The 128,277-nt window shown below is 43.4% G+C and overlaps 1 protein-coding gene across 1 annotated transcript; it reads left to right on the top strand.

Moving 5' to 3' along the window:
- The first annotated feature begins 40,365 nt into the window (after positions 1–40,365).
- LOC115128539 (phosphatase and actin regulator 4A-like) lies at positions 40,366–98,930 on the top strand. Its single transcript, XM_065018135.1, has 17 exons — positions 40,366–40,669; positions 56,277–56,319; positions 61,623–61,769; positions 83,826–83,996; positions 84,228–84,308; positions 84,621–86,183; positions 86,642–87,033; positions 87,200–87,206; positions 88,980–89,123; positions 89,860–90,457; positions 92,248–92,492; positions 93,566–93,719; positions 93,807–93,862; positions 94,644–94,705; positions 94,946–95,083; positions 96,966–97,042; positions 97,217–98,930. The coding sequence occupies exons 2-17, from the start codon at positions 56,307–56,309 to the stop codon at positions 97,230–97,232; spliced, it is 3,864 nt and encodes a 1,287-aa protein (XP_064874207.1). The 5' UTR covers positions 40,366–40,669; positions 56,277–56,306; the 3' UTR covers positions 97,233–98,930.
- The last annotated feature ends 29,347 nt before the right edge of the window (positions 98,931–128,277 follow it).

Genomic DNA, 128,277 nt, shown 5'->3' with positions numbered 1-128,277 from the left:
AAATGACCAAGTCCATATTATGGCAAGAACAGCTCACATAAGCAAAGAGAAAGTCCATCATTACTTTAAGACACGAAGGTCAGTCAATCCAGAACAGTCACAAAAAACATCAAGCGCTATGATGAAACTGGCTCTCATGAGGACCTGCCACAGAAAAGGAAGACCCAGAGTTACCTCTGCTGCAGAATATAAGTTCATTAGTGTTACCAGCCTCAGAAATTGCAGCCCAAATAAATGCTTCACAGAGTTCAAGTAACAGACTCATTTCAACATCAAATGTTCAGAGGAGACTGCGTGAATCAGGTCTTCATGGTCAAATTGCTGCAAATAAACCACTACTAAAGGACATCAATAAGACGAAGAGACTTGCTTGGGCAAAGAAACACGACCAATGGCCATTCGAACGGCGGAAATCTGTCCTTTGGTCTGATGAGTCCAAATTTGAGATTTTTGGATCCAACCGACATGTCTTTGTTAGACGCAGAGTAGGTGAACATAGAGGAGGAGATGGTGTGGTGGTTCTTTGCTGGTGACACTGTCAGTGATTTATTTAGAATTCAAGGCACACTTAACCAGCATGGTGTCATGACGTTGCCCTCTTTGGGTACAGCAAGCCCATCCCCCTCTCCCTGCCTCCCCGAGCTTCCTTCAACTAGGCTGCTGTGGTCAGAGAGAGGTCGTAAAATCCTGAGAAGACCCTGCCTCATGGCCACACAGCATAAGAGACAGAGTGAATTTTCATAGACAACAAAGGAATTTCTTCCACCTCACAGAACTTGAGGTCCGAACAAATTTCATGTTCCGGAGAAAGTATAAAAGATCGGTAAAGAATCCAGCTACGAACTGGTCCGTTTGTTACAACTTGGGGAAGCTCATGGGAGATTGTGTGGCCATATTACCATAATGCTGTTTATATAATAGCCTCAGATATGAGGTTTACATCTAATTGTTGTATAAGATGAATGAGTGAGTATGATACTGTTTACACAATTTTACAACGTGATTTTGGACTGTTTAATGAAGGAAACTCCAATTCCCTTTTGAGTTTAACTAAATCAGAGGACCGCCCCTTAGCCCAGTTAGGGTCAGGCATCCTGGGACAGCCCCTTTTCTGCAATTCCGAATAAAACCCAACTTTATTATCACCAGACCATGTTTCTCTCAGTCATGGGAGTACAAAGGTTGTAGACCATTGCTGAATCTTTTAACCATACCACGTGGTTAAACTCTTAGACTATCAATACCGACAGAATAAGTCTTTGATATTAATTACTAGTCTGCAGCTAGCAATTCGGGTATCATTGAGCGCGAAGAATGACAACCGCCGAAACATCCATTCTACAACAACATGAATGAATGTCACTCTGAACTATCCACTATAACCACAACAGAGAGAGTGGGAGAGAGATGGACAATTCTACAAAATAAACTACTTTTCAACAGCGATCAAGACGACACACTGAGCGTAAATATATATATTGATTGCAATTGTTCCCGAATGAGTGAGCGTTCATGTGCAAAGGATTAGCATTTCAATTGTTATAATTATTAACTCTGTGGTGACTTCTCAGTCGACCCCCACTTCTCTTTTTGTCCACCAAGCCGCGATGCCGGTTTATCCCACTAGGACACATTCTCCTATCATTTCTTGTAACCATATTTACTTTGTTGTTTTGTTTATGCATTTCTGTGAATTACTTAGTTAGTAATAAATAAATTATTTAAGACGATTGATGTATGGATGACTCATAGTGAAGACTGGGTTCGTGCAGATAACCAACCATTTACGACGTTTGGAATGAGACTAACGTGAGGTAAAGTAAATAATTAATTAATCAGAAGACTATGGATCAGATATGAAAATATCTGAAAGATTATATTGGGGAAATGATATCCTTGTAATCGGAATATTTTCCTTGGTGCCCCAACTTCCTAGTTAATTATGGTTACATGATTAATCAGTCTAATCGCGTAATACTAATTACAGAGAATCATTGATAAAACTAAGTCTTCAATTTAATGATAGTAAAGACACGACAATGGCTATCGCAGCATTCTGCAGCTAATGCCATTCCATCTGGTTTGTGCTTAGTGGGACTATCATTTGTTTTTCAACAGGACAATGACTCAACAAACCTCCAGGCTGTGTAAGGGCTATTTGACCAAGAAGGAGAGTGATGGAGTGCTGCATCAGATGACCTGGCTTCCACCATGCCCCGACCTCAACCAAATTGAGATGGTTTGGGCTGAGTTGGACTGCAGAGTGAAGGAAAAGCAGCCAACAAGTGCTCAGCGTATGTGGGAACTCCTTCAAGACTGTTGGAAAAGCATTCCATTCGAAGCTGGTTGAGAAAATGCCAAGAATGTGAAAAGATGTCATCAAGGTGTCACGACTTCCGCCGAGGTTGGCTCTCCTGCCACTAGCCACTACCGATCCCTTTTCGTGTATCTGTTGGTTTTGTCTGATTGGTTGCACCTGTGTGTTGTTTAGTTAATTAGTGTCTGTATATAATGTAGGTTGTCCCACCCTTGTTTTGTGCAGGATTGTTTATGTTGTCATTCATTTCGTCTATCGGTGTTTTTGTGTTTCTTATTCTCCGGTTAGTCTGTTATCCTGTGTTGGATAATTTCACCCTGTGTGTGTTTGGGTTGACCGTGTTTGTTTTGTTCACCGGAGAATAAAACTTTATATCGCTATCTGCTCTCTGCGCCTGATTCCACCCACCTTGATTAGACGTGACACAAGGCAAACGGTGACTACATTGAATAAAATATATTTTGATTTTGTTTAACACTTTTTTGTTTACCACATCATTCCATCTGTGTTATTTTATAGTGTTGATGTCAGTGCTACAATGTTAATAACCAGACACGGTAAACATCCAACCATCTTCCACTCTATAACCACACATGTACACCCACAGACTACAGATGGATATCTTCATTTCCCGTTCACACGTATGAATGACGGCCGTGTCCTGTCCTCTCCAGCATACCAGAGGATGTAGCAGCAGACAGCAGAAGCAGGGAGCAGGGGGGGGTGGTGGCCGGCCAGTACCCATACCTGCATACCACACCATGGCGACAGAGTAGACCATACACACATCCCTGGGATGAGGACCACACACGTATATTGTATGTTTATGCTGCAATGTATCTGCATGTTTTGTGCTACTACTAGACAGGCTGCTCTGTGTAATGTCCTGGATGTGGCTTACAATGTTGAAATCATCATACTTGTGTTTACTGCCATCCAAGGTCAATTAGGGCCATTATCAGACCAATGATGTATGTTTTAGAAGGCTGGAGGCTGGAGAGTTGTCAAAACTCACATTGAGTCAATGAGGAAGGCTGTGAAACAGTGAACCAGGCGTTTGCTTTCTTTGGAGAACGATAGAGAACATTGAAACTCCCTCCAAGAAAAATGTGTGCTCAGATTCACGCAAGGTCAGCAAGGCCATGATAATATGTGTTGTTTAGGACAGGCTGACATCAGAATACAAGGCTGGCACAAGAGGCTTCCTGATGTGTTATTTCTTACATTAGTACCCCAGGTCATCTTAGGTTTCTTTACATACAGTCGAGAAGAACTACTGAATATAAGATCAGCGTCAACTCACCATCAGTACGACCAAGAATATGTTTTTCGCGACGCGGATCCTGTGTTCTGCCTTACAAACAGGACAACGGAATGGATCCCATGCAGCGACCCAAAAAAACGACTCCGAAAAAGAGGGAAACGAGGTGGTCTTCTGGTCAGACTCCGGAGACGGGCACACCGTGCACCACTCCCTAGCATTCTTCTTGCCAATGTCCAGTCTCTTGACAACAAGGTTGATGAAATCCGAGCAAGGGTAGCATTCCAGAGGGACATCAGAGACTGTAACGTTCTTTGCTTCACGGAAACATGGCTCACTGGAGAGACGCTATCCGAGGCGGTGCAGCCAACGGGTTTCTCCACGCATCGCCCCGACAGAAACAAACATCTTTCTGGTAAGAAGAGGGGCGGGGGCGTATGCCTTATGGCTAACGAGACGTGGTGTGATCAAAGAAACATACAGGAACTCAAATCCTTCTGTTCACCTGATTTAGAATTCCTCACAATCAAATGTAGACCGCATTATCTACCAAGAGAATTCTCTTCGATTATAATCACAGCCGTATATACCCCCCCAAGCAGACACATCGATGGCTCTGAACAAACTTTATTTAACTCTTTGCAAACTGGAAACCATTTATACGGAGGCTGCATTCATTGTAGCTGGGGATTTTAACAAGGCTAATCTGAAAACAAGACTCCCTAAATTTTATCAGCATATCGATTGCGCAACCAGGGGTGGAAAAACCTTGGATCATGGATCATTGTTACTCTAACTTCCGCGATGCATATAAGGCCCTGCCCCGCCCCCCTTTCGGAAAAGCTGACCACGACTCCATTTTGTTGATCCCTGCCTACAGACAGAAACTAAAACAAGAGGCTCCCACGCTGAGGTCTGTCCAACGCTGGTCCGACCAAGCTGACTCCACACTCCAAGACTGCTTCCATCACGTGGACTGGGATATGTTTCGTATTGCGTCAGATAACAATATTGACGAATACGCTGATTCGGTGTGCGAGTTCATTAGAAAGTGCGTTGAAGATGTCGTTCCCATAGCAACGATTAAAACATTCCCTAACCAGAAACCGTGGATTGATGGCAGCATTCGCGTGAAACTGAAAGCGCGAACCACTGCTTTTAATCAGGGCAAGGTGTCTGGTAACATGACCGAATACAAACAGTGCAGCTATTCCCTCCGCAAGGCTATCAAACAAGCTAAGCGTCAGTACAGAGACAAAGTAGAATCTCAATTCAACGGCTCAGACACAAGAGGCATGTGGCAGGGTCTACAGTCAATCACGGACTACAAGAAGAAATCCAGCCCAGTCACGGACCAGGATGTCTTGCTCCCAGGCAGACTAAATAACTTTTTTGCCCGCTTTGAGGACAATACAGTGCCACTGACACGGCCTGCAACGAAAACATGCGGTCTCTCCTTCACTGCAGCCGAGGTGAGTAAGACATTTAAACGTGTTGACCCTCGCAAGGCTGCAGGCCCAGACGGCATCCCCAGCCGCGCCCTCAGAGCATGCGCAGACCAGTTGGCCGGTGTGTTTACGGACATATTCAATCAATCCCTCTACCAGTCTGCTGTTCCCACATGCTTCAAGAGGGCCACCATTGTTCCTGTTCCCAAGAAAGCTAAGGTAACTGAGCTAAACGACTACCGCCCCGTAGCACTCACTTCCGTCATCATGAAGTGCTTTGAGAGACTAGTCAAGGACCATATCACCTCCACCCTACCTGACACCCTAGACCCACTCCAATTTGCTTACCGCCCAAATAGGTCCACAGACGATGCAATCTCAACCACACTGCACACTGCCCTAACCCATCTGGACAAGAGGAACGTCAACAAAACTAAGGAGATGATTGTGGACTTCAGGAAACAGCAGAGGGAACACCCCCCTATCCACATCGATGGAACAGTAGTGGAGAGGGTAGCAAGTTTTAAGTTCCTCGGCATACACATCACAGACAAACTGAATTGGTCCACTCACACAGACAGCATCGTGAAGAAGGCGCAGCAGCGCCTCTTCAACCTCAGGAGGCTGAAGAAATTCGGCTTGTCACCAAAAGCACTCACAAACTTCTACAGATGCACAATCGAGAGCATCCTGGCGGGCTGTATCACCGCCTGGTACGGCAACTGCTCCTCAACCGTAAGGCTCTCCAGAGGATAGTGAGGTCTGCACAACGCATCACCGGGGGCAAACTACCTGCCCTCCAGGACACCTACATCACCCGATGTTACAGGAAGGCCATAAAGATCATCAAGGACATCAACCACCCGAGCCACTGCCTGTTCACCCCGCTATCATCCAGAAGGCGAGGTCAGTACAGGTGCATCAAAGCTGGGACCGAGAGACTGAAAAACAGCTTCTATCTCAAGGCCATCAGACTGTTAAACAGCCACCACTAACATTGAGTGGCTGCTGCCAACACACTGACACTGACACTGACTCAACTCCAGCCACTTTAATAATGGGAATTGATGGGAAATTATGTAAATATATCACTAGCCACTTTAAACAATGCTACCTTATATAATGTTACTTACCCTACATTATTCATCTCATATGCATACGTATATACTGTACTCTATATCATCGACTCCATCCTTATGTAATACATGTATCACTAGCCACTTTAACTATGCCACTTTGTTTACATACTCATCTCATATGTATATACTGTACTCGATACCATCTACTGTATCTTGCCTATGCTGCTCTGTACCATCACTCATTCATATATCCTTATGTACATATTCTTTATCCCCTTACACTGTGTATAAGACAGTAGTTTTGGAATTGTTAGTTAGATTACTTGTTGGTTATTACTGCATTGTCGGAACTAGAAGCACAAGCATTTCGCTACACTCGCATTAACATCTGCTAACCATGTGTATGTGACAAATAACATTTGATTTGATTTGATTTGACTTTAATGTTCTGAGTCGAGGGACGGAACTCCCATCTACAGAGCAGGGAGAGACAGGTAGAGATGCTGCCAAGAAACAGAAGAGATGCATGGAAGAGGAAGAGAACTAGCCTCACAACTTCGATGAAAGCAACTCTGAAATTGCCTTAATTATTAACAGCTTTTTCATTATCACTATCATTATCATTATCACATTATGGATGCACTGAACAGGGTTGCAGCATTCTGTATATCTTGATAAAACGAATCCTAAAGTCAAATTGAAAGGACAAATAAAAAGAAACAAACAGTAGTCATTGTTAGGTGATACATATTTTCAGTATGGAGTGTTGACGTAGTCTCAGTCCAGACATGTCTGTGGGAACAAAGGGACAGAATCCCCCATTCACTGGCTCCATTACAGGAAATGCCTGTTTCCTCAGTGTCCAGGAACTACTGTAGCCCTCTCCATCTCTCTTTGATACACCCCACTACACTTCAACAGTCTACAACCCCTCTCTCCCTCTCTTCTCCCTCTCCCCCACACACACACTCTGTCTTAACATGAGGCCAGGAGGTGTTAGTGTTTGTGTTGTGTCTGAAGTGCACCAGGAACAGCTCCTGGAAGGCAGGCAGGCAGGCAGGCAGGCAGGCAGGCAGGCAGGCAGGCAGGCAGGCAGGCAGGCAGGCAGGCAGGCAGGCAGGCAGGCAGGCAGGGAGGGAGGGAGGGAGGGAGGGAGGGAGGGAGGGAGGGAGGGAGGGAGCAGAGGGGAACATTCCCTGGTCCCGGATGGGAGGAATACAGAGGAGATACAGCCGATAGATAGGTGCTATCATTAACAGGGAGGCATCCATTATCTGTCTACACTGGGTTATGTGGTCATGATTTCACTTCACTGAGTTTTTTTTATTTATTCTTACAGTGCAGTGAACCCTGCTATGTTACTGTAATGAGCTACTGTCCAGTAATAATACCTGTTATGTTTCTGTAATGAGCTACTGTCCAGTAATAATACCTGTTATGTGACTGTAATGAGCTACTGTCCAGTAATAATACCTGTTATGTGACTGTAATGAGCTACTGTCCAGTAATAATACCTGTTATGTTTCTGTAATGAGCTACTGTCCAGTAATAATACCTGTTATGTTACTGTAATGAGCTACTGTCCAGTAATAATATCTGTTATGTTTCTATAATGAGCTACTGTCCAGTAATAATACCTGTTATGTGACTGTAATGAGCTACTGTCCAGTAATAATACCTGTTATGTTTCTGTAATGAGCTACTGTCCAGTAATAATACCTGTTATGTTACTGTAATGAGCTACTGTCCAGTAATAATACCTGTTATGTTTCTATAATGAGCTACTGTCCAGTAATAATACCTGTTATGTTACTGTAATGAGCTACTGTCCAGTAATAATACCTGTTATGTTTCTATAATGAGCTACTGTCCAGTAATAATACCTGTTATGTTTCTATAATGAGCTACTGTCCAGTAATAATACCTGTTATGTTACTGTAATGAGCTACTGTCCAGTAATAATACCTGTTATGTTACTGTAATGAGCTACTGTCCAGTAATAATACCTGTTATGTTACTGTAATGAGCTACTGTCCAGTAATAATACCTGTTATGTTACTGTAATGAGCTACTGTCCAGTAATAATACCTGTTATGTTACTGTAATGAGCTACTGTCCAGTAATAATACCTGTTATGTTACTGTAATGGGCTACTGTCCAGTAATAATACCTGTTATGTTACTGTAATGGGCTACTGTCCAGTAATAATACCTGTTATGTTACTGTAATGAGCTACTGTCCAGTAATAATACCTGTTATGTTACTGTAATGAGCTACTGTCCAGTAATAATACCTGTTATGTTACTGTAATGAGCTACTGTCCAGTAATAATACCTGTTATGTTACTGTAATGAGCTACTGTCCAGTAATAATACCTGTTATGTTACTGTAATGAGCTACTGTCCAGTAATAATACCTGTTATGTTACTGTAATGGGCTACTGTCCAGTAATAATACCTGTTATGTTTCTATAATGAGCTACTGTCCAGTAATAATACCTGTTATGTTACTGTAATGAGCTACTGTCCAGTAATAATACCTGTTATGTTACTGTAATGGGCTACTGTCCAGTAATAATACCTGTTATGTTTCTATAATGAGCTACTGTCCAGTAATAATACCTGTTATGTTACTGTAATGAGCTACTGTCCAGTAATAATACCTGTTATGTTACTGTAATGAGCTACTGTCCAGTAATAATACCTGTTATGTTACTGTAATGAGCTACTGTCCAGTAATAATACCTGTTATGTTACTGTAATGAGCTACTGTCCAGTAATAATACCTGTTATGTTACTGTAATGAGCTACTGTCCAGTAATAATACCTGTTATGTTACTGTAATGAGCTACTGTCCAGTAATAATACCTGTTATGTTACTGTAATGAGCTACTGTCCAGTAATAATACCTGTTATGTTTCTGTAATGAGCTACTGTCCAGTAATAATACCTGTTATGTTACTGTAATGAGCTACTGTCCAGTAATAATACCTGTTATGTGACTGTAATGAGCTACTGTCCAGTAATAATACCTGTTATGTTACTGTAATGAGCTACTGTCCAGTAATAATACCTGTTATGTTACTGTAATGGGCTACTGTCCAGTAATAATACCTGTTATGTTACTGTAATGGGCTACTGTCCAGTAATAATACCTGTTATGTTTCTATAATGAGCTACTGTCCAGTAATAATACCTGTTATGTTACTGTAATGAGCTACTGTCCAGTAATAATACCTGTTATGTTACTGTAATGAGCTACTGTCCAGTAATAATACCTGTTATGTTTCTGTAATGAGCTACTGTCCAGTAATAATACCTGTTATGTTACTGTAATGAGCTACTGTCCAGTAATAATACCTGTTATGTGACTGTAATGAGCTACTGTCCAGTAATAATACCTGTTATGTTACTGTAATGAGCTACTGTCCAGTAATAATACCTGTTATGTGACTGTAATGAGCTACTGTCCAGTAATAATACCTGTTATGTTTCTGTAATGAGCTACTGTCCAGTAATAATACCTGTTATGTTACTGTAATGAGCTACTGTCTAGTAATAATACCTGTTATGTTTCTGTAATGAGCTACTGTCCAGTAATAATACCTGTTATGTTTCTGTAATGAGCTACTGTCCAGTAATAATACCTGTTATGTTTCTGTAATGAGCTACTGTCCAGTAATAATACCTGTTATGTTACTGTAATGGGCTACTGTCCAGTAATAATACCTGTTATGTTACTGTAATGGGCTACTGTCCAGTAATAATACCTGTTATGTTTCTGTAATGAGCTACTGTCCAGTAATAATACCTGTTATGTTTCTATAATGAGCTACTGTCCAGTAATAATACCTGTTATGTTTCTGTAATGAGCTACTGTCCAGTAATAATACCTGTTATGTTACTGTAATGAGCTACTGTCCAGTAATAATACCTGTTATGTTTCTGTAATGAGCTACTGTCCAGTAATAATACCTGTTATGTTTCTGTAATGAGCTACTGTCCAGTAATAATACCTGTTATGTTTCTGTAATGAGCTACTGTCCAGTAATAATACCTGTTATGTTTCTGTAATGAGCTACTGTCCAGTAATAATACCTGTTATGTTTCTGTAATGAGCTACTGTCCAGTAATAATACCAAGATCACAATGCTTAGTATGAATGGTGCTTCCAATTAAGATGTGAATGGACTATAAGGCCAACATTGACATTTTAGTCATTTAGTAGACGGTCTTATCCCGAATGTCTTAGTGCACTCATCCTAAGATAGCTAGGTGGGACAACCACATATCACAGGCATAGTAAGTAAGTCCCTGAGTAAAGTAGCTATCAGCAGTCACCACCACCAAGGCCTCAGGCCATCTCCTTCCAGACTGCTGGAGGTCTATACTCAGTTACTTATTAAGAATTTCATCACCTTCTCAAAGCTGCGGGAGGGCGACCTAGCTCCTGTATGCGCCCCAGAGAGAGATTTGTCAGAATGTGTCTATCATTATTAACCATCTAATGTTCTACAGTCAACCAATATGCTACGTGTTTTTTGATTTGCTGGGCAGGGTGCATTCTGAGGCACTTCATGGAGTTGAACTCTCTCCTACCTTTCATCAGTGTCATTTACAGTGCCTTGCGAAAGTATTCGGCCCCCTTGAACTTTGCGACCTTTTGCCACATTTCAGGCTTCAAACATACAGATATGAAACTGTATTTTTTGTGAAGAATCAACAAGAAGTGGGACACAATCATGAAGTGGAACGACATTTATTGGATATTTCAAACTTTTTTAACAAATCAAAAACTGAAAAATTGGGTGTGCAAAATTATTCAGCCCCTTTACTTTCAGTGCAGCAAACTCTCTCCAGAAGTTCAGTGAGGATCTCTGAATGATCCAATGTTGACCTAAATGACTAATGATGATAAATACAATCCACCTGTGTGTAATCAAGTCTCCGTATAAATGCACCTGCACTGTGATAGTCTCAGAGGTCCGTTAAAAGTGCAGAGAGCATCATGAAGAACAAGGAACACACCAGGCAGGTCCGAGATACTGTTGTGAAGAAGTTTAAAGCCGGATTTGGATACAAAAAGATTTCCCAAGCTTTAAACATCCCAAGGAGCACTGTGCAAGCGATAATATTGAAATGGAAGGAGTATCAGACCACTGCAAATCTACCAAGACCTGGCCGTCCCTCTAAACTTTCAGCTCATACAAGGAGAAGACTGATCAGAGCTCACACATCCTCAATATTTTACAATACATTTAACAAGTTACTAAATGTGAATAAGAAGTTTCTGGGAATCCTTCTAGTTCAGGTAAATCTGGGTTCTATAATGGTCACATTTCCTCAGTGAAATACATTAAGATCTACAGGAAATGATAAAGGTGGAGGATTCGTTCTTGCCATAACCAAATGTACAGTAACTGAAGCCTGACTGACTGCTATCTGTGAAGGAATGGCAGTTTATGTGTCACGGATCCCCCGGTACTGCTGCTCATTCTGTTCACCAGTTCTGGAGGTCTACTTCACTGGCTTTCTAGGGATTCATTATCATCAACTGTCTTGTCTGACTACACACACCTGGTTCCCATTTCCCCATTTCCCCTATATACGTGCCCTCTGTTCCCTCTGTCTTTGTCGATTATTGTTCCCATGTCCATTGGTGGTGTGAGTACCTATGCGTTGCTGCAGCTGTTATGCTGAATGCTTTATATATATATTGTGTATTACGGGTATTGTCCCGTGTCGTTCAACTAGGGTTACCCTCGCTCTTTTGTTTGGGTACATACCAGTATTTTGTATATGTGTTTGTTTTGGGTGTATTAAAACCCCTTATTGTGTAAATCCTTTATACCAGCGTGACATTATGTCTGATATAATCACTTTCCTGTGGCGACACACATCATTCTGGATGACAACCATGTCTAAATTCAATCTACTTATTATGGACGTGAAGACCCATGGACCAAAAAAAGGACAGAAAGACAAAGTAGTTACTACGGAGTAGTATTGTAGAATTACACATACACGTATCATTTACAGTTTAGAAATGAAAGCACTTCATATATCTAGTTCCCCAATTTGAAGGTGTCGTAAGTATTTGTACAAATTCACTGATATGTTAATTAAAGTAGTCAAAAGTTGTGTTTTTGGTCACTTATTCCTAGCACACAATGACTACATCAAGCTTGTGAAACTACAAACTTGTCGGATGAATTTGCAGTTTGTTTTGGTTGCGTTTTAGATTATGTTGTGCCCAATAGAAATGAATAGTAAATCATGTATTGTCACGTTTATTGTAAATAAGAATAGAATATGTTTCTGAACACTTGCAGTATATGTGGATGCTACCATGATAACGGATAATCAGTGATGAATCGCGAATAATGATGAGTGTGAAAGGCTTAAATATCAACCCCCCCCAAAACGAACCTCCCCTAAACTCCCCTGCTAACCTCCCCTAATCTCCCCTGTTTTTGGTATTGGTGAGAAGTTCATGTTTTGTACACTCCCTGTACCCATAAAGTCTAGTCTGATTGTCATAGTCTATTGTGGTTGTTTGTCTGATTGCCCTTGTTTGTTCAGCCATAGATAATCTCATAGTTGTCTACAGTGATGTAACTATTACCAACTGATTTCTAAGGAGGGCTCATTGTCCTTTGTAGGATCACGGCCATATGTACGAATCAACACCATCTCACAAACCCAAGAATACCACAGCCTTGTCAAAGTGAATGGTTTCCAATCGGACAGAAGGCCTCTTACCATGTAAGGGAACTCATCGCCTCTGAGCACAGCTAACAAGGGGAAATGAGGTGAGGAAGAGGTCAGAGTTTAGCTGTCATCATTGTTACATTTAGCTACACTAGCTGTCATGATCATTGTTGGCCTTTTACACATAAGCCCACTGGAATGTTCATGACTTGATGACAAAGAATCATTTTTCTTAACATTCTGTTCACAGTCCTTGTGTCATATAGCGATAATTCCCTGGAACAGTTTAGTCATATGAAATCCAATAATGGTAATTATAGGGTAATGATGTCTACGGATGGGATTCTAACTACACTATAAGAAATCATTTATAGTAACAATCCATAACATTTCCATAATGTTGAGTTGATATATTTAAAAAATATGCCTTAAAGAGGTTTTATTGTCACATATACTGGACAGGTGCAGTGAAATGTGTTTATGTTTACAGCGCTAGCCATAGAAGTACGACGCCCCTGGAGCAAATTATGGTCAAGTGCCTTGCTCAAGGGCTCATCCACAGATTTTTCCCCTTGTCGGCTCAGGTATTCAAACCTGCGACCTTTTGGTTACTAGTCCAACGCTCTAACCGCTAGTACTAGCTGGTGACATCATTGGCCTTTCATTTGAACCCTGTGACATCTCTGTAACCCTGTTCTTACTTCTAGCCAAATCTCCCATCTACATCTACCTGTCTTGCGGGCTGCTGGTGGCCTTTCTTTAGACAGGTGATGTCAATGCTGCAGGCAGAGAGGTGGCACCATGCACTACCTATGTCTTGGCTGGCAGACAGGGCACTGTCTCCTGGTCATCTCTGTTGAACGTCTCACCAGATCTAGGGGTTCCAGAGTGCCATAAATACCGACCCAATTTCATTCTACTCTAGTTCTATTGATTGATTTTCTATGAAAGCATTTTGCACCATTTAAGATGCCAAACACATATGGGTTTAGATTAGAAGACACTATTTTAAGACAGATACAGCTTACACTATGGGAGCATAAGAATATAATTCTTTGGCTTCCAGTTGAAGCTCGCATCCGCTACAAGACCATGGTGCTTGCCTACGGAGCTGTGAGGGGAACGGCACCTCAGTACCTCCAGGCTCTGATCAGGCCCTACACCCAAACAAGGGCACTGTGTTCATCCACCTCTGGCCTGCTCGCCTCCCTACCACTGAGGAAGTACAGTTCCCGCTCAGCCCAGTCAAAACTGTTCGCTGCTCTGGCCCCCCAATGGTGGAACAAACTCCCTCACGACGCCAGGACAGCGGAGTCAATCACCACCTTCCGGAGACACCTGAAACCCCACCTCTTTAAGGAATACCTAGGATAGGATAAAGTAATCCTTCTCACCCCCTTAAAAGACCTAGATGCACTATTGTAAAGTGGCTGTTCCACTGGATGTCATAAGGTGAAAGCACCAATTTGTAAGTCGCTCTGGATAAGAGCGTCTGCTAAATGACTTAAATGTAATGTAAAATTTCTATCCCTATGCTCAGCACACACTCACTACCATGGTGTATGATAGTTTGATCTGGGCTGGTCCATTGAAGCTGGCAATATGGGGATGTTCCACCTGGATGATTTGCATCCTAATGGCATCCTTATTCACCCTTCCAATAAGTCATACAGGGAAACATCCTAATTATGCTGTTAGTCTTGTAACCTCAACATCAGTTTTGAGACACGACATTTTCATGGTCTTCCTGTACAGTCATTTGTGGCATTGAAAGGTCCACAACATTAGTAGCTAATCTCCATCTAATCTGGATAGGAGGATTCCCCATGGGTTTCTTCCTTCTTCCTGGTTGGTGAACACGTGTCTGGACGGAGACACACACACAGACACACACACACACACACACACACACACACACACACACACACACACACACACACACACACACACACACACACACACACACACACACACACACACACACACACACACACATAGGCAAACACAAATTTAGATAAAAAGGGTTTTACCTTGAACCCAAAAGGGTTCTCCTATGGGGACAGCTGAAGAACCCTTTTGGAACCCTTTTTTCTAAGAGTGTACACAGTAATACCTAGTTCATCCACATATTTATCACATTCCACTGAGGCACTTAGCACTTTACAAGTTAACTAGGTCACTAGACAAAACCCAATCAAATGTATGACAGTGTATGTGCCCTAAATAGAATGTGAATTATAAATGGCTACAATGTAAAAATGTAAATATTATTCTTAACAACATACTGCAGCACTAGATAAATTACAGTAACCAAGCCACTGGCCAGAGCCTATCTGAGTCCTCTGGTTGGCATTCATCATCCACACTACTGGGTGGATACCACCCAAATACCACAGCCTCAGACGCATTGTTTTCACTTTCCACTCAAAGTTTATCTGACATTTTCCAGACGTTTGAGCCTCCTAATTTTAGTCTTTAGAACACTTGGTTGAAAACAATAACCTAGCCTCAAATAACCTCTGTTATCAAGGTTCCATGATGCATCAGGGGCCTCAGGATACAGGTTGTCAACCTCGGTTCTGAAGAGAGGAGGGAAAAGAGGAGGGAAAATGAGGACGAGAGTCCTTTGTTCATCCCTGATGTGTTGAGTAGTGAGGAGGCGTTTGGTTGTGGCACTGGTGCCTTTAGGGTGATGTGATGGAGGTGGTTCGGTGAACCATGCTCTGTTCAAATAACCTTGCCTGAGACTTGACGTTTGTGTTAGCTCCTCAAGCTTTAGCTTCAGGATAAACATCAGCAGGCTAATACAGTATAGCACACAGGTGACCCTGTTGGATCACACACTCCCGCAGCAGGAGTATGGGCCATTGCTAGATGTAGCAAATGTTGACTACGTCTTATCTCTATGGTGATGTCAGACAGAAGGTAGGGGCAGTGCTTCCTTTAGCGAAACCATAATGAGCCTCCCCTGCCTGGTTTAGGTTGGCATGCAGAGAGCAGACACACATGGCCCTGGCACGCAGGGCAAACACTTGCGCTCATTTCCCTGCCCAATCTCCCACTGCCAGGGCAGTGAGTCATCAATGGCTAGGTTTGGATACCGATACCTTTCTGTTTTTTTTATTAGTGTATAGAGCAGTAATTGTTCACAATTGAGATTCTGGTAAGACGGGCTAGTTTTCATGCTACCTGTCCGTTCTTGACAAGATCAGAAACTTTCCATAATTTGTTGGCTGAGTATCTATTTATGTACTTTTTTAAAACGTTTATTTAAGAGGTTAAGAACAAATTCTTATTTTCAATGACGGCCTAGGAACAGTGGGTTAACTGCCTGTTCAGGGGCAGAATGGCAAATTTGTACCTTGTCAGCTCGGGGGTTTGAACTTGCACCCTTCCGGTTACTAGTCCAACGCTCTAACCACTAGGCTACCCTGCCGCCCCATCTTGAGCATCTCCAGAAGACCATAAATGTTTCACCATGTACCCATCTTTCATTCTCAGCATACAAACACAACTGTTGCTTAGTATGTCTGTGAACTCTGATGTAATCACCTTTTTGGCCTTGATAATAAGAAACTAACACTGTGAAATCATTTAGCTTTGTGTTTCAGACAAACATGCAGATTTCGCCCATGAGAGACTACAACGACTGTGTCATAAATAACTGCACAAACACCTACTATACTATATGTCATAAATAAGTGCATAAATACCTACTGTATGTCATAAATACCTACTATATGTCATAAATAAGTGCATAAATACCTACTATATGTCATAAATACCTACTATATGTCATAAATAAGTGCATAAATACCTACTATATATCATAAATACCTACTATATGTCATAAATACCTACTATATGTCATATATACGTACTGTATGTCATAAATACCTACTACATTTACATTTACATTTACATTTACATTTAAGTCATTTAGCAGACGCTCTTATCCAGAGCGACTTACAAATGACCTACTATATGTCATAAATACCTACTATATTTCATAAATAAGTGCATAAATACCTACTATATGTCATAAATACCTACTATATGTCATAAATAAGTGCATAAATACCTACTATATATCATAAATACCTACTATATGTCATAAATACCTACTATATGTCATATATACGTACTGTATGTCATAAATACCTACTACATTTACATTTACATTTACATTTAAGTCATTTAGCAGACGCTCTTATCCAGAGCGACTTACAAATGACCTACTACATGTCATAAATACCTACTATATTTCATAAATAAGTGCATAAATACCTACTATGTCATAAATACCTACTATATGTCATAAATACCTACTATATGTCATAAATAAGTGCATAAATACCTACTATATGTTATAAATACCTACTATATGTCATAAATACCTACTATATGTCATAAATAAGTGCATAAATACCTACTATATGTTATAAATACCTACTATATGTCATAAGTACCTACTTACTATATGTCATAAATACCTACTATATGTCATAAGTACCTACTTACTATATGTCATAAATACCTACTATATGTCATAAGTACCTACTATATGTCATAAATACCTACTTACTATATGTCATAAGTACCTACTTACTATATGTCATAAATACCTACTATATGTCATAAGTACCTACTTACTATATGTCATAAGTACCTACTTACTATATGTCATAAATACCTACTATATGTCATAAATACCTACTATATGTCATACGTACCTACTTACTATATGTCATAAGTACCTACTTACTATATGTCATAAATACCTACTATATGTCATAAATACCTACTATATGTCATAAATAAGTGCATAAATACCTACTATATGTCATAAATACCTACTATATGTCATAAATAAGTGCATAAATACCTACTATATGTCATAAATACCTACTATATGTCATACATACCTACTATATGTCATAAATACCTACTATATGTTATACATACCTACTATATGTCATAAATAAGTGCATAAATACCTACTATATGTCATAAATACCTACTATATGTCATAAATAAGTGCACAAATACCTACTATATGTCATAAATAAGTGCTTAAATACCTACTATATGTCATACATTGTCACGTTCTGACCTTTATTTCCTTTGTTTTGTCATTATTTAGTATGGTCAGGGCGTGAGTTGGGGTGGGCAGTCTATGTTTGTTTTTCTATGATTTGGGTATTTCTATGTTTCGGCCTAGTATGGTTCTCAATCAGAGTCAGGTGTCATTAGTTGTCTCTGATTGAGAATCATACTTAGGTAGCCTGGGTTTCACTGTGTGTTTGTGGGTGATTGTTCCTGTCTCTGTGTTTGCACCAGATAGGACTGTTTTGGGTTTTCACGGTTTTTGTAATCAGTTGTTCATGTGTACATTTACGTATTAAAAGAACCATGGACACTTACCACGCCGCATATTGGTCTTCTGATCCTTTTTGCCTCTCCTCTTCGGAAGAGGAGGAGGAAATCCCTTACATACATACCTACTATATGTCATAAATAAGTGCATACATACCTACTGTATGTCATACATACCTACTGTATGTCATACATACCTACTATATGTCATACATACCTACTATATGTCATAAATACCTACTATATGTCATACATACCTACTATATGTCATACATACCTACTGTATGTCATACATACCTACTGTATGTCATACATACCTACTATATGTCATAAATACCTACTATATGTCATACATACCTACTATATGTCATACATACCTACTATATGTGGAGGTGTGCAATTGTTTTGTTAATCAAAGCTACATTTTAACAGACGGATTAAACATCAAGAGCCTGGTTTAGGACTGTTATATTTTCACCTAATGGCATTGCGTCAATTGTATTTGTGAAGAAATATTTCAGTGCTTTTTCTGTGATGAAATCCCTGTGTAGTACGTGTCCTCCATCCATTACAGGAATCTGCCTGTAATCCTGACCACCGCCCTCACATCTCCAGTCCTCTCTGACATCACAAACATGTCCTCCTTCAGTCTCCCAGTGCCATCTGATTCCCCAGAGAAAGCCTTCCACGTATTATTATTCTTTTTTAATAGGATAAGCACTCCACTCCCTCAAGCGTTTGATTTTGAAGTCATCAGAAGTATAGACAAGGCTCTGTCTCCGGTTTCCATTGTCATGTGGAGATAAAACAGTCAGGAATCACTCTGTCTGCTACTACAACCTCTGTCCTTCGGTGAGGTCATGTGTCTATTGTTAACCACACAGGGAGGGCCTGGGGAGGGGAGGACGTGCTTCTGCAGCGGTTCACTTCAGCAGGTGATTAGTCAGACAATAATAAATACCTTGTAATACCTTGTCTGTGTGGGGAGATAAAATCCCTGTTGAGCGGACGCTCAAGATCATAACTCATGTTCTTATGCAGACCAGGTGCCACCTACCCCCTGACATTTCCTACAAGTACACCAGTTAATACCAATTGCTGTTATGCAATTGTGTATAATGTTAAGCTTCAAAAGTACAATACAGCTATGCTGATTATTGTATGGGATCATTACTGTTGTGGTCGATACCAAAGCATGCTGTTGTGATCTGAATGTGTGATGCTTTTATTGTATTTTAGATTTCATCATCATTACATTAACAGTTTGCCTATGTAGAGCTTTGAGATAACACTAATGAAAAGTTCTATTCAAATTACATGCACTATTATAGAAGGTAATCAAGCTACTCTTTCTTCTGACTGCAGCCAAAGCAACGACGACCGAGTGACGATGAATCACTGAAGATAAGGTTTAAAAATGGAGAGAAAAGAAAAGAGAGCGGTGGACAGACAGTGGCTAAATTGTGTTCTGATATCACTTTAATCTGTCCTGATGAAGGCCATTGTCATGTGTTTGTTCTGAAGGACATCAACAGAGCTGTGAGTCATGATCCAACACTAGTCTTTACTTGACATGGATATGGTGGTTGTGGCTAGTATAGTTCCACTGACATAAATACTTTCCACAATGGGGAGCTTACTGTTCCTCCTTCTACCTTAAGCCAAGGTAAGGCTTATTATCAAGACGCTAGTTTTCCCTTCTCTCTAAATTGAACTTGTCCTTATCCTCTCTGGAATATATATATATATATATATATATATATATATATATATATATATATTTATTTTTTTAGCTTTGTGGTGTGGTGAGTGTGTAATAAGTTCCAAGGATACCTACATGGTGCACATTGAGCATTGTGAGAATAGGTGACCTATCATATACATATCACTTCTGCTTATGCGTGCCAGCTGCATTGTCATACTGTACAAGACTTTTGTGTCATTTTGCTCTAGTTTTCAGCTGAAAAAACAGCATTCTTGGTTGGCGTCTGTAAGAGTGTTTGACAATGTCTTCGTGCCTCGGAGTCCACATGTTGCACATGATGTGTAGGGACAAATATGTACAGGAATGTATGAGTACAGTGCAGTAGGTCTCTAAGTGGGTCTTGGTCTTGCAGTGAGTCTTGCGATGTGGAGATGAATTCTTCAAAAGTGACAGTGTGGAATTCATTGTTTACGTTGCATGGCGTTGTGTGATAAGACCAGTATGCTGGTCCAGCACTTTGACACTCAGTTATGAGAGGGCATTTACAGTGCTTTACGATGATACGCAATGATAGGAAGAAACTAAACAGCATTCTTGTAAGCACACTTGACCCCAAAGCCTGAGGTCAATAGACTACCAGATTTACTGTATATTGTACTAAGTAGGCCAATCGTTAATTAATACAGTAGAAGAGTGCTGCGAGTCTGTGGTTGAGTGGTTACACTCCACGCTCTTTGCAAATGTATCGCAACCTCTGCTTCCTATCTGGCAGCTGAACACAAGAGCCCCTGCAACCTCTATAAAACAATATCTTACCAGGTTACATACTGTAACACAAAGTAACATACACTCTGAATGTCAATCCAAGGTGAAAGTCAACATAAGTCCTTTGGTAACCATTCTTTTACCTGCAGTGCATTCAAAAGTATTTAGACCCCTTCATCCCGTTTCCATTGACATAATTTGGGAAGGCACACACACGTCTATATAAGGTCCCACAACTGACAGTGCATTTCAGAGCAAAAAAAGATGAACGGAGCAAAGTGCAGAGAGATCCTTGATGGAAACCTGCTCCAGAGCACTCATGACCTCAGACTGGGGACAAGGACCTTAAGCACACAGCCAAGACAACGCAGGAGTGGCTTCAGAACAAGTCTCTGAATGTCCCTGAGTGGCCCAGCCAGATCCTGGACTTGAACCCGATCGAACATCTCTGGAGATCTGAAAATAGCTGTGCAGCGACGCTCTCCACCCTGATAGAGCTTGAGAGGATCTGTGGAGAAGAATGGGAGAAACCAAATACTGGTGTGCCAAGCTTGTAGCGTCATACCCAAGAAGACTCGAGGCTGTAATCAATGCCAGCCAAAGGTGCTTCGACAAAGTACTGAGTAAAGGGTCTGAATAGTTACGTAAATGGGATATTTCTAAAAACCTGTTTTCACTTTCATTATGGGGTATTGTGAGTAGATTGATGAGCGGGAAAAAACGATTTAATCAATTTTAGAATAAGCCTGTAACGTAAGAAAATATGGAAAATGTGAAAGGGTCTGAATACTTTCCGATTGCACTGTGTATAGATTGGCCCATGGGCTGAGGACTACAGGAAGTCAGACCGACAGAATGTATTGAATCAGACCAGTTACTGTGCTGCTGGATAATATTATGGGATATGGGCTCTGTTTGCTTTCTGTTGCATAATCACAGCTTGAGAAGTGTCGAAACAGGCTTGGCATTAGAAAAGGAGTCTTTAGAGGAATAAGATAAGGGTTGTGTCTAGTCTCATGCCGCTGTGGGTAGAGACTAACGTAGGAGCTTATTAGCATTGGCCCACAGTGGTACTACAACAGTAGCGATGAGATTTGAGCACATATTATACCGCTCATTGGGAGAGGAACAGGACATGGCATCTGGCACCGCTTAAGACAAGTCCATATTTGGGTAAATGTTATTTCTTACAGGCAGCGTCGGTTTACTTGGGGAGCTGTTAGAAATAATTAACCAAGATCCTTCATCCTTCCCTAAACCATGGCATTCTTTGTTGAGTATTGAGCTGACCAAACTCCATGGGATAGGAGGACATGGCATGACATCTGGCACTGCCTCACAAAAGTCCATATTTGGGTGGCGTTATTTCTTCATGACAGCGTTCTGTGTGGGACGATGAAGTTGGGGTGAGATTGGGCGGGATCAGAAATAAGTATCCAAGTTCCTCCTCTATCCATCCATCCACCTTTGTGACACCTATTTTCCGTCAACTCAACCGTGGCATTTTACATTCTCCACCAAATCATCCCAATTAGACGCAGGAAATAAATGTATGTTCCGGAGAGACATGCCAACAGCTGTAATACAATGTCCTGACCTATTTATATTCTAAGACATTTGGCAGAACTGAGCCAGGCATTACATGTATTGTGTACATTCTATGCACCATGAAATGGCCTGATTATCAGGCGCATTTATAGTAAGTCTGTTTTAAGGCTCGGTGGGTACAATATTTCCTCTGTTTGTTCAATGGTTTCAAATATGAGATGTGGGTGTTGTGTATTAAATCACAATGTTGATTCATGAAATACACATTTTTAGAGGAAATGAGTGCAGGGTATAGCACTACACCCCGTAAAAGGATTCAAGGTCTATATGAAAAAAATACCACAAAAGAGAGGAAGAATCGTTCAATGAGATGATGCAACAGAGAACCAAAAGTCTGACCTGTGGTTGACTGTTTGGTCTTATTAATAGCCTCAACATTAGAATGAGACATTTCCAATCATTGTGATTTCATTTGTAACTATTTCTGGTTGACTGTTGCTGAAGAAAATACTGTGGAGAAGAATCTGACAGAGGGCAGAGAGAGGGCAGAGGGAGGAGAGGTGGAGGGGTGAATGGAGGGAGACACTACCATACAGTACAGTTTTGTGACACAGCTGTCTAGCATAACTCACCCAGCTGTCAGCTTACCTCATCACATCTGGACGAGCTCAGTACGCCCATCTGCATGCAGGATCAGGGTCAGGGTGCACCCAAATAGCCACCCCCACCTGTTTATCAACCAATCACCTAGGATAACCACCTCCACTTCCTATGGAATCCCACCAGTCTATCAACAGCAGCCTAGCTGATTACACAGGGATAAACCTGTCCATCTCGCAAATCCTTATTCCCAAATCCTTCTCCCCCCCTCCTCCACCCCCACCCCCAGGTCAGGAACCCCGGTCAGAAACACCCTAACTGAAGGGAAAGACTGCTATTATTAGATCTCTGGGCGGGAAACAAGAGGGAAACATGGATAGACTGGGCCCTAAAAGAAGGTCACAAATACAATTTCTCTTTGTGTGACTTTTTCCTCCTGTTACTCAACAATCACATTACATTTCACAACAAGTAGTGAAACTCGTCAGCAGAGACTGCACTGTAAAGAGAAAACACCTCCGACTGGGAATGTCTGCAGCCCAAATTCTCACAGCAAACAAGGGTAGTTTGGTGTGTTTACTTTCTAATGCCAGTCTAACAAAAGACACATTAATTGTATCATGGCTGGATTGAATACAAACATTATTGCTTAACAGCTTCTGTTATCAAACCCTGGCATCGATGTAGAATAGAGTAAAACTTGAGTTCCAATTTTACTTCCTATTAGCCAAACAATGTTATTGTCATGCTTTGTGTGTTCTGATAAGCTACCCAGGAAAGGGCAAAAAATAGCCCATATTAAACACGAATGCCTACGGGGGAGGTGTTGCTGTATATGTTCAGAGCCATAGTCCTGTAATGCTTAGAGAGGACCTCATGTCTAATGTTTCAGTAGTGGAAAACGTACCCAATTGTCATACTTGAGTAAAAGTAAAGATAGCTTAATAGAAATTGACTCAAGTAAAATTAAAATCACTCAGTAAAACACTACTTGAGTAAAAGTCTAAAAGTATTTGGTTTGAAATATACTTCCGTATCAAAAGTAAATGTAATTGCTAAAATATAGTTAAGTATCAAAAGTTAAAGTACACTGGGATCCAAATTCACCGTTCAGCAGGACAATAACCTAAAACACAAGGCAGAATCTACACTGGAGTTGTGTACCAAGACAATATTGAGTGTTCCTGAGTGGCCGTGCTACAGTTTTGACTTAAATCTGCTTGAAAATCTATGGAAAGACTTGAAAATGTCTAACGATCAACAACCATCTTCACAGAACTTCTAGAACTCTAAAACAAATAATGTGCAAAAGTCGTGCAATCCAGGTGTGTAAAGCTCTTACAGACTTACCCCCGAAACACTCATAGCTATGATTGCTGCCAAAGGTGATTCTAACATGTATTGACTCAGGGGTGTGAATACTTACAGTGGCAAGAAAAAGTATGTGAACCGTTTGGAAATACCTGGATTTCTGCATAAATTGGTCATTAAATTTGATCTGATCTTCATCTAGGTCACAACAATAGACAAACACAGTTTGCTTAAACTAATAACACACAAACAATGATACATGTTCATATCTTTATTTAACACACCGTGTAAACAGTCACAGTGCAGGGTGGGGAAAGTATGTGAACCCTTGGATGTAATAACTGGTTGACCCTCCTTTGGCAGCAATAACCTCAACCAAACATTTTCATGTTGTTTTGGGACAGCAGTGGCTTCTTCCGTGGTGTCCTCCAATGAACACCATTCTTGTTTAGTGTTTACGTATAGTAGACTCGTCAACAGAGATGTTAGCATGTTCCAGAGATGTCTTTAGCTGACACTCTAGGATTCTTCTTAACCTCGTTGAGCATTCTGCACTGTGCTCTTGCAGTCATCTTTGCAGGACGGCCACTCCTAGGAGAGTAGCAACAGTGCTGAACTTTCTCCAATTAAAAAAATGTGTCTTGCCGTGGACTGATGAACGTCAAGGATTTTAGAGATACTTTTGTAACCCTTTTCAGCTTTAACAATTCTGCATCTGAGGTATTCTGAGATCTCTTTTGTTCAAGGCATGGTTCACATCAGGCAATGCTTCTTGTGAATAGCAAACTCAGATTTTGTGAGTATTATTTATAGGGCAAGGCAGCTCAAACCAACATCTCCAATCTCGTCTCATTGATTGGACTCCAGGTTAGCTGACTCCTAACTCCAATTCTCTTTTGGGGAAATCATTAGCCTAGGGGTTCACGTACTTTTCCCCAACCTACACTGTGAACGTTTAAATTCTGTATTCAATATAGACAAGAAAAATAGAAAAATGTGTGTGTTATTAAAATTTGATGACTAATCTATGCAGAAATATAGGTCATTGCAAAGGGTTCACATACTTTTTCTTGCCACTGTATGTAAATTTGATATTTCTGTTTTTCATTTTCAATAAATATGTTCACTTAGTCATTACGGGGTATTGTGTGTAGATGGGTGAATCAGTTTTGAATTCAAGCTGCAACACAACAAGTTAAGGCGTATGGATACTTTCTGAATGCACTGTAAATGATCAAGTGTGGTGAAAAAAGCTTTAAATGAAATTATAGGCAGAAAGGCAGAAAGACTAATTCAACCTAATATTTTATTGAATCAGATGGCTCGTTTATCACAAAACATTTTGAAGTTGCTAATTATTTTAATGACAATTTCATTGGCAAAGTGGGAAAACTTAGCCATGAAATGCCAACAACAAACTGTGAGCCATCATATTCGTGCATAAAATACCTAATACCGAAAGAAACGCATTGTAATTTTGAAATTTGTACAGTTAGTATGGGAGAGGTGGAAAAATGATTGTTGTTCATTGATAATGAGAGTGGGAGAGGTGGAAATGTATTGTTGTCCATTTATAATGAGAATCCATCTGGTATTGACAAACTAGATGGAAAGCTACTGAGGATAGTAATGGGCAATCCTATTTGCCACATCTTTAATCTGAACCTGAAGAATAATGTTTGTCCACAGACCTGAAGGGAAAGTGATACCACAGCGCTACCCAAGAATGGCAGATCACCCTTTACTGGCTCTAACAGCCGACCAATCAGCTTGCTGCCAGTTCTTAGCAAACTGTGAATAATTTAACAATTTACTTTTAGCATGCTTTGCCTTGATGACAGCGTTGCACACTCTTGGCATTCTCTCAACCAGCTTCACCTGGAATGCTTTTCCAACAGTCTTAACGTTCCCACATATGCAGAGCACTTGTTGGCTGCTTTCCCTTCACTCTGCGGTCCAACTCATCCCAAACCATCTCAAATGGGTTGAACTCGGGTGATTGTGGAGGCCAAGTTATCTGATGCAGCACTTCGTCACTCTCCTTCTTGGTCAAATAACCCTTACATAGCCTGGAGGTGTGTTGGGTCATTGTCCTGATGAAAAACAAATGATAGTCCCACTAAGTGCTTGGGCTCCCACTAAGTTGAGTGTGCTATTTACAGATTGGCTGTGTACAGGTACAGTGATCGGCAAGCTGCTCTGACAGCTGAACGTTAGAGAGGGAGATATAAGAGTCCAGCTTCAGTGATTGGCAGCAGAGAACTGGAAGGAAATGCGGCCAAAGGAAGTGTTGGCTTTGGGGATGACCAGTGAAATATATCTGCTGGAGAGTGTGCTACGGGTGGGTGTTGCTATGGTGACCAGTGAGCTGAGATAAGGCGAGGCTTTACCTACCAAAGACTTATAGATGACCTGGAGCCAGTGGGTTTGGTGATGAATATGTAGTGAGGGCCAGGCAACTAACAAAACTAACAAAATGGATGTCACTGTGATAGACTACATCCAGTTTGCTGAGTAGAGTGTTGGAGGCTATTTTGTAAATGACATCGCCGAAGTCGAGGATCGGTAGGATGGTCAGTTTTACGAGGGTATGTTTGGCAACATGAGTGAAGGAGGCTTTGTTGCAAAATAAGAAGCCAATTCTAGATTTAATTTTGGATTGGAGATGCTTAATGGGAGTCTGGAAGGAGAGTTTACAGTCAAACCAGACACCTAGGTATTTGTCGTTGTCCACATCTTCTAAGTCAGAACCGTCCAGAGTAGTGATGCTAGTCGGGTGGGAGGGTACGGGCAGCAATCGGTTGAAGAGCATGCAATTAGTTTTACTTGCATTTAAAAGCAGTTGGAAGCTACGGAATGAGTGTTGTATGGCGTTGAAGCTCATTTGGAAGTTTGTTAGTACACTGTAAAAAGAAGGGCCAGATGTATACAGAATGGTGTCGTCTGCGTAGAGGTGGATCAGAGAATCACCAGCAGCAAGAGCGACATCATTGATATATATAGAGAAAATTGTCGGTCCTAGAATTGAACCGTGTGGCTCCCCCATAGAGAGTGCCAGAGGTCCGGACAACAGGCCCTCAGATTTGACACACTGAACTCTATCTGAGAAGTAGTTGGTGAACCAGGCGAGGCAATCATTTGAGAAACCAAGGCTAATGAGTCTGCCGATAAGAAGGCGATGACATGACAGAGTCGAAAGCCCTGGCCAGGTCGATGAATACGGCTGCACAATACTGTCTTTTGTAATACTGTAGGCTATGCAGTGTATATGTGTGTTTCTGTAATACTGTAGGCTATGCAGTGTATATGTGTGTTTCTGTAATACTGTAGGCTATGCAGTGTATATGTGTGTTTCTGTAATACTGTAGGCTATGCAGTGTATATGTGTGTTTCTGTAATACTGTAGGCTATGCAGTGTATATGTGTGTTTCTGTAATACTGTAGGCTATGCAGTGTATATGTGTGTTTCTGTAATACTGTAGGCTATGCAGTGTATATGTGTGTTTCTGTAATACTGTAGGCTATGCAGTGTATATGTGTGTTTCTGTAATACTGTAGGCTATGCAGTGTATATGTGTGTTTCTGTAATACTGTAGGCTATGCAGTGTATATGTGTGTTTCTGTAATACTGTAGGCTTGCAGTGTATATGTGTGTTTCAGTAATACTGTAGGCTATGCAGTGTATATGTGTGTTTCTGTAATACTGTAGGCTATGCAGTGTATATGTGTGTTTCTGTAATACTGTAGGCTATGCAGTGTATTTGTGTGTTTCTAATACTGTGTAGGCTATGCAGTGTGTATGTGTGTATATGTGTGTTTCTGTAATACTGTGTAGGCTATGCAGGGTATATGTGTGTTTCTGTAACACTGTGTAGGCTATGCAGGGTATATGTGTGTTTCTGTAATACTGTGGAGGCTATGCAGGGTATATGTGTGTTTCTGTAACACTGTGTAGGCTATGCAGGGTATATGTGTGTTTCTGTAATACTGTGTAGGCTATGCAGGGTATATGTGTGTTTCTGTAATACTGTGTAGGCTATGCAGGGTATATGTGTGTTTCTGTAATACTGTGGAGGCTATGCAGTGTATTTGTGTGTTTCTGTAACACCGTATAGGCTATGCAGTGTATATTGTAAGTCGCTCTGGATAAGAGCGTCTGCTAAATGACTTAAATGTAATGTAAATGTATAGATGGTGGTTATGATATCGTTTAGGACCTTGAGCATGGCTGAGGTGCACCCATGACCAGCTCGGAAACCAGATTGCATAGTGGAGATGGAACGGTGGGATTCGAAATAGTCGGTGATCTGTTTGTTAACTTGGCTTTCGAAGACCTTAGAAACACAGGGCAGGATGAATATGGGTCTATAACAGTTTGGGTCTAGAGTGTCACCCCCTTTGAACAGGGGGATGACTGCGGCAGCTTTCCAATCATTAGGGACCTCAGACTATACGTAAGAGAGGTTAGTAATAGACAGGCTAGTAATAGGGGTTGCAACAATTTCAGCGGGTAATTTTAGAAAGAGAGGATCCAGACTGTCTAGCCCAGCTGATTTGTAGGGATCCAGATTTTGCAGCTCTTTCAGAACATCAGCTGTCTGGATTTGGGTGAAGAATTAGTGGGGGGGCTTGGTCAAGTTGCTGCAGGGGGTGCTGAAATGTTGGCCAGGGTAGGGGTAGCCAGGTGGAAAGCATGGCCAGCTGTAGAAAAATGCTTCTTGAAATTCTCGATTATCGTAGATTTATCGGTGGTGACAGTGTTTCCTATCCTCAGTGCAGTGGGCAGCTAAGAGGAGGTGCTCTTATTTTCCATGGACTTTACAGTGTCCCAAACATTTTGGAATTAGTGGAAGCAAATTTATGTTTGAAAAAGATAGCCTTAGCTTTCCTAACTGACTGAGTATATTGGTTCCTGACTTCCCTGAAAAGTTGCATATCGCAGGGGCTATTCGATGCTAGGCAGTCAGGTCTGGAGAGAACCAAGGGCTATATCTGTTCTTAGTTCTACATATTTTGAATGGGGCATGCTTATTTAAGATGGTGAGGAAAGCACTTTTAAAGAGCAATCAGGCATCCTCTACTGACGGGATGAGGTCAATATCCTTCCAGGATACCCGGGCCAGGTCGACTAGAAAGGCATGCTCGCTGAAGTGTGTTAGGGAGCATTTGACAGTGATGGGGGGGGGGGGGTTTGACTGCGAACCATTACGCACGCAGGCAATGAGGCAGTGATCGCTGCGATTCTGGTTGAATATAGCAGAGGTGAATTTAGAGGGCAAGTTGGTGAGGATGATATCTAAAAGGGTGCCCTTGTTTATGGATTTAGAGTTGTACCTGGTAGGTTCCTTGATAATTTGTGTGAAATTGAAGGCATCTATCTTAGATTGTAGGACAGCCGGGGTGTTAAGCATATCCCAGTTTAGGTCACCTAACTGTACAAACTCTGAAGATAGATGTGGGCAATTCATTCATATATGGTGTCCAGGGCACAGCTGGGGGCTGACGGGAGTCTATAACAAGAGGGAACAGTGAGAGACTTGTTTCTGGAAAGGTGGATTTTTATAAGTAGAAGCTTGTTGTTTGGGCACAGGCCTGGATTGTATGACAGAACTCACTGAAGTAGATTGCAACTCCGCCCCCTTTGGCAGTTCTATCTTGTCGGAAAATGTTATAGTTAGGGATGGAAATTTCAGGATTTTTGGTGGCCTAAACCAGGATTCAGACACGGCTAGGACATCCGGGTTGGCAGAGTGTGCTAAAGCAGTGAATAAAACAAACTTAGGGAGGAGGCTTCTGATGTTAACATGCATGAAACCAAGGCTTTTACGGTTACAGAAGTCAACAAATGAGAGCGCCTGGGGAATGGGAGTGATTCTGGGGGCTGCAGGGCCTGGATTAACCTCTACATCACCAGAAGAACAGAGGAGGAGTAGGATAAGGATACGGCTAAGGCTATAAGATCTGGTCGTCTAGTGCTTTCGGAACAGAGAGTAAAAGGAGTAGATTTCTGGGCACAGAAGTATAGATTCAAGGCATAATGTAAAGACAATGGTATGGTAGGATGTGAGTACAGTGGAGGTAAGCCTAGGCGTTGAGTGACGATGAAAGAGGTTTTGTCTCTAGAGGCATCATTTAAGCCAGTTGTGGTCACCGCATGTGTCGGGGGTGGAACAAAAGGGCTAGTTAAGGCATATTGAGCAGTGCTGGAGGCTCTACAGTGAAATAAGACAATAAGCACTAACCAAAGCAGCAATAGGCAAGGCATATTGACATTAGGGAGAGGCATGTGTAGCTGAGTGATCATATGGTCCAGTGAGTAGCTAAGCGAGCTGGAGACGCGCTGATTCAGACAGCTAGCAGGCCCGGGTTGGCAGGTTCGCAGATGGGCCTCAGGGGGACGTCGCAATGGAAGAGCCTTTTGAAACCCCCACAGGCGGTTACGTCGGCAGACCAGTCGTGATGGATCGGCGCGGCTCCATTCTAACGTCCATTGCTCTTGTTTCTTGCCCCATCAAGTTTCTTCTTCTTATTGGTGTCTTTTAGTAGTAGTTTATTTGCAGTAATTCGACCATCAAGGCCTGATTCACGAGATCTCTTCAGAACAGTTGATGTTGAGATGTGTATGTTACTTGAACTCTGTGAAGCATTTATTGGGCTGCAATCTGAGGTGCAGTTAACTCTAATGAACGTATCCTCTGCAGCAGAGGTAACTCTGGGTCTTCTGTTCTGTGGCGGTCCTCATGAGAGCCAGTTTCATCATAGCGCTTGAATGTTTTTGTGATTGCACTTGGAAGAAACTTTCGAGAACTCAAAGTTCTCGAAATGTTCCATATTGACTGAACTTGATGTCGTAAAGTAATGATGGACTGTTGTGTCTCTTTGCTTATTTGAGCTGTTCTTGCCATAATATGGACTTGGTCTTTTACCAAAGAGGGCTATCATCTGTATACCAACCCTACCTTGATTGGCTCAAATGCACGCCTAACTGGCTCATTAAGAAGGAAATAAATTCCATAAATTAACTTTTAACAAGTAACACCTGTTAATTGAAATGCATTCCAGGTGACTACCTCATGAAGCTGGTTGAGAGAATGCCAAGAGTGTGCAAAGCTGTCGTCAAAGCAAAGGGATGCTACCCTGAAGAATCTCAAATATAAATATATTTTGATTTGTATCAACATTTTTTGGTTACTACATGATTCCATATGTGTTATTTCATAGTTTTGATGTCTTCACTATTATTCTTCAATGTAAAAAATGGTTAAAAAAAATATTGAATGAGTAGGTGTGTCCAACCTTTTGACTGGTACTGTATCTAAAACTAAAAGCATTGTATTTGGTAAAAAAGTATTCCTTAAGTTAAAGACCTCATCTGAATCGAGTAATGAAAAATGTGGTGTTGAGCATGTGGAGGAGACTAAACTTATTGGTGTTACATTAGATTGTTAACTGTCAAGGCACATGATTATATATTGCTGTACAGATGGGGAGAGGTCTGTCTGTGATAAAGATATGTTCTGCTTTTTTAACACCACATTTGACCCAAAAAGTATTGCAGGCTCTAGTTTTATTTGACTATTGCCTGGTTATATGGTCAGGAGCTGTAAAAAAAAGAAATGATCTAGAAAAAGTTGCAGCTGGCCCATGTCTTGCCATTCACTGTAAACAGAGGGATAATGTCAACAAGATGCATGCCAGTCTCTCTTGGCTTAGGTAGAAGAAAAATTGACTGCATCACGTGTTTTTATGTGATGAAAATGTCAAATTGTCTGTATTATCAATAACATACAGTTCTGACATACATACGTGCCCCACAAGAGATGCCACCAGTGGACTCTTTACGGTCCCCAAGTACAAAACAAATTTAAGGCAATGCACAGTATTGCATAGAGCAGGGATCTCCAACAGGTCAATCATCAAAATCAAATCAAATTGATTTATATAGCCCTTCATACATCAGCTGATATCTCAAAGTGCTGTACAGAAACCCAGCCTAAAACCCCAAACAGCAAGCAATGCAGGTGTAGAAGCACGGTGGCTAGGAAAAACTCCATAGAAAGGCCAAAACCTAGGAAGAAACCTAGAGAGGAACCAGGCTATGTGGGGTGGCCAGTCCTCTTCTGGCTGTTCCGGGTGGAGATTGTAACAGAACATGGCCAAGATGTTAAAATGTTCATAAATTACCAGCATGGTCAAATAATAATAATCACAGGCAGAACAGCAGCAGCACGGCCAGGTGGACTGGGGACAGCAAGGAGTCATCATGTCAGTTAGTCATGAGGCATGGTCCTAGGGCTCAGGTCCTCCGAGAGAGAGAAAAAAAGAGAGAGAGAGAGAATTAGAGAGAGCATACTTAAATTCACACAGGACACCGGATATGAGAAGTACTCCAGATATAACAAACTGACCCTTGCCCCCCGACACATAAACTACTGCAGCATAAATACTGGAGGCTGAGACAGGAGGGGTCAGGAGACACTGTGGCTCCATCCGAGGACACCCCCGGACAGGGCCAAACAGGAAGGATATAACCCCACCCACTTTGCCAAAGCACAGCCCCCACACCACTATAGGGATATCTTCAACCACCAACTTACCATCCTGAGACAAGGCCGAGTATAGCCCACAAAGTTCTCCGCCACGGCACCACCCAAGGGGGGGGCGCCAACCCAGACAGGAAGATCCCTCAGCTATGAGTAGTTTGCCAAACAATTCTGAAAGTACATGCAATTTTCACGTGTTCCACCGCAAACTGTCATAATCAAATCTCACAAGTATCTGACACAGCAGGCTCCCAGCTACTACAGTTGAAGTTGGAAGTTTACATACACTTAGGTTGGAGTCATTAAATCCCGTTTTTCAACCATACCACAAATTTCTTGTTAACAAACTATAGTTTTGGTTGGTCAGTTAGGACATCTACATTGTGCATAATACAAGTAATTTCTCTAATTGTTTACAGACAGATTATTTCACTTATAATTCACTGTATCACAATTCCAGTAGGTCAGAAGTTTACATACACTAAGTTGACTGTGCCTTTAAACAGCTTGGGAAATTCCAGAAAATGGTATCATGGCTTTAGAAGCTTCTCATAGGCTAATTGACTTATTTTGAGTCAATTGGAGGTGTTCCTGTTGATGTATTTCAAGACCTACCTTCAAACGCAGTGCCTCTTTGCTTGACATCATGGGAAAATCAAAAGACCTCAGAAAAGAAAATGTTGATCCTCTACAAATCTGGTTCATCCTTGGGAGCAATTTCCAAAAGCCTGAAGGTACCACGTTCATCTGTACAAACAGTAGTACATAAGTATAAACACCATCTGACCTCGCATCCATCATACTGCTCAGGAAGGAGACACGTTCTGTCTCCTAGAGATGAACGTACTTTGGTGTGAAAAGTAGAAATCAATCCCAGAACAACAGCAAAGAACCTTCTGAAGATGCTGGAGGAAACAGGTACAAAAGTATCTATATCCACAGTAACACGAGTCCTATATCAACATAACCTGAAAGGCCGCTCAGCAAGGAAGAAGCCACTGCTCCAAAACCGCCATAAAAAAGCCAGACTACAGTTTGCAACTGCACATGGGGACAAAGATTGTACTTTTTGGAGAAAAGTCCTGTGGTCTGATGAAACAAAAATAGTACTGTTTGGCCGTAATGACTATCATTATGTTAGGAGGAAAAAGGGGGAGGCTTGCAAGTCGAAGAACACCATCCCAACCGTGAAGCAAGGGGGTGGCATCATCATGTTGTGGTGGTGCTTTGCTGGTGCACTTCACAAAATAGATGGCATCATGAGGAAGGAAAATTATGTGGATATATTGAAGCATACTTCCAAAATTGTGGCAAAATGGCTTAAGGAGAACAAAGTCAAGGTATTCAAATCAAATCAAATCAAATTTTATTTGTCACATACACATGGTTAGCAGATGTTAATGCGAGTGTAGCGAAATGCTTGTGCTTCTAGTTCCGACAATGCAGTGATAACCAACAAGTAATCTAACTAACAATTCCAAAACTACTGTCTTATACACAGTGTAAGGGGATAAAGAATATGTACATAAGGATATATGAATGAGTGATGGTACAGAGCAGCATACAGTAGATGGTATCGAGTACAGTATATACATATGAGATGAGAATGTAGACAAAGTAAACAAAGTGGCATAGTTAAAGTGGCTAGTGATACATGTATTACATAAGGATGCAGTCGATGATGTAGAGTACAGTATATACGTATGCATATGAGATGAATAATGTAGGGTAAGTAACATTATATAAGGTAGCATTGTTTAAAGTGGCTAGTGATATATTTACAACATTTCCCATCAATTCCCATTATTAAAGTGGCTGGAGTTGGGTCAGTGTCAATGACAGTGTGTTGGCAGCAGCCACTCAATGTTAGTGGTGGCTGTTTAACAGTCTGATGGCCTTGAGATAGAAGCTGTTTTTCAGTCTCTCGGACCCAGCTTTGATGCACCTGTACTGACCTCGCCTTCTGGATGATAGCGGGGTGAACAGGCAGTGGTTCGGGTGGTTGATGTCCTTGATGATCTTTATGGCCTTCCTGTAACATCGGGTGGTGTAGGTGTCCTGGAGGGCAGGTAGTTTGCCCCCCGGTGATGCGTTGTGCAGACCTCACTACCCTCTGGAGAGCCTTACAGTTGAGGGCGGAGCAGTTGCCGTACCAGGCGGTGATACAGCCCGCCAGGATGCTCTCGATTGTGCATCTGTAGAAGTTTGTGAGTGCTTTTGGTGACAAGCCGAATTTCTTCAGCCTCCTGAGGTTGAAGAGGCGCTGCTGCGCCTTCTTCACGACGCTGTCAGTGTGAGTGGACCAATTCAGTTTGTCTGTGATGTGTATGCCGAGGAACTTAAAACTTGCTACCCTCTCTACTACTGTTCCATCGATGTGGATAGGGGGGTGTTCCCTCTGCTGTTTCCTGAAGTCCACAATCATGTCCTTAGTTTTGTTGACGTTGAGTGTGAGGTTATTTTCCTGACACCACACTCCGAGGGCCCTCACCTCCTCCCTGTAGGCCGTCTCGTCGTTGTTGGTAATCAAGCCTACCACTGTTGTGTTGTCCGCAAACTTGATGATTGAGTTGGAGGTGTGCGTGGCCACGCAGTCGTGGGTGAACAGGGAGTACAGGAGAGGGCTCAGAACGCACCCTTGTGGGGCCCCCGTGTTGAGGATCAGCGGGGAGGAGATGTTGTTGCCTACCCTCACCACCTGGGGGCGGCCCCTCAGGAAGTCCAGTACCCAGTTGCACAGGGCGGGGTCGAGACCCAGGGTCTCGAGCTTGATGACGAGCTTGGAGGGTACTATGGTGTTGAATGCCGAGCTGTAGTCGATGAACAGCATTCTCACATAGGTATTCCTCTTGTCCAGGTGGGTTAGGGCAGTGTGCAGTGTGGTTGAGATTGCATCGTCTGTGGACCTATTTGGGCGGTAAGCAAATTGGAGTGGGTCTAGGGTGTCAGGTAGGGTGGAGGTGATATGGTCCTTGACTAGTCTCTCAAAGCACTTCATGATGACGGAAGTGAGTGCTACGGGGCGGTAGTCGTTTAGCTCAGTTACCTTAGCTTTCTTGGGAACAGGAACAATGGTGGCCCTCTTGAAGCATGTGGGAACAGCAGACTGGTATAGGGATTGATTGAATATGTCCGTAAACACACCGGCCAGCTGGTCTGCGCATGCTCTGAGGGCGCCGCTGGGGATGCCGTCTGGGCCTGCAGCCTTGCGAGGGTTAACACGTTTAAATGTCTTACTCACCTCGGCTGCAGTGAAGGAGAGACCGCATGTTTTCGTTGCAGGCCGTGTCAGTGGCACTGTATTGTCCTCAAAGCGGGCAAAAAGTTATTTAGTCTGCCTGGGAGCAAGACATCCTGGTCCGTGACTGGGCTGGGTTTCTTCTTGTAGTCCGTGATTGACTGTAGACCCTGCCACATGCCTCTTGTGTCTGAGCCGTTGAATTGAGATTCTACTTTGTCTCTGTACTGACGCTTAGCTTGTTTAATAGCCTTGCGGAGGAATAGCTGCACTGTTTGTATTCGGTCATGTTGCCAGACACCTTGCCCTGATTAAAAGCAGTGGTTCGCGCTTTCAGTTTCACGCGAATGCTGCCATCAATCCACGGTTTCTGGTTAGGGAATGTTTTTATCGTTGCTATGGGAACGACATCTTCAACGCACGTTCTAATGAACTCGCACACCGAATCAGCGTATTCGTCAATATTTTTATCTGACGCAATACGAAACATGTCCCAGTCCACGTGATGGAAGCAGTCTTGGAGTGTGGAGTCAGCTTGGTCTGACCAGCGTTGGACAGACCTCAGCGTGGGAGCCTCTTGTTTAAGTTTCTGCCTGTAGGCAGGGATCAACAAAATGGAGTCGTGGTCAGCTTTTCCGAAAGGGGGGCGGGGCAGGGCCTTATATGCGTCGCGGAAGTTAGAGTAACAATGATCCAAGGTTTTACCACCCCTGGAGTTGCCATCACAAAGCCCTGACATCAATCCTATAGAAAATTTGTGGGCAGAACTCAAAAAGCGTGTGCGAGCAAGGAGGTCTACAAACCTGACTCATTTACACCAGCTCTGTCAGGAGGAATGGGCCACAATTCACCCAACCTATTGTGGGAAGCTTGTGGAAGGCTACCTGAAATGTTTGACCCAAGTTAAACAATTTAAAGACAATGCAACCAAATATTAATTGAGTGTATGTAAACTTCTGACCCACTTGGAATGTGATGATAGAAATAAAATCTGAAATAAATCATTCTCTCTACTATTATTCTGACATTTCACATTCTTAACATAAAGTGGTGATCCTAACTGACCTAAAATGGAATTTCTACTAGGATTAAATGTCAGGAATTGTGAAAAACTGAGTTTAAATATATTTGGCTATGGTGTATGTAAGCTTCCGACTTCAACTGTGTCTAATCAACGCAACATTGACATAGTCACTATTTTCTTAAAAAGCCAGCCAATTCATTTCCAGTAATATTGCCCCTGTCTGTCTGTGAAGTGCACATTTTTCTATCCGTCCATGTGTAGCCTGTTGATGTGATAACTGTCTTGTGGGTTGACAGAAATACTTTCCCCAAAACTTTCTCAGTTAAATGTTAACCGCAAAGTGGGCTTAACTGGCAGAAGTACAGTATATCATGAGTAAGTATATCATTTGTATATATTATTTGTTAATTGCTAACTTTGCCATGAAATGAGCAGCAGCAGTATAGAACCATCTCTAGACAGGCACAGTAAAACAGCACATTCCTCACTCTCTCCATGTGCAATTAAAGTGCCAGATGCCCAATGAAAGGAGAATTAAACCCCCCCAAAATATTTTTCAAAAGCAAGATCTTTACTTTTTTATTTTACAGGGCCCGCTTTAAGTTGTTTACTAACCATTATCTTACCAGGTATATTGACAGAACTTTCTCTCGTACACTAAGGTCCCGGGAAAGAGTTGCAGGGGAGAGAAGAAGAGAAGGCCGTGCCAATTTGAAAGCTACACCAACATTTTTTTTTTTTAAAGTAGCTCTGATGCTAGATAAGTTTGGAGACCACTGGTATAGATCCATAGATACAAGGAGCGCACTTCCATCTCAAATGACCCAGGCAAAGAGCAAAATCAGCTTTAAAAAAACAAATTAAACAACCCCTCACGGCTCAGGGTTTCTCAAACTGTTTGACCCCTTTTGTGACAGAAAATTCATCAGGGGCCGCCTCATAACTCGAGTGATAAAAAAAATTGTATACAAGGAGTTTTACTATGACTTCAGCAGTGCATGGTCGAATAAACCAAGTCTCGGGCTCTGGGAAGGAACATTTTAAAAGACCATTTCTTGGCATCAGAGAGAAGATTTTGCCATTCTCAAGCTATTTTCCTGCAATTCCACACGCCTCTGATTGGTTAAAAAAGGGTTGGGCCTGGAGAAATGTAACCACTCTCAAATTCATAGCCAGAGCTAGGACTGACAATCCATGATATCAAATTATAGTTTTAACAATGTTTTGAGGCTATACAGTGTTTGTTTACATTTACATTGGATACAAACATTGGAGTAAAACAAGCTTTTATTTTGCTTTTATTTTGGGTTCTGATGGGGTACAACAGTTGAACTAAGTACATGAGGCCTTTGTAAGTTATATTCTTCAAGAATCAATGGGTATATCAGGGTATTCCATACCAAAAATGAATGTAGCAAATAAGGCTTGAAGCTTTAAACTAACAGAGCCTTTATGTAAAAAAAAAATGGGGGGGAATCAAATAAATATTTTAAATTGAAAAATGTAGCACTGTGGAGCACTATGGATACCAATATTCATAGCCTCCCAGGCCAATGTATTTAAATAGGGAACAATTTTGTTTTCAGCAGTTTTATTTCCATGATTGATGTTGTAAAAAATGTAATTTAGGAAATCTGTTCCCATGTATTCCCATCCATAATAGAGAGACACTTTGTATACAAATGTAAGAAAGGTTTGAATTGATTATGTTTTGCCTTCTTGCTGTCAATTTGCAGTCTGCAAATGATTTGTAATTATATTCCGGATTATCCTGGATGTACAGCATGTTTCCATTTATAGATTAATTGCTTGTAATTAGGGGTTGGAACTGAAATTATTTTCCAATCATTCTGTTCCGAACAGAACCCCTTGTTTTTTAAATTCCGTTTCAGTCTTCAGACCAACATTATAAAGTAACAGATTGTATAGTTCCTTTTCATTCATTTAAAAAAAAAAAAGTTTGAAATCAACATCGTTTTTAGATTTAGCACATTATTTTACCTCAACAATTAGAACATGTTTAATTGGTCAGTTAGGCTATTCCTAGCATCATAATTTCACTGAATTACAAAATGATATACTAGATTTGATATACAATTTTTGGAACATAATATAACATTATTAACCAGTTCTCAAGATTTGAAAAAACGGTTCTGTTCCGGAACACTATAGATCGCTTTTGTTCCCGGTTCTGTTTCCTTTCCTCAAAAATGGTTGTTCTATGTCCAGCTTTCGGTTCTGTTCCCTGATTGGTTGTAATTATCATGTTGACTGTACAATCTACACACACACAATGCATAGCCCGGGTAGCCATTTGATTAGCTGCTCAGGAGTCTTATGACTTGGGGGTAAAAGCTTTTGAGAAGCCTTTTGGTCCTAGACTAGCCATGCGGTAGCAGAGAGAACAGTCTATGACTGGGGTGGCTGGAGTCTGATATAAAGGTCCTGGATGGCAGGCACTTAGTCCCAGTGATGTACTGGGCCGCACACATTAGCCTCTGTAGTGCCTTGCGGTCAGAGGCTGAGCAGTTGCTGTACAAGGCAGTGATGCAACCAGTTAGGATGCTCTCCATGTTGCAGCTATAGAATGTTTTAAGGGTCTGAGGACCCATGCCAAATCTTTTTAATTTCCTGAGGGGGAATAGGCTTTGTTGTGTGTCACTAGTTCAAGCCTAGGGGATTGGGGCAGAGGAGGAAGCAAATATGTTAGCAGCACATTGTCGTCTGTCACACACATGCACACGTACGCCACTTCTTTCGTTGGAGAGTAAGACATATCAGATTGTACACCAGTATTTTTTTTGCTGTATAATAAATACATTTGTTGCTGTATAATAAATAGCCAAGCCTTTTTGTGAAATAGCACAAAGGTCTTTATGCTCTCTTTATACTCTCCATGTTTACGTCCCAAACGGCACCCTAGTCCCTATATAGTACACTACTCCTGAGCAGGGCTTTCTTTCTTTATTTTACCTCCCTCCCTCCCTCCCTCCTGGCAGCACAAGCAAGGTGTGGCCTTACCTTTACCCTGCAATTTGACATAATGACCAGCAGAGATCAGCATACTCACATTTTTGACATAGTCCTGCAGCTGCACAGCGAGCATTAGTGTAACTTCAACAATGCAATCATACCACAATAAGATTAACATAGCACGATCGGTTAATTGCACACAAGGTTCAACCGAAATTTGCCTTCCGCTTTTAACCAGCCCACTCCGAAATACACGTTCAGTACCAGTCAAAAGTTTAGACACACCCACTTATTCAAGAGTTTTTCTTAATTGTACTATTTTCTACATTGTAGAATAACAGTGAAGACATCAACACTATGAAATAACACACCTGGAATCATGTTTAACACTTTTTGTGTAACTACATGATTCCATATGTGTTATTTCACGTAATTGCAAAGGTGGAGCGCTTCATCTTGCACCTTCAGTGCGCCTGTGCGAAGTAATCTCCGCACACCTTCGACAGCGATTTCTGAGCACTGTTTTCAAATTGTTAGCTGGCTAGCTATGCAAGCTAATATTTATCTAAGCAGTGTAGCTATGTACAATTGAAAATGTATATAATATACTAACCTGATGATAATAGTTGTTGCCTAGCTTTTGGTACTTTTGGTAGCTAAATTAGCTGGTTAGTTTAGCTAATTCCGTCTGGCTTCAGTTGTGTTGATTGAACGACGTAGCCAGCTAACAAGGGATTTAAAGTCGAGCGAAGCAGGAAGCAGCTTTCAAAGGTAAGTGCAGCTAATGTTCGCTATTATATCTTATTTCTCAAGATACACAACTGTCTCGGTGAGAATGTACATGTATTGTCTTCATTGTTAGTTCATTAAAGTTGTTAACTGGTTAGCTAATATATAACTATACTAGTGATGAATTAGCCAGAACTCTGAAAGCTAGCCACCTGTTGCTACCTAGAGCAAGCTAACGTTAGCAAATGTGCTTGTAAACTCTAGTACTGTGCTATAACTAGTCTATCACATCACTTGTTTGGTATCAATAAACTATCTAATTTTGTCATTAACTTTATAGTTACGAGTAAATCTATTCCGTCTCACTAAATGTTCATATTTTAGTTAACCAGCTAGTTAGCTGATAAGCTAGTGCAACTAGATAGTTATCCAGGCAGGTCAGGTGCAGTGCAGTGCACCCCCATATTCCATAAGACGTTTGGCTATTCTTTTGTGCCACTATAACGTTACATGACATAGTATTTAGTCGGCAAAATGTTGGTTAAATTGATGGTACGTTATTTAGTTGGCACATTAGTTATTTCTGTTTGGTGATAGACAGTCAGTGCCCTGCTGGTTTGGCCCCCTGCAATGCCAAGTGTCAGAACAACAATATTGTGGACAGAATTCAAGGTAATTGAAGTAGACTTTGAGTTTAACCACAATTTCAGACTACGTTTCCATCTGTATGCCATCGAATAGGCCTAAAAGCAGTTCAGCAGACACACGCAAAAGTACCAACAAGGCGTTTTTAAATAGGCTAGATCTATTTTGTCTAGTAAAGCCATCAGTTGGATTGTTTTCAGGACATTGTGTCAACAAAAAAAACCTGTAGATAGACCCATACAGTAACCTTGCTTCGTCCAGTAACAAGCCATTGTTTACAGATTGCTCGTTGCGGACGACTCCGTAGCTTAGCATCCTTGATCAACCTATACTATTGTCCCACTTATCAAATGAAATTGTATTGGTCACATACACATGGTCAAGTGTAATGGGATGAATACGAATAGGTAAATATATGGATGGCGATGGCTGATGCAGGCAAGATGCATTAGATGGTATAGAATACAGTATTTACACATGAGTAATGTAGAATATGTAGACGTTATTAAAGTGGTGCTATTTAAAGTGCATAGTGATACATTTGTTAAATACATTTATTAAATGTATTAAAGTGGCCAGAGATTTGAGTCTATGTTGACAGCAGCCACTCTGTGTTAGTGGTGGCTGTTTAACAGTTTGATGGCCTTGAGATAGAAGCTGTTTTTCAGTCTCTCGGTCCCAGCTTTGATGCACATGTACTGACATTGTCTTCTGGATGATAGCGGGGTGAACAGGCAGTGGCCCGGGTGGTTGTTGTCCTTGATGATATTTTTGGCTTTCCTGTGACGTTGGGTGCTGTAGGTGTCCTGGAGGGCAGGTAGTTTGCCCCCGGTGATGCGTTATGCAGACCGCACTACCCTCTGGAGAGCCTTGCGGTTGTGGGCGGAGCAGTTGCTGTACCAGGTGGTGATAAAGCCCGACAGGATGCTCTCGACTGTGCATCTGCAAAAGTTTGAGTGTTTTAGGTGACAATCCAAATTTCTTCAGCCTCCTGAGGTTGAAGAGGCGCTGTTGTGCCTTCTTCACCACGCTGTCTGTGTGTGGACCATTTCAGTTTGTCTGTGATGTGTACATCCAGGAACTTTAAACTTTCCACCTTCTCCACTGCTGTCCTGTCGATGTGGATAGTGGGGTGCTCCCTCTGCTGTTTCCTGAAATTTCGTTTTGTTGACGTTGAGTGAGAGGTTATTTTCCTGACTCCACACTCCCAAGGGCCCTCACCTTCTCCCTGCAGGCCATCTCATCGTTGTTGGTAATCAAGCCTACCACTGTAGTGTTGTCTGCAAACTTGATGATTGAGTTGGAGGCGTGCATGGCCACGCAGTCTTGGGTGAACGGGGAGTACAGGAGAGGGCTGAGAACACACCCTTGTGGGCTCCTAGTGTTGAGGATCAGTGGGGTGGAGATGTCTTTTCCTACCCTCACCAGCTGGGGGAGGCCCGTCAAAGTCCAGGACCCAGTTGCACAGGGCGGGGTCGAGACCCGCTGTCTCGAGCTTAATGACGAGTTTGGAGGGTACTATGCTATTACATGCTGAGCTGTAGTCAATGAACAGCATTCTTACGTCGGTATACCTCTTGACCAGATGGGATAAGGCAGTGTGATGGTGATTGTGTCATCTGGACTTTTTGTGGGGGATGTAAGCAAATTGGAATGGGTCTTGGGTATCAGGTAGGGTGGAGGTGATATGATCCTTGACTTGTCTCTCAAAGCACTTCATGATGACAGAAGTGAGTGCTACGGGGCCATAGTCATTTAGTTCAGTTACCTTAGCTTTCTTGGGAACAGGAACAATGGTGGCTATCTTGAAGCATGTGGGCCCAGCAGACTGGGATAAGGATTGATTGAATATGTCTGTAAACGCCAGCCAGCTGGTCTGCGACTGCTCTGAGGATGCGGCTAGGGATGCCCTCTGGCCCAGCAGCCTTGCGAGGGTTAACATGTTTAAATGTTTTACTCGCGTTGGCCATGGTGAAGGAGAGCCCACAGGCTTTGGTAGCGGGCCATGTCAGTAGCACTGTGTTGTCCTCTAAGCAAGCAAGGAAGTTGTTTAATTTGTCCTGGAGCAAGATGTCGATGTCCGCGACGGGGCTGGTTTTCTTTTTGTAATCTGTGATTGACTGTAGATCCTGCCACATACTTCTTGTGTTTGAGCTGTTGAATTGCAGCTCTACTTTGCCTCTATACTGACGCTTAGCTTGTTTGATTGCGGAGGGAATGGCTACACTGTTTGTATTCGGTCATGTTTCCAGTCGTCTTGCCATGATTAAACGTGGTGGTTCATGCTTTCAGTTTTGCGCAAATGCTGCCATCTCACCGCGGTTTCTGGTTAGAGACGGTTTTTAATGATCACAGTGGGTACAACATCACCGATGCACTTGCTAATAAACTCGCTCACCTGGTCAGCGTATATGTCAATGTTGTTGTCTGTGGCTACTCGGAACATATCCCAGTCCACGTGATCAAAGCAATCTTGAAATGGGGAATCCGATTGGTCAGAACACCGTTGGCTAGACCACGGACGTTTCCTGTTTTAGTTTCTGTATACGGGCTGGGAGCAACTAAATAGAGTCATGGTCAGATTTGCTGAAAGGAGGGTGGGGGAGGGCTTTGTATGCATCGCAGAAGTCAGAGTAGGAATGGTCCAGAATCCTACCAGCTCGTGTCACGCATTCGATATTCTGATAGAATTTAGATTAGCTTCGTTAAAATCCCCAGCTACAATACATCAATAAATGCAGCATCAGGATATATTAACACCCCGGCAGTCCTACAATGTAAGCTAGATGCCCTCAATCTCACTCAAATCATCAAGGAACCCACCAGGTACAACCCTAACTCTGTAAACAAGGGCACCCTCATAGACGTCATCCTGACCAACTGGCCCTCCAAATACACCTCCGCTGTCTTCAACCAGGATCTCAGCGATCACTGCCTCATTGCCTGTATCCGCCACGGAGCCGCAGTCAAACGACCACCCCTCATCACTGTCAAACGCTCCCTAAAACACTTCTGTGAGCAGGCCTTTCTAATCGACCTGGCCCGGGTATCCTGGAAGGACATTGACCTCATCCCGTCAGTTGAGGATGCCTGGTCATTCTTTAAAAGTAACTTCCTCACCATTTTAGATAAGCATGCTCCGTTCAAAAAATGCAGAACCAAGAACAGATACAGCCCTTGGTTCACTCCAGACCTGACTGCCCTCGACCAGCACAAAAACATCCTGTGGCGGACTGCAATAGCATCGAATAGCCCCGTGATATGCAACTGTTCAGGGAAGTCAGGAACCAATACACGCAGTCAGTCAGGAAAGCTAAGGCCAGCTTCTTCAGGCAGAAGTTTGCATCCTGTAGCTCCAACTCCAAAAAGTTCTGGGACACTGTGAAGTCCATGGAGAACAAGAGCACCTCCTCCCAGCTGCCCACTGCACTGAGGCTAGGTAACACGGTCTCCACCGATAAATCCACGATTATCGAAAGCTTCAATAAGCACTTCTCAACGGCTGGCCATGCCTTCCGCCTGGCTACTCCAACCTCGGCCAACAGCTCCGCCCCCCGCAGCTCCTCGCCCAAGCCTCTCCAGGTTCTCCTTTACCCAAATCCAGATAGCAGATGTTCTGAAAGAGCTGCAAAACCTAGACCCGTACAAATCAGCTGGGCTTGACAATCTGGACCCTCTATTTCTGAAACTATCTGCCGCCATTGTCGCAACCCCTATTACCAGCCTGTTCAACCTCTCTTTCATATCGTCTGAGATCCCCAAGGATTGGAAAGCTGCCGCAGTCATCCCCCTCTTCAAAGGGGGAGACACCCTGGACCCAAACTGCTATAGACCTATATCCATCCTGCCCTGCCTATCTAAGGTCTTCGAAAGCCAAGTCAACAAACAGGTCACTGACCATCTCGAATCCCACCGTACCTTCTCCGCTGTGCAATCTGGTTTCCGAGCCGGTCACGGGTGCACCTCAGCCACGCTCAAGGTACTAAACGATATCATTACCGCCATCGATAAAAGACAGTACTGTGCAGCCGTCTTCATCGACCTCGCCAAGGCTTTCGACTCTGTCAATCACCATATTCTTATCGGCAGACTCAATAGCCTCTGTTTCTCGGATGACTGCCTTGCCTGGTTCACCAATTACTTTGCAGACAGAGTTCAGTGTGTCAAATCGGAGGGCATGCTGTCCGGTCCTCTGGCAGTCTCTATGGGGGTGCCACAGGGTTCAATTCTCGGGCCGACTCTTTTCTCTGTATATATCAATGATGTTGCTCTTGCTGCGGGCGATTCCCTGATCCACCTCTACGCAGACGACACCATTCTATATACTTTCGGCCCGTCATTGGACACTGTGCTATCTAACCTCCAAACGAGCTTCAATGCCATACAGCACTCCTTCCGTGGCCTCCAACTGCTCTTAAACGCGAGTAAAACCAAATGCATGCTTTTCAACCGATCGCTGCCTGCACCCGCATGCCCGACTAGCATCACCACCCTGGATGGTTCCGACCTTGAATATGTGGACATCTATAAGTACCTAGGTGTCTGGCTAGACTGCAAACTCTCCTTCCAGACTCACATCAAACATCTCCAATCGAAAATCAAATCAAGAGTCGGCTTTCTATTCCGCAACAAAGCCTCCTTCACTCACGCCGCCAAGCTTACCCTAGTAAAACTGACTATCCTACCGATCCTCGATTTCGGCGATGTCATCTACAAAATGGCTTCCAACACTCTACTCAGCAAACTGGATGCAGTCTATCATAGTGCCATCCGTTTTGTCACCAAAGCACCTTATACCACCCACCACTGCGACTTGTATGCTCTAGTCGGCTGGCCCTCGCTACATATTCGTCGCCAGACCCACTGGCTCCAGGTCATCTACAAGTCCATGCTAGGTAAAGCTCCGCCTTATCTTAGTTCACTGGTCACGATGGCAACACCCATCCGTAGCACACGCTCCAGCAGGTGTATCTCACTGATCATCCCTAAAGCCAACACCTCATTTGGCCGCCTTTCGTTCCAGTACTCTGCTGCCTGTGACTGGAACGAACTGCAAAAATCGCTGAAGTTGGAGACTTTTATCTCCCTCACCAACTTCAAACATCAGCTATCCGAGCAGCTAACCGATCGCTGCAGCTGTACATAGTCTATTGGTAAATAGCCCACCCATTTTCACCTACCTCATCCCCATACTGTTTTTATTTACTTTTCTGCTCTTTTGCACACCAATATCTCTACCTGTACATGACCATCTGATCATTTATCACCCCAGTGTTAATCTGCAAAATTGTATTATTTGCCTACCTCCTCATGCCTTTTGCACACATTGTATATAGACTGCCCATTTTTTTTCCTACTGTGTTATTGACTTGTTAATTGTTTATTCCATGTGTAACTCTGTGTTGTCTGTTCACACTGCTATGCTTTATCTTGGCCAGGTCGCAGTTGCAAATGAGAACTTGTTCTCAACTAGCCTACCTGGTTAAATAAAGGTGAAATAAAAAAAAAAAAAAAATGGTTTACATAGAGTCCAGTCAAGTTCTTTTAGGGCCGTCGTAGAAATATTGGATATGCCTCTGTTGACGGGAAACCGTTATTTTGGTGAAACAGAATAGGCTAGGTTGATCATGGATTCCAGGCTACGGAACCTTCCGCTACAAGATATGTAACAATGGCTCGTTGCGGAACGAAGCATACAGTAGCCCATGAATATAGGCTCTTTTTCATAAGCCCCATCTGGATGAACTACAATTTAGTTTCACTGTTTTATAAGTACTTGGAACTTGAGCAATGTCTCATTCAGCAGCATTAATATTAGTCTCAAGTTTAATAAGCCTATGCCTAGTTCAGTTTCATCTCTCTGGTTTCATTATGCTTGTGATTTGAAACAATAAGTGTGTAACAATGTAAATCATGTCACTGGGCGTTTAGTTTCCAAAAAATAGAGAGAGAGGAGCAAATACTTCCCAGGCATTCCATTGCATTCATTTTCTGCGTGTTCCAACAAGTGTCCACTGCCTTCAGTGCTGACTGGAGGTTGGAAAAAGCTCTGTAGCACAGGATACCTCAAGGTTTGTCTGACTTGTCAGGTTCTTCTAGAGAGAAGATGAAAGAAAGGGATTGTTTTACTACAGTTCTATCATATTGTGGGTCGTTTTAAAGGTAAGGCTCTGTTTCTATAGGCTGCTTTAACACTGCCCTGCAAAAGGTGATGGAAGTCTAGTCTGGGTTCAAGTCCATGGTTTTAGGGAAGAGATTGGAATGTAATTTTTCGGGACAGAACATTAGAGTTCTTCGCCCCCCCCCCCCCCCCCCCCACCCAGCAATATGCTTTACTCTGCTCTAGGAACAAGCCGTTAATAAGATGTCAGGGAGTACAGAACAGGCTGCAATGGTTGTCGCTCTCTACAATTTTTCTGAAAGCTATCACACAATTAAAGTGGAGAGCAGCTGATTTAGCACCAGAAGGCATTTTATGTAGGCATTTTTAGCCTTATGCAGTTATTGCCCTCCTACAGTTCATGCATTACTAATCTATAGCCTAATAAGTAATACATTAATAATTTGGCAGGTGCTTATATTTGTCCCAGTGTGTATTGTGTGTATTATACGTATGTGTGAGTTGGAAATGTGTTTTTTGCATATCCCAACTACTCCTGAGACGCCCTCGGACAGTTGAGTCACGGCCAGGGTCTGGCATTATCAACGGCAACCCTGACGCAATTATGTTTAGGTGCTTTGCTCAAGGGCACATCAACAGATCACCTTGTCTGCTCAGGGACTCAAACTAGCGACCTTTCATTAACTGGCCCAGTGCTCTAACCGCAGGGCTACCTGCCACCCATGCAAGCTAGGTATGTATGTAATTGGCACAGTCAAGGGAGCACCCACAGTGAAAGTACATACAATTCTCTGATCACCTTACCAAACCTGGAAATCTGGCTTCCTGTGTTACTTTATTCCTTTCTGTGTAATTTTCTGCTTTCCTGATGCAAGAGAGGACTCTAAAACAGTCACTCGTGTATGCAAACAACCTAAACATACCAGTAAGCACAGAGAGACAGGTCGTCACCTGCTCTGCTCGCTTACCCTTTGACGCAATGTAAAATGGCTGTAGACAAAGGGGTGTGTGTGTAACTATCTGTTGCTTGTTCAAGTGTGGACCTGTTGTGGTGTATTATGGATCCCTCCCCCTTGCCCTCAGAACAGCCTCAATCTGTCGGGCATGGACTCAAAAAGGTGTCAAGTCTTCCACAGGGATGCTGGCCATGTTGACCCCAGTGCTTCCCACAGTTGTCAAGTTGGCTGGATGTCCTTTGGGTATTGGACCATTCTTGATACACACTGGAAGCTGTTGAGCATGAAAGCTGTGTTTCAGTTCTTCAAACAAACCAGTGTGCCTGGCACCTACTACCATAACCTGTTCAAAGGCACTTTAATCTCTTCTTGCCCATTCACCCTCTGACTGGCACACATACACAATCCATGTCTCAATTGTCTCAAGGCTTAAAATCCTTCTTTAACCTGTCTCCTCCCCTTCATCTACACTGATTTGAAGTGGATTTAACAAGTGACATCAATAAGGGATCAAAGCTTTCACCTGGTCAGTCCATGTCATGGAAAGAGCAGGTGTTCTTAATGTTTTGTTCACTCAGTGTAGGTCTACAAATAAATAGCCTACTGATTATCCCATTAAATATAGGACAAGCAGAGTAACTAGGGCCAGGCAGACACTTTGCAGGCTCTGTCTAGTTCCACCAAGTGCCTGATGATCCAGCTGGCAGTGGGGATTAGTTGGGCTAATATAAGTGGTGTACAGAGTGGTGTACAGAGTGGCATACAGACGGACACTGCTACTGCTGAGAGGAATGACATCACGTGTGTGTGTCTGTGTACACTACAGTAACACTGGACTAGTCTCCAAACCGGTTAGACATTTACATTTACATTTAAGTCATTTAGCAGACGCTTTAGACAGAGCACAGCTGACCAGGCGTGAGATTACTGCAACAGGACAACTTAGCCCGACTGTTCTATGAATGATTTATTTCGGCTAAATTAGTGTTCAGGTTCAGTAGTTCAAGCAGTGTGTTTTTGGTGTTGTCACTCTTCATGATTAGGGCTGTGACTGTAATTGAATGAGTGTAACTGATGGTTATGGATGGAGACCACCATTTAAATAAAATAACCGTCAAAGTTGTTTAAATAGGCCTACATTTTTTCAATGTAGGCCTTGGTCTTTTCAAACCGGTTGGATGTGTCTGACTGTTCATTAACTATTCAACAGCAGTCGACAAGGTTGTTATGGCTGAGGCCACTAATGTTGTCAAATGGACAAGGCGCCAATCCTCTCCAACCTGGCATGGTTTCATTTGATACTGTAATTTATAGACTAACACTGATAAATTGTCTATTTACATGTTGTGTGTATTTGTTTCTATTTTAATGATTGTCAATGTCATACTGTTGCATAGCCGTCTCTCTCCCCTTCATACTTTCCTTGTCAATTCATTATCTTATAGGCTTTCTGAAAGTAGGCTAAGGTAGGGCCAGGTTTTTTAATACCTTTTTTAAGGAAATTATAAATATTTGCTCTTGTGTCCGACATACGCTGATGGCTTTGATTGACGGGTCCTTTTACGGGAGTGTGAGTTGGCTGATTCTCGCTATAGGCCTAGATGTCCATTCAGGAAGTTTCCTAAAGTAGCCTGTCTATATTATCTATTTTAATAAGAATGATTTAATCTTGTAAAAGGCCTATTTTCAGAAAAGGCCCTTTCTCACCAAATCTGTTATTTTCGTCTGAATAATTCGGAGGGAAAAAAACATACACCCACTTCTTGTTTATTACCCCATTCACACCAATTGTGAAATATCGTCCTGCCACAGTCTGTCAATTATTTATTCAGAACAGGTTAGGGTTTTGCGTCTTTTCACATGTGAAAATATGTTTGCCGATAGAAATGATCTCAGACACTGCCACTGACATGTCGGTGGGTACATTGTGTGAATTAATTTCTCTCTGCCTGTTGTTTTTTACATTTGCATTGCATCAGTGAAGCAAGGTATCAATTTAGCCAATGTGGTCTCATTACCCCAGTGCTAGGCTACACGTCGCTCTCACTATTTAAACTTCCCCACCAGTTCATTGCCAACGCAAGAGGTTCGATCGATGATTCTCTCCTCGAATAGGGCTAGGCCTATTAGTTAAAAAAATATAGCTTGAAATAAGTTTCAAACTATATTGCTGCTCATTGTCTATATATAAGCTACTCGTTCAAGAGCTAGAGAGAGAGGGAAGAGAGGCCAGTGGAATTGGCAGCAGAGATCTGTGATTTGCACAGGAATGGAGCAGTGAAGAAGACAGATGTGTAAGTTAGAAGTTAATATATGAATGAATAATTTGTATAGCCTATATATAGCCTATATTATTAGCCTATATCTTCTAGGCCTGACCTTGACCACCTGTGCTATAGACAACCCTGACAGACAGAGGAAAATATCTGCTGGCGTTTACCCTTATCAATAAGTGTGTGGCACATATTTAGATAATAAGCCACTCAAATGGAAATGTAATGTCAACATAACCACCCATTGTTTTCCTAAAATGTATCAACAGCTGATCATTAGGCTATGGACAGGCTGATCATTAGGCTATGGACAGGCTGATCATTAGGCTATGGACAGGCTGATCATTAGGCTATGGACAGGCTGATCATTAGGCTATGGACAGGCTGATCATTAGGCTATGGACAGGCTGATCATTAGGCTATGGACAGGCTGATCATTTGGACAGGCTGATCATTAGGCTATGGACAGGCTGATCATTAGGCTATGGACAGGCTGATCATTAGGCTATGGACAGGCTGATCATTAGGCTATGGACAGGCTGATCATTAGGCTATGGACAGGCTGATCATTAGGCTATGGACAGGCTGCGTGCATGTGTTTCTATTTTCTAATGGTTGTCAATTTTGTCTTCATGCCTGTCACAGCTGTCTCTTTTAAAACTTCCTCGTCAATTTATATAATAGGCTGCATTGGTTTGGCTGGGTCAAGAATCCCAGACACTACTACTGACTGGGGACGTTACAAGGCATATGGCCTTCTGAAGTGAGTAAGTTACCTAGCTGTCGCGCCCCAGTCATGCTCACTGGGCACCTTGCCAGGTGTGTTACCTTCTGATTGATATGTAGGTCAAAGACTTGACTTCCTGTTTGAGCTCTGGGCCATTTTCACAAGGTGAATGTTGATGAAAGTTGCAAATAGAAATGGCATAAATATAGCCTTATTCTACATTTCAGGGAGGCATGTTTGTTCTACGTGACATATTTCGACCTGGACGTTTCATAACATTGCACCAAGATGAACGCAGCCTTTTTTTCTGCTCAGGTTGGTCACATGAGCAGCAGGGAGGGAATGTTTGTTTTGGTCAGTGGACTTCGGTCAGGGACTACTACATTCCAAAGTGCAGCAAAGGGCCGATACTGTACCTACCAAAACCGCCCGCCCATTTTCTGCAACGATAGGCCAGGGCCACACCTACTCCACACGGCCAATCAAATCACAAGCTAGGCGACCACAGCATTCTTTGTTGCTGCGGTGACCGTTCAACTCAGTGGCGATCGGCCCTTTGTGGTGATCGACTTTGTCAGATCCTGATCCAGCCCTGGGTCTGGGTGCGTCTGCCTCAACGAACAAACACTCCCACTGACTGTCTCTCAGTTCAAAGAGCAGCTCTGAGCCTCCCTGGATACCCACTAAAGCTGTCCTTAGTTGTGATTACAGGAAAAGTACCTGATCTCTTGAAGAGGTGATTGTTCCTGCGGGCCACATATACAGACAGTAGGCTTCCATTTAATACAATAAGTCACTGGCTGCTCTTGTCTTGTCCCATTGTCCAGAATAGAAAATAACTAACGGGTGTTTTACTAAAATATTGTTTGTGTCATGTAGTAGGTTATAGCTTAGTAGTAAAGAAACTAGGTCTTTCCCGAAGTAAAACATGTATATTTGTTGACTGAGTCATCTGTTCTTTTGACCAGTCGATTGGTGGAACTTTTTTACCCGTGTACAGTACCAGTCAACAGTTTGGACACACCTACTCATTCAAGGGTTTTTCTTTATTTTTAAAATTATTTTCAACTTTGTAGAATAATAGTGCAGACATCAAAAGTATGAAATAACACCCATGAAGTCATGTAGTAACCAAAAAAGTGTTTAACAAATCAAAATATATTTGACATTCCTCAAAGTAGCCACTCTTTGCCTTGATGACAGCTTTCCACACTCTTGGCATTCTCTCAACCAGCTTCATGAGTTAGTCACCTGGAATGCATTTAAATTAACAGGTGTGCCTTGTTAATTTGTGGAATTTCTTTCTTTCCTTAATGCGTTTGAGCCAATCAGTTGTGTTGTAACGAGGTAGGGTTGGTATACAGAACAGCCCTATTTGCTAAAAGACCAACTCCATATTATGGCAAGAACCGGTAAATTAAGCAAAGAGAAACCTCACTGGTATTGGCACGACACAAAAAGAACCCACCTTGTATTTAGTTTTGTCGACATTTAGAAAGTTGAGCGAAAAAAAATATTTTTCCATCAGGCCGGTGATGACGTTTCTTACTTCACTCACATAAAATGTTTGATGGAAACCTGGTTAGAGCAACAACAAAAAAACATTCCCTATTCAACCCCTGCTCTCTTCACCTGACACATGTATCCATCACATGCACGTGACCAATGGGGCTTACCTATGCTTATCATAATCGCATCAATAAGTTGTTTATAAGAAACTCCGAACACTGTAATACATGTCAGCAAAATGGATGCGGATGACAGGAAAAATAACCTCTAAAAGGGGAATGTTTACTGGTTGCTCAGGAGGGAAAGACAGATGAGTGGATGACGTTTGACTGAACTGCAGGAGATCATCATAAAGGAACGTAAGAAGCTCTGCGTTCATATTGTGTGCCAAACAGGTGCTGTTACAATACAATACATTTTCTTCTGACCATTTGGAACAGTATAAACAATAAATATATTATAAGCATACTTTTTTTGTAAAGCCTTTATTATAGCAAAGACTAAAAACAGCCGCATGCATACGTGAATGCAATTGCCGACATGGAACAGATGAATTCCTTAGGGTAATTACTCAAGGCTCCCTTTATTTCATTTTAAAACTAAAATTGCATTTCGAATCATGAATGACTCCTATGCTGTGAACTTGAACAAATGAATGATTGATTGGTACAGTAACCTATATATTGACATAGGCCTCGGTAAGTTACGGTATTAAGACAGCTCAACAGGATGCGCTCTTAGGCCTACAGCTCGATGGTGGTTTTACAAGGCTGCCATACTAAGCCTGCTAATGATAATGACATTATTTATTGTTATAATGATGATGGTCATAATAATAACAATGAGATCAAGAAAAATAAAGAAAATGGGGTCAACTCTAAAAGAAACCCTACGTGATATTGCCTCCACACATGTTGTTGTTAATAACCAGAAGCTGTGCAGCTGGTACTGTGGGTGTAATTGATTATGGTTGTAAATCAGCTGGTTGTAATTGGCTAACATACCTGTGGACCTGTGATGCAACCCTGCTTGGATCTGTTCTCTAAAAGCCTGAAGCACATCAACAAGTCAGCTGACTGCTTTTGGCTGGGTTAGCAACATTCACATGACATTGGTTCGCTCCTCCATCACCTGGGTCTCTTTCATATGGCCACAAACTTCAGATCTGGCTAAGACAGAAAGTAATTGCTTGATAGCGACAGGTGTTTAAATTTTGCCTGTGTAATGAAATTAGTTTTGACTTGGCCGAGCGTCACCTGTCTGACTCATGGCTAGGCTGACTAATGCACAATTATGTCACAGCTGCTGGCTCGAGCTAGTCTTTTTAGAAGTCATCCTCTTTCACTTCCATCTGCTCTCTGATCATTTACACTGAGCCAATCTGAGTCTGGACAAGCTTGTGGAACACTACATTGATTTGCTACTATCCCGTATGCCCAGAGTCCTACATTTTAATCTGAGGTGTGTTTCTGTGTCGAGTGGAAAGCTCAACATCGATTTCCTCCTGTCTTGTGTGTGTGACCAGAGTCCATAACACAGTGAGCACCACAAGTTGGTTGCACTGCCTGCTAACTGAGGATCAAGGGCCATGTTAATAACTAGGGACGGCTAGGGAAGGTGAGAGAGATTTCTAAGCTACTCATTCAAGGGATTCTATTTATTTTTACTCTTTTCTACATTGTAGAATAATAGTGAAGACAAACTTTGAAATAACACATGGAATCATGTAGTAACCAAAAGTGTTAAACAAATCAAATACGTTTTATATTTGAGATTCTTCAAAGTGGCCACTTTGCCTTCACGACAGCTTTCCACACTTGGCATTCTCTCAACCAGCTTCACCTGGAATGCTTTTCCAACAGTTTTGATGGAGTTCCCACATATGCTGAGCACATGTTGACTGCTTTTCCTTCACTCAGCGGTCCAACTCTTCCCAAACCTTCTCAATTGAGTCGAGGTCAGGTGATTCAGCGCTCCATCACTCTCCTTCTTGATCAAATAACCCTAACACAGCCTGGAGGTGTGTTGGGTCATTGTCCTGTTGAAAATAAATAATAATCCTACTAAGCCCAAACCAGATGGGATGCTGTATTGCTACAGAATGTTGTGGTAGCCATGGTGGTTAAGTGTGCCTTGAATTCTAAATAAGTCACTGACAGTGTCCCCAGGAAAGCACCCCCCACAAATCACACCACCTCCTCCATGCTTCACGGTGGTAACCACGCATGCGGAGATCATGCGTTCACCTACTCTGCTTCTCACAAAGACCCAGTGGTAGGAACCAAAAATCTCACATTTGGATTTATCAGTCCAAAGAACAGATTTCCACTGGTCTAATGTCCATTGCTTGTGTTTCTTGGCCCAAGCAAGTCTCTTCTTCTTGCTGGTGTCCTTTTAGTGGTCGTTTCTTTGCAGCAATTTGACCATGAAGGCCTGAATCACGCAGTCTCCTCTGAACAGTTGATGTTGAGATGTCTGTTACTTGAACTCTGAAGCTTTTATTTGGGCTGCAATTTCTGAGGCTGGTAACTCCAATGAACTTATCCTCTGTAGCAGAGGTAACTCTGGGTCTTCCTTTCCTGTGGTCAGTTTCATCATAGCGCCTGATTGTTTTTGACTGCACTTGAAGAAACCTTCGAAGTTGTTGAAATGTTCTGGCTTGACTGACCTTTCATGTCAGTCAAAGTATGGATGGACTGTTGTTACTCTTAGCTTATTTGAGCTGTTCTTGCCATAATATGGACTTTGTATTTTACCAAATAGGTTTTTCTTCTGTATACCCCCCTACCTTGTCACAACACAACTGTTTGGCTCAAACACATTAAGAAGGAAAGAAATTCCACAAATGAACTTTTAACAAGGCCAACCTGTTAATTTAAATGCGTTCTAGGTGACTACCTCATGAAGCTGGTTGAGAGAATGCCAAGAATGTGCTTAGCTGTTGAGGCAAAGGGTGGCTACTTTGAAGAAACTTTACTATGTTGAAAATAGTAAAAAAATACAGAAGCCCTTGAATGAGTAGGTGTGTCCAAAATTTTGACTGGTACTGTATATTAGACTAGTTATTAATTTTACAGTAACTAAACTGCTCCTTCCTGGCTTTGCAGCCTGTCTGGTGTCTGTTGGGGAGATGAGAGGTAAGCACCACTTTACTACTCTGTGGCTCCTCTCCTCTCCTCCTCTTACAGACTGAATGCTCTGCCTGCTAGAAAGATGATCTGATGTGGTGTGAATTACTCTTTTGACACACACACTCTTATCTGAGGTATAAGGACCTCTGACCACAGTCATGCAGGATGAGGGTGGCTATGTCAAACAAATGTCTAATTAGGCCATGTCATTTTTTTTGTCTGTATATTTTAATCTAGTCGTTCTGCTTCCTCATTTGCTCTGCTTCTTCCTTTTTTGTCTGACTCAGGAGCTGCTGACTACTGGCCTTTGGACTGTGATGGAAAATCGTGGTAAGAAAAGTATGATTTCAATTCAGGCCTAAATTCTATCCTAGCCTACTGATTTATGAAAGTGGATTTAGCCTAGCTGTAGTAGTGTGGCATGCCTTTTACTGTTTGAATGGCTTGGCTCTTATTGTCTAGGAAAATTTAGATTTTGTTTGTGGTGGTCTTAGCTTTTGCCCTCAGTCAAAACATCTGAAAACCCACACATAAGAGTGTTCTAACCTAGCTAGATGTTATAAGTGTTGCATGCTACTGTGGTGTGCTTTGGAGATTACCATCAGGAATGGTATCAGGAAAGCCGAAAGTGGGGAGTCAACACTAACAGTGTAAAGTGCGAAGTTGCCTGTGCTGGGTAAGCGATACTAGCCTGTCCTATCCGTTAGGGGTTGGGTGCAGCATGACGCATGGCTCTGTTGACAGGGGCTATCTGGTTGGGCCTTTCTCCCAGCAGAGGACACACTTGTAAAGGTTAGGAAGCAGCTCAGTGTTTATTTACCAGCCCCACGCGGCCTTGGCTGTAGTCTCTAGTTTCAACTGCGGAAGGACCTCCATGTGAGTCCATGGAAGAGGAGACGATATCAAGTACAGTCTCGTTAGTGTCTCCCTGTCGCAGACCGATCGGTTGTGTTCTATCGTTGGATGTATTGTCTGTCTATTGATCTCTGAAAGGCCTAGCAATGGCTGTACGATGTGAGTAAAATGCTGTTTCTGTTTGTGATTTCTCTGTTCTGTTCTTGTGTTCAATTGTTTTTTACATTTTTATTTGTTTGAAACTGGTGAACAATGTCAAAGTTATTTGTGAGGCAGTTTTATCAAGCAGAGTCTAAAAGACTGAACTTGACAACTGAATTGGGGAGCGGTGTGATTGTTTGTACTTTAAGCTGCCCGAGATATTTTGATAGGCGCTGTATGTGTGGCCTCTGGTCTTCCTAAGCCAGGCAGTGAAAGACGTGGTGGCTGGTCTGGTGCAGTTCTGGACAGGTCAGGGCAGTGTCCTGGTTGACCAACACACAAAAACAAATAAATATGTTGTCACAATGCAGTGAAATGTGTTGTTTTACAGGGTCAGCCAAAGTACTACGGCACCCCTGGAGCAAATTGGGCTTAAGTGACCTTGTCGGCTCGGGTATTCGAACCAGCGACCGTTGGGTTGCTAGGCTACCTGCCACTATTAGGCTTAGAGGAACAGACACACAGTCACCAGCTAGGGCAGAATAGAAGGCCAGATCTACTCAACTCTGACCCTGGCTGGCTTTCTGACCCTGGCTGTCCTAGTGGCCCAGCTCAGTATAAATACACCTGACTGATTTGATTTCCTCTCTGTCTCTTAAACAGTTTTTAACGGAGGTGTTTAAACCGGACTGATTCCTTCCCCATCATAGTGCCCAGAGCTGTACAGGGCTCTGATGGGGCCTTTTATATCAGTGGTGGTGGTTTTGGCAGTGACTGGAGTGACATGGTCAGTGGCAGTAATTCAATCTATTTGTATAGTCATGTAAGCAATAAGAACATTCTCTTGCCCTTGACTCCTGTATTGTGTGTGACTTGATGATTATTCATCAGTATTATGGAATTTGTATTGTGTTGAGTCATGCACTAGCCTATTTTTATTCAGCTCAAACAAATAAACGTTTTTGTTATCACAGATATTCCTTTGATAATAGTCAATAAGGCCGGTATGGATCCATGTAGGGACCAGCTGACAGCCAGCCATGGTTCCCAGATTAGGACGTTGTATCAAAAAGCTGACCTATAGCCTCGCATTCCTAACATTCCTGCCTGTCATTTCCTCTTGAGCGAGGGCTCAGTGTCTTGTATTTACCTCTAGAGGGAGCTACTGTGTTCTGCACTGTGGCTCAACAGAGGCAAACAGGTTTTTGAATCGAGTAGTGTCAAATTTGAAAAGACGCACACTCAATCTTTTTTAAATTTTTAAGTCAAGGTCATTCACTGTAGACATTCACACACTGACTACTACATTCAGAGCAGTAAACAGTTGGCTACTTTTATAGGTTACACACTGTATTCAAAATAGCACTGTTTGAAACATTGACAGGTTTGAACAAGTGTCAAGTAAGTTATCGTTCCAAGAATTGTGACACCTGTAACTGAACGGTTTAGGAATGTGTCAACAAACTGCACATTCCCACAGCCAACTAGTCTGTAAATCATTCATTGGTTATGGTGGACCTTTGTAGCTCAGTTGGTAGAGCATGTCACTTGTAACACCAGGGTAGTGGGTTCAATTCCCGAGACCAGGCCATACGTAACAAAAAAAAAAAAAGATTCAAGCATGACTAAGTTATTTTGGATAAAAGCATCTGCTCAATGGCCATTATTATTATTATTATTATTATTCATATACACTCAGTAGCCAGTTTATTAAGTTCACCTATCTAGTTTCAGGTGTTCCTCTCATCAATTGTCTAGTGTTGATGATGGCGTGCCCACTGGAGCAGCTTATTGTTTTTAGCTGATAGGAGTGGAGCCCGGTGTGGTCATCTGCTGCAGTAGCCCGTCCGTGACAAGGATCGATGAGTAGTGCGTTCCCGAGATGCCGTTCTGCCCACCACTGTTGTATTGCGCCCTTATTTGCCTGTTTGTGGCCCGTCTGTTAACTTGTATGATTCTTGCCATTCTCTTTCGACCTCTCATCAACAAACTGTTTTCGCCCACAGGACTGCCACTGACTGGATGTTTTTGTTTGCCACATCATTCTCGGTAAACCCTAGACATTGTTGTGCTTGGAAAGCCCAGGGTGGCAGTCAGTTCTGAGATACTGGAACTGGCGCGCCTGGCACCGACGATCATACCATGCTCCAAGTTGCCCAGGTCACTTGTTTTGCCCATTCTAACGTTCAATCAAACAGTAACTGGATGCCTGTCTGCCTGCTTTATATAGCAAGCCACGGTGGCCGTGGTGACTCACTGTTTGTAGGTGTAAATAATTTTAGTGAACAGAGTTGTGTACCTAAAACTAGTGATTGAGTGTATATTATATTGAGCTTCAATAGGTTTATTCACATAGTTCCACTCAGGCTACAGTTGAAGTCGGAAGTTTACATGCACCTTAGCCAAATGCATTTAAACTCAGTTTTTCCACAATTCCTGACGTTTAATGTCTTAGTTCAGTTAGGATCACCATTTCATTTTAAGAATGTGAAATGTCACTAGTAGGGAGAAATAATCTGTCTGTAAACAATTGTTGGAAAAATTACCTACTTGCCAAAACTATAGTTTGTTAACAATACATTTGTGGAGTGGTTTAAAAACGAGTTATAATGACTCTAACCTAAGTGTATGTAAACTTCCGACTTCAACTATGAGTTTTTAGTGGTCTTTTAATGAGCCACATTTCCTGGTTTAGTTTATTTGCCTTCTATTAGCCTACTGTCAATATTGTAGGCTGGTCTCTAAAGGTTGAGTAAATGCATTTCTGTGACTGTTTAGGTTCACTGGGCTACTAGTTAATTTAGTCTTAGGCTATTATAGCTAGGCTAGGGGAAGAACCAACTGTTAATTTCCTTCATGCTCTGCAGTCAGAGTTTGACATGGACTTTGCACGTTGCTATTTGCGAGAACATCTCTCATCCAGCAGGGATGTATTTCATAGCAGTTTCACATTTTTAGGTAAGCTGATATGTACTGTTACATGTATTGGCACAGACTGAATTTGAGTGAAGGCATTTATACAGTCTATTCACATGTTGGCCTCACGGTCAACTAGGCAACGCTGATTGTCAAATCTTCTCTTGATAAGATTCTCAGTAAATGGAATGTCTTTGTGGACTCTGGGTTGTATCTTCTTGTAGACTTGAAAGGGTTGCATCCTTAGTCTAGTGCACAGCCCACTCGGTCTGATTGGCTGGAGGAAAGACATGCCTTCCTCTCCCACCCCTTTCTTACCTCCCTCCCTCTAACCCACCTTATCTCTCCTTCCAGTAGCTTTTTCTCCTCTCACACCCTCAGCCTAAACAGAGTGGCTCTATGTAACCACACCACTCACTGCTACTGCAGTTCAGTAAAGCAGAGCTGAAGGAACATTGCTGTTAAACAGGGATTTCTGACTGACACGTTAAACACTCAATGAAATGTCCTGCTCCCTTTGTCAGTTCACTTCCCCCAATATTCCCACTGTGAAAAAAAGACCGATAGCAAGCAGAAACACCTTGAGGAAATGTGTGCTCAGGTGTTCTGTAGGAGTCAGCGTGCCCTGCGATATTGTGCCGGTGTTGATTTTAGCATTGTGTTAACGTTGGGGCATCTTAGGTGAGCTGTTATGCTAGTGTTTTCTCTCTTCCTCAACAGTTGGGCCTTTTCAAACTATCCATAAAATAAGAAAAGTGTTTTGATGAACCTGTCAGCAACAACTCTACCATTCAGCTGTCCTTCTGCACAACGGCACATGCTTCTGTCCTCCCTTCACTCATGTGTGGTGCACTTCACATTATAGGCTATGTGGTTGACTCCGGGAGAGTAACACGAAACCTCAGTGACATCACTTCCCCTTTTCCTGGTGCGAAGCACAACCTTCCACCTAGACCCATCTCACCTTCCACCACTTCTCACGTTACCAATCTCTTCTCTCCCCAGCAGACATGGGTTCAAATACTATTTTAATTCTCTCAAATAGTGTTAGCTTTTGCTCTAGTCTGCCTGGAGTACCAGATGGGTGGAATTTGCACTCTTGCACATATTACATTGGTCCCATTGTGCTAGGCAACCTCAATCAAGCCCAGATAAAGTATCTGAAAACATATTGAATAATATTTGACCCCAAGTCTGTTTCTCCAGCGAGCAGAGAGCCCTCCCATTGCCGTTGTGCCTGGGTTCTGCTCTCTCTGCTCTGCTGGAGGGGCCCACTCTGACTCAAACCTCTCTGGGCTTGACTACCCCCCCGGGCCCACCCTACCCTCCACTCCTCTCCTACCCCCCACCACTACTAAGCTCACTCACTCACCTCCTTGTAAACTTTGCCCCTGAAAGATCTGCAGTGAGGAATGACCGGCATCTGAGACTGCTGGTATGCTGCTGCCTTATAACTGGCATACTTTATTTATGAAGTCAGCTAGACAGACAGGAAGGAAGGGAGGAGGGGCTAGCTTCAAACAGAGTGAGTTAGCGAGTGTGTAAGAGAGAGCAAGACCAAAACACACAGAGCAATAGACGGAAGGGCAGGACTAGAAAGAAAGAGAAAGAGGTAGAGAACGATGTGAGCTGAGGAAGTAGGAGTGTCTTGGGTTACAGGACTGTTAAGGCGGTTGTGTTTGTTGGCGAGGATCGTAGCTGGGATCTATTTTTTTCCTCAGTGTGTCTGTATCCCTCCTCCCTGCCGTGGACCCCAGGAGAGGTAGGGGCTGGTGGGACAGGGGCGTGGGGTAGCATGGGACAGAACGCCAGCAATGCTGAGACAGTGCCCCAGCAACACCAACAGCAACCTGCTCAACACAACACCGGTGAGTCTAAGGACAGGACAGGTGCATGTACAGAACCTGAGGATATGAGCTTTTGTATTTGACTTTGCATTTGTTTTTGGAAGAGGAGTTTGACTGTTTAGGAGCCTACTCAGGATAGTGCTATTTGTTTTTGTTGGCGTGGGAGAACAGAGGACCTAACAGGACCTGCTTTTGTATTGGTGTCTTTGGAAGAGGAGTTTGTTTGTTTGGAATGTTTTGTAGAGAAGTGTTTGTGTTAACATGGAACTGAGAGGGTAGGCGGATATGGAGGAAATGTGGTGCAGGTGTTTTTGTGTTGGAAACAGAGAAAGAACAGAGGCAGAGAAGTGCAGGCACAGACAGGTGTGAGGGAATGGATGCTGGAATGTGGTGATTGTGTAATACACAAACCTCACCGACCACTCTGCTGTCTAAACTACACCTCTCTGCTATCTAAACTACACCAACCTCACCGACCTCTCTGCTGTCTAAGCTACACCAACCTCACCGACCTCTCTGCTGTCTAAACTACACCAACTTCTCTGCTGTCTAAACTACACCAATTACACGACCACTCTGCTGTCTAAACTCCTCTTTTTTCCCTCACTCTCCATCTCTCCCTCACCCCTTCTTTTATGATGGAACATGGGATCTTTTATTAAAAACAGTGGAGCTGGGAGTGCAAGGCACCAGCTGCCATCTCGAGTGTGTGTCAGGATTCCATCTCTTCTTGTGGGGTTGTACAGTTTGCCTAAAGCTACCATTGTTCCTCTCTAATTCACACAGAAACCGAAACCTGTTTTTGCTGCTATGACTGAAAGGGCAGAACACATAACTGTTGGATTTAGACTGTTCCTCTGTAAACTGTATGTAGAGAGTGATCTCCAGTCCCTGCTTGATGGGGGTATAGTTGAGCTCCAGTCTAATTTATTAGGCTTGGATTGGGAGTTGTAGTCAATGAGAAGAACACATTACAGTTGGAATTAGGCCCAGTTATCTGGATCTCTGTACCGTGCAGACTTATGGTGGGGTGGTGCCCCATCCGAGATTGTCTTATTGTCGTTGGGATGAAGCAGCATGCTAATTTCTGTGGACAATAAAGTCATCTCCTCATTATCCCGCTTCTTCTTGAGCTCAAGTGTATTGTGTTTGTATTGTGAGTTTCTAATCCAACTCATTTAGCCCCCCATAGGTTTAATTGCTTTGTAAAAAAGTGAACCGCACTACATGGCCTGGCCAGTCAGTGTTTGCTGTGTGACGTAGGCCTGGGCGGTATACTGTATTTTACTATATACCGGTATTGATGCAGGGACCGGGTTGGGTTTTTACTTTACCTTCTATGCCGGTATTTGAATGTTTGGTTTGTTAAATGTGACACGCCATGTGTAATTTCAATTTTTATAGTTTACTTTGTCACTTGAGTCATCTCTCTCTGCTCTTTCTCTCCGTGCCACTTTCCACACAGACCTAGCCACGCCCCTTGTCACTCGAGCGCATTTGATGATCCTGAACCACGAGACACTTGTGTTCAGTCTGCATTAGGGCTGGGCGATATGACAATATAAACTCCGATTTTTTTTTTTTTTACGTCCTCTCACTGTCAACTGCGTTTATTTTCAGCAAACTTAACATGTAAATATTTGTATTAACATAAGATTCAACAACTGAGACATAAACTGAACAAGTTCCACAGACATGTGACTAACAGAAATGGAATAATGTATTCCTGAACAAAAGGGGGGTCAAAAGTAACAGTCAGTATCGGGTGTGGCAACCAGCTGCATTAAGTACTACAGTACATCTCCTCCTCATGGACTGCACCAGATTTGCCAGTTCTTGCTCTGAGATGTTACCCCACTCTTCCACCAAGGCACCTGCAAGTTCCCAGACATTTTTGGGGGTGGAATGGCCCTAGCCCTCACCCTCCGATCCAATAGGTCCCAGACGTGCTCTTGCATTGAGATGCAGTGTCTTAGACCACTGTGCCACTCGGGAGCCCACATGCAACAATGTTGATGACGACGATGCTGTTTTCACTTTGCTGCTTAATATAAATCCACTAGCCTCCTATAATGACACTATTAGTTTGTCTTTTCTTAGCAAGTTGCCCTAAATCTTGAGTCACTGATTGTTAGCCGCTAATGTTAATAGCTAGCTAACTAATAAATGTACTGAGTAAGAGCAAAAGTAGCTAGCTAATACAGCCTGATAATACCAGTGATTGTGTAGACCTAAATTGGCATGTTTGTGCAACAGAGAGGAAATCAAAGAGGGTTATGTGAAGCAAGAATATGTTCGCAACATGAAGTAGCTAAGAGAAAATTAAATGTAGCCAAAGATTATAGGGTTCCCTAGGAAACACTTATCAACACTTTCGTTCCTACCCTGTCACAATATCTCCTCCCGGGCATTTGAATTTGTCATCTCAAACAACACTGTATTCAAAGTGTCCACTATTATGTTCTAGCTATATAATTACAATAGTCATTCTGTTTCCATGATTCCATCAGTTTTGCTCTAATTCACAAGTCAAATCACAATTGCAACATTTGGTTAAAAATAAGTCCTAGATTATTTGTCCATATCGTACAGCCCTACATGGCAGTGTGGAAATGATCTCAATTGAGCAGTGGTGTACAAATACTTAAAAGTACTACTTAAGTTTTTTTTTTCTGGTATCTGTCCGGTATCTGCATTCTTTAAAAAAATACTGTACTTTTTACTTCATATTTTCCTTGACACCTAAAAGTACTCGTTACATTTTGAATGCTTAGCAAGACAGGAAAATGGTCCAATTCACGCACTTGTCAAGAACATCCCTGGTCATCTACTACCTCTGATCTGAGGGACTCACAAAAAACACATGCTTCCTTCGTAAATTATGTCTGAGTGTGCCCCTGGCTATCTTTAAATACAAAAACAAGAAAATTATGCCACCTGGTTTGCTTAACCTGTTATGGCTGCATCCCTTTGTTCTCAATTTCCGCCTGAAGACATACCCTAATCTAACTGCCTGTAGCTCAGCCCCAGAGGCAAGGATATGCATATTATTGGTATCATTTGAATGGAAACATTCTGAAGTTTGGAAATGTTAATTGAATGTAGGAGAATATAACACAGTAGATCTGGTGGAAGAAAAGAGAAAGAAAGAGCATACGTTTTCTGTTTTTTATTGTTGTAGCATCTTTCACATGTACTAGAATAGCCACACAGTCAGATAGGATGCTGGATATAATTTTGATGGATAACACAAGAGGGCAACTGTAGGTGTGCAAGGTTTCAGACTGATAACTTCAGGAATGGGTGAGCTACATGACATTTAGCATGAAGTCACCCAGGTGTCCCACACAAGTTGCCCAAATGTACCCAAGTGGCCGACTTGGTGAAATGACCTATAACTATATACAGCAGTGCAAATAAGCTATTTACAACATATCAAAAAGCAATTCTAACACACACACACACACCCAAAAAATATTCGAAAATAAATATTTAAAAAAAACAGTACACCCTTTGGAAGTCCTCGTCATAATATTTTACTGCCTGTGCCATGTCCCATAGCAGTCTCTTTCTGATGTAAAGCAAAGGCAAACTAAACAAGTGGTGCAGTTCATGCGACACAGAACACAACGACGCCTCCATGCTGTGCCCTTTAGGCCCTGAGGCACAGTCATGCCTGCAGTAATGAACTGTGGCATATGAACACCACTGGGGGCAGAGGTAGAGCGGGCAGCTCCCAGTCAGAGTCGCAATCACTGCGAAAGAAAACATTTAAAAAATATTTGTATTGTATGAACCTTTTATCATCACATAAAATAAACATATATGTATTGTATAGAGCAGAGGGAACAGTCACTAAGGTGAAGTGCTGTTCCATTCAACTTCGGACATTGTTGTGGGCCTGCACTCGCCCCCAGCACCCAATGGCTATTTCATATGGAAATGAAGAGGAGTAGCAGGCGCAGTGGCCATGTGTGTTTGCTGTTCTCCATTACATTTGAATAAAAAAATGGAAATTATAATCTGACATGGAAAATATATATATCTCTGACATGGAATATATATATATATATAAATCAAATCCAATTTTATTTGTCACATACACATGGTTAGCAGATGTTAATGCGAGTGTAGTGAAATGCTTGTGCTTCTAGTTCCGACAATGCAGTAATAACCAACAAGTAATCTAGCTAACAATTCCAAAACTACTACCTTATAGACACAAGTGTAAGGGGATAAAGAATATGTACATAAAGATATATGAATGAGTGATGGTACACAGCGGCATAGGCAAGATACAGTAGATGGTATTGAGTGCAGTATATACATACGAGATGAGTATGTAAACAAAGTGGCATAGTTAAAGTGGCTAGTGATACATGTATTACATAAGGATGCAGTAGATGATAGAGTACAGTATATACATATGAGATGAATAATGTAGGGTATGTAAACATTATATTAGGTAGCATTGTTTAAAGTGGCTAGTGATATATTTTACATAATTTCCCATCAATTAACAAACCAACACACACACACACACACACACACACAAACCACACATTTCTTTGCAAATTAAAAATAAATAAAAATTATATTTTTTTGCCCCCCCCCCCCAAGTGCATTAGCACTTACCCGTCCCGAAATATGTCCTGTCCTTGCAGAAACTCAGTTCCTGTTTGAATCATAACACTCAGATTCCTCAAACAAAAAATCTGTTTCACTTTTCACTTTCATTTAGACTTTGACTTCGCTTTTCCTGATTTATTCGCCATGATATCTTCAATGAAATCGTTGAAAATAAAACTTTCCGAAATACAGCTGCGCGTAACAAGCCTCACAGCAACTCCTCTCATCGTCAAGGCGAGAATGGATGAGATATCGTTACGCATGCGATATCAAACAAGGAATGGCGCTCCAACCCAAAACCATTACATACAGGCGTTTACCTCAGCTCATTGGCTATCTACCCAGCTAGATTTCAAGACGATCAGTGGTCATTGGGCAGAAATACAGTCCATCAACGAAGCTTCGCTAAAATGATTGGTGCGCCAGGTAGTCATTGCTCGTTGTCTTCAAATCAGTTCGCTTCGGTCAATACTCCCCGCAAAAAAAACAATGACGTTTGGCTGTGTTGCAAACATCCAGAGGAATGCACTGAAACCAACCATGACTAGATAAACAATGTTTTACCGTGTGTAAATACTTCGAATGCTCCGTTTAAAATTGATAGAGATGGAATTCACGGCACAAACAGGTTACTAAATGTTTCGATTTAAGCTATAAAAATGGATTTTATCAAAGAAAATGGCACTTCATTTGATCACTGGGAAGAGAGGAAGAGAAATAAGAGCAAGATATCAGAATGTAAGTCATAATTTTACCTTCAGATGTGAATGTGTAAAAACTGTCATGGCGGAAAATGTTTCTGTTGTCGATTGCTCTTCTCAAACAAAAGCATGGTATTTGTTCTCTGTAATAGCTATTTTAAATTGGAAAACGTAGTTTGATTACCAATATTCTAATCTTTTGAAGGGTGTAAGACACTTGCATTTTCAAGAATGTTTAATGTTACGAAATTGTATTTTTAGTTGTCACTCTGAAATTATGGGTATGCATGCATAGTATACCACCACAGTGCTATGCTCATAGGAATAGAATGTAATTCCAACTTTATGGCTATGTTACTCCATGTAGGTGTCAGAAGCTGTTGACTCGTGTCATGGCATTGGTATGGGTCATTTACCATATGGACCCTTCAGTATTACTGCTACTCTAGCAGCTCTTACTGCTTCTCTCGGCTTGTCATGTTAACACAGTAATGGCAGCAGGTGGATTTTAAAGCCGGGAAACAATGGGTGCATTCACCTTGACAATATTGTCACAGATATCTGTTCAAACAAGAAGTGTGTGTGTGCTGATAGGTGTAGCGGGGGCCCTGTCGGTCTCTGTGTAAGCGGGGGCCCTGTCGGTCTCTGTGTAAGCGGGGGCCCTGTCGGTCTCTGTGTAAGCGGGGGCCCTGTCGGTCTCTGTGTAAGCGGGGGCCCTGTCGGTCTCTGTGTAAGCGGGGGGCCCTGTCGGTCTCTGTGTAAGCGGGGGGCCCTGTCGGTCTCTGTGTAAGCGGAGGGCTCTGCACAGGGGGCCCTGTCGGTCTCTGTGTAAGCGGAGGGCCCTGCACAGGGGGGCCCTGTCGGTCTCTGTGTAAGCGGGGGGCCCTGTCGGTCTCTGTGTAAGCGGGGGCCCTGTCGGTCTCTGTGTAAGCGGGGGGCCCTGTCGGTCTCTGTGTAAGCGGGGGGGCCCTGACGGTCTCTGTGTGGCGGGGGTCCTGTCGGTCTCTGTGTGGCGGGGGGGGGGGCCCTGTCGGTCTCTGTGTGGCGGGGGTCCTGTCGGTCTCTGTGTGGCGGGGTGGGCCTGTCGGTCTGTGTGGCGGGGGCCCTGTCGGTCTAGGGTTGTCTGACTGTGGCGTCACCTTTATTCTCCATCTCTGCTGTACTCGGATAACTGCCTTCTCTCCTCACGTTGTCGTATTTTATTGTAACATGGTCGCCTCGCCACACACACCAAGAGACAGACAGCCCCCTATTCCTCCCCTCCCAGCACCTGTTTAGTCTGTCTGTCTAAGATATAGTGTGAGGAGCAGCTGTGAGGCCAGTGTGTTTGACGGAGGGAAGATTCACTACCCACCACCCTTCCCTGTCCCCTGCATCTCTGCACTGCCAACCAGTTCAGGTTAAGACCTCTCTGCGGTCAACCGGGGATCACACGAGACTCAGAACTGAACCGACAAAGACTTCTCATAGAAAGAAGTCTTTGTCATACCTGAACATACATGCACCTGACAACATTGTTCTGAATTTAAAGGGACCGAAAAAGGAGCACTCATTTGAATGAGGTGTATCATTCACAGTAATGTAAACTAAGGCTTAGACTTAATCCCAAATGATTTCATGTAGAATATAGTGTAGCTAAGATATAATATTTTTTTTATTTTTAATTTTTTTTTTTTTTTTTTTTTATTTTTTTTTTATTTATTTATTTACCTTTCTGCTCTTTTGCACACCAATATCTCTACCTGTACATGACCATCTGATCATTTATCACCCCAGTGTTAATCTGCAAAATTGTATTATTCGCCTACCTCATGCCTTTTGCACACATTGTATATAGACTGCCCATTTTTTTTTCTACTGTGTTATTGACTTGTTAATTGCTTACTCCATGTGTAACTCTGTGTTGTCTGTTCACACTGCTATGCTTTATCTTGGCCAGGTCGCAGTTGCAAATGAGAACTTGTTCTCAACTAGCCTACCTGGTTAAATAAAGGTGAAATAAAAAAATAAAATAAAAATTAGTTATGGTGACTTGGCATGGTGATTGCTGGTGTTCAGTTGGTACGGCCAGTTCTGGTGACCATGATAAAGTATGGAACTGTCTGTACCCAAATGAAATATGTTCTGAGCTCTGCTGCTGATACATTTACCCTAGACTAACCTCAAGAAGACGTACTGCAGGGAACTGCATTTCTCTGAATTTCTGTTCTCTATATGTATTATCAACCTGAAATCTAAATGAAAATTATTAAAATATCAAATTCAACCAGAGAGTGCTTAGATCATGGGAAAAAGCCGCACTTGAATAATTCCCACAGTGAATGGCTCGGCCCACTACACTATGAAGCCACACACTTTTGCAGTCTTTGATATTTCTGGCCACAATTGATATTGTGAAAACAATATGTGGGGAGGCAGAGGCACAGAAACACACATCAATACCGTTGTCAGATATCACTGTTAAAATATGAATTTATGGTATTGCTAGCAGTCAAGAGGAAACTCTGCCTGAACGACTCAAACTCCGCAGTTTATGCTTTTCAAATGGGCGGCATGGCCGATCTAATTAGGGCCGATTTTCAAGTTTTCATAACAATCCGTTATGGCCAATTACATTGCAATCCACAAGGAGACTGTGTGGCAGGCTGACCACCTGTTATGCGAGTGCAGCATCAAAAGGACCTTGTGGCTGCAAGGAGTCAAGGCAAGTTGCTAGCTAGCATTAAACTTATCTTATAAAAAAAAAAATCTATCTTCACATAATCACTAGTTAACTACACATGGTTGGTGATATTACTAGGTTAACTAGCTTGTTCCTCATTGCATATAATCAATGCGGTGTCTGTTAATTGATCGAATCGCAGCCTTCAATTTCGCCAACCAGGTGATGATTGACCAAGCGCATTCGTGAAAAAAGCACAATCGTTGCAATAATATACCTAACCATAAACATCAATGCCTTTCTTAAAATCAATACACAAGTATATATATTTTTAAACCTGCATATATGTAGTTAAAAGAAATTCAGGTTAGCAGGCAATATTAACTAGGGAAATTGTCACTTCTCTTGCATTCAGTGTAAGCAGAGTCGGGGTATATGCCTGGCCCGCCTGGCTCGTTGCCAACTGTTGAAAGGCCATTCATTCCTAACAAAGACCGTAATTAATTTGCCAGAATCGTACATAATTATGACATAACATTGAAGGTTGTGCAATGTAACAGTAATATTTAGACTTATGGGTGCCACCCGTTTGATAAAATATGGAACGGTTCCGTATTTCACTGAAAGAATAAACGTTTAGTTTTTTCGAAATCATAGTTTCCGGATTTGACCATGTATACAGTGGGGCAAAAAAGTATTTAGTCAGACACCAATTGTGCATGTTCTCCCACTTAAAAAGATGAGTGGCCTGTAATTTTGATCATAGGTACACTTCAACTATGACGGACAAAATGAATTTATTTGCAAATTATGGTGGAAAATAAGTATTTGGTCAATAACAAAAGTTTATCTCAATACTTTGTTATATACCCTTTGTTGGCAATGACAGAGGTCAAACGTTTTCTGTAAGTCTTCACAAGATTTTCACACATTCCTCCATGCAGATCTCCTCTAGAGCAGTGATGTTTTGGGGCTGTTGCTGAGCAACATGGACTTTCAACTCCCTCCAAAGATTTTCTATGGGGTTGAGATCTGGAGACTGGCTAGGCCACTCCAGGACCTTGAAATGCTTCTTACAAAGCCACTCCTTCGTTGTCCGGGCGGTGTGTTTGGGATCATTGTCATGCTGAAAGACCACGTTTCATCTTCAATGCCCTTGCTGATGGAAGGAGGTTTTCACTCAAAATCTCACGATACATGGCCCCATTCATTCTTTCCTTTACACGGATCAGTCATCCTGTTACCTTTGCAGAAAAACAGCCCCAAAGCATGATGTTTCCACCCCCATGCTTCACAGTAGGTATGGTGTTCTTTGGATGCAATTCAGCATTCTTTGTCCTCCAAACACGACGAGTTGAGTTTTTACCAAAAAGTTATATTTTGGTTTCATCTGACCATATGACATTCTCCCAATCTTCTTCTGGATCATCTAAATGATCCAGCAAACTTCTAGCAAACTTCAGACGGGCCTATACATGTACAGGCTTAAGCAGGGGGAAGCATCTGGCACTGCAGGATTCGAGTCCCTGGCGGCGTAGTGTGTTACTGATGGTAGGCTTTGTTACTTTGGTCCCAGCTCTCTGCAGGTCATTCACTAGGTCCCCCCGTGTGGTTCTGGGATTTTTGCTCACTGTTCTTGTGATCATTTTGACCCCACGGGATGAGATCTTGCGTGGACCCCCAGATCGAGGGAGATTATCAGTGGTCTTGTATGTCTTCCATTTCCTAATAATTGCTCCCATAGTTGATTTCTTCAAACCAATCTGCTTACCTATTGCAGATTCAGTCTTCCCAGCCTGGTGCAGGTCTACAATTTTGTTTCTGGTGTCCTTTGACAGCTCTTTGGTCTTGGCCATAGTGGAGTTTGGAGTGTGACTGTTTTAGGTTGTGGACAGGTGTCTTTTATACTGATAACAAGTTCAAACAGGTGCCATTAATGCAGGTTACGAGTGGAGGACAGAGGAGCCTCTTAAAGAAGAAGTTACAGGTCTGTGAGAGCCAGAAATCTTGCTTGTTTGTAGGTGGCCAAATACTTATTTTCCACCATAATTAGCAAATTAATTAATGAAAAATCCTACAATGTGATTTTCTGGAGGAAAAAAAAAATCTAATTTTGTCTGTCATAGTTGAAGTGTACCTATGATAAATTACAGACCTCATCTTTTTAAGTGGGAGAACTTGCACAATTGGTGGCTGAGTAAATACGTTTTTGCCCCACTGTATGACCAAAGGCTCGTATTTCTGTGTTTATTATAATTAAGTATATGATTTGATAGAGCAGTCTGACTGAGCGGTGGTAGGCAGCAGCAGGCTCGTATGCATTCATTCAAACAGCAGCTCTTAGCTTGAAGCACAGCGCTGTTTATGATTTCAAGTCTATCAACTCCCGAGATTAGGCTGGCAATACTATAGTTTCTATAAGAAAATCCAATAGTCAAAGGTATATGAAATACAAATGGTATAGGAGAAATGGTCATATAATTCCTATAACTACAACCTAAAACTTCTTAACTGGGAATATTGCGGACTCATGTCTAAAGGAACTTAGGAGCTTGCGTATGATCATGTTCTGAGCAAGGAAATTAAAAGTTAGCTTTCTTACGTGGCACATATTGCATTTTTACTTCTCTAACACTGTGTTTTTGCATTATTTAAACCAAATTGAACATTTTCATTATTTATTTGAGGCTTAATTGATTTTATTAATGTATTATATTAAGTTCAAATAAGTGTTCATTCAGTATTGTTGTAATTGTCATATATTAATTTGGTATCTGCTTTTTTTGGTCCTCCAATCGCTATCGGCGTTGAAAAATCATAATCGGTCGACCTTTAGCCCATGCATTGCATTTTGTTCGCTATACGTGTTGGGGGATAATATTCACCAGGACATATTCTCTGTCTCATGATTCCCGAGCATGAAACTGCACAGGGGATGTTAAGTGTTCTCTATGGCTATATTGACGAAGAACAGATTCCATATGGGATCGAATGGTGGGCTTTTGCACAAATGGGGCTCCATCTACGGCGGGCAGGCCGTGAATGTGCTTCCCTTTGCCACTGAGAGCAACTGGTGGCAAAAGAGCTGAGCACATGCCTCCGATATACTGCAGCAGGCAACTTTGATTGTAAACTACATCCACTGTGCTCAAGCTTGTTCGCAAAAGTACACTCAACAAAAATATAAATGCAACATGTAAAGTGTTGGTCGCATGTTTCATGACCTGAAATAAAAATTTTCAGATGCACAAAAAGCTTCTTTCTCTCTCATTTTGTGCCCCAATTTGTTTACATCCCTGGGCATAAGCTACGTACAATGAACACAATTGCATTTTATCTATGACAATTAAAATGTGCAGAAATAACGTGATGAGATTGAGGCCCTTTTTTTAAGGTACGTGCTGACCAACAGATGCATATCTCTATTCCCAGTCATGTGAAATCCATATATTAGGCCCTAATATATGTATTTAAGTTGACTGATTTTCTAATTTCAGTAAAATCTTTGAAAGTTGCGTTTTTATATTTTTGTTCAGCATATCTGGAGATATGGGATCAGCGCATGACAATGTTCATATCAAATGTACACTGCTCAAAAAAATAAAGGGAACATTTAAACAACACAATGTAACTCCAAGTCAATCACACTTCTGTGAAGTCACTGTCAACTTAGGAAGCAACACTGATTGACAATAAATGTCACATGCTGTTGTGCAAATGGAATAGTCAACAGGTGGAAATGATAGGCAATTAGCAAGATTCCCCCAATAAAGGAGTGGTTCTGCAGGTGGGGACCACAGACCACTTCTCAGTTCCTATGCTTCCTGGCTGATGTTTTGGTCACTTTTGAATGCTGGCGGTGCTTTCACTCTAGTGGTAGCATGAGACCCACACAAGTGGCTCAGGTAGTGCAGCTCATCCAGGATGGGACATCAATGCGAGCTGTGGCAAGAAGGTTTGCTGTGTCTGTCAGCGTAGTGTCCAGAGCATGGAGGCGCTACCAGGAGACAGGCCAGTACATCAGGAGACGTGGAGGAGGCCGTAGGAGGGCAACAACCCAGCAGCAGGACCGCTACCTCCGCCTTTGTGCAAGGAGGAGCAGGATGAGCACAGCCAGAGCCCTGCAAAATGACCTCCAGCAGGCCACAAATTTGCATGTGTCTACTCAAACGGTCAGAAACGGACTCCATGAGGATGGTATGAGGGCCCGACGTCCACAGGTGGGGGTTGTGCTTACAGCCCAACACCGTGCAGGACGTTTGGCATTTGCTTGGCAAATTCGCCACCGGCGCCCTGAGCTCTTCACAGATGAAAGCAGGTTCACACTGAGCACATGTGACAGACGAGTCTGGAGACGCCGTGGAGAACGTTCTGCTGCCTGCAACATCCTCCAGCATGACCGGTTTGGCGGTGGGTCATTCATGGTGTGGGGTGGCATTTCTTTGGGGGGCCGCACAGCCCTCCATGTGCTCACCAGAGGAAGCCTGACTGCCATTAGGTACCGAGATGAGATCCTCAGACCCCTTGTGAGACCGTATGCTGGTGCGGTTGGCCCTGGGTTCCTCCTAATGCAAGACAATGCTAGACCTCATGTGGCTGGAGTGTGTCAGCAGTTCCTGCAAGAGGACTGCATTGATGCCATGGACTGGCCCGCCCGTTCCCCAGACATGAATCCAATTGAGCACATCTGGGACATCATGTCTTGCTCCATCCTCCAACGCCACGTTGCACCACAGACTGTCCAGGAGTTGGCGGATGCTTTAGTCCAGGTCTGGGAGGAGATCCCTCAGGAGACCATCCGCCACCTCATCAGGAGCATGCCCAGGCGTTGTAGGGAGGTCATACAGGAATATGGAGGCCACACACACTACTGAGCCTCATTTTGACTTGTTTTAAGGACATTACATCAAAGTTGGATCAGCCTGTAGTGTGGATTTGCACTTTTGAGTGTGACTACAAATCCAGACCTCCATGGGTTGATAAATTTGATTTCCATTGATAATTTTTGGGTGATTTTGTTGTCAGCACATTCAACTATGTAAAGAAAAAAGTATTATTTCATTCATTCAGATATAGGATGTGTTATTTTAGCGTTCCCTTATTTTTTTGCAGCAGTGTATTTATATAGCCCTTCTTGCATCAGCTGATATGTCAAAGTGCTGTACAGAAACCCAGCCTAAAACCCCAAACAGCAAGCAATACAGGTGTAGAAGCACAGTGGCTAGGAAGAACCCCCTAGAAAGGCCAGAACCTAGGAAGAAACCTAGAGAGGAACCAGGCTATGAGGGGTGGCCAGTCCTCTTCTGGCTGTGCCGGGTGGAGATTATAACAGAACATGGCCAAGATGTTCAACAGACATGTTTAGGAAACTGAACGCAAGCATACAGGGGAAATACAAAAACATTCTACAGATGAGTGACTGAGTCAGTGGTTTCAGAGGAAATTATTATTATTGGTCTTTCAAAAGCCAACCATGCCCCCTTCCTCGACTGCATGTTTCTAACAGAAAACAGCATCAGTAAGTGTCCCACACAAGTGATGACTAATCACCTCCAACACTTTTAATTGCACTTTGGGACCTAATTCCCAATCCGTTTGACTGTGAGCCTGGTTCAGTTGACATGCCGTTAAGTGAAATCGAACAGCTACCTGAGCTGTCATGTTACCGAATGCATTCACAGGTCACTACGGAGGAGTTTTGGTTCCTGACTCAAAGGGAATACCCTGCCGGCTACCTCTGAGCATTAATGCCACATTCAAAACAACTCGAAACTGAGAAATATCCGACTTCAATGAGTTCAAGACAACTGGGAACTCAAAAAACAGAACTCAGACTGGAAATACAATTGTTTGGAACAGTCACCCACCTCAGTAACTCGGCCTTCCATCTAGAGCTCCGACGTTCCAACCTAAAGATCACTGACATCATGATTTGGCCTCATATTTTTCAGAGTTCCGAGTTGCACTGTAAAACTCATGACACCCTTAGCCAGCTCAGACTGTATCTGTTTGAAGCTGGATTCAGTGCTCTCGTCAGCATTAAACCCAAAAATCTATCCAGATTGGATGTGACAGCAGAGATGTGTGTGTACCGTCGTCCATGCCCCATGACTTTGAGAAGCTCCCACGCGACATTCATCAAGCACACCGATCTTATTAGTGCTGGTGAGGTGACATCATTTGCAATTAACCTGTCATAGCTCCATATTAAATGTGATGGCAGTGGTGGAATAAGTACCCAATTGTCATACTTGAGTAAAAGTAAAGATACCTTAATAGAATGGCTCAAGTGAAGTCACCCACTCAACGTGTAAAAGTATTTGGTTTTAAATATACTTAAGTATCAAAGGTAAATGTGATTTTCTTTTTTGACACTTATATTTTAGCAATGTCACATTCCTTATATTAAGCAAACCAGACGCCACCATTTTCTAGTTTTATTTAAATTGACGGCTAGCCAGGGTCACACTCCAACACTCAGACATCATTTACCAAGGAATAATTTGTGTTTGAGTCCGCCAGATCGGAGGCATTAGGGATGACAAGGAATATTCTGTTGATAAGTGTGTGAATTGGACAATTTTCCTGTCCTGCTAAGCTTTTGAAAGGTAACGAGTACTTTTGGGTGTCTGGGGAAATGTATGGAGTAAAAAGTATAATTTCCTTAGTAATGGAGTGAAGTAAAAGTACTTTACACCACTGTGTGATGGTGAGTTGAGAAGACAATCAGAAATACTGCTACAATGTTTTCATTTAACTGCAATCGCCCCAAACAAAAAAGTGAACATTGGTGTTGTGAGAATTTTCAGATAACAAAATGGGTCGTAGGCAAAAAAATTAGAGGCTGCAACCAAAACAACTGAACTCAATGGTCTGGTTTGTTTTTGCTGGCATTGACTGGCTTCTCTCTCTCTTTCTGTCTCTCTCAACCTGTTCTGTGGAATTGAGATGAACCTGGCGCCTGCCTGCCACAGGGATATCAGCACCCCATCTTCCCCTCCTGAATCTTGGCCCCGTCTCACACAACTTTTTTATTTTTTCACCTTTACTTAACCAGGCAGGCCAGTAGAGAAGTTATCATTTACAACTGCGACCTGGCCAAGATAAAGCAAATTAGTGCCGCACAAACAACACAGAGTTACACATGGGATAAGCAAACGTACAGTCAATAACACAATAGAAAAATCTATATAAAGTGTTGTGCAAATGTAGTAAGATTAGGGAGGTAAGGCAATAAATAGGCCATAGTGGCGAAATAATGTCAATTTAGCATTAACACGAGTGATGTGCAGAAGATCTGCAAGTAGAGATACTTGGGTGCAAAGGAGCAAAAAAAGAAAAGAAAACAGGGATGAGGTAGTTGGGTGGGCAATTTACAGATGGGCTGTGTACAGGTACAGTGATCGGTAAGCTGCTCTGACAACTGATGCTTAAAGTTAGAGAGGGAGATATCCGCCTCCAGTTTCAGTGATTTTTGCAATTCGTTCTAGTCATTGGCAGCAGAGAACTGGAAGAAAAGGCGGCCAAAGGAAGTTTGGGCTTTGGGGATGACCAGTGAGAAATACCGGCTAGAGCATGTTCTACCGGTGGGTGTTGTTATGGTGACCAGTGAGCTGAGATAAGGCGGGGCTTTACCTAGCAAGTACTTATAGATGACCTGGAGCCAGTGGGTTTGACGATGAATATGAAGCGAGGGCCAGCCAACGAAAGCATACAGGTCGCAGTGGTGGGTAGTATATGGGGCTTTGGTGACAAAATGGATGGCACTGTGATAGACTACATCCAATTTGCTGAGTAGAGTGTTGGAGGCTATTTTGTAAATGACATCGCCGAAGTCAAGGATTGGTAGGATATTCAGTTTTACGAGGGTATGTTTAGCAGCATAAGTGAAGGAGGCTTTGTTGCGAAATAGGAAGCCCATTCTAGATTGGAGAAGCTTAATGTGAGTCTGGAAGGAGAGTTTACAGTCCAACCAGACAACTAGGTATTTGTAGTTGTCAACATATTCTAAGTCAGAACCGTCCAGAGTAGTGATGCTAGTCGGGTGGTTGGGTGCGGGCAGCGATCTGTTGAATTGCATGAATTTAGTTTTACTTGCATTTAAGAGCAGTTGGATGCCACGGAAGGAGTGTTGTATGTCATTGAAGCTCGTCTGGAGGTTTGTTAACACAGTGTCCAAAGAAGTGCCAGGAGTTTACAGAATGGTGTCGTCTGCGTAGAGGTGAATTAGCAGCAGCAAGAGCAACATCATTGATATATACAGAGAAAAGAGTCGGCCCGAGAATTGAACCCTGTGTGGCACCCCCAGACACTGCCAGAGGTCCGGACAACAGGCCCTCCGATTTGACACACTGAACTCTTTCTGAGAAGTAGTTGTTGAACCAGGTGAGGCAGTCATTTGAGAAACCAAGGCTGTTGAGTCTGCCGATAAGAATGCGGTGATTGACAGAGTTGATAGCCTTGGCCAGGTCGATGAAGATGGCTGCACAGTACTGTCTTCTATCAATGGCGGTTATGATATTGTTTAGGACCTTGAGCATGGCTGAGTGCACCCATGACCAACTCAGAAACCAGATTGCGTAGCGGAGAAGCTATGGTGGGATTTGAAATGGACGGTGATCTGTTTGTTAACTTTGCTTTCGAAGACTTTAGAAAGGCAGGGTAGGATGGATATAGCTCTGTAACAGTTTGGGTCTAGATTGTTTCCCCCTTTTGAAGAGGGGGATGACTGCGGCAGCTTTCCGATCTTTTAGGGACTTCACACTATACGTAAGAGAGGTTGAACAGGCTAGTAATAGGGGTTGCAACAATTTTGGCGGATCATTTTAGAAAGAGGTTCCAGATTGTCTAGCCCAGCCGAGTTGTAGGGGTCCAGATTTGGCAGCTCTTTCAGAACATCAGCTATTTGGGTGAAGGAGAAGAAGGTTAGGCTTGGGAAGTTGCTGTGGGGGTTGCAGAGCTGTTGGCCAGGGTAGGGGTAGACCGGTGGAAAGCATGGCCAGCGGTAGAAAAATGCTTATTGAAATTCTCGTTTATTGTAGATTTATCGGTGGTGACTGTTTCCTAGCCTCAGTGGCAGTGGGCAGCTGAGAGGAGGTGCTCTTATTCTCCATGGACTTTAGTCTCAGAACTTTTTGGAGTTTGTGCTACAGGATGCAAATTTCTGTTAGGAAAGCAAAGGCTAGCTTTTTCAAACTGCCTGTGTATCTATATTGGTTTCAAACTTTCCTGAAAAGTGGCATATTGCTGGTGTTATTCAATGCTAATGCACTATACCACATGATGATTTTGTGCTGGTCAAGGGCAGTCAAGTCTGGAGTGAACCATGGGCTATATCTGTTCTTAGTTCAAAGTGTTTGAATGGGGCACGCTTATTTAACCTGTAGTGACACCCCATCCCGTGAACGGGACCGTTGTCATCATCTGACACTAATTAGCATAACGCAACGGACATAAATATAGAAAATATTCCTATTCATGAAAATCACAAGTGAAATATATTGGAACACAGTTTAGCCTTTTGTTAATCACCCTGTCATCTCAGATTTCCAAAATATGCTTTACAGCCAACGCTAGACAAGCATTTGTGTAAGTTTATCATAGCCTAGCATCGCATTATGCCTTGCTAGCAGCAGGCAACCTTGTCACGGAAATCAGAAAAGCAATCAAATTACATCGTTTACCTTTGATGAACTTCGGCAAATTTTTTCCCAAAATATTATTTTTGTAGGCGAAATAGCTCCTTTTGTTCTTCACGTTTGGCTGAGAAATCGCCCGGAAATTGCGGTCACCACAACGCTGAAAAATATTCCAAATTAGCTCCGTAATATCGACAGAAACATGGAAAATGTTGTTTAGAATCCATCCTCAAGGTGTTTTTCTAATAGCTTTTCGATAATATATCCGTCGGGACAATTTCTTTTTCACTAAGACCGATTGGAGTAATGGCTACCTCTGTATTTTACGCGAGAATCTCTCTCGGAGCCACCATGTGACCACTTACGCAATGTAGCCGCCTACGGCTATTCTTCAACAGAAATGCGTAAAACTACGTCACAATGTTGTAGACACCTTGGGGAATACGTAGAAGGCGTAAGCTCGTTGATGGTACATTCACAGCTGAATAGGGAGTCATTGGAACGCAGCGCTTTCAAAACCTGGGGCACTTCCGGATTGGATTTTTCTCAGGCTTTCGCCTGCAACATCAGTTCTGTTATACTCACAGACAATATCTTTACACTTTTGGAAACATTAGTGTTTTCTATCCAAAGCTGTCAATTATATGCATATCCTAGCATCTATTCCTGACAAAATATCCCGTTTAAAACGGGAACGTTTCTTTTCCAAAAATGAAAATACTGCTCCCTAACACCAAGAGGTTAAGTTGGTGAGAAGCACTTTTTAAAGAATAACCAGGCACCCTCTTCTGACGGAATGAGGTCAATATCCTTCCAGGATACCCGGGGGGTCGTTTGACCGTAAACTCATTATCGGTACAGGCAATGGGGCAGTGATCGCTGAGATCCTGGTTGAAGACAGCAGTGGTGTATTTAGAGGGCAGGTTGGACCGGATGATATCTATGAAGGTGCCCATGTTTACGGATTTAGGGTTGTACCTTGTAGGTTCCTTGATAATTTGTGTGAGATTGAGGCGATCTAGCTTAGATTGTAGGATGGCTGGGGTGTTAAGCATATCCCAGTTTAGGTCACCTAACAGTACGAACTCTGAAGATAAATGGGGGATAATTCACATATGGTGTCCAGGGCGCAGCTGGGGGTTGAGGTGGGTCTGTAACAAACGGCAACAGTGAGACACTTATTTCTGGAAAGGTGGATTTTTAAAAGTAGAAGCTCGAACTCTGCAGACTATCTCTGCAGAGTGGAATGAAAATGTTGTAGTTGGGATGGACATTTTTTTATTTTTGGTGGCCTTCCTAAGTCAGGATTCATACACGGCTAGGACATCAGGGTTGGCGGAGTGTGCTAATGCAGTGAATAAAACAAACTTAGGGAGGAGGCTTCTGATGTTAACATGCATGAAACCAAGGCTTTTACTGTTACAGAAGTCCAAAAATGAGAGTGCCTGGGGAATAGGAGTGGAACTGGGGGCTACAGTGCCTGGGTAACCTCTACATCACCTTGAGGAACAGAGGCGGAGTAGGATAAGGGTACGGCTAAAGGCTATAAGAACTGGTTGTCTAGTGCATTGGGAGCAGTGATTAAAAGGAGCAGATTTTGGGGCGTGGTAGAATAGATTCAGGGCACAATGTATATGGGGTATGGTAGGATGTGAGTACAATGGAGGTATACCTAGGCGTTGAGTGACGATGAGAGAGGGTTAGTCTCTGGAGTCACCAATTAAGACCGGTGAGGTCTCCGCATGTGTGTGGGGTGGGACAAAAGAGCTATCTAATGCATGTTGAGCGGGACTGAGGGCTCTACAGTGAAATAAAACAATAAGAACTAGCCAAGACGGCAGTAGACAAGGCATATTGACAGAGAGAGGCATAAAGCAATCACAGGTGTTGATCAGGAGAGCTAAGACGACATGTAAATCCTGATGAATGGGCACAGCAGGTCAGTTAGGTACATACAGGACCTGAGTTCCAGGCTGAGGCCGACAGGTAAACAAAATGAGGTGCCGTGTTATTGCAACTGTCCCGGGGGCATCAGCTGTGTAGCCGAGTGATCCTTGGGTCAAAAGAGCAGCAATGGGTGAGTCAGGGTGCCGTTCGGTAGTCACTACTACGCTAGGCGAGCAGGGGAAACAGAGTTCCCGAAAGCTAGCGGGCCGGGGTTAGCAGATGGTTCTTCGGAGACATCATAACAGAATAGCCTGTTGAGACCACATCGGGCGATCGGATCGGCAGGGCTCCATGTCGACAATAAAGGGTCCAGGCCAATTGGCAAAATATGTATTGTAGCCCTAGAATTAGCTGGTATATGGGCCTAGGTCGAGGCTAGCTCAAGGCTAACTGGTGCTTACTTCAAGACAGATGCGTTAGCTAACAGTAGCCACTCGTTTGCAGCTAGCTAGCTGCGATGATCCAGTGTAATGATCCAGAGCGGCAGGAATCCGGTGATGTGGTAGAGAGAAACAGTCCGATATGCTCTGGGTTTATTATCTCGCTGTGCAGACTGGCACGTATTGTCTGAGCTAAGGCTGGCTGATGATCAAGAAAAAGGTGAAGACTGCCTCTCTCTTTTTGCCACCTGTCTCTAGTCTTTTATAATAATATTAGTTTGTGTTGCCTGCAGTGAATTACACCTCTATCCTATTTTTAGCATTATTTTATCTATTTTAATTTAATCTATTTTTATTTTAACTATTTGGTCTGTCAAAACCGCTAAGCGAGGACAGAGTTGTTCTTTTTCCTGAGGGCATGATATGCATTCTCTCTCCCTCTAGTTCTTTTTGAATCTGTCAAATTGCCAATTGAGTGAATTTGATCTGTTGCTTTCCACTTAACTTGTATCCCTCTTTCGCATGACAGGGTGTCTGGTAAGAGTCAGAATCGAAGGGGATGAGGGAGAGATGGACGGAGGATGAAGTTGCAAATTGGCTCTGCCCTAAAGTGTGACCCATAAACTGGATTGGTTTGACCTCCGCTATATAAGCCAGACGACTGTAACAGATGTGTGGCATTTTTATATAGAACTCAATGTGAACTGGTTGTGTAGGGACCTCATGCTATTCAAAGCTTCCTGGCTGGTTCCTTAGGAATTGCATTCGATTGCTGTGTGTCCTATACATCGTCCTCTTGTGCAACGAGTGTGTGCATGGTCGACTCATCACCTAAGAATGGGTGGATATTTCACACCCAGTCTTCCTGGATCTGTTACATGATTTGCAGCAGCAGGTGATGTCATCAGCTGGAGCGCAGTTATGAGTCATTGTTTCTGGGAGAGTAACCTAACCCTGTCCTCAAACGTGTTTTGTTTATTCTGCTCTTTAAATGCAGTTTCTGTGGTAATTATGTGTTTACCATTGACTGTGATGGACTTATGTTTTTATTGAAACAGTTTTGAAAGCATCCCACTCTAGTTCAATGTTAAACTCTTGTGTTAATACCTATTTGGCTGCTGCTCTTATCAATTTACTTACATAAGAATCTCTGCCAGCTGGTACAACTCAACAGCCAGTAAGAGTGGAATTCAGACCAGCCTTCAGCTTTAAGCCTGGCTCAGTCTGTACTGTGGTCTAGTAAGACACACTCTAAGATGGCGCTGGAATATAGCACCAACTAGCACAAGCCTAGTTCATAGTCCTGCAGGCTCTAGTTTTGTCCTATCTTGTTTATTGTCCTGTCGAGTGCTGCAAGGAGAGACCGAGTTAAGCTGCAGGTGGCCCAGAACAGAGCGGCACGTCTTGCTCTTCATTGTAAATCAGAGGGCTGATATAAATACTATGTATGGCAGTCTCTCTTGGCTAAGAGTTGAGGAGAGACTGACTGCATCACTTCTTTTTAGAAGAAACATTGTGTTAAATTCCATTTTATTTTTTGCATAGTCCAACAGCTCTGACACACACACTTACCCCACCAGACATGCCACCAGGGGTCTTTTCACAGTCCCCAAATCCAGAAATAATTTCAAGAAAGCATATACAGTATTATATAGAGCTGTTATCGCATGGAACTCCCTTCCATCTCATATTGCACAAATAAACAGCAAATCTGGTTTAAAGAAAACCGATAAAGTAACCCCTCACGGCACAACGCCTCTCCTCTATTTGGCCAAGGTAGTTTGTGTATTTATTAATATGTAGGCTACGTGTTCCTTTTTTAAATTGATGTAGTTCTGTCTTTGAGCTGTTCTTGTCTATTAATGTCATGTTTTGTGTGGACAACAGGAAGAGTAGCTAATGCTTTTGCAATAGCTAATCGATCCTAATAAAATACCAAATTCTTTAACATTACTGTTGGAGAGTTAGTTAGGCCCTAGTCTATAGAGGAAATGTATCCCTTTTTTACAAACAGGGCAGCACGTTCGTTAAGTGCTGCCCTATTTTATCATTTTCTTTCCCCCATGCCTTAATTTTCTGTCTTGTAATAAGTGTCATGCCACTCACCTCTCCCTCTCCAGATGATGAGGTGGACTTGCAGCAGAGTACGACAGGGAGTGAGGGGGGTGACTCATCAGGCGGAACCCCTCCCTCCAAACGAAAGGGCAAGTTCTCTAGCTTCGGGAATATGTTCAAGCCCTGGAAGTGGAGGAAGAAGAAGAGCAGCGAGACCTTTCTGGAAACCTCAATAGGTACCTGCCCTTTAGAAGTAGTCAAATTGATGGATGGATTGTACATCATTGTAAGGACGTGTTGAAGTTGAATGTTGTCTTATATCTTACTGATTCTGAACAAGACTGTGCCCGATGAGCTGAACCCTAGACGTTACCTTTAAGAGAGCTCAAGTCTTCATGGTCTCAGACAAGGTTACTCATCAAGCCACCTCTGTTACGGGGAAATTAAACCTATTTGTTTACTTTCAGTGTTGGAGAGGAAGATCTCAGTAAGGAGACCTCGTCAGGAGCTGATTGACAGAGGATTGCTGAAAGAACTGCCGGAGAATGGTATGCAGACTAGCGCCCGTGTCCACAAAGCATGTCAGTAGGAGTGCTGGTCAAGGATCAGGCCTTTTGATTATAATAAAAAAAGATTATATGGACAGATTCTGGATCAGCACTCCCTACTCGTAGATGCTTTGTGGATACGGGCCCTGATCATAGTGGAGTAGACAAAGGCCTACATAAATACTAGTAGCCTATAATTTATCAATGGGAAACAAAACTGATAGTTGGGTAACACTTTTAGAGAATGCTGAGATGTAGAGAATATCTTTGCTGACCTCAAATTCCTTATCAGAATGTATTTCTGTGTGACAGAGGGCAACGACGTGAACCATTCCAAAGGTCCAGTGGTGAAGAATGGCCAGCCAGTACCTATGGATGTTGACCGGGTCTCAGAGACTGGGATCAAGGTGTCCCGGGGGGAGGCAGGCCCAGGGCTCAACCCCACCTGGCTACCCCAGGGAGAGGATCCACGGCGGGGCAGCGTCCCTTCAGACGACCCCCGGAGCAGGAGCCGGGTACCCTCTGACGCCTCGCGCTCCAACCGAGCCCCACTAGACGTAGACTCACACGCCAGGCTATCAGTCATAGATCTGGAGAGACGGAGTAGAGTGCCGTCTGACGTGTCAGAGAGGAGAGGAGGGTCACTACCGAGAGGACCTGCTCCGGAGGAGGGGAGGCAACGGAAAGAGGATAAAGAGGACAAGAGAGAGGAGAGGAGAGACTGGAAAGAGGAGAGGAGAGACTGGAAAGAGGAGAGGAGAGACTGGAAAGAGGAGAGGAGAGACTGGAAAGAGGAGAGGAAAGAGGAGAGGAGAGACTGGAAAGAGGAGAGGAAAGAGGAGAGGAGAGACGGGAAAGAGGAGAGGAGAGACGGGAAAGAGGAGAGGAGAGACGGGAAAGAGGAGAGGAGAGACGGGAAAGAGGAGAGGAGAGACGGGAAAGAGGAGAGGAGAGACGGGAAAGAGGAGAGGAGAGACGGGAAAGAGGAGAGGAGAGACGGGAAAGAGGAGAGGAGAGACGGGAAAGAGGAGAGGAGAGACGGGAAAGAGGAGAGGAGAGACGGGAAAGAGGAGAGGAGAGACGGGAAAGAGGAGAGGAGAGACGGGAAAGAGGAGAGGAGAGACGGGAAAGAGGAGAGGAGAGACGGGAAAGAGGAGAGGAGAGACGGGAAAGAGGAGAGGAGAGACGGGAAAGAGGAGAGGAGAGACGGGAAAGAGGAGAGGAGAGAGGACAAGAGAGAGGAGAGGAGAGACGGGAAACAGGACAAGAGAGAGGAGAGGAGAGACGGGAAAGAGGAGAGGAGAGACGGGAAAGAGGAGAGGAGAGACGGGAAGGAGGAGAGGAGAGGTCCTCGTGATGAGAGGGAGGAGAGAGACAACAAGGAAAAGAGAGACCGGCGAGAGGAGAGGGAAAGGAGGGACAGAGATGATCGAGAGAAGAGCGAAGAGAAGGAGGACAAGGAGAAGAGAGGAGAAAAAGATGACAGAAGAGAGGGAAAAGAGAGAAGAGATGATCGTGAGAAAAGAGAGGACAGGAGAGATGACCGGGAAAGAAAAGATGACCGGTACAAGATAATTGTTCGTGAAAAGGCAGATGAAAGGAGAGATGATGGGGAACAAAGGGGGGAGGAGAGGGATAGGAGGAGGAGTCCTCCTAGGCCTGCTAAACCAGAGACCCTCTTGAGATGTTTTGAAGAGGGTCGTCCTGTGGTCAGACTTCACTCTGAGATGGAGCTAAGGCAGAGTCTCCAGAAGACCTCCTCAGAGGACCTCCGTAGCAGGGTCCGTCCTGCCTCTGAGGCTTACCGCGGGAGCACCCTGCCCAGGTACATGCCATCTGAGGAGATCAAAGGAGGGGAGACCCGCGGACGAGCAGGTAAGAAACAGCCTGTGGCGTAAAATTCAATGCATTCGCTGAAGGTTGCTCTGAAGTTGTTGAAGTTGAACAATTCTTAGTGGAACGAAGCTTCGTTTATTGGGCACTTGGCAAGTGCAATTTGTTACTGTCTGCTAGTTGAGTGTCTAGGAGATTCTGTTTTGTATATCTGGTAACGCTGTGAATCTCCTTGTTCTCAGCCCTGTGAAAGGTGTGAGGACTTGACCAGAATCCGTCTTTAGTTAATCTGTTAAAAAGCTGCTTATTGTCCAACGTTGAGTTGCAGCTTATCTCAGCTCTGTGTTCTATGTGCTCAGCACTGTACAGTAACAGTGTGCTTGTTGTGGTTGTACTTTGAGCCCTGGGATCAGGGGGAATAGAAACTCCTATTGTCCTCCTGACCTCCCCCCCCTCTCTCTCTCTCTCTCTCTGTGTGTGTGTCCTGTGCCTGTCTGTAGAGTCCACTGGTGTCCGCTTCGCCCCTGTCCACACCCCAGATCCTGACTCCTCCCGTAGAGAGCTGCCTCCTACCAAACAGGCCATGCTCCCTCCTAAGAGCCACCCCACTATCACCACCTCCACGGAGCCTGTCCGGACCTCCACCCCACCCTCCTCCTCTACCTCCCCTGCTGTAGCAGTGGCCAAGCCCGCCAGGACTGTCTCCCTGATCATCAGTGATGACCCTCCTCCCACCCACTCCAACCCTGTCCCCCTGTACGTTCCAGCCAGGTACCCCCCTCCTCCACCACGGGGGAATCGGCCACTCCTCCCCCCGTACCCCCCCATGCCAAGCAGCCACCTGTACCCCCACCCAAACCCACCAACCGCAACAGCAACCCTGCTCTGCTTGGTGAGTTAACCCTGACCTTTTTCAACCCAAGTGTCTTTTTCAGTGTCATGGTTAGACTCGATGCATACTGAAACGCAGGGTGTTGTTCTATACAGTAACTTGGCCTTTTCTCCTGGATTTTCTCAAATCCTGCGTCCTCTCGTCTTGTCGCCTCCTTTTGAAAAAGGTCAAAGGTAATCGAGGAGAGGGAATGTGGATGAAAATGCTCTTGTATGAAATGACTCGCCTTCTCCACTCGCTTGTCATCAGTCAAATTACGTTTACAGGGGTGGATCCCAAAATTTGTGTAAAGTGATAAAACACATTAAGTTAGTTGTGCAAGACATTTTCAGTAGCATATCGTTTGTAAATGTTTGCATAATTTTCTCCTTCAAGAAAACAACAGCTGGTTCAAAGGGGGTGTGACAGATTTCAGAACTCTGCCGCAAAGGACTCCGGGTAGGAGACACTTGTGCTTCCTCGCCAAAAGGAGGCTATCAAGGAGGGGAGAACTAGCTTCCGTTTGCCTATTAGCAAATTGACACACTCCTCAACCACTCTTCAGTTTCCGGCTCACTGAAAAGGCCCTAGTCTGCATTTTCAGTATACATCAAGACACTCTCCAAAGAGAGGGGCAGGGGGTTTGTCTTTGCCGCGTTTATGCAAGCACAACATACACACACACATTGCCGCACTGGCACTCCTCCGACAGGCTGGGAGTGACTCCGGAGCGTCCAGTGCTCTGATTGGCTGCCTCAGTGTTCTGTGTCTTCTTACCCAGCATGCTGCAGCTGCCCTAGGTCGGAGCCCATCCCAACAGTCAATGTAGTAACAGTTGTTGTGACGCAATTAGAACATTCCAATGCCATTCTGAAGGTGTGGCCCTCATAGATGCGTTACTCCATTTCACACTCACTCCGTAATCATACAGCGGACATCTGCTGAACATAAAGTTGTGTGCAGCAGAAATGATAGTTTTCATCATTTGGATCTCCTCTCTGATAGGCTTTCAGAGTCTGAATTCTGATTGGCTGCTACAGTGACACACTCAGCAAGTCTTAAGTCCTGCAGCTGCTGCTGTTTTCCCTCCATGTCTCCTGGCTAATCCCAGGGGTCAGTGGTTATATCATATACAGAGTGTACAAAACTTTAGGGTCACCTGCTCTTTCCATGACATAGACTGACCAGGTGAAAGCTATGATCCCTTATTGATGTCACATGTTAAATCCACTTCAATGAGTGTAAATCAAGGGGAGGAGATGGGTTAAGTAATGATTTTTAAGCCTTGGGACAACTGAGACATGGGTTGTGTGTGTGTGCCATTTAGAGGGTGAATGAGCAAAACAAAAGATTTAAGTGCCTTTGAACAGGGCATGGTAGTAAGTGCCAGGGGCACTGGTTTGAGTGTGTCAAGAACTGCAACGCTGCATGGTTTTTCACACTCAACAGTTTCCCGTGTGTATCAAGAATGGTCCGCCACCCAAAGGACATCCAGCCAACTTGACACAACTGTGGGAAGTGTTGGCGTCAACATGGGCCAGTGTCCCTGTGGAACGCTTTCGACACTTTGCAGAGCCCAAGCCCCTACAAATTGAGGCTGTTCTGAGGGAAAAGGGGGGTGAAACTCAATATTATGAAGGTGTTCCTAATGTCTTGTACACTCGGTGTATATAACCCTGTCATTGGTCATATTGCAAACATCCATTCTCTCTGTTGGAGAAAAGTGGTTTATGTATCATCACAATATGTACATACAATAGGTCTACATCCTCACCAGACAATCATGTATTTATCTGTCAGCTTTCTATCCTTAGAGGCTAAATATTAGATTTAGTAAGATATTAGTTTAGATATTAATTGAGGTAACAATCTGCCTAGCTGGGCAACAGTGACCAGTTATTCAGTGTCCCGCACCTTCAAGCAGCCTGCTGAAGGCCTTGACCTCTGACCTCCCTCATCTCTGTCAGTGTCCACATTGAACAGGGCCTCCAGGGTCCAAGGTCCCCTTTCTCCTCACTACTGTACCAGCTGGAGAAGGCAGGGGGAGCTGGGCCTGTACCTTTCACTGCCCACCTACCTCCACCGCCGACAGACTGAACAAGCCTGCTCAGGTACCCTGTCCTGAGGGGCGCAACCCAAGCCTGCCATGCTGTGACGCTGTCCTTCTGAATAACCATAACCGCTCCACAGCGCGTTTTGTTGCACACCACCAAGTCTAATGCCTGACCGGTGTCTATAACAACTGAATAACTGTTACCCATTCTGCCCATAGCCCATGGTGTGAAGCACCACCAGCATAGATCGATGGTCCCCCACTACTTCATTCATTGCATGTCGGATTGAGTTGTTGCTAAACTAACTTGACTTGGCTGGAATAAAAACAATGCATGGAAGTTAAGATAACTGCCAGGCAGTGTGCCTCAGCTCGTTGGATGACTTCGATGAGAGACTGCGGAGACGTGTGAAATGACTTCAAAATAATGGATTCGGACTAATAAAATGCTTTTCTGGTTGTTTTCAAATGAATCAGGCTTGAATCCTGCTGTGAAAGATTTCCATCTAAACCATAGGGTTAGATGTGTACCGTTCTGCTAATGTCCAGGCCTGATATCATCATGCTTTTTAAATATGTTCCATCTATCCACTGGTAAGTCGTGCATTGTGCCTTCATGAAACTAAACAAGTCATGATAATCCTTTTAACCAGTTTGCTTGAGTGTGAATGTGATGCCTTTTATATTTCAGATTAGTAACACTCTTTCTCTTTCAGTTCTGTTTTCTGTGTCTACTGCGTGTCAGTCCTTGTTTAATGACTAGTATTCATTCTGTTGTGTGTTTTGTTCCATAGCGGAGCTCTCTCAGGTTGGCAGTGGTATCATCGTTGTTCCTGCCCCCACCAGGCGCTCTCCTCCCACTCCGCCCAAGAGGATGACCCCCGTCACCAAGCACCACTCTGGCGACCCTGAGCCAGAGACCTCGGGCCCCTCTGGTTCTGTCCCAGTCCCCATACCTACTGTCTCTGTACCCCCCAGCACAGACCGAGACGACACCAGGGACACCCTCAGAGCAGTAGGGTTCAAACTACCCACCTCTGACCCTGCACCAGCACCCCGACCTCTGTCCCATATACCCACGTCCACTCCCAGCTCCCACCCCCACTTACAGCTCCCCAACCCTGCCTCCGCACCCCTCCCGGTCCCACTCTCCTTCCCTCAGAAGGACCCTCCCAGCCCAACCACAGAGCCGCCCAGCCACCCCCCAGCCTCAGTCCCAGCCATCCCCCTTCACATCCTGATCCAGCGGGCCCTGTGCTCCCCCAGCCCGGCTCAGGCTAACCCAGATGGGTCCCAAAGAGCGCACTCCATGCTGTTTGAGTCCCCCCCAGAGTTCCTCACTGAGGCTGGAGGCCGACGCTCCCTACCCGTCACCATAGAACCCCTCAGACTGTGAGTATACTACTCTATCATACTTCCATAATGTCACAGCATATCTATTAACCACAGTACAAATGGGAACAATATTTATGCTGAGCTAAAAACGTGACTTTGATCATTGCAATAGATTAAGACATGTACAGTTGAAGTCAGAAATTTAAATATACCTTAGCCAAATATATTTAAACTCAGTTTTTCACAATTCCTGACATTTAATTCTACAAATTCCCTGTCTTAGGTCAGTTAGAATCACCACTTTATTTCAAGAATGTGAAATGTCAGAATAGTAGTAGAGAGAATGATTTATTTCAGCTTTTATTTCTTTCATAACATTCCCAGTGGGTCAGAAGTTTACATACACAATTAATATTCGATAGCATTGCCTTTAAATTGTTTAACTTGGGTCAAACGTCAAAGCCTTCTACAAGCTTCCCACAATAAGTTGGGTGAATTTTTGTCCCATTCCTCCTGACAGAGCTGGTGTAACTGAGTCAGGTTTGTAGGCCTCCTTCCTTGCACATGCTTTTTAAGTTCTGCACACACATTTTCTATGGGATTGACGTCAGGGCTTTGTGATGGCCACTCCAATACCTTGACTTTGTTGTCCTTAAGCTATTTTGCCACAACTTTGGAAGTTTGCTAGCGGTCATTGTCCATTTGGAAAACCCATTTGAGACCAAGATTTTAACTTCCTGACTGATATCTTGAGATGTTGCTTCAAAATATCCACATAATTGTTCTGCCTCATGATGCCATCTATTCTGTGAAGTGCACCAGTCCCTCCTGCAGCACAGCACCCCCACAACGTGATGCTGCCACCCCCGTGCTTCACAGTTGGGATGGTGTTCTTCGGCTTGCAAGCCTCTCCCTTTTTCCTCCTAACAAAATGATGGTCATTATGGCCAAACAGTTCTATTTGTGTTTCATCAGATCAGAGGACATTTCTCCAAAAAGTATGATCTTCGTCTCCATGTGCAGTTGCAAACCGTAGTCTGGCTTTTTAATGGCGGTTTTGGAGCAGTGGCTTCTTCCTTGATATAACCCGACTTGTTTTACTGCGGATATAGATACTTTTGTACCGGTTTCCTCCAGCATCTTCACAAGGTCCTTTACTGTTGTTCTGGGATTGATTTGCACTTTTCTTACCAAAGTACGTTCATCTCTAGGAGACAGAACACGTCTCCTTCCTGAGCGGTATGACGGCTGAGTGGTCCCATGGTGTTTATACATGCGTACTATTGTTTGTACAGATGAACGTGATACCTTCAGGCGTTTGGAAATTGCTCCCAAGGATGAACCAGACTTGTGGAGGTCTACAATTTTTTTTCTGGTCTTGGCTGATTTATTTAGATTTTTTCTGAGTTTGAAGGTAGGCCTTGAAATACATCCACAGGTACACCTCCAATTGACTCAAATAATGTCAATTAGGCTATTAGAAGATTCTAAAGCATGATATAGTTTTCTGGAATTTTCCAAGCTGTTTAAATGTACAGTCAACTTAGTGTATGTAAACTTCTGACCCACTGGAATTGTGATACAGTGAATTATAACTGAAATAATCTGTCTGAAAACAATTGTTGGAAAAATTACTTGTCAAGCACAAAGTAGATGTTCTAACCGACTTGCCAAAACTGTAGTTTGTTAACAAGAAGTTTGTGGAGTGGTTGAAAAACAAGTTTTAATGACTCCAACCTAAGTGTATGTAAACTTCCGACTTCAACTGTATATGCATACATCATACCCACTTGATCACTCTCTATTCAACAGTCAGATTCAATGAACATTTGTCCCTCTCTCTCCAGACCTGAGGATGATGACTTTGACATGGAGGAGGAGTTGGAGAAGCTTCACCCCAGAAGGATGCTGCCCCCCAGGCAGCCTGAGCTGGAGCCCAGGAGCAGGAGGGGTCTGGTGGTCGATCCCAGGGTCAGTGTCATCCCAGAGGGCCGGGGGCCCGGAGACAGCAGTGAGGAGGATGAGGAGACCGACTCTGACGGACCCATTCTCTACAGAGATGACGATGAAGACGAGGACGACGATCCACCAAGTAAGTAATGTGAAGTTTGGTGATAATGCCACGTGTCTGGTGTAGATGTGAAGTCTGGTGATAATGCCACGTGTGTCTGGTGTAGATGTGAAGTCTGGTGATAATGCCACGTGTGTCTGGTGTAGATGTGAAGTCTGGTGATAATGCCACATGTGTCTGGTGTAGATGTCAAGTCTGGTGATAATGCCACGTGTCTGGTGTAGATGGGAAGTCTGGTGATAATGCCACGTGTGTCTGGTGTAGATGTCAAGTCTGGTGATAATGCCACGTGTGTCTGGTGATAATGCCACATGGGTCTGGTATAGATTTCAATGTCAAACTCAAAGTAAGTACAGTACTATCAAGGAAGGCCCTTTCATTATTAGTAAAAAAGTATCAATAAGGGATATTCCAAATCGGTCTTTCTATTTTCTTCCTTCATTGTATGTATTTTACTACTTGCAGGTAAAGCTAACATGCTGACCAGAACAGACACGTTGCGTGACCGAGCGCCACAAAATACATTTAGAAATCCATGTTGTTCAATTATTGCACCCACACTGCTCGCGTGCGTCAACGAGCGTCTGCGACGCCAAGGGCTAAAATAGAAGTCATTCCTATTTCTGACGCAGATCGCTCTGAAAGTCCTGCCTCTCCCATCTCCTCATTGGTTTATAGAAGCAGGTACCCACGTGCCATCTCCTCATTGGTTATACCCACGTGGGTGATTGAAAGACTAACTTTGTTGCCGGTTGTCGTGGTAATACTATGAAAGTTTAGATGCGATCACCATATAAGTTCAAAGATGAAAAAGCCTGGAAAGAGGAGAGATGACTAGAAACAATTCCTTTGGCCGTTTTATGTGTGGATTAATTGTCGGAGTAGAGGACCTTGTGCATCTCAGGTAAAATAACAACTCAATGTTTATATCCCAGGGCAAAATACATTTATGCACGATGGCGCACGCGCGTTGCCGGTTTGGGTTCCGTGTTAACCCAAATGAGAAGTGTAATCTGAAGTTTACCATTTTCAAATGTGATGTAGAGCGAAAGTATTGTCCCATGTTACTGGAACTGTTTGTCTGCACCACCCAGGTGCCTTGGCCAGCCGTGTGACGAGGAAGGACACCCTGGCCCTGAAGCTGGAGAGAGAGGAGCGGGAGGGAGGAGAGGGACAAGACGGAGTCGGCTGGCAGAGCAGAGAGCAGTGGGAGGCACTCAAGAACAAGATCGGTACCACGCTCAACAGGTAACTACATCTAGAGATCGCTGTGAGTTGGGGAGGGGGGTGTTCCCCTACCCTAAATGTGTGTGTGTTGTGTGTTTCTCTAATCAGGAGGTTGAGTCAGAGACCCACAGCAGAGGAGTTGGAGCAGAGAAACATCCTTCCAGGTAACTCTCTTTCCCTCTTTCTCTGTCACTTCTATTTTTTCAGTCAATATCAACTTCATGGTTCATCTCCCCTCGCAGTTGGTTTAATGTCCTTCTCCTCTAGATAGACAAGCATCGCTCTGGTTTTACTAGTAACCCAAAACCATCTATTACGATACATCAGTCTGTCTGCCCTATAGATGCCCCCTTGTGGTTTGTAAGAGTACTTACATAAAATAAAAGCGATGACTTGATTCATGGTGCAATTTGACCATTGCTCTTGTTTGTTCTTGAGTTTAGCATTGGCACCAAAATGGTAGTGCCAACACTTTTTAGAATTTCATATATTGTCCAAAAGGTGTTTTCACTCATGTAGCCTACAGGTAAAGTTTTTCACGTTTGTTTTCTGGTTATCTTTAGACTCTGAAAGCACTACTTAAAAGCGTTGTCCTTAGACAGCTCTGTAAAAGGACTACATAATGTTCAGACTGCAGTGTATCTAAGACAATGCACTTCCTTGTCCCAGAGGGTAAAGACTGATTAAAACGACTCCCGTTACTCCTGTGAAGACGCCAGGAGAAGCTCAGGGCCCGGAGTGCTGGTCTAGGATCAGGTCCCCCCCTGACCATATAATCATATTCATTATGATCTAAAAAGGAAAAACGGATTCTAGATCAGCACTCCTATTCTGATACGCTTAGTGAATATGGGCCCTGGTCCAGTCTACCATTTTCTCTCTCTCTGACTAGAGGCATGTTTTTGTTCTGTCTCTGATGGGATGGAATGTCTTGTCTTATTGTAGCCAGGAACGAAGCTGATATCAGGGCAGAGCGGAGCGAGATCAAACGCAGACTCACCAGAAAGGTTAGCCTGACTCACTCTCTCACACACACACACACACACACACACACACCTAACACACACACAAACACTGCAGAATTTAAACACATTTAGATACAGTACACCAATGTGCATACACACACACCGGTGACAAAGCCATCGTACACGGATATAGAAATAAAACACTCAAATGTAACTGACCAGAGTTTATCATTTTAGTTGGACAGTAGTCACTCAGTGTGTTTTCTCTCTACCTCCCCCCAGCTGTCCCAGAGGCCCACCATAGCAGAGCTTCAGGCCAGGAAGATCCTGCGTTTCCATGAGTACGTAGAGTGTACCACGACTCAAGACTACGACCGCCGTGCAGACAAACCTTGGACTAAGCTCACTCCCTCCGACAAGGTGAGTCGCAGTTAAGCGACTAACTAAATACAATTGTAGATTGTAAAAGATTGGTAAAAAAAATGGTAAAAAATTCAACTATAGTATAGTGATAAATCTTTAACATCTTTGTACCTTTATAAGTCCTGAGGTTCTTTACTTAACCATTTCAGCAGGGTTTGGAATTCTAGACATACAGTTGAAGTGGGAAGTTTACATACACCTTAGTCAAATACATTTGAACTCAGTTTTTCAAAATTCCTGACAATAAATCCTAGTCAAGATTCCCTGTCTTTGGTCAGTTAGGATTACAACTTTATTTGAAGAATGTGAAATATCAGAATAATAGTAGAGAATGATTTATTTCAGCTTTAATTTCTTTCATCACATTCCCAGTGGGTCTGAAGTTTACATACACTCAATTAGTATTTGGTTGCATTGCCTTCAAATTGTTTAAGGTGGGTCAAACATATTGGTGGGTCAAACGTCCCCCTTTTTCCTCCAAACATAACAATGGTCATTATGGCCAAACAGTTCTATTTTTGTTTCATCAGACCATAGGACATTTCTCCAAAAAGTACTATCTTTGCCCCATGTGCTGTTGCAAACTGTAGTCTGGCTTTTTTATGGCGGTTTTGGAGCAGTGGCTTCTTCCTTGCTGAGCGGCCTTTCAGGTTATGTCGATATAACCCGACTTGTTTTACTGTGAATATAGATACTTTTGTACCAGTTTCCTCCAGCATCTTCACAAGGTCCTTTGCTGTTCTGGGATTGATTTGCACTTTTCTTACCAAAGTACGTTCATCTCTAGGAGACGGAACGCGTCTCCTTCCTCAGCGGTATGACGGCTGCGTGGTCCCATGGTGTTTATACTTGTGTACTATTGTTTGTACAGATGAACGTGGTACTTCAGGTATTTGGAAATTGCTCCCAAGGATGAACCAGACTTGTGGAGTTCTACAAAAAAAAATCTAATGTCTTGGCTGATTTATTTTGATTTTCCTATGATGTCAAAGGCACTGAGTTTGAAGGTAGGCCTTGAAATACATCCACAGGTACACCTCCAATTGACTCAAAAGATGTCAATTAGCCAATCAGAAGTTTCTAAAGCCATAACAACATAATTATCTGGAATTTTCCAAGCTGTTTAAAGGTACAGTCAACTTAGTGTATGTGAACTTCTGACCCAGTGAAATAATCTGTCTGTAAAACAATTGTTGGAAAAGTTACTTGTCATACACAAAGTAGATGTTCTAACCGATTTGCCAAAACTGTAGTTTGTTCACAAGAAATTTGTGGAGTGGTTGAAAAACGAGTTTTAATGACTCCAACCTAAGTGTATGTAAACTTCTGACTTCAACTGTATACCGTGTCAAACTAAAATCCCAAGAATGCAATATAACCGCTGCTTAATTGCTTTGCCTGAGTTGTCCCCAGAGTATACCAGTTAAGCTAGGAGAAGAGGTTGAAACACAAATTATTGCATACTTTCTGCTATTCAGAGGTTTAAAATCCCTGAGGAAAAAAAATTGTTTGACCATTTCTTTGATTAAAACTGAGGTCTTAAATCATTTGCTGTTTTGTTTTTTAAATTTGCAGGACTTTTATTGACAAGTTAAAAATCTTCAGAGGTTGATATTTATGAGTTTTGAGGTGCCAGGATTTGGATATGGGGCAGTGTGCCATCGCAAATACGTCTGACAGCTGGAGAGAACATACTCTGTGGCTCCATTTTCATTTTATTCATATCCAAAAAAGGCTCATTCTGAACTATAGGCACTGATCTATTGATCTGTTTCTGTACTGTACATTAACGTGTAGACCTGCTCCAGGATGTTGCTGTCTGTACAGTGCATCACATAACACCTGACTCAATCTTTGCTCTCTATTCTATTCAATCTAGGCTGCCATCCGCAAGGAACTGAACGAGTTCAAGAGCTCTGAGATGGAGGTTCACGAAGAGAGCAGGATCTATACCAGGTTAGTGCCCTATCCATTACCAATATTTATTTTATTTACTCATACCCTGACCCGGGACCCCAAACTAACCAAGGTTTCTCTAAAACTCGAACTGTGGTTGAGATTTTGCAAGTTGAAACCCTAGATCTTCTTAGCCAGTGCACATTATGACTTTTCTCTGTCCCCACTCCTCAGATTCCATCGGCCTTAGCTGTGCTCCCTGGCCCGGCTGCAGAGCAAGTACTTAAATGCAATACTGAGCCGGGGGGTTGCAGGACTGCAATACAGAGCACACAGACCCCTGGTGACTGCAATTTCCACAGCCCCCTGTCCTGGCACAAGCCTGTTCCTCTCCTGTAAGGAACACTGTTGATGGCTACATCTGAAACCATGGACTAGAGGTGTATAGCCTGTCTAAACATGGACTATGGATGTGGCCCCTCAGTCTATCCAGTCATTGTTAAAACCACAGACTAGAAGTGTGGCCTATAGATAAACGACTTGCATCTAAAACCATGGACTAGGGATTTGGCCTCTTGGTCAAACCACTTACTGTTAAAACCATGGACTAGAGGTGACCTCCATCGGTCCAACCCCTTGCATATGAATCCATGGGACTACTGGTACTACTGTACTCCAGCGTTGATCTGCCTGACCAGACAACCCACAGGGAGAGCTGGAGAAGAACTAGCTGGACAAGGTTTAGTGGTTTAGGCCTATTTCAGCTGCCATTTTGTAGATTCCCTGTGCCAACACTGACTATCAGAATAGGAAGGACAAGAGGGACAGACGGCGATTGTGACAAAGGATGTCCTGTTTTGTTCCTCACATCACCTCCATTCTCTGTCGTTCCCTAAAGCAAGAATGTTCCCAAGAGGCCTTTACTGTACCTGGTTTTTAGAGTTCCTTCAACACTTTGCCCTATTTTTAATTGAGAACAGAAAATAATTATATACGTACTGATTGTCGATCATGACGATGGTCAACATTAGTACACGGTAGTATTAATGATTTAATGTTCAACTAAATGTGATACAGAACTTTGTTAGACTACATGACGCTGGTGAAACCCTGAAACGTGTGTTTATGGGTACCCAATGGTACCGCCCTTATCTCTAATGGGACAATACATGGAGTGGTACGGAAACTGTGCGTAGTAAATGTGAAATGGCTATAGCTAGCCTACATGTCGGTTATGGGTTTAGTTGTCCAACCACAAGACATGAGTTAAATTGAAACTCAAATGTAGTGTCTACTAGTCAGCTATCTAGCTGTGTTACATAGACCTTATTCAGCATCGCTCCATTGTCCCCATACACAATGATGTGCATTTTAACTGCGTGCTGTTGATTATCTAAGTGATTTTGTGACAGCCCATAATATAAGCTGACTAATCGTTTGTTCAGCGTAGTAATAAGGAACCATATTGTTAAAATGGACATTTAAAGTTAAAAAAAAAAAAAAATCAGGAAGTTGTACAATTTGAAACGTTAGAACTAATATAATTTAAGACACAACCTAAAGCTTACGTACACTATAATTATTTAACGGTTGATTTTGAAAGACTGCGGCAGGAACATGGATATATTTTTACTTCACATTGTTACTTTGTGTATGTAGGTCATTGGTTGGCCTCAGCTGTATAGACTTATCCTGTAGATTGATTTCATTGACTTTATATTATGTCTTCCTAATGTTAAAATAAATGTGTTTTTAAATGTAATTAAAGCGTTACAACAGTGCTATTTTCTAATAATGTTACAGAAATTGGTACCGAAACAGGGTTCCCTTATTTTACAGATGTTTTGTTTTTTATAAAGAGATCTTTAAAATGATTTGCAAACCTACTGTATAAATGAATGGTCAACTCTCACTCAAATTAAAATAAATGGTTTATCATCCTAAAGAATGTTGTCAACTTGTCATTATCCCAACCACTTGCCTTTTGAAATATACTCCAGGCGAGGGCAGTATTATACTGTACAAGATCTATTGTTTGGCTGCATCTTCAGACTCTTCTGTGTGGAAATCTCAGGGAAACGTTGTGTGTTTTGGGTCAACAATAGCCATCAAACTATTATGAACCTTCACTATCGTCATACATGCAGATGAAACGTGTAGCCTAACTCTGGTAATAGTGTTCTTGTATTCTTCTTCAACTGTTGATACAGGGGATAAACAGCCTTCCTTGATCAGACATGTTATATCATACTGCACATCAAACCCCAAGTTAAATCGGGTCCTATTTGCTCCTCTTTACAGCCTTTGAAATGCTAATTATCAAGCCACGTAATAGAGACGTGTTCATTGTGCCCACTCGACCTCATGTTAGTTCTTCTAAGCCAATTAGCTGTAGAATATTGTTATGCAAGTTTTTTAGCAAAGTGAATATCTAATACTCTTCCACTCTTTCTTTCTTTATTGCCTTTCATCTTTGCTGATGTATTCTGTTTTTTATTGTTCCATTTTTTTCTTTCATTGAGTCCTTGGACTATCAATTGTGGACAATGTGTTCCACCCACAATAGCCATCAGTGGGTCCTCTCCTTACCAATACCAACGTCATTCAGAACAGCTGCACCATCGAGAGCATCTTGACTGGCTGCATCACTGCTTGCTAAGGCAAATACATGGTGCTACAGAGGGTGGTGTGGGTGGCACAGTACAGCACTGGGTCCGAGCTCCCTGCCATCCAGGACCTCTATCAGCCGGTGTCAGAGGAGGGCCTGGAAAATGAACGAAGACTTCAGCCACTCAAGCCGTAGACTGTTCACTCTGCTACCATCCGGGCAAATGGTACTGGACCATCTGCTCTTGGACCGGTTCTACCCCCAAGCCATAAGACTGCTAAATACTCTGGGTATACATTTAGTGAACTGTCTTGCACGGACTCTATGCCCACTTTAAACGTGTTGGCTGACAATGTCACAAATGATGCGTGCGCATCTGATGCCTGTGGTGTTATGATTCGGATTGGTCAGATAGTTGGCAACATTGGTAAGAAGCTGCCATGTGGGGAATCGTAGTTGGCTCGTACTATATCTTGACTCTTGTCATGTCTATGCTAATATGACAAACATTTACTAGCTAACCGACAGCTGTAACTATGTACAGTATGAGACAAGTGCTCATTGTGCAAATGTAATTGTTTTCAATAAACATTTGGAAAGTAAATATATTTTACATGTTGTCAACAATCTAAAGCCAACCCCATAGTTGTGCATTAATCAGATTTGTTTCAACCAATACAAATGTACTTCTTTAGCCTGAATGAAAAGCCCTGTCTGGAGAGCCAGGCACAGCTCAACACCCATCGAACACCATCCCTACTGTCAAGCATGGTTGTGGCAACATCGTGCTATGTGGATGCCTTGAATGGAGCCAAATTAATGCAGCCAAATACAGGGAAATCCTTGAACCTACCTGCTTCAGAGTGCAAACAATCTTAGACTGATGCGAAGATTTACGTTCCAACAGGACAATGACCTCAAGCATACAGCCAAAGCAACACTGGAATGGCTTCAGATCAAGAATTTGAAAGTCATTGTGTGGCCCACACTTGAATCCCATTTCAAATCTGTGGAAAAACTTGAAGATTAATGTTCACTGTTGCTCCCCATCTAACTTAACAGAGCTTGATAAACTCTGCAGGGGGTAATGGGAGAAAATCCCCGAATCCACATGTGCAAAGCTGATGAAGACACCCAAGAAGACTCAAAGCTGTAATTGCCGGCAAAAGTATTCCTGTAGTTCATTTTCAGTAAATGAATGTGCAAAAATGTTAGTTTTTTTAAATAAAAAAATGTTTCACTTTGTCATTATGGGGTATTGTGTGTAGATGTAAAAAAATATATTTTATATATTTTGAATTCAGGCTGTAACAACAAAATGTGGGGATAAAGCCAAGGGTATGAATTGTATCTGAAGGTACTGTGTACACACACACACACACTACACCGACACTCACAACCCCCGACGCACGCGCGCGCATGCTGCCAACACACGTTCACATTCATCATATACTGCTCCTATTCTGTACTTTTTTCTTCTTATCTATCCTATTGCCTAGTCAATTACGAAGGATACACTGCTTTCTCGGGAATGGGCCCAAATCCTCATCATTTACGTGAAGAAAAGACTGAGAAAAAGGGGGCGGAGGTCTGGCTGCCTTCTGAGAATTCGTAGGGGAGTGAGTAAACCTCCACTACCATCCGTTCTATTGGCCTACGTGCAATCATTGGGAAATAAAATGGATGATAGACGATCAAGGCTATCCTTCCAACGGGACATTAAAAACGATCTTATGTTTCACAGAGTCTAGGCTGAACGACGACATGGAAAATATAGAGCTGGCAGGATTTTCTATGCATCGGCAGGACAGAGGCGCTACGTCTGATAAGAGTGGGGAGTGGTGGGGTGTGTGTCTATTTGTCAGCAACAGCTGGTGTGCAATGTCTGATATTAAAGAGGTCTTTAGGTATTGCTCACCTCAGGTAGATTACATTATGATAAGCTGTAGACCACACTATCTACCAGGAGAGGTTATATATATTATTTGTAGCTGTCTATTTACCACTTCAAACTGATGCTGGCACTAATAACGCACTCAACCAGTTGTATGAGGCCATAAGAAAACAAGATAATGCTTATCCAGAAGTGGTGCTCCTAGTGGCCGGGGACTTTAATGCAGGCAAACCTGAAATCCGTTTCACCTCATTTCTACCAGCATGTCACATGTGCAACCAGAGGGGAAAAAAACTCTAGACCACCTTTACTCCACACACAGAGACGCTTACAAAGCTCACCTTTGCCCTCCATTTGGCAAGTCTGACCATAATTCTATCCTCCTGATTCCTGCTTACAAGCAAAGATTAAATCTGGAATTACTAGTGACTCACTCAATACGGAAGTGGTCAGATGACATGGATGCTACGCTACAGGAATGTTTTGCTAGCACAGACTGGAATATGTTCCTGGATTCATCCAATGGCATTGGAGTATATCACCTCAGTCATCAGCTTCACAGTGACCGTACGTACATATCCCAACCATAAGCCATGGATTACAGGCAACATCCGCATCGAGCTAAAGGCTAGAGCTGCCGCTTTCAAGGAGTGGGACACTAATCAGGACGCTTATAAGAAATCCCACCACGCCCTCAGACGAACCATCACCATCAAATCGTCAATACAGGAATAAGATTGAATCATACTACACCGGCTCTGACACTCGTCAGATGTGGCAAGGCTTGAAAACTATTACGGACTACAAAGGGAAACTCAACCGTGAGCTGCTCAGTGACACGACCAGACGAGCTAAATGCCTTTTATGCTCACTTCGAGGCAAGCAACACTGAAGCTTGCATGAGAGCACCAGCTGTTCCCAGACAACTGTGTGATATCGCTCTCGGTAGCGGATTTGAGGAAGACCTTTAAACAGGTCAACATTCACAAAGCCACAGGGCCAGACAGATTACCAGGACCTTTACTCAAAGCATGCGTGGACCAACTGGCAGGTGTCTTTTCTCCCTGACCGAGTCTGTAATACCTTGGAACAGCCACTTTACAATAGTGCATCTAGGTCTTTTAAGGGGGGAGAAGGATTACTTTATCCTATCCTAGGTATTCCTTAAAGAGGTGGGGTTTCAGGTGTCTCCGGAAGGTGGTGATTGACTCCGCTGTCCTGGCGTCGTGAGGGAGTTTGTTCCACCATTGGGGGCCAGAGCAGCGAACAGTTTTGACTGGGCTGAGCGGGAACTGTACTTCCTCAGTGGTAGGGAGGCGAGCAGGCCAGAGGTGGATGAACGCAGTGCCCTTGTTTGGGTGTAGGGCCTGATCAGAGCCTGGAGGTACTGAGGTGCCGTTCCCCTCACAGCTCCGTAGGCAAGCACCATGGTCTTGTAGCGGATGCGAGCTTCAACTGGAAGCCAGTGGGAGAGCGGAGGAGCGGGGTGACGTGAGAGAACTTGGGAAGGTTGAACACCAGACGGGCTGCGGCGTTCTGGATGAGTTGTAGGGGTTTAATGGCACAGGCAGGAGCCCAGCCAACAGCGAGTTGCAGTAATCCAGACGGGAGATGACAAGTGCCTGGATTAGGACCTGCGCCGCTTCCTGTGTGAGGCAGGGTCGTACTCTGCGGATGTTGTAGAGCATGAACCTACAGGAACGGGCCACCGCCTTGATGTTATTTGAGAACGACAGGGTGTTGTCCAGGATCACGCCAAGGTTCTTAGCGCTCTGGGACGAGGACACAATGGAGTTGTCAACCGTGATGGCGAGATCATATGTCTGCCAGACATGCAGAGATGCGATTCGCCACCTGGTCGTCAGAAGGGGGAAAGGAGAAGATTAATTGTGTGTCGTCTGCATAGCAATGATAGGAGAGACCATGTGAGGTTATGACAGAGCCAAGTGACTTGGTGTATAGCGAGAATAGGACTCATGACTCACATCAACAGCATCATCCCGGATACCCTAGACCCACTCCAATTTTGCATACCAAATCCACAGATGACGCAATCTCAATCACACTCCACATTGTCCTTTCCCACCTGGACAAAAGGAACACCCATGTGAGAATGCTGTTCATTGACTACAACTCAGCGTTCAACACCGTAGTGCCCACAACGCTAATCACTAAGCTAAGGACCCTGGGACTAAACACCTCCCTCTGCAGCTAAATCCTGATCTTCCTGACGGGCCGCCCCCAGGTTGTAAGGGTAGGCAACAACACGTCCTCAACTGAGGGACCCCTCAGGGGTGCGTGCTTACTCCCCTCCTGTACTCCCTGTTCACCCACGACTGCATGGCCAAACACGACTCCAACACCATCATTAAGTTTGCTGACGACACAACAGTGGTAGGCCTGATTGCAAGGTCTCTGACCTCTCATCATTGTTGGTAATGTGGTGCCAGGACAACAACCTCTCCCTCAATGTGAGCAAGACAAAGGAGATGATTGTGCACTACAGGAAAAGGCGGGAGGTTTTCGATGTCTTCACTATTATTCTACAATGTAGAAAATAGTTGAAATAAAGAAAAACCCTTTAAAGAGTAGGTTTGTCCAAACTTTTGACTAGTACTGTACATCATTGGACACGACCAGGAAGTATGCCATGGGAACGTGTTGCTTTCATATCATATTAAAACCACACCATCTCCCTCCCCTCATTTAGTACCTGATGAAAGGTCTTTGGAGATCCACCATGTTTTGATTAAGAAAAGCAATAACAAGCCTTTAAGGGAATATAGTATTGTGGCCTTCAATATGTTCCCACCGTATTATAGCAGCTCTGTAGTGACAGTGTTTCTCCTTCTGCACCCTCTATCCCTTCATCCCTCTCTACCCCTCTCTTTCTCCTTCTGCACCCTCTGTCCCTTCATCCCTCTCTACCCCTCTCTTTCTCCTTCTGCAACCTCTGTCCCTTCATCCCTCTCTACCCCTCTCTTTCTCCTTCTGCACCCTCTGTCCCTTCATCCCTCTCTACCCCTCTCTTTCTCCTTCTGCAACCTCTGTCCCTTCATCCCTATCTACCCCTCTCTTTCTGCTTCTGCACCATCTGTGCCTTCATTCCTCTCTACACCTCTCTTTCTCCTTCTGCACCTTCTGTCCCTTCATCCCTCTCTACCCCTCTCTTTCTCCTTCTGCACCCTCTGTCCCTTCATCCCTCTCTACCCCTCTCTTTCTCCTTCTGCACCCTCTGTCCCTTCATCCCTCTCTACCCCTCTCTTTCTCCTTCTGCCCATATCTCTCCTTCCCCATCTCTCTTCTCATTCTCTCCCTCTCCCTGCGCAGTTCTCATTCCTGTATAGTAGTCTTTTCTCCATCTCATGGCTCTTAAGTGTAAGTGTATAGATAGAGGATAGTGTCTGCCTGATGCACTTTACTTTGCAGGGGTTACCCAGGGAGATTTCAGAAGCCACATGAAAGCTGTGGCGAATGGACCTCTCTCTCACCATGGAGACAGGGAGCAGAATGCCTAAAATGTGCGATGGATCTGGGCTTGTGGGACTCTGAGATGGGAGATGCCTACAGGCTTCCTTCCCTTGAAGCAGGGCTATAGTTTTTCAAAACACCTCTCATAAACTCAGTCCTCAGTCCTGTCACTGTCAACTGAGTTTATTTTCAGCAAACTTAACATGTGTAAATATTTGTATGAACATAAGATTCAACAAACTGAACAAGTTCCACAGACATGTGACTAACAGAAATGGAATAATGTATTTCTGAACAAAGGGGGGGTCAAAATCAAAAGTAACAGTCAGTATCTGGTGTGGCTACCAGCTGCATTAAGCACTGCAGTGCATCTTCTCCTCATGGACTGCACCAGATTTGCCAGTTCTTGCTGTGAGATGTTACCCCACACTTCCACCAAGGCACCTGCAAGTTCCCGGACATTTCTGGGGGGAATGGCCTTAGCCCTCACCCTCCGATCCAACAGGTCCCAGAAGTGCTCAATGAGATTGAGATCCGGGCTCTTCGCTGGCCATGGCAGAACACTGACATTCCTGTCTTGCAGGAAATAACTCACATAACGAGGGTACCACATGAGGGAGGAGGATGTCTTCCCTGTAACGCATAGTGTTAAGATTCCCTGCAATAACAAGTTCAGTCCGATGATACTGTGACACACCGCTTCAGACCATGACAGACCCTCCACCTCCAAATCAATCCCAGGTAGTACAGGCCTCGGTGTAACGCTCATTCCTTCGTCGATAAATGCGAATCCGACCGTCACACCTGTTGAGACAAAACCGCTACTCATCAGTGAAGAGCACTTTTTTCCAGTCCTGTCTGGTCCAGCGACGGTGGGTTTGTGCCCATAGGCAACGGTGATGTCTGATGTCTGGTGAGGACCTGCCTTACAACAGGCCTACAAGCCCTCAGTCCAGCCTCTCTCAGCCTATTGTGGACAGTCTGAGCACTGATGGAGGGATTGTGCATTCCTGGTGTAACTCAGGCAGTTGTTGCCATCCTGTACCTGTCCCGCAGGTGTGACGTTCGGATGTACCAATCCTGTGCAGGTGTTGTTACACGTGGTCTGCCACTGCAAGGATGCTCAGCTGTCCGTCCTTTCGGCCTGTAAATCGAATCAAATCAAATTTTATTTGTCACATACACATGGTTAGCAGATGTTAATGCGAGTGTAGCGAAATGCTTGTGCTTCTAGTTCCGACAATGCAGTAATAACCAACGAGTAATCTAACCTAACAATTTCAAAACTACTACCTTATACACACAAGTGTAAAGGGATAAAGAATATGTACATAAAGATATATGAATGAGTGATGGTACAGAGCGGCATAGGCAAGATGCAGTAGATGGTATCGAGTACAGTATATACATATGAGATGAGTAATGTAGGGTATGTAAACAAAGTGGCATAGTTTAAAGTGGCTAGTGATACATGTATTACATAAAGATGCAGTAGATGATATAGAGTACAGTATATATATATATACATATGAGATGAGTAATGTAGGGTATGTAAACATTATATTAAGTAACATTGTTTAAAGTGGCTAGTGATATATTTTTACATCAATTTCCATTATTAAAGTGGCTGGAGTTGAGTCAGTGTGTTGGCAGCAGCCACTCAATGTTAGTGGTGGCTGTTTAACAGTCTGATGGCCTTGAGATAGAAGCTGTTTTTCAGTCTCTCGGTCCCTGCTTTGATGCACCTGTACTGACCTCGCCTTCTGGATGATAGCGGGGTGAACAGGCAGTGGCTTGGGTGGTTGTAGTCCTTGATGATCTTTATGGCCTTCCTGTGACATCGGGTGGTGTAGGTGTCCTGGAGGGCAGGTAGTTTGCCCCCGGTGATGCGTTGTGCAGACCTCACTACCCTATGGAGAGCCTTGCGGTGGTGGGCGGAACAGTTGCCGTACCAGGCGGTGATACAGCCCGACAGGATGCTCTCGATTGTGCATCTGTAGAAGTTTGTGAGTGCTTTTGGTGACAAGCCAAATTTCTTCAGCCTCCTGAGGTTGAAGAGGCGCTGCTGCGCCTTCTTCACGACGCTGTCTAGAACTTAAAACTTACTACCCTCTCCACTACTGTCCCGTCGATGTGGATAGGGGGGTGCTCCCTCTGCTGTTTTCTGAAGTCCACAATCATCTCCTTAGTTTTGTTGACGTTGAGTGTGAGGTTATTTTCCTGACACCACACTCCGAGGGCCCTCACCTCCTTCCTGTAGGCCAACTTGTCGTTGTTGGTAATCAAGCCTACCACTGTAGTGTCGTCCGCAAACTTGATGATTGAGTTGGAGACGTGCACGGCCACGAAGTCGTGGGTGAACAGGGAGTACAGGAGAGGGCTCACAACGCATCCTTGTGGGGCCCCAGTGTTGAGTATCAGAGATGTTGTTACCTACCCTCACCACCTGGGGGTGGCCCGTCAGGAAGTCCAGTACCCAGTTGCACAGGGCGGGGTCAAGACCCAGGGTCTCGAGCTTGATGAAGAGTTTGGAGGGTACTATGGTGTTAAATGCTGAGCTGTAGTCGATGAACAGCATTCTCACATAGGTATTCCTCTTGACCAGATGGGTTAGGGCAGTGTGCAGTGTGGTTGAGATTGCGTCGTCTGTGGACCTATTTGGGCGGTAAGCAAATTGGAGTGGGTCTAGGGTGTCAGGTAGGGTGGAGGTGATATGGTCCTTGACTAGTCTCTCAAAGCACTTCATGATGACGGAAGTGAGTGCTACGGGGCGGTAGTCGTTTAGCTCAGTTACCTTAGCTTTCTTGGGAACAGGGACAATGGTGGCCCTCTTGAGGCATGTGGGAACAGCAGACTGGGATAAGGATGGTTGAAAATGTCTGTAAACACATGCCGTCTGGGCCTGCAGCCTTGCGAGGGTTAACACGTTTAAATGTTTTACTCACATCGGCTGCAGTGAAGGAGAGTCCGCAGGTTTTGGTTGCAGGCCGTGTAAGTGGCACTGTATTGTCCTCAAAGCGGGCAAAAAAAATATTTAGTCTGCCTGGGAGCAAGACATCCTGTCCGCGACAGGGCTGGTTTTCTTTTTGTAATCTGTGATTGACTGTAGACCCTGCCACATACCTCTTGTCTTAGCCGTTGAATTGCGACTCTACTTTGTCTCTATACTGCCGCTTAGCTTGTTTGATTGCCTTGCGGAGGGAATAGCTACACTGTATATATGCGGTCATGTTTCCGGTCACCTTGCCCTGGTTAAAAGGAGTGGTTTGCGCTTTCAGTTTCACGTGAATGCTGCCATCAATCCACGGTTTCTGGTTTGGGAAAGTGCTCAGACAACTACCAAGACTGAAGAATACAGTGTATTCAGACCCTTGACTTTTTCCAAATAAATGTTTTTTTTCACTCATCAATCTACACACAATACCCCATAATAACAAAGCAGGGATTACAGCTTCAAGTCTTCTTGAGTATGACTCTACAACCTTGGCACACCTGTATTTGGGGAGTTAATCCCATTATTTTCAGCAGATTCTCTCAAGATCTGTCAGATTGGATGGGGAGCATCGCTGCACAGCTATTTTCATGTCTCTCCAGAGATGTTCGATCAGGTTCATGTCTGGTCTCTGGCTGGGCTACTCAAGGACATTCGGAGACTTGTCCCTTATCAATGATCTCTCTGTACTTTTCATCGTTCGTTTTTCCCTCGATCCTGACTAGTCTCCCAGTCCCTGCCTCTGAAATACATCCCCACAGCATGATTCTGCCACCACCAAGCTTCACCCACGGGATGGTGCCAGGTTTCCTTCAGACGTGACGCCTGGCATTCAGGCCAAAGAGTTCAAACTTGGTTTCATCAGACCAGAGAATCTTGTTTCTCATGTTCTGAGAGTCTTTAGGTGCCTTTTGGCATAATCCAAGAGGGCTGTCATGGGCCTTTCATTGAGGAGTGTCTTCTGTCTGGCCACTCTACCATAAAGACCTGATTGATGGAGTATAGTAGAGATGACTGTCCTTCTGGAAGGTTATTCCATCTCCACAGAGAATCTCTGGAGCTCTGTCAGAGTGACCATCGGGTTCTTGGTCACCTCCATGACCAAGGCCCTTCTCCCCAGATTGCTCAGCTTGGCCGGGCAGCCAGCTCTAGGAAGAGTCTTGGTTGTTCCAAAATTCTTCTATTTAAGAATGATGGAGGCCATTGTGTTCTTGGGGACCTTCAATGCTGCAGCTTTGGTACCCTTCTCCAGATCTGTGCCTCAACACAATCCTGTCTCGGAGGTCTACGGACAATTCCTTTGACCTCATGGCTTGGTTTTTGCGCTGACGCACTGTGGGACCTTATATAGACAGGTTTGTGCCTTTCCAAATCACGTCCAATCAATTTAATTTACCCCAGGTGGACTCCAGTCAAGTTCTAGAAACATCTCAAGGATGATCAATGGGAACAGGATGCACCTGAGCTCAATTTCAAGTCTCACAGCAAAGGGTCTGAATACTTATGTATATACGGTATTACTGTTATGCAGGTGAGTGAGGACCCAAAAGCGGTTTAACAGAAACAGAGTCTTTTAATGTCCAAACACAGGGAAGACATAAATCCTCTTCAGATGTATCGGTAGACAAAATAGACAACCCGCAGAGAGGGCGACAAATAAATCATAAAGTCCTCTGATCTTTACAGGAGAGTCCCCTTCTAGCAGCAGAGGAGAATAGCAGGGTTAGCGGCAACAGACTGCTGGTCTCTCCGGGTAGGAGCGGGTTGTAGAGGACAGAGGTACCTGATCACACGTAGCATCTGATGAAGAGGCAGATTACGACAGGACGGGACAAGGGTGAAGCAAACGAGAATCTGACAAAGACAGAATTCAGAAACAGAGAGAGAAATAGAGACCTAATCAGAGGGAAAAAAGGGAACAGGTGGGAGAGAGTAAACGAGGTAGTTAGAGGAGATGAGGAACAGCTGGGGGAAGGAAAGGGAGAGAAGGTAACCTAATACGACCAGCAGGGGGAAACAAAGTGAAGAGAAAGAACAGGAACAAGACATAACATGACAATACATGACAATTACAGTTTTTTATTTTTAAAACATCTTCAAATATTGCTTTGCCATTATGGGGTACTGTATGATGATTGATGAGGGGAAGAAATATGTAATCAATTTTAGAATAACGCTAATGTAACAAAATGTGGAAAAAGTCAAAGGGTCTGAATACTTTCCGAATGCATTGAATATAGGAGGCAAATATTCTAGCTTCATGTAATAAATATTTAATATTATTAAATACAACCATAGAGTAAGACTGTGATGTCCAAGTATCCAGGTCAGCCTTGCCCTCAACACACACACAAAGCCACGAGAGCTCTGACAGCAGTGTAATATTGAATTACCCCGTTCAAGGACACTTAAATATTTTGTCTTGCCCATTCACCCTCTGAATGGCACACATACAGTTGAAGTCTGAAGTTTACATACACTTAGGTTGGAGTCATTACAACTCGTTTTTCAACCACGCCACAAATTTCTTGTTTAACAAACTATAGTTTTCGCAAGTCAACTTTGTGCATGACACAGATATTTTTTCCAACAATTGTTTACAGACAGATTATTTCACTTATAATTCACTGTATCACAATTCCAGTGGGTCAGAAGTTTACGTACACTAAGTTGACTGTGCCTTTAAACAGCTTGGAAAATTCCAGAAAATGGTGTCATGGCTTTAGAAGCTTCTCATAGGCTAATTGACATAATTTGAGTCAATTGGAGGTGTACATGTGGATGTATTTCAAGGCCTACCTTCAAACTCAGTGCCTCTTTGCTTGACATCATGGGAAAATCAAAATAAATCAGCCAAGACCTCAGAAAATAAATTGTAGACCTCCACAAGTCTGATTCATTCTTAGGAGCAATTTCCAAATGCCTGAAGGTACCACGTTCAATCTTTAGTATGCAAGTATAAACACTTTGGGACCACACAGCCGTCATACCGCTCAGGAAGGAGATGGGTTCTGTCTCCTAGAGATGAACGTACTTTGGTGCAAAAAAAGTGTAAATCGATCCCAGAACAACAGCAAAGGACCTTGTGAAGTTAAACTAGTCCTATACCGACAAAACCTGAAATGCCGCTCAGCAAGGAAGAAGCCACTGCTCCAAAACCGCCATAAAAATGCCAGACTGAGGTTTGCAACTGCATATGGGGACAAAGATTGTACTTTTTGGAGAAATGTGCTCTGGTCTGATGACACAAAAATAGAACTGTTTGGCCATAATGACCATCGTTATGTATGGAGGAAAAAAGGGGAGGCTTGCAAGCCGAAGAACACCATCCCAACCGTGAAGCACGGGGGTGGCAGCATCATGTTGTGCGGATGCTTTGCTGCAGGAGAGACTTTTGCTCTTCACAAAAAAAGATGTCGTAGCGAGGCAGGAAAATGATGTGGATATATTGAAGCAACATCTCAAGACATCAGTCAGGAAGTTAAAGCTTGGTCAAAATTCCCCCAACATATTGTGGGAAGCTTGTGAAAGGCTACGCGAAACGTTTGACCCACCTTAAGCAATTTAAAGGCAACACTACCAAATACTAATTGAGTGTATGTAAACTTCTGACCCACTGGGAATGTGATGAAAGAAATTAAAGCTGAAATATATAATTCTCTCTACTATTATTCAGACATTTCACATTCTTGAAATAAAGTGGTGATCCTAACTGACCTAAAACAGGGAATTTGTACTAGGATTAAATGTCAGGAATTGTGAAAAACTTAGTTTAAATGTATTTGGCTAAGGTGTTTGTAAACTTCCCACTTCAACTGTACACAATTCATCTCAATTGTCTCAAGGCTTAAAAATCCTTCCTTAGCCCGTCTCCTCCCCTTCATTAACACTGATTGACTAAACACCTCCCTCTGCAACTGGATCCTGGAATTCCTGACGGGCTGCCCCCATGTGGTACGAGTAGGCAATATCACATCTGCCACGTTGATTCCTAACACTGGGGCCCCTCGGGAGTTATAGACTGTTTTCTCTGCTACCGCACGGCAAGCGGTACCGGAGCACCAAGTCTAGGACCAAAAGGCTCCTCAACAGCTTCTACCCCCAAGCCATAAGACTGACAAACAATTTGCATTGATCCCCCTTTTTGTACACTGCTGCTACTTGCTGTTCATTATCTATGCATAGTTACTTCACCCCCACCTATATGTAAATATTACCTCAACTAACTTGTAACCCGCACCCAGACTCGATACCAGTGGCCCCTGTATATAGTCTCGCTATTGTTATTCTTATTGTTATTTTTTATCATTACTTTTTATTTTATTCTACTTATTCTAATATTTTCTTTACTCTTCTTGAACTGAACTGTTGGTTAAGGGCTTGTAAGTAAGCATTTCACGGTGAAGCATTTCACTTGTTGTATTGGTGCATGTGACAAAGTTTGTCTTGAAGTGGATTTAACAAGTGACATCATAGGTTTCACCTGGATTCACCTGGTCAGTCTGTCATGGAAAGAGCAGGTGTTCATAATGTTTTGTACAGTAATGTATAGGAGGAACGGAAGTGGCCTATAGGCTGAGCCAGAGATTCATGGATGAAGCCTGGGTTGTTATTTGATTTTAATGACTGGAAGTGTAGAGTGGAGGAGATGAGCCATTCTAATACTTCCCTCACTCGGCTCCTGCATGAAGCATTACAATGCTCTTTGGGGCAACAGTAGGACAATCACTTTGCTGAAGTTTCCTTCCGGCCAAACAGAATATGTACTGTATATCTCTCCTCTCTCTGAGTTATACTTCCACACAGCCTCTCCATGTCCATCTGTCCTCCTCTCTGAGCTATACCTCTACACAGCCTCTCCGTGTCCATCTGTCCTCCTCTCTCTGAGCTATACCTCTACACAGCCTCTCCGTTTAGATGCACAATTGTAAAGTGGCTGTTCCACTGGATGTCATAAGGTGAACGCACCAATTTGTAAGTCGCTCTGGATAAGAGCGTCTGCTAAATGACTTAAATGTAATGTAAATGTGTCCATCTGTCCTCCTCTCTCTGAGCTATACCTCTACACAGCCTCTCCATGTCCATCTGTCCTCCTCTCTCTGAGCTATACCTCTACACAGCCTCTCCGTGTCCATCTGTCCTCCTCTCTCTGAGCTATACCTCTACACAGCCTCTCCGTGTCCATCTGTACTCCTCTCTCTGAGCTATACCTCTACACAGCCTCTCCATGTCCATCTGTACTCCTCTCTCTGAGCTATACCTCTACACAGCCTCTCCGTGTCCATCTGTCCTCCTCTCTCTGAGCTATACCTCCACACAGCCTCTCCATGTCCATCTGTCCTCCTCTCTCTGAGCTATACCTCTACACAGCCTCTCCGTGTCCATCTGTCCTCCTCTCTCTGAGCTATACCTCCACACAGCCTCTCCATGTCCATCTGTACTCCTCTCTCTGAGCTATACCTCTACACAGCCTCTCCGTGTCCATCTGTCCTCCTCTCTCTGAGCTATACCTCTACACAGCCTCTCCGTTTAGATGCACAATTGTAAAGTGGCTGTTCCACTGGATGTCATAAGGTGAACGCACCAATTTGTAAGTCGCTCTGGATAAGAGCGTCTGCTAAATGACTTAAATGTAATGTAAATGTGTCCATCTGTCCTCCTCTCTCTGAGCTATACCTCTACACAGCCTCTCCATGTCCATCTGTCCTCCTCTCTCTGAGCTATACCTCTACACAGCCTCTCCGTGTCCATCTGTCCTCCTCTCTCTGAGCTATACCTCTACACAGCCTCTCCGTGTCCATCTGTACTCCTCTCTCTGAGCTATACCTCTACACAGCCTCTCCGTGTCCATCTGTACTCCTCTCTCTGAGCTATACCTCTACACAGCCTCTCCGTGTCCATCTGTCCTCCTCTCTCTGAGCTATACCTCCACACAGCCTCTCCATGTCCATCTGTCCTCCTCTCTCTGAGCTATACCTCTACACAGCCTCTCCGTGTCCATCTGTCCTCCTCTCTCTGAGCTATACCTCCACACAGCCTCTCCATGTCCATCTGTACTCCTCTCTCTGAGCTATACCTCTACACAGCCTCTCCGTGTCCATCTGTCCTCCTCTCTCTGAGCTATACCTCTACACAGCCTCTCCGTTTAGATGCACAATTGTAAAGTGGCTGTTCCACTGGATGTCATAAGGTGAACGCACCAATTTGTAAGTCGCTCTGGATAAGAGCGTCTGCTAAATGACTTAAATGTAATGTAAATGTGTCCATCTGTCCTCCTCTCTCTGAGCTATACCTTTACACAGCCTCTCCATGTCCATCTGTCCTCCTCTCTGAGCTATACCTCTAAAAAGCCTCTCCATGTCCATCTGTCCTCCTCTCTCTGTGCTATACCTCTACACAGCCTATCCATGGCCATCTGTCCTCCTCTCCGAGCTATACCTCTAAAAAGCCTCTCCATGTCCATCTGTCCTCCTCTCTCTGAGCTATACCTCTACACAGCCTCTCCGTGTCCATCTGTTCTCCTCTCTCTGAGCTATACCTCCACACAGCCTCTCCATGTCCATCTGTCCTCCTCTCTCTGAGCTATACCTCTAAAAAGCCTCTCCATGTCCATCTGTCCTCCTCTCTCTGAGCTATACCTCTACACAGCCTCACCGTGTCCATCTGTTCTCCTCTCTCTGAGCTATACCTCCACACAGCCTCTCCATGTCCATCTGTCCTCCTCTCTCTGAGCTATACCTCTAAAAAGCCTCTCCATGTCCATCTGTCCTCCTCTCTCTGAGCTATACCTCTACACAGCCTCTCCGTGTCCATCTGTTCTCCTCTCTCTGAGCTATACCTCCACACAGCCTCTCCATGTCCATCTGTCCTCCTCTCTCTGAGCTATACCTCTAAAAAGCCTCTCCATGTCCATCTGTTCTCCTCTCTCTGAGCTATACCTCCACACAGCCTCTCCATGTCCATCTGTCCTCCTCTCTCTGAGCTATACCTCCACACAGCTTCTCCATCATCTCTCTCTCTCTCTCTGAGCTATACCTCCACACAGCTTCTCAATCATCTCTCTCTCTTCGTCCCTCTGAGGCACCACCTCACCTGCCACGGTCTATTCTCCTGAGCTGTGGCTGGTACTGTATAAACATAGTCACCACAGGCCAAGAGCAGCGATCACCATTAGACAGTAACGCCAGAGACAGGGAGGGAGTGTGTGTGTGAGGGAGAGCAGTGGAGCGACAGAGAGGGAGCTTTGTAAGACCTACAGTCCACATTGTAATTACAGTCTCGCATCAGTGTCCCAATCTCAGAGCTTCCCCTGAGGGAGGGTCTGTTAGTGTCTCAGACTCCTCTCGGGATGATTCAACAATGTACTCCTGTCCCCTCCCTCCAAATGAATCTCTCCTCCCCTAAACACTGTCCTCCAGCCTTCCCCTGGGATGGTGTTTTGGGAGGCATGATGCCTCTACAGTGTCTTCATTAACTGCATCAACAGCAGTGTTAGCAGCCAGTGGCCTTGATGCTGCTGGGACACAACAAGTGTTTGATGCAATCAGATAATGACCTGAAACTCCTGCTCTGTGGTAACCCAGAGAGACAGACCATCCCTCACCACTGGAGAGACAACTTCGTCTCTCCGTGGATCGGATTAATAGCAGCTAGGAGAGTTATTACTGTATACTAACATAAGGACAATAGGGTTGTGTGATTGGATGCTTGTTGTGAGTTATCTGGCTCGTGGATCAAACTGTATTCACACCCTTTCAGACTCTTGAGTCCCCCGGCTGCTGTTACATGAACATTGATTAGCCTCTGTGGAGGACGTTGAAAACGTTCTAACATCATCATCAATATTCAATGTCCATGTGGATTTATGCAGTAAGTAGGGCAACTGTTCTGTTCAGAGACTAGCTGTTTGAATTTGAACACAGACAACAGAGAATCCCTCGCGTTTCCTCAAGCTGTATCCCATCTCGAAAAACACGGCATTTATCTAGACTCTCCCTGTTAGTGACTTTACTGTGAACACTGTTGTTTAAAAATCCGGGTTAGACACTACAGGGGGCTAATTAACCGTTTTCCATTAACCTCAATCCTCCACTTCAAATCAGCCTCCTCTAGCTTCACGCAAAATGCTTTTTATGATTACCCCTCTTTCCTCTTATAAAACCCTGAACCCCCCTGTGCCTGCTAACTGCTAGCCTTTAACTGCTAACTAGCACACCTTAGCCAATGTGTGTCTCAAATGTAACCCTATTCCCTCTGGGCCATGGTCAACAGCAGTGCACTATATAGGGAATAGGGTGCCATTTGGGACACACACATTGTGGACTGGTCCCTGGGTCCACCGGCTCCCCCTTCTGGCTCGTAAAGGAATCTTCAGAGGAGTGCTACCCCCCCTCCTCGTTCCAGCAGCCTCCACTGTGACTGTAGCTGTAATTAAGAAAATGCTGCTGCCATGCTTGGCATTCTAAAACGAATTAACTAGTAGAGCTTTGTTGACTTCCTTATCCACTAGGAGTTTATAATGAAACAAATTAAGACATGAAACTCAATGAACAACAAAACTCACAAAGGAACAAAGAAGTTTGTTAAAGTTGTTATTTTGTCATTGTCAGAGAGGCGGCAGGTGACTCTGAAGAGTAGGCTAGGTGGGTGGTTACATTATATTATTAATACAACAGAATAACAATTTAGACCCATTCTGTGGAAATACTGTAGCTAGATTTGTTTTCTCATATCATAGTTTTACTTGTGGTTTTATGGTGATCATATGACCTCTTCATGTTGTCCATCATGACCCTGCTTTGGTGACGTCAGTGCACTACTGATACCTGAAAACGAAATGAGGAAAGGACCACACTGAGTCTCTTCAAAGGGGATAGGAGGTGAATTCTTTAAGAGGAAATGTATGTTTTGCCAGGACCTCTGAGAACCAGAAACTTTGAAGATGGTTTGTTTATGTTTATGTCTGGAGTCTATGTTAACAAATAATTCAAACATGTTAACATGAATTTAGCTCAATCATGGCCTTGAAGTGATTGTTATCAGAGCAGACAAAACTCCAAATCTCAAGATGAGCCCTTTTTATCTGAGTACTTTAACATAAGTAATTGCAGCAGACTTGGGCCTAGTGGACATTCAATGATAAAAACGTTTCAAATTGGTGTCATTTTGAGCACATGTTATTTTCTATTTATTCCCCTCACCTTTCAGCCCCCAGTCCAGAATGGGAACAATGTAGACTTCCCAAATGGGCCTGGTCAACATTAGTGTGTTATATAGGGTGCCTGTTGGTACATACAGTGAGCCAAAAAGTATTGTAGCCTGTGAGTGGTTGATGTTTAAGGGTAGCAGGGAGAAACATCCCCACTTAGGAGCACTAAAGCAGTGAGAGAAAGAGGCCGGCAGATTTTCAAATTACCACTCTAAAAATGTACTCTGAAGAACACAGCTTTATGCCTTGCTAACCCGTGACGGATGCAAAACTGCTTTTTATTTTTTATTTACACACACAACCAGGTGCCCAAGAAATGTAAATGAAGACCTTTAAGACAGTAACCTATTACTAAGACATTTTGAGGTTGAAATTGTATTGCTTCCTTTATCAAGCAGAGAGGGCCTTCGGCTCTTCGAATGGTAGAGTGTATTTACGGTACAGCCGTTCACTCTGAGTTGTGACTCATGACTAGACCTTGTTTGTTGGGGTCTGGGTTGGGGGCCATGAAGAATTATGTGTGTGATTTTTGCGTGTGAGCTTTGTGTTTTCAGTTTTGTCCTTTTTTCTTCAGTAGCCTTGCTCTCTGAATGTTGAGTGATGAGAGAGTCAAAGAAGTTGACTCATCTGAGCTCATCTTGCTCTAAATAACTCACGTTGAAAAATATTATTCTACAAAGAATGTATTTGTAAAATGTGCCGTTGTGTTGACTTCTCTGTGAGTCGATGTGGGAGTTGTGAACGGCTGTTGTGACACAGTATGACATTCCTGGCAGACTCTGTGGAGGCAGGGGACGGTTCGGACTGGCATAAACAGACAGAGGCATGGTGCACATGTTTGTCTCGGTCACAGCAGTGCGCTGGCACACACTGGGCCATCACAGCAGCTGTGAATCGATCGACGTCTCAGCTCGGCCACACAATATGCCACTCAGCCTGTCAGCTGTCACAAACACCCGCCTGGCTTGGCTGTGAATCCATCCCCGATCTGTGCACTTCTATCAGACGGTCTCTTTGGCAGGAGACATCTCCGGGGCTGGACAGTCAACGCCAGGCATCTGACATGTTTAATCTTAAAGATGGAATCCGCATTAGGGGAAACAGCGCCATTGTCCACCTCACCAACATTTTGTATTGTTTTTGTTTTGTGGACAAAGCGGAGGTGAGGAGAGTCTCGCAACGATGTCAAAGGGAAAGAAAAATGTTTCTTCTTTGTTGTTGGATTATCGCAAATGTATAAATGGCTCACAAGAATCCATCAGCCATGTGAGTCCCAATGCTCCAGACCCCAGAAGCCCTCTATAACCTCTGTTCAGTACAATGAGGACTAAGGGGAAGACATGCTTCTTTTTCTGTCTTTAGCTCCTCTGGCTAAATGACAATGTGTTAGCTGCTGCTGCTGCTGCTGGGAGAGAGAGAGATGAGGGACAGTGTCTGACAGACCAACCAACCTGCACATGTCCTCTATGCTTATTGTTATTGTATGGTTATTTTTGACCCTTGGTTATTGTTGTTACGTTGACAATTTTGCTTATTGTAAATCTGAGAGAGATTAGGTGGAGAGCCAGGTCACTTCCACGTCCTTCCAACAAGTCCATTTTCTTTGCCGTCCTAGTGAGATATTTTTACCTGATTGTCACCCTCCACTCTGCTGTTGTACTCACACAGCTTTTTCACTCTGGCGATGAGATGGCGTTACATGATGTGTTCGGAAATGCTTTAAAACATTTTATTACGTTGCTGTATGATGGATGGAGAGGTGGCGCAAGATATTTGCACCAGCAAATAGGCACCAGTAATGATCCACCTAGCTAGGATATGTATTCGTAGGAAGGAACTGGGCCTGTAAGATTATTGACTGACTGAGGTGTCATTACAGAAAACGTCAGTTCTGAGGTTTCTGAACAAAAACCCTCATTTACATATGCAAATTTCATCAATAGAAACCTATTGGAGTCTGTGTTCAGTTTGGTGTCCTGAAATGATTTCTGTGTCTCTTTAAACGAACCCATTAACTCACTCCTCTCAGGGTGACACACACACACACACACACACACACACACACACACACACACACACACACACACACACACACACACACACACAATGCTCTCAGGCTGGGTAAGTGGAGGTGGTTGCCGAGGACAGAATAATCAACAACTCTTCCATGTTATAATGCTAATGTAATGTCAAGGGCTTTCAGGCAGAATGCTTTGAAGTACAACCAGTCTTTGGTTTCGTAGCATGCATCATAGAAGATAAGAACTAATGCTGAAACAACAAGCAAGATAATTGTGATTATGAACTCTAAACAGAGCAGGACTGGCAACTATTTTTTGTTGTTTTTCATCGTTACCCGTTAGTGTGGAAGCGACCTCCCGACCTCGTATTACAGGGTTGTCATGGCAGCGCAATAATTTGTTTTTATTTAACTAGGCAAGTCAGTTTAAGAACAAATTCTTATTTACAATAACGGCCTACACCGGCCAAACCCAGACGATGCTGGGCCAATTGTGCACCGCGCTATGAGACTCCCAATCACGGCTGGTTGTGATACAGCCTGGATTCGAACCAGGGTGTCTGTAGTGACACCTCTAGCACTGAGATGCAGTGCCTTAGACCACTGTGCCACTAAAGTATTGACTTTTACCCTTGCCTTTGTGGACAACACAGTATTTGTACATTTGAGTCTTTTCGCAGACGCTCTTTTGCAGAGCGACTTACAAGAGTAATTAGGGTTAAGTGTCTTGCTCAAGGGGCACGTCAACAGATTTTCCACCTAGTCGGCTTGGGGATTCGATCCATCAACCTTTTGGTTACTGGCCCAATACTCTTAACCGCTGATCTACCTGCCACCCCTTGTATTTGGATAATGTGTTCCTCAGTTTACGTTTCAGTCCAATAGGATTACAGTGTGCACTATATTGCTTTAAAATACAATAGTCTTAAGATTGTGTGCTTCAATTCCTCATCAGCTGTAAGCGCATCATAGCCCAACCAGCTGACAAGCCGAAGCTTGACCTAGAAAATATGCTATTCAAAACATCTCATACATTTTGATTACAACATGAACATACAGTGTGTGTCTGTACAGGAGTTTAGGTAAATCAAACACATCATTTACTGCCATTTGGCAAATACTTTATGTGGAGCATGATATTATATGTAGGCTGTGTATGTAAATGACATACATTCAATAAAGGTATGTATACTGTAATATTTGTGTTGTGGAGAAATGACCAGGCAGGAGACGGGAGTACAGTTAGTTTTCGTTTAGTCAAAACCCCTCGTGCTCTACAGTTCCCGGCACAATAGTGCGCATGTGCATTTCCTATTAGGGGTAGTAACGTAACACTGCCGTAATGCATTACTGCTTAGTAACAGCACAGTAACTAATATAAACAGATGTAGATCCCAGATACTACATATACAAATACTGACATGTATGTAACATAATGTATACTAGTACACTGTCGTGGCTGTGTACCAGCAGACGGATTAGGATTTATGTCGCCCTGGAGTGTGCGTGTGTGTGTGCGTGCGTGTGTAGTTACGTGCGAGAATGCGTGCGTGTTCAAGATGGCAGGTTGAAGCAGGACCTCCCTGTGCCTTCCTGCCTTCCATCTACAATACATTTCTCACAGGAGTTCAGCAGAAATTAAATGACATGCATCTGTTGCCACAAGCAACACACCTTTCAATTACCGAACCCACGCTGTTAGCTAGAAGCAATCAAGGTCTCAGTCGCCGCAACTGTGCGTGCGTGTGTCTGTGTACCTCAATTATATTTACCGTTCTAAACGAAGGCACCATTGTTGAGTCAGTGAATCTAATGGACTGTTAAATGTGTCCTACACTGCATAACATAGCCTTGTCCAGACTGCAAATTGTGTTTAAGAGTCTTTGGCTGCACCAAAATGGCACCCTTTTACCTAGTGCACTACTTTTTACCTGACCCGTGGGAGTGCACTATATTGGGAATAGGGTGCCATTTCAGAAGCACCCTATAAATCCTGTTTGAAAGTCTGGAAGCGGATGTCAATGAGATGAGTTGATCACCTTCAGCTCCATCTGTGTGTTTGCACACAGCCTCATTTACCTACCTGACCCATCTGTTAATGGAATAGATTCTGTCAGGGCAAAGTTATAGGACAACAACAAGCAATCGGTCCTTCAGTAAATTATAGCAGCCATCGATCACCGTTGTGGTACATCTTGGCCATTGTGTAAAACTCTTTGCAGAGAGTTGTTGGGGCCAGAGAAGACTTTGGGATTTGAAAGAGGACAAATGCTGTATACTCTGTGTTCCTGGAATAGAAGAAAGATGTGCTCCCGACGAGTTGAGAGAAAAATGTTGATAAGCTGTTGTACAAGCTGTCTTTTGAGGTGACCGTGGCATAGTTTGCATCCCTCAACATAGTCGCTGGTCAAAAGTAGTGCTTTATATAGGGAATAGGGTGCCATGTTGAGACGCAACCACAGTATTTTCTGCACCAAATCACTCTAGAAGCAGCGGCCGAATGTACTGCAATGTCCCGTACTGTATTGTAATGCCTGCTATACCCACATAACTAGAATTAGATTCTATTTGTATGTTTATACCACACTCCTTCCACCCAGTCCTTAAACTGTTAAGTGGTTATCAGTTTACATTTCTGTAATAAGGTTGTATATGTAGCTAGGTACTGTATGTGCCACTGTTGTTATAGCCTGGGTACCATTCCGTTTGTGCAAACATTCCACTTCTTTCCATGTCAAACGTGATGTGTTTGGCATATGACACAGACTACAAGGAGTAGAATGTTAGCACAAAACAGGTCTGAGATTCAGGCTACTGTAATACATTCTGTCACTTTTTGGAGACACACTATAACTCAGTCCTTGAACCTGTTTACATGCTATAGCAATGATAGCAACATGGTTTGCTTTGACCGTTATGGATGTTCCTTGTGATTCTAGTTTTGATGAATGGGCTATTTAATGTAATGAAGTAATTGGAACATTATAGTTAATGGATCATGATGTTTATTCCACATCTAATCTGTTGGCAGTTTCCAGGCATCTAATTTCCTAATGGGTTTGGGGACAGTTTTGTCTGTGTGGTCAGAAAGGCAATAATTATTTTCCATCTTGGTTTCTTCTGAATTCACTCTTGTATTCTTCCATGAATGTCACAAAAACACGGCCTAACATTTTAAACCCATTACCCCATTTTTTAAAATGTTTTCCTTGAACCTGATGTGGGTTCAACACTGCTCCCTGTCTTCCTGTCTCCTATCTCCACAATACAACCTCTTTTAGACAATCCATTAAAGCTTTGGCATTGACTAAACTCCATGTGCTGTTTCTGATAATACTCTTTAAAACAGCCATCAATTGATCCTAAAGATAAGGCCCAGCATCACCAAAAGCCAGGACAAAGTGCTTTCAGTATGATCTTAACCACACACACACACACACACACACACACACACACACACACACACACACACACACACACACACACACTCTCAGGACGGCTGGTGTTTTCAGTTCGTTAGTTGCAACAGTTTGGCCAGCCATTAACAGTGAGGATGAGTTGAAGCAGCCGTGTCAATTCAGTCACATATGCATCAGGGTAGAAGGTTAAACTGGAAAAATATAAACAGACTGCACCCCACGGGAATATCAAGTTCCAGGAACAGAATGCTAAATTACTTAATAGCCCATAAACCAAATGCAGTTCTATAGTGCTTGAACAATAATTACTCTCTCAGGGACAAATCCTAACTTCAATTTAGTTAAATTTTCACTTAGTCTCCCATTGACGTCAGTGTATGCCAAAGTGAAAATGTAACTTAAGTGGAAGTCAGGATACAGCACTGCTCTCTGAAGAGATAAATACACGTTCACCAAACATTTCAGAATAAGTGCTATCAGTAGCTAGGTTTCCATCCAATTTGCGACAGATTTTCATGAGGATATTCTAAAATCTGCATAAAACAATATGAGCACTTTCCCCACCAGAGATTTTTCCAGCAAACTGACTTTTTGCGGATAGAAGGCTGTGCGGGATTACGTAGTGCACGTACAACTAACTTGTGCCATTAAATTCCCATGTACCGGATGAAAAATACAACTTAAATGGGTTTCCATCACATTTTCAACTCTACTGATGGTTTTCTCACAAAAACTGTTTCGTTAAATAGTAAATGTGCCCACTCTGGTCTTGGCACATGCGCACTTGCCAACAGCTTGCAGATACAGTGTGGGTTAGGCTACATACATTATGACAGAGTTTCCCAAACTCGTCATAGGGACCACAAGGGGTGCACCTTTTAGTTTTTGCCCTAACACTACACAGCTTATTCAAATAATAAAATAATCATCAAACTTTGATCATTTGAATAAGCTGTGCAGTGTAAGGTAGAGACGAAAACTTGCAGTCTTTGTGGTCCCAAGGACCGATATTGGGAAATGCTGCATTATGAGATCATTATGGATAGGAGTGGGAGGACCACACACCATATCATCGCGTGACTCCAAGTTTACTTCAATATGGTGGTTATTATATCAATATTTGCGCATTAAGGCATTTCCACCGATATTTCTCGCATAATACATTTTCCCGACTCAAAAAGATCCAACAATGACAAACAAACAAATTGTGTGTTGACATTTATATAATTGTATCCATCAGCCCTGTCATGACTTTTTTCATGCGTCAGGTAATTCATCCGCAATGGTTGGATGGAAACGTGGTTTATCTTAACTTTAGATTGAAAGTTTAGCCAACCGTGCTCACTCTACGTTCTGAGTTCCGATTGAAAGTATCGAATCTCCCTGCACCAGCAGTTAAATTCTAGTAAAGACTTTCTTTGTATTCTGTGTGAGCACAGTTTTCTTTCTGGCCATACCCTGGGTGAGCTGAAATGACACACATGCATAAACGTGTTAGATGTTCACCAAATTTCTTGGGAAAAGAGCCATCTATTATCTCAGCTTTTGATTAAAAGCTTGGTGAAACTCAAAGTTTACGGTGTTTGCGCTCTCTATTAAAAATTCCTTCTCTGGTTAAAAACGTGGGTATAAACTCTGGTATAAACTTTGTATTCAGTATAAGCAGCCTTTTCTCTCCAGACTAGCTGCGTGATGAAGCTGTTGTACTCTAATGGGGTGGATGTTAATGAAGGCTTTCTAATTGGCACTGCGGCCATGAACAAGAGAGGAGAGAGAGAGAGTCAGAGAGGAGAGACAGAGAGCGTGGGTTTGAGTTCTTCTGTAAAGATTTAGAATTATAGTTGGATAAATATAGATACATTTGATTTTTTTCACAGGGACTTGTACAAGACACTAACCTCAATATCAAAACCTTCAATCCAAATCACAATACCAGACCTAAAACCTTGTTATTGGACAAAATGACCTACATGGACTATTACTACCAAGGACTATCAAGAAAAAAACTTCTTACAAACCAACACCTGCAGAAGAAACACAGCGGAACACACAACTGAGTGAGTAATGTTCAGTCTGAACCTACTTCTGAAGGAGAAAAAGTAAGAGACAATAATCTCAAGAAATATAAAGCTTAATAAATAAGGCTAATAAACTACCAAGCTCCTAGGAAAGAAACTGACCTGATCAATTAGCACTGACGTGTGAAGTGAGAGGTGTGAACTCTTGAGCCTAACAATGGCAGGAGAGTTCCACAGCCCCCCCCACACACACACACCCAGATGTAGAGGCCTTTGAAGTCCCCATGGCTCATCCCTGTCCAGAGGTTATTACAATTCAGTACCCCAAAGACATAAAAAATAACACTGCAAGGAATAAGTACAGAAATCTCCTCAAGAACAATCCAGAGACACTATTTGCTGACTGTTAGAAAGAGGGGAACGTAAGTAACTTCCTTTTTCCATACGGACCATCCCCTGGCATGGCACAGTGCTACAAGAGCACACTACCCCTATGTCAAGAGAGAGGGTATTGGCCCAGGGTGGAAACTCAGAATACTAGACATTGAGGAAATTGAAACAACATCTGTCAACCTCTAGAAGTCTGGGGCAGTAATGGTGCAGGGCCTCCTCTAGCAGTTCCAGCAGGACTTTTACAGGATCAAAGAGAGCATAGAGGGAAAAGCTCTCTCTCGGTGATGACTCCCCCATCCTGAGTGAGTCTGATCACACCTCTTCAAACTGTCCTGCAGATGAGAATAGTCCCCCCTCCAGCACTGAACACACCCAGGTCCACAACTGCTCCTCCATCATTGAGAGGGATGCATTCACAGAGCTGGAGAGAGACATGGTGGAGCTCAGAGAGCTAGTCCACACAATCCAGACAGAACAAATTCACAAAATAGACCGGCACAACAACATCCCCCCACCCCCCAACAAGCCTGGAGGGCAGAAGGGGAGATGGACGGCTGTCTGAGAGAGCTCGCTGCTCTACAGTCTGAGGTGAAAGAACTTAAATTGGCACACATGGCACTGAATGAAGAGGTGAAAAAGCTGAGGTGTGACAGAGAGCAGGACACTCCCCCAGAGAAACCAACAGAACAGCCCACTTCAGACCCAGACCACAACACCACAACGGAGACAACACAGGCTCCACCAACCCAACAGACCCCACCCCCCTTAAAGCCAGAGATTGTGCTCCTCATTGACTCAAATGTCAAATACATTCAAGAGAATCACCTTTTCCCCAAACACAAAGTGGCTAAGTTTTGGTTTCAAAACACTAGGCATGCCCTGGAGCTGTTGTCAAAGGACAGACTAGGGTCCCCCAGCAACATCATAATTCACAAGAGCACAAATTACCTGAGTGCCCAGCAGGAAGAAGTTGCCACAGCACTCAACGGAGTGATTGAAAAAGCTTATTCTACTTTACCCAACACACAAGTGGTTATCTTCACCCTGCTACCACAAAAATACTTTTCACCCTGCCACCATACAGCAGGTGAATGGAAGCATTTCGCGAGACTGTGCCTCACAACCTAGGCCGCAATCCCAACTTTTGCCAGGACCCTGAAGGACATCACCCTCAACCGTAGCCCCAGCACCTCACACAGGAGCAACAGAGCAACGGACACCCCGCCCAGAGCAGCGAGACACCCTCCCAGACCTGCATGACTCCCTCCTGAAGGACTTTCACCGAGAGAAACCATGCCAAGAGGACCTACACCCAGACTACAGCATCACCAGCCACACCCCAACCAGCTAAGACCACCCAAAGCAATCCCTAGCCACACTCTATATAGGCCCCCCCATATCAGACCTACACCCCTTCTGCCCACTCCATGCCCCCTGCACCTGCGGCAAGGACCTCAACATGACAGCAGGACATATGGCCAGGCCGTGAGCAGAGCAACAGGCCCAACCCCCACTATTACACCCGGCCAAGCCCCATCCTGCAACGTAAGAGGTATGTACAGATTTATTTTATTTTATTTTATTTCACCTTTATTTAACCAGGTAGGCTAGGTGAGAACAAGTTCTCCTTTGCAACTGCGACCTGGCAAAGATAAGGCATAGCAATTGACACATACAACAACACAGAGTTACACATGGAATAAACAAAACATACAGTCAATAATACAGTAGAACAAAAGAAAACAAAAAGTCTATATACAGTGAGTGCAAATGAGGTAAGTTAAGGAAATAAATAGGCCATGGTGGCGAAGTAATTACAATATAGCAATTAAACACTAGAATGGTAGTTCGGCAGAAGATGAATGTGCAAGTAGAGATACTGGGGTGCAAAAGAGCAAGATAAATAAATAAATACAGTATGGGGATGAGGTAGGTAGGTAGATGGGCTGTTAACAGATGGGCTACGTACAGGTGCAGTGATCTGTGAGCTGCTCTGACAGCTGGTGCTTAAAGCTAGTGAGGGAGATGTGAGTCTCAAGCTTCAGAGATTTTTGCAGTTCGTTCCAGTCATGGGCAGCAGAGAACTGGAAGGAAAGGCGACCAGAGGAGGAATTGGCTTTGGGGGTGACCAGTGAGATATACCTGCTGGAGCGCGTGCTACGAGTGGGTGCTGCTATGGTGACCAGTGAGCTGAGATAAGGCGGGGCTTTACATAGCAGAGACTTGTAGATAAGCTGTAGCCAGTGGGTTTGGCGACGAGTATGAAGCGAAGGCAAACCAACGAGAGCGTACAGGTCGCAATGGTGGGAAGTGTATGGGGCTTTGGTGACAAAACGGATGGCACTGTGATAGACTACATCCAATTTGTTGAGTGGGGTATTGGAGGCTATTTTGTAAATGACATCACCGAAGTCAAGGATCGGTAGGATGAGTGAAGGATGCTTAGTTGCGATATAGAAAGCCGATTCTAGATTTAATTATTGGATTTTTGGATTGGAGATGCTTAATGTGAGCCTGGAAGGAGAGTTTACAATCTAACCAGACACCCTGGTATTTGTAGTTGTCCACGTATTCTAAGTCAGAGCCGTCCAGAGTAGCGATGCTGGACGGGCGAGCAGGTGTGGGCAGTGATCGATTGAATAGCATGCATTTAGTTTTACTTGCGTTTAGGAGCAGTTGGAGGCCACGGAAGGAGAGTTGTATGGCATTGAAGCTCTTCTGGGGGTTAGTTAACACAGTGTCCAAAGAGGGGCCAGATGTATACAGAATGGTGTCGTCTGCGTAGAGGTGGATCAGAGAATCACCAGCAGCAAGAGCAACATCATTGATGTATACAGAAAAGAGAGTCGGCCCGAGAATTGAACCCTGTGGCACATCCATAGAAACTGCCAGAGGTCCGGACAACAGGCCCTTCGATTTTACACACTGAACTCTATCAGGCGAGGCAATCATTTGAGAAACCAAGGCTGTCGAGTCTGCCAATAAGAATGTTGTAATTGACAGAGTTGAAAGCCTTGGCCAGGTCGATGAATACGGCTGCACAGTAATTTATTTTATTGATGGCGGTTATGATATCGTTTAGGACCTTGAGCGTGGCTGTTGTGCACCCATGACCAGCTCTGAAACCAGATGGCATAGCGGAGAAGGTACGGTGCGATTCGAAGCAGTCGGTGATCTGTTTGTTAACTTGGCTTTTGAAGACCTTAGAAAGACAGGGTAGGATAGATATAGGTCTGTAGCAGTTTGGGTCTAGAGTGTCACCCCCTTTGAAG

This window comes from Oncorhynchus nerka, linkage group LG4 (genome assembly GCF_034236695.1).
Source record: "Oncorhynchus nerka isolate Pitt River linkage group LG4, Oner_Uvic_2.0, whole genome shotgun sequence".
Lineage (NCBI taxonomy): Eukaryota > Metazoa > Chordata > Actinopteri > Salmoniformes > Salmonidae > Oncorhynchus > Oncorhynchus nerka.
Note: the sequence above shows the minus strand (reverse complement) of the source record. Positions and strands in the feature narration are given on the sequence as shown.

Bases quoted from the DNA above. Each gene is read 5' to 3' on its own strand.
- LOC115128539 (XM_065018135.1), top strand. The intron at 93,720-93,806 runs GTAACTACATCT...TTCTCTAATCAG, and splicing joins ATCGGTACCACGCTCAACAG to GAGGTTGAGTCAGAGACCCA. The intron at 94,706-94,945 runs GTTAGCCTGACT...ACCTCCCCCCAG, and splicing joins AACGCAGACTCACCAGAAAG to CTGTCCCAGAGGCCCACCAT.